Genomic DNA, 144,179 nt, shown 5'->3' with positions numbered 1-144,179 from the left:
CAGAAAGAAAGTTTGCTGTATACCGTAGTGGTCGCAAAGCCTATTTTACCTGGACAAGAAGTACTCGTTTTGTGTAGTGGAGGATATTTCGGATCGAATCGAATCAATTGCCAAAGACCGTATGTTGAAGTTGAATTTCATGGAGCAGATCAATATGTGTTTGCTACAAAGACTCGATCAAGTAGAGTTTCTGCTGACAAAGATTATAGTGTGATGAATCTCCTGGGGATAGTGCTTTGGAATCATTTTATATGAAGTCAGTTTTCTTCACAGTGAAAATCTTTTTATTCTTGCATCCTTTTGTACTGGAGAATGAGGCATTGATGCCTTCCCTTTTTATACTTCCTGATTAAAAACTAATAACCTGAAAAACACTTGATTTCTTTTCTCGTTGTTTTCATAGAATTGAGGTCCCTTAGTGCTTCCGCTCATTCTTCAGTAAAAGTTTATATTCAATAATTTTTTTCGTTTTCGACAGAATGAATGTCAAATGGAAAGATCTGGCAAGAATTGATGACAAGCTCATAAGACGGTTTTTTGATAAAGAGAATACCAGAAGTCATACGATCACAAGTCACTCCTGAAACTAAAAAAAGAACTGGAGAATAGTGAGCTTTGTCCAAAACTAGAAAACTATAACGAAATGGTGAACAGAACAATACTGCGGAAATTAAAACACTGTGGGGTAACTATTCAAGAGACCGTGGCTTCGTCAGTTATGGTGTTTTTTTGCGAAAATCACTTCCTGCGAATTCTCGAATACCTCATTTTTGGGACTTCTAGCACCAATGAATGTTGCGCATATAAGGCGAGAATGATTTTTTAATTTTCGATTTGTCTAGAACTGAGAAGCTCTTGATGCTTGGACCTGCCTCTTTCATAAATTCTTCATGCAAGAGCAACTCATCCAATGATTCACAACAGAAAGAAAGTTTGCTGTATATCACAGTGGTCACAAAGTCTATTTTACTTGGACAAGAAGTACTAGTTTTGTCTAGTGGAGGTTATTTCGGACCGAATCGAATCAATTGCCAATGCCCGTATGTTGAAATTGAATTTCATGGAGCATATCAATATGTGTTTGCTACAAAGACTCGATCAGGTAGAGTTTTTGCTGACGAAGATTATAGTTGTGATCAATCTCCTGAAGATAGTGCTTTGAAATCATAATAAATGAAGTCAGTTTTCTTCACCGAGAAACTCTTTATTCTTGCGTCCTTTTGTACTGGAGATTGAGGCATTGATGCCTTCCTTTTTTTATGATTATAAACTAATAACCTGAAAAACACGTGATTTCTTTTCTCATTGTTTTCATAGTATTGAGGTCCCTTGGTGCTTCCGCTCATTGTTCACTAAAAGTTAATGTTCAATAAACTTTTTCATTTTCGACAGAATGAATGTCAAGTGGAAAGATCCGGCAAGAATTGATGACAAGCTCACAAGACGGTTTGTTGATTCAGAGAATAGCAGAAGTCATAAGATCGCAAGTCACTCCTGAAACTAAAAATACAGAACTGGAGAACAGTGAGCTGTATCCAAAAGTAGAAATCTTTTACGAAATGGTGTACAGAACAATACTTCGGAAATTAAAACACTGTGGGGTAACTATTCTAGAGACAGTGGCTTCGTCAGTTTGGGTTTTTTTGTTGCAAAAATCACTTCCTGCGAATTCTCGAATACCTCATTTTTCGGATTTCTAGCACCAATGAATGTTGCGCATATAAGAGAAGGCGAAAATGATTCTTTTATTTTTGGTTTGTCTAGAACTGAGAAGCTCTTGATGCTTGCACCTGCCTCTTTCATGAACTCTTCATGCAAGAGCAACTCATCCAAGGATTCACAACAGAAAGAAAGTTTGCTGTATATCATAGAGGTCGCAAAGTCTATTTCACTTGGACAAGAAGTACTAGTTTTGTATAGTGGAGGTTATTTCGGACCGAATTGAATCAATTGCCAAAGCCCGTATGTTGAAGTTGAATTTCATGGAGCAGATCAATATGTGTTTCCTACAAATACTCGATCAGGTAGAGTTTTTGCTGACAAAGATTATAGTTGTGATGAATCTCCTGAGGATAGCGCTTTGGAATCATATTTTATGAAGTCGGTTTTCTTCACCGTGAAACCCTTTTTATTCTTGCGTCCTTTTGTATTGGAGATTGAGGCATTGATGCCTTCCCTTTTTATACTACCTGATTAAAAACTAATAACCTGAAAAACAAGTGATTTCTTTTCTCGTTGTTTTCATAGAATTGAGGTCCCTTGGTGCCTCCGCTCATTGTTCAGTAAAATCTAAAATTCAATAAACCTTTTCGTTTTCGACAGAATGAATGTCAAGTGGAAAGATCTGGCAAGAATTGATGACAAGATCACAAGACGGTTTTTTGATTCAGAGAATAGCAGAAGTCATAAGATCGCAAGTCACTCCTGAAACTAAAAATACAGAACTGGAGAACAGTGAGCTGTATCCAAAAATAGAAATCTCTTACGAAATGGTGTACAAAACAATACTGCGGAAATTAAAACACTGTGGGGTAACTATTCTAGAGACAGGGGCTTCGTCAGTTTGGGTTTTTTTTGCAAAAATCACTTCCTGCGAATTCTCGAATACCTCGTTTTTCGAATTTCTAGCACCAATGAATGTTGCGCATATAAGAGAAGGCGAGAATGATTCTTTAATTTTTGATTTGTCTAGAACTGAGAAGCACTTGATGCTTGGACCTGCCTCTTTCATAATTTCTTCATGCAAAAGCAACTCATCCAATGATACACAACAGAAAGAAAGTCTGCTGTATATCATAGTGGTCGCAAAGTCTGTTTTACTTGGACAAGAAGTACTAGTTTTGTATAGTGGAGGTTTTTTCGGATGGAATCGAATCGATTGCCAATGCCCGTATGTTGAAGTTGAATTTCATGGAGCGCATCAATATGTGTTTGCTACAAAGACTTGATCAGGTAGAGTTTTTGCTGACGAAGATTATAGTTGTGATGAATCTCCTGAGGATAGTGTTTTGGAGTAATTTATATGAAGTCAGTTTTCTTCACCCTAAAACTCTTTTTATTCTTGCATCCTTTTACAATGGAGATTGAGGCATTGATGACTTCCCTTTTTACTTTACCTGATTAAAAACTAATCACCTGAAAAACACGTGAGTTCTTTTCTCGTTGTTTTCATAGAATTGAGGTCCCTTGGTGCTTCCGCTCATTAATCAGTAAAAATTAATATTCAATAAACTTTTTCGTTTTCGACAGAATGAATGTCAAGTGGAAAGATCTGGCAAGAATTGATGACAAGCTCACTAGACGGTTTGTTGATTGAGAGAATAGAAGAAGCCATAAGATCACAAGTCACTCCTGACAAACCTACAAATACAGAGCTGGAGAACAGAGAGCTGTATCGAAAAGTAGAAAACTCTTACGAAATGGTGAACAGAACAATACTGCGCAAATTAAACCACTGCGTGGTAACTATTCTAGAGACAGTGGCTTTGTCAGTTTGCGTGTTTTTTTTGCGAAAATCACTTCCTGCGAATTCTCGAATAACTCATGTTTCGGATTTCTAGCACCAATGAATGTTGCGCATATAAGAGAAGGCGAGAATGATTCTTTAAATTTTGATTTGTCTAGAACTGAGAAGCTCTTGATGCTTGCACCTGACTCCTTCATAAATTCTTCATGCAAGAGCAACTCATCCAATGATTCACAACAGAAAGTAAGTTTGCTTTATATCATAGTGGTCGCAAAGTCTAATTTACTTGGACAAGAAGTACTAGTTTTGTATAGTGGAGGTTATTTCGGACCAAACCGAATCAATTGCCAATATCACTATGTTGAAGTTGAATTTCATGGAGCCGATCCATATGTGTTTGCTACAAAGACTCGATCAGATAGAAATTTCGCTGACAAAGATTACAGTTGCGATGAAACCAAGATGCAAATTAGGAAAGCAGTGAAACCGTGACTTCCACATCAATCCACTTTGCAGGAGAAAATGGTCTCAAACCCACAAGGGTTACAATTTTTTTTCACTCGAAACTCGAGATTGCTAGAAAAATGAGAGTAACCAAGCCAGTTTTCATAACTTACAGAAGAAGAAAAAAGAGTGCAGTATTTTGCTTTCAATCCCCAGAAAGCTTTCTTCCGACTCGGAGACCCAGTAAGTGACAAAGATTGGTCCGTGAGCGATGTATCCAACTCTGAGTTCTTGGCTCCTATGTAATCAACTTTGCAAAAAGCTTTAAATATCATGGACGCATTTAGTTCACCGGACTCTGATGGCGAAGCCCCTTCTTCGTAAAAGTCTTCGGGATCCAGCTCCGATTCGCCTAAAAAAGAAGAAGGCTCAGAAGATAAAAAGTTTTTCCAGAAATCCTTGCTCTCATTGAACGAATATCGCTCTGGAATACTGCAGATTGCCTGTCCGCAGTTTCTTTCTGATCGTTCGCTGAAATAAGTTAATTGCCTAATAACTCAATTTTTGCCGGCATCGGAGAAATTCCCAAGTTTCCATTAAATTCAAACCTATCAACCAAATTTAATGAACCCAGTGTCAAAAACAGTTTGCTCGAATGAAATTTGCCTGATTTTGAATCTGAAACCAATGCTATCAAAAATAATCAGAGATAATCTCCGCATTTTGGATCAAAGTAAGAACTGGAATCCTGAGAATATTTTAAAGCAACCTTCTGTTTTTAACGAATCCCTCAAAACAATTCAATTGATCATAAACACCGATGGAGTATCGCCCAGTAGTTTGTTTAAATACCAACTCTACTATGTCTGGCTCCAAGTTGCAAAAATACCACGTTCTATCCGGTCGCAATATAAAATCATAAAATGGCAGCCTTGTTTAGAGGAGTTGAAAAGCCGAACTGGAATGTTTTTCTCCATTGGCTAAAAGGTCAGCTGAAGCAGCTGACTGACGAAGAATTCGAATTGGCTTTAGATCAGAAAGCTTTTCAGGATGTTCTTTCAGCTTCATCTCTTTTTCCTACTTCAATAAATTAAATGCTTTAGGCAAGAGTGAAATGCTCTTTTGCCGTTTTTGATGCTGTCGCGAAAGCAGTTCTAAATCAGACTCAATTCAATAGAAGATACGGATGTCCAGACTGTTTAGCAATGGGACGAAGAGCAAAGACTAAAAAAGTTCGGGTCAATCCATACAGCAGCTCCTTAACAAAAAATATCACAGCAAACCGACGAGAAAAATTACAAACTCTTACGGAGGGGAAAGCTCTGGCGTCGTTCATAGGACCTAATGGTTAGGTTAACTTACTCATGTTTAAGATTTTTAACAGTGTTAATTCACATTAATTTTTAGATCCAACTGGCTTTAAAGACATATTAGAATTGCCGAAGGCTGCTGTGATTGATTATATGCACCAGGTTCTGCTGGGTGTCGTGAAAACTTTCCTGATCATTCTTCACATGAAAAAGTTGAGCCAAAGAAAATCAAAATTTGTCTCGAATTGGTTAAAGTCAATTGTTTTTCCGACTGGATTTGAACTAAAGGTTCGAACGTTAGATTTGATTAAGTACTGGAGGGCGTCTGAACTAAGCAATTTTGCTTTATATGGGCTAACCACACTAAATGATGTCCGTCACGAAAACTTAATTGCACATTTTTGGTTGCTTTCGCTGGCCATCACACTGCTAGCAGAGTATTCGGCTCCAATTGTGATTTGCGAAGCGCGTTCGTTTATTGGAAAATATCGGAAAAAACTGACATCAATTTTTAAGGACTCTGTGGAAGTTTACAACATGCACTCCTTGAGTCATATGACAGATCGTGTCAAGACAAATGGTCCACTGGTTCGATTCCTGCAAGGGGAATTGAAAGTGCAAACTATCACCTAACGCGTACTGCTTCTCAAACACAGCTCACAAGCGATACCTGACCTCGTTGTGAAATTTATAAAAATGTAAAGTAGAGCATAGGCAAAGAAGTTTGTACAGCCAAAAAATAGACTTTCGAACAAGATAATTGAAACGAGCGCACCGATTCATTTGCAGCCGTCAGAACCGTTCAAGAGATACTTGAAACTCTGAACGCAAGATTTTTTCACTAACAAAAATAGATGCAGAACAGCCGGATTGCTAGAAGAAAAGGGAGAGTAACAAAGCCAATTTTCACACCCTAAAGAAGAAATAAGAGCCCAATTTTTGACTTTCCACCCCCAGAAAACTTTCTTCAGACTCCGAGACTCCAGTAATAAAACAAAGATTGGTCCGTGAGCGATGTACCCAACTCTGTGCACTTTCTTTCTGATCGTGCATTGAAAAAAATCATTGCCTAATAGCTCAATGTATGCCTGCATCGAATAACTTGCCAAGTTTCAATTCAATAATCTCCGTATAATAATCTCCGTATTTTGGATCAAAGTAAGAACTGGTTTCCTGAGAAAACTTTAAAGCTACCTTCTGTATTTAACGAATTCTTCAAGACAATTCAAATGATCAAAAACACGGATGGACTTTCGCCCAGTAATTCGGTTAAACACCAACTCTGAACTGTCTGGCTCCAATTTGCAAAAATAACATGTTCTATTAGGTCGCAATATAAAAATCATATACTGGCGGCCTTGTTTGGAGGAGTTGGAAAGCCGAATTGGAATTGTTTGTTTTCTTATGTTAAGGCGAGAGTGAAATGCTCTTTTGCCGTTTTTGATGCTGTCGCGAAAGCTTCCTTTCTAAATCAGACTCAATTCAATGGAAGATACGGATGGCCAGATTGTTCAGCAAAGAGCCGAAGAGCAAAGGTTTAAAAAGTGTGGATCAATCCATATAGCAGCCCCTTAACAAAAAGAACCACAGCAAACCGACGAGAACATATAAAAACTCTTGAGGAGGGGCATGCTCTGGCGCCGTTCAGAGGACCTAAAGGTTAGGTTAACTTACTCATGTTTGAGGTTTTTTTAACAGTGTTTCAATTCACATTAATTTATAGGTCCAACTGTCTTTGAAGACATTTTAGAACTGCCGAAGCCTGCTGTGATTGATTATATGCACTGGTATCGTTTTTTAAGGACTCTGCAGAAGTTTACAACATGCACTCACTGAGTCATCTGGAAAGATTGCGTCAAGGCAAAAGGTCTACTGGTTCGATTTCTGCAATGGGATTTGAAAGTGCAAACTATCAACTAACGCGTACTGCTTCTCAAACAGTCAGCTCACAAGCAACACCTGACCTCGTTTTGAAGAAATTTATAGAAATTTAAAGTAGAGCATAGGCAAAGAAGTTTTTACAGCCACAAAATAGACTTTTGAACAAGATAATTGAAACGAGCGCACCGATTCATTTTCAGCCGTCAGAACCGTTCAAGAGTTACCTGAAACTCTGAACAAAATATTTTTTAACCCACAAAAGTAGATGCAAAACAACCGGATGTGCACATTTGGCTGCCTATTGCGCTAAAACAAAAACTAGTTCAAAAACAAAAGTTTAACGACTTTCGTCAAACTCTGTTTATTTCGTAAAAGGACTATAATATTTGCGCACAAGAGGACCGGAAACGCTTGAGTCGCGAACACGCGGCGAGCGAGTGACGAAACGGGAAAACGGTGGAGCGGCGGATGCGATAATTGAAAACCTTGAAAAAGTGACTGGTGCCAATCGAACGACACTACAATAACCACGCAACGAAAGGACACGACGGAGCGACTGAGTCCTACAACAAACAAGCTCTATAACCCCTAGTAGTTAAACTGAGGTCACCGAGCCGGAAAGCAATAGGACTCAGTGGAAGCTCGAAGTTAACGCCGCTTCAGCGGCGAGTTTCTTATTCTTTTTGGCTATACGGCGTCGTTTATTGAGTTTGCTATGACGAGTTTTCTTAAGCAAGCGGCGAAGTGACTTCTGATGCGTTAAAATTAAAGTTAACGTCTTAAGTTCCAAATGAGCTTTCTGATGCAATTGATAGTAATCTTTTACTAATTTTGGATCTTTCTGTTTCCGCTTTGACACTAGGTCAATCAGTACATGGATAGTCACAACGTCTGTTTGCTTAAGAAAACCAAAGATACTTGGTGCTCCGTTTCGCGGGCAATAAACTATAGCTTTCAAACGAGTTTGGTAACTTTCTAGCACAATAGAAAGTTCGGAAAACGCTAGTGCTCGAAAATTATTCGTTCGGTGAGAAGTCAACGAATTATTTATAGCATCGTGCCAGATTATGACATCAGTTTTGTGCCGGATGACGTTGTCCAACTGATATTGTACCATTTTTCTTTCGTTAACAGGAAAAGGATTCAAGCTTAATCCCGAAAGTGAAAATACAGTGCTTTTATACCAATTTTGGGCGCTTTTTGGTAGACTATTGATGGCGTGAAACAACGAACTAGCACCCAAAATGAATACCATAGGCTCACATCAACGTGTATTGACAGTATCGGGACAAAAAACAACGAACCGTTCTTGTTTTTGATTTTTTTTTTGAGATTTTTTCTCAAAAATCGGTAAAATCGACAATTCTCAAAAATTTGGTCAAAATTCAAATTTTTTGTTGAATACCTGTATTATACTGTTACCCCAACTACGCCGAACAATAATTTACCAGTTTATCAAAAAATTGACCAAATTTTCGATTTTTCAAATTTTCGACCTCAAAATAGCAAAAAAAAAATTCTATAAATTTATCGAATTTTTTTTTGAAAGCTGGTTTTTCGAGTTCCTACCACTTCATTACGTTCAACCAATATCAATTTATCAGTTAGGAGTGAGTTTATAATTTTTCGTGCTTACGTGCTTTTCGTCAATTGCGGTCACTTTTGCCTTTTCTGGTGAAATCCTTCTTTTTCTAACCCAAATTGTCTCGGTCTTACAGCTTTTCGTAATGCTCGGTTGCGCTGCCATGAAGACCACGTCGGGATGTTCCAGTCACCCGTTTTGCATGTAAAGATGATGACTGAAACCACCTCTCTCACTTTTTGGGCTGGGAAGCCGACTCTTCACAAGTGTTCACAAGTCTAGTTGTTGTTGTGCTCCCTGATATTTGCTCTCAGTGGACCAAAATGCCGCTCTCGTTGCGATAACTTTCAAAAAGATCAATAATCGAAGTCATAATTTAAAAAAACTAATAAGAATTCAAGACTTAATTTCTTGAGATCAGCAATGTATCAGAACCAAGTCGATATAGCAAGCAAAATCCTGTTCCGGTACAGGAAATCCAAATTTTTGTATTTCACAACGTATAAGACTCAACACCTATAAGCCTGATAAGACTCAAAGTATAAAAGAAAAACTTACGTAAGATATACTGCATGAGACAACTAGCAAGGTTGTCGGCCAAACGTAATTGATGCTCTTTTCAAGGTCGGAATAGGTCAAAAATGCTATTAATTTGACCTCTGGATTCCATTCAGATAAAAGAAGGATTTGGTCCCACCGGGGTTCGAACCGCAACCTCTAGATTAAGGTGCCTAGGTCCTAACCATTTGGCTATCTCCCAGTTGGAACAATCTGTGCAAACGCACAAGTAATATGCTCTTTCATTTACGCTTACACGCAATTGCGTCAGCAACATCTTCAGGCCCCAAAAACTGATGATTCGAAAACTGGTATCAAATTAACAAAAGGACGAATCAATGAGCCTGATTTTGTTTGAATTTGAGCGGACCGTGCGATGCCGTCGTTACCATAACGTAGACTTAAAATGCGAGCCAGTGGATAATAGCCTCTTGGGCTGTCGCTATCGATTATCCAAACTAGGTCACCAGTTTTCAAGATTTCATCGGACGGAGTCTTCCATTTACAAAAACAATTCAATGGGGAAGATATTCTTTTAACTATCTTTTCCAAATGGCATTAGCGTACGCTTGCGCTCTGGCGTACCGCTTTCGGTGATTGAAGTCATCGACAGGGGTGAGTGAAGGAAGGCAAGAGCTGCGATTCCCCAAAAGAAAATGGTTTGGAGTTAATGCATCTAAATCGTTGGCATCGGAACTTACGGAAGTCAATGGGCGGTTGTTCAGTGACTGTTCCACCAGACAGAAAGTAGTGAGGAGTATTTCGTCTGTAAGCCGACGATTGCCAAGGATTGCGTAAAGTGTTCGCTTGAAACTCCGCACTAGCCTTTCCCAAATACCTCCGTGGTGCGGTGCAGCGGGTGGATTAAACTTCCACTTGACTCCCCTTTTTGCCAGCTTCAAAGCAATTTTTTGTTTGTTCAAGTTTAGGAAACATAGCAACAGTTCTTTCTCTGTACCAGGAAACATAGCAACAGTTCTTTCTCTGTATCAACAAAGTTAGTGCCGTTGTCGGAACATATGACCAACGGCATTCCACGACGAGCAATGAAGCGTTCAATACGCATAACACACGAATTTGTATCCATCGAATGTGCAATCTCAACATGAACTGCTCTGGTCGTGAGACAGGTGAGCAGGAAAACCCACCTTTTATCAGAGGAGCGACGGATCGTGACGTGGAACGGACCAAAATAGTCAAGACCGACATTCGTAAAGGGCGGACACTGGAAGGCAAGACGTTCGGACGGAAGATCAGCCATCATAGGTTGGACAGGCTTAGTGCTTCGTTTTCTGCAAAGGACACAATCAAAACGAATCGAGCGGAGGATAGAACGAAGCTTCAGAACAGCATACTGCTGTTGGACAAGTGCGCTATCTTCATGATGATTTTTGAGGTACATATGGCGTAAGAAAATGTACACCAGTGGGTGTCGACTGTGGAGGATTATGGGGTGTTTCAAATTGAACTCGAGGTCGGTGAAGCGCTCAATTCTTCTTGGACAGCTTCTAGGACAGCTTCTTTTCTACTGCCGTAATTTCCTCAGGTTCTACTATGTTTCCATCAACAGATCGGTAGGTGGTGTGCCGTGGAAGAGTACGTAGGACATACGCAACGATTCGAAGAAGTTTTGGATACGAACTGTTTTTGCGTAGATGAACGCTGAAATCAGAATTTAAACAGTTGGACTGTAGGGCTGAACAGTTGTCTAAAGGGTTGGGACCAGCTGCATGACGCTTCAACATGTTCGACACCACTTCAATGTCCGGACGAAACGGATAGTCAGATGTACGAAGAAAATCAGGACCACGTAACCAAGCGCTGTTCTGCAACGCCTCCGAGGACAATCCCCTCGTGCCGGCGTCGGCCGGGTTGTTCTGCGTTGCCACGTGATGCCATTGATCCACTGTTGTTCCCTCTAGAATCTCAGAGACACAATGCGCAACAAATATAGGCTGTTTCTCTAGGGAATTCAGCCATTGAAGGACTGTGGTACTATCTGCCCACATAAACGTGCGTTGGATCTAAATGGTGAGCGCCTCGCATATTTCTTCTCTGAGGCGGGATGCCAGCAAAGCCGCTTGGAGTTCGAGTTTAGGAACGGTGAGCATTTTCATCGGAGCTACTCGTGCCTTTCCAATGACGAACGCTAGTTCTGAACGCTAGTTCTGTTTTCGTTGTCTGAGGAATTCACGAAAGCACGCAAAAACGCAACTGCGCTGAACACCTCCTGCGAACTCTCACCAAAAACATGTAATTCCAAGTGCTCGAACGAACCGGAGAAGTAGCTCATAGGTATTTTCATTAGCCCAAGTTTTGGTAATTCTGATCTCCAGGACTCGAAACGCTCAATCATTTCCTTTGGGAGTACATCATCCCAGCTCTGACCGTGAAGTCGCCAGACATCTTTGAGGAGGAGCCGCGCTTTCACAGTAAAAGGGGAAACAAGCCCAATTGGGTCAAATATTTTTGATAAAAGACTCAATACCAGCCTTTGTGTACCAGCTTTCGAGGTATCACATATTGTTCCACGGCTAACAACTAGTGTGTCATTTACATGATCTCACTTCAAGCCCAGAACGTGAGATGATGACTCCTCCATTGAGGCGCCTATTTCTTTTGTAACATGTTCAACTGATTTGTCCTCCAGCTCCTCGAGGAGGCCAGGGACATTGCTGATGAAAATAGTCCGCTTGAAACCTCCCCTGTTCAGTAGTTGGATCAAATCGCGCGATATTTTTTGTACTATGATGGGTGACTCCATTGAGTCAAGGTAATCATCCATATAAATTTTTTGGCAAACGGCTTGCGCCGCCTCGGGAAAATTTAAATTATTCTCTCGCGGTACGCAATAACGCATAATTAGCGCAAGTTGGTTAATCTTTTGCACCGAATGTGTCTTGTGTACTGGTATACCTCAATGTTCATTGAGGGATCTTCACGCCACAGGAAACGCAAAACTGACTGTTCCGCTGGCAAAACACCTACTTGTAAGAACATACCCTCAGTATCAGCGGAAACAGCGAATTGATGCTGACGAAAGCGTATCAGAGTGTGGAACAGTCTCTGCAGGTCTGGACCGGTGAGTTAAACACTGTTCAAAGATATACCCTGAAACTTTGAAGCACCATTCAACACCCTACGAACTTTTTCCGGCTTGTTGGGGTTTACAACCAGGTGATGAGGTAGATACCATTCTCTTCCGGCGCAAGGCTTTTCGTCTCGACTTTCTACTTTGATAACTAAGCCTTTACCGAGATCGTCTTGAATTGTCTGTGCATAACGCTTGTACAAAACGGGATCTTTACTTAATCTCTTTTCCAACGATTTTAACTGCACCATTGCTGAAACAAAATTCTTGGGGAGTTTTACTTCCTCTGAAGACCAAAGCATGCCTACATGATATCGGCCCTTATTGTGTACGGTGGATTGTTCGAGGATCTCAGTTTCTCGATGGTCAGAGGCTGAACGGGGATCGACCTGCTTGAGAGCCGCATATGACTCCATGTCATACCAGGATTTTATTTGGAATGCTAACTCGGAATCTTGTTTAGCTATTGCCTTGAAACAAGTAGAAATCAGACCTGATGAAGATGGCAGCGGACCGCTTAATACCCATCCCAACGTTAAGTGAACGGCAACGGGTGAGGATTTTGATTCGGTTTCAAAATACTCTATCGGGCGGATGGCGTAGTAAGCGTCTTGGCCTAGTATCCTGTCGACGTTTGCGTAGTCATATGTCTTGTTCGGTAATAAGCTTAAGTGAGGATATTTTTTTGAATGGCAGTATTATCAATAATGTCGGAACCTACTCGTAAATTTGTTTTTACATAAGGGAGTAGATCAAACGGAGAGCAAGTGTTTTCGCCTATTGGTTGGACAGTAACCTGTACAGATTCCGTTGTTATAGTTTCTTGAGTATTTATGCCATTCACGGTCAGCTTTAATGGGGTGGCCTTCAATTGAAGACGACTAGAGAGCTCACTGGATATCCAAGAATGACTACAAGCTGTGTCACAGAGAACAAGTGCCCTAGTGCCTACATCTGAGGGACTTAGAAGATCAACTTCAAGAACCTGAAGAAGCCCTTTTACATCGGTTATTGAGGTGAGTCCCGAGGAACTAGTCGTTCCCATAGACTTTGCATTTTCAGCTGTATTTGATGAGGTTTTTGTGGAGTTTACTTTAGTCAGCGTGGCAACGTTACTTTTCTTCTCAGTGCTTACGGGAAAAACGCGTTCTGCCCCGTGAAGTAATGTGTTATGAGTGCTTCGACAGCCCTCAATCATGCATTTTCGTTGATATGGACATGTTCGGAATGAATGCTTACCGTTCAAGCACGAGAAACAAAGTTGCTTTTCTGCAGCAATTTTTGCACGCTGCGTAGGGGTCTTTTCCATGAAAGATTGACATCGCCAAATGGGCGCAGGACATTTGCAACGAGCGCAGGGCGACTGATCATTTTTTCCACTCTGGGAAGCTTTACTAGAGATATGTTGTTTTGCATTTGCATTAGCAACAAAGACTTTCAAGGAAACTTTTGTTTTTGTTACACAAATGTTACCATTATCCTCATTTTTCCCTTGAAAGAGATTGCTTTCATGCGCTCATGAGCTTCTGCTTTCTCTTTCAGCCAATCGTTAAAATCTAACATGGTTGGCCTCAACCACTCTTTCTTCACGGTGTGCATTGACCAGGATTCTTTTAAATTAGGTGAAAGCTTTTGAACTGCTTGGTTTAAGAGGGACGGGCTACAAAGATCTGTGTCATATGACAATGACCTGAATACGCCAACGACACTTGAGATTACAGTAGCAAAGCTGATTATACTGTCTGAGTTATGCATTTTTACCGGTGGATAGCTTGACAATTTATCAAGATGCGCAGTTACCACTGCCTGTGGCTGTCCGAACTTACGCTCAAGCGTTTTCAATGCATCTCTATACATTAGCCCACAATAGGCAAATTCTGCAAATGCAGCCTTTGCTTTCCCTGTTACCAATGTTTTGAGGTACGTTAGCTTAACGTCATCACTCAATGTCTGCGAATCGATTGCACTACTAAATTGGCCGTACCATTCATGCCATTGAAGGGGGTCGCCGTTGTTTTGGGAAAGTTTCCACTCGGGTAGGGGATCTCTCTAGCTTAAACTAAGCAACTCGGCAAGATCTTTTACTGTTACTTGTTGAGATGCTGGAGGGTGCGACAAAAAAGGTTGTTGCATGGGTAGTGGATTTCGAGAGTTAGGCAGCGAGGACGAAACGGGTGGATATCCCGGTAGGAGTGGTGCTGTTTGGAACACCTGTTTATCTACTATTGCACTAGAAATTGGATTACGGTAGTACGTTTTACCACCTACGGTGTTTACTGAAACAGGTACGTTTGCCGTGACATTAACATTGGACCTCTGCGGAGCCATCGGGAAAGCATTTGATTTGGTGTTTAATGGAACATTAGCGAGGGTCCATGTATTCAAGTTAGGCCTGAAGTGACTGTGTGGTAATGATAAAGCCTGGTGGTGGAGTGGGCTTGCAGCAGCTGCAGGCAAATTTGCTTTTAACTGCGCTGCCCAGTGGTTCAGTTGAGCGTCGGCCGGGAATGCATTATCTCGATTATGTTGAGGGGTGTATGCTGCTGTCGAAAAATCATGAGCTGGAGATGAAATTTGTAAATTTCCGGTGTTTTGCGGCCCGTTCATGTATGCATTGCCTTTCAGAGACGAGCTAGGTTGATTTGTCTGAAAAAACAAACCACGGTAGTGAGCAGATTCTTGATCAGCAAGAGACTGCCAGAACTGCAGTGTATTGTTCGGTAGGCATTCGTTTTGATTGTTTACTTCGGAGATCGGATTATTGAGTTCAGGCTCTTCGCTGCCTTGATTGATTTGCTGGATAAGATCATCATTTCCAGCCAAATCTGAAGGTTGAGGAATCAATTGTGCTGCATGTTGTTGGTTTTGATCGTTCATTTCTAATCGATGGTTCTCAAAAATAAGATTCTCGACAGTATTACCCTGTTCTTGGACGAAAGAGTAATTATTTTGTGCATATGCTGCCGCGGAAGAAATAGCTTGATCGAAACGAGCGCTGGATTTTTTCTGTGTGCACATCAAGATGGATGTTTTTGCTACGAACTGACTCAACCCACTCTTTGACGCGATTTTCGCTCATTGTTGAGTAGATACTGTCATGTTTTGAGGAACTATTAGTGGCGGTCTCTAAAAGCAAAGATTCGTCGTCCATTAAGTTTACTTCCTGCATTTTAGCTTCAATGAGACGTTTTCGATTTGCCTCATGCATTTTCTCGAGGTCTATTTGACGTTTCTTAGAAAACAATTCTATCTCATGCCTTCTCTCAGCCATTTCACGTTCTCACTCTGCCATCTCAATTTCATACTCTCTTTCAACTATTCGAGCAGCCGCTTTATTTTCTTCCTCCACTTCTTCTCGTCTAACTTTTGCTAAAATAAAGCCTTTCCGGCGAGCGGTTCAAGCCTTCGAAGAGGTACCAGAAGACAAGGATTTGTGGGATCTTTGAGAGCCCTTTTTTGGATTTTCGTTGCCCTGAGTGGAGTCTATATAGTCTTGGGCATTTTCCATATATTCATCTTGTCTTTTATTCACAACTGCCAGCCATTCTTCTAATTCGGACTGAATTTTCTCTGCTTGTTCAGTTTAGCTGCAAGACCTAACAGGCTATCATTTTTTGTTATACAATTTTCGAGTAGATATTTGCATTTGGTAACCAAAATCTCTACTCTCACTCGCCTCGCTTTTTCGTGGATAGCGTCATCAATGCTTTCGTAAAGTTTGCACAACTCTTTCTCAATCTTGGACCTTGCATCATAAACCTTAGAAACTTTGTTTGTAAAGGGATTTGACATAATGGGAGAACGAATACAACAATAGATTAACTTACAAATTTGGTGAACAAACAGAAAGGGAAGGTGAAACAGTATTGAACTTAGTGCACTGCAAAATTGGGATTTTAGGACAACAATTTAGGAGATAGAATTGGGTAAAACAAAGTGATCAATAATTGGACAATTCTAGTGACAGGGGAGATAGAAGTTGGGGCGTAACTCGAGGAACGAACGGAGATTAGGGTGGAATGACTGAGTCTCAATTACTATAGTTTCTATAACACCTGTAGTTTAAACTGAGGACACAGAACCCACAATTATTTAAGACTCAGAGGGCAAAACCCCAAAGCGTAAAAGGACTATAATATTTGCGCACAAGAGGACCGGAAACGCTTGAGTCGCGAACACGCGGCGAGCGAGTGACGAAACGGGAAAACCGTGGAGCGGCGGATGCGATAATTGAAAACCTTGAAAAAGTGAGTGGTGCCAATCGAACGACACTACAATAACCACGCAACGGAAGGACACGACGGAGCTACTGAGTCCTACAACAAACAAGCTCTATAACCCCTAGTAGTTAAACTGAGGTCACCGAGCCGGAAAGCAATAGGACTCAGTGGAAGCTCGAAGTTAACGCCGCTTCAGCGGCGAGTTTCTTATTCTTTTTGGCTATACGGCGTCGTTTATTGAGTTTGCTATGACGAGTTTTCTTAAGCAAGCGGCGAAGTGACTTGTGATGCGTTAAAATTAAAGTTAACGTCTTAAGTTCCAAATGAGCTTTCTGATGCAATTGATAGTAATCTTTTACTAATTTTGGATCTTTCTGTTTCCGCTTTGACACTAGGTCAATCAGTACATGGATAGTCACAACGTCTGTTTGCTTAAGAAAACCAAAGATATTTGGTGTTACGTTTCGCGGGCAATAAACTATAGCTTTCAAACGAGTTTGGTAACTTTCTAGCACAATAGAAAGTTCGGAAAACGCTAGTGCTCGAAAATTATTCGTTCGGTGAGAAGTCAACGAATTATTTATAGCATCGTGCCAGATTATGACATCAGTTTTGTGCCGGAAGACGTTGTCCATCTGATATTGTACCATTTTTCTTTCGTTAACAGCAAAAGGATTCAAGCTTAATCCCGAAAGTGAAAATACAGTGCTTTTATACCAATTTTGGGCGCTTTTTGGTAGACTATTGATGGCGTGAAACAACGAACTAGCACCCAAAATGAATACCATAGGCTCACATCAACGTGTATTGACAGTATCGGGACAAAAAACAACGAACCTTTCTTGTTTTTGATTTTTTTTTTGAGATTTTTTCTCAAAAATCGGTAAAATCGACAATTCTCGAAAATTTGGTCAAAATTCAAATTTTTTGTTGAATACCTGTATTATACTGTTACCCCAACTACGCCGAACAATAATTTACCAGTTTATCAAAAAATTGACCAAATTTTCGATTTTTCAAATTTTCGACCTCAAAATAGCAAAAAAAAATTCGATAAATTTATCGAATTTTTTTTTGAAAGCTGGTTTTTCGAGTTCCTACCCCTTCATTACGTTCAACCAATATCAATTTATCAGTTAGGAGTGAGTTTAATATTTTTCGAACATCACCAGTTTTTCTAAGTTTTTACGTGCTTTTCGTTAATTGCGGTCACTTTTGCCTTTTCTGGTGAAATCCCTCTTTTTCTAACCCAAATTGTCTCGGTCTTACAGCTTTTTGTAATGCTCGGTTGCGCTGCCATGAAGACCACGTCGGGATGTTCCAGTCACCCGTTTTGCATGTAAAGATGATGACTGAAACCACCTCTCTCACTTTTTGGGCTGGGAAGCCGACTCTTCACAAGTGTTCACAAGTCTAGTTATTGTTGTGCTCCCTGTTGCGATAACTTTCAAAAAGATCAATAATCGAAGTCATAATTTAAAAAAACTAATAAGAATTCAAGACTTAATTTCTTGAGATCAGCAATGTATCGGAACCAAGTCGATATAGCAAGCAAAATCCTGTTTCGGTACAGGAAATCCAAATTTTTGTATTTCACAACGTATAAGATTCAACACCTATAAGCCTGATAAGACTCAAAGTATAAAAGAAAAACTTACGTAAGATATACTGCATGAGACAACTAGCAAGGTTGTCGGCCAAACGTAATTGATGCTCTTTTCAAGGTCGGAATAGGTCAAAAATGCTATTAATTTGACCTCTGGATTCCATTAAAAAAAAAAGATTTGGTCCCACCGGGGTTCGAACCGCAACCTCTAGACTAAGGGGCCTAGGTCCTAACTATTCGGCTATATTCCAGTAGCAACAATCTGTGCGAACGCACAAGTAATATGCTCTTTCATTTACGCTTACACGCAATTGCGTCAGCAACACTCGTAGACTCCAGTAAGTGACAAAGATTGGTCCGTGAGCGATGTACCAAACTCTGAGTTCTTGGCTCTTATGTGTTCAGCTTTCCAAAAAACTTTAATGATCTTGGACGCATTTAGTGCACCGGACTCTGGTGGAGAAGCCCCTGCTTAACAAAAGTGATCGGGATCAAGTTCCGATTCGCCTACAAAAGGAGAAGGCTGAGTAGATAAAAAGTTATTCCAGAGGTCCTTGCTCTCAGTGAATGAATATCGCTCTGGAATACTGCAGATTGCCTTTGAGCACTTTCTTTCTGCACGTTCGCTGAAAAAAAAATCATTGCCTAAGAACTCAATGTATGCCTGCATCGAATAACTTGCCAAGTTTCAAATCAATTCAAATCTATCAACCAAATTGAATGAACCTAGTGTCAAAAACAGTTTGCTCGAATGAAATTGGCTTGACCTTGGATGTGAAACCAATGCTATCAAAAATAATTGGAGAAAATCTGCGTATTTCGGATTAAAGTAAGAACTGAATTCATGAGAATACTTTAAAGCTACGTTCTGTATTTAACGAATCCCTCAAGACAATTCAATTGATCATAAACACCGACGGAGTTTCGCTGAGTAGTTCCTTTAAATACCATCTTTACTCTGTCTCGCTCCATGTTGCGAAAATACCACGTTCCATCCGGTCGCAATAAAAAATCATAAAATGGCAGCCTTGTTTAGAGGAGTTGAAAAGCCGAACTGGAATGTTTTTCTCCATTGGCTAAAAGGTCAGCTGAAGCAGCTGACTGACGAAGAATTCGAATTGGCTTTAGATCAGAAAGCTTTTCAGGATGTTCTTTCAGCTTCATCTCTTTTTCCTACTTCAATAAATTAAATGCTTTAGGCAAGAGTGAAATGCTCTTTTGCCGTTTTTGATGCTGTCGCGAAAGCCGTTCTAAATCAGACTCAATTCAATAGAAGATACGGATGTCCAGACTGTTTAGCAATGGGACGAAGAGCAAAGACTAAAAAAGTTCGGGTCAATCCATACAGCAGCTCCTTAACAAAAAATATCACAGCAAACCGACGAGAAAAATTACAAACTCTTACGGAGGGGAAAGCTCTGGCGTCGTTCATAGGACCTAATGGTTAGGTTAACTTACTCATGTTTAAGATTTTTAACAGTGTTAATTCACATTAATTTTTAGATCCAACTGGCTTTAAAGACATATTAGAATTGCCGAAGGCTGCTGTGATTGATTATATGCACCAGGTTCTGCTGGGTGTCGTGAAAACTTTCCTGATCATTCTTCACATGAAAAAGTTGAGCCAAAGAAAATCAAAATTTGTCTCGAATTGGTTAAAGTCAATTGTTTTTTCGAGTGGATTTGAACTAAAGTTTCGATCGTTAGATTTGATTAAGTACTGGAGGGCGTCTGAACTAAGCAATTTTGCTTTATATGGGCTAACCACACTAAATGATGTCCGTCACGAAAACTTAATTGCACATTTTTGGTTGCTTTCGCTGGCCATCACACTGCTAGCAGAGTATTCGGCTCCAATTGTGATTTGCGAAGCGCGTTCGTTTATTGGAAAATATCGGAAAAAACTGACATCAATTTTTAAGGACTCTGTGGAAGTTTACAACATGCACTCACTGAGTCATATGGCAGATTGTGTCAAGGCAAAAGGTCCACTGGTTCGATTTCTGCCATGGGATTTGAAAGTGCAAACTATCAACTAACGCGCACTGCTTCTCAAACAGTCAGCTCACAAGCAACCTCGTAGTAAAGAAATTTCTAAAAATTTAAAGTAGAGCATATGCAAAGAAGTTTTTACAGCCACAAAAAGACATTCGAAAAAGATAATAGAAAGGAGCGTACCGATTCATTTGCAGCCGTCAGAAGCGTTCAAGATTTACTTGAGACACTAAACGAATTTTTTTCCGCCCACAAAAGTAGAGGCAAAACAACCGGATTGCTAATAGAAAAAGGAGAGTAACAAAGTCAGTTTTCACACCTTACAGAAGAAAGAAGAGTGCAGTTTTTGGCTTTCCACCCCCAGAAAGCTTTCTTCAGACTCCGAGAGATTGGTCCGTGAGCGATGTACCCAACTCTGTGCACTTTCTTTCTGATCGTGCGTTGAAAAAAATCATTGCCTAATAGCTCAATGTATGCCTGCATCGAATAACTTGCCAAGTTTCAATTCAATAATCTCCGTATAATAATCTCCGTATTTTGGATCAAAGTAAGAACTGGTTTCCTGAGAAAACTTTAAAGCTACCTTCTGTATTTAAAGAATTCTTCAAGACAATTCAACTGATCAAAAACACCGATGGACTTTCGCCCAGTAATTCGGTTAAACACCAACTCTGAACTGTCTGGCTCCAATTTGCAAAAATAACATGTTCTATTAGGTCGCAATATAAAAATCATATACTGGCGGCCTTGTTTGGAGGAGTTGGAAAGCCGAATTGGAATTGTTTGTTTTCTTATGTTTAGGCGAGAGTGAAATGCTCTTTTGCCGTTTTTGATGCTGTCGCGAAAGCTTCCGTTCTAAATCAGACTCAATTCAATGGAAGATACGGATGGCCAGATTGTTCAGCAAAGAGCCGAAGAGCAAAGGTTAAAAAAGTGTGGATCAATCCATATAGCAGCCCCTTAACAAAAAGAACCACAGCAAACCGACGAGAACATATAAAAACTCTTGCGGAGAGGCATGCTCTGGCGCCGTTCAGAGGACCTAAAGGTTAGGTTAACTTACTCATGTTTGAGGTTTTTTTAACAGTGTTTCAATTCACATTAATTTATAGGTCCAACTGTCTTTGAAGACATTTTAGAACTGCCGAAGCCTGCTGTGATTGATTATATGCACTGGTATCGTTTTTAAGGACTCTGCAGAAGTTTACAACATGCACTCACTGAGTCATCTTGAAAGATTGCGTCAAGGCAAAAGGTCTACTGGTTCGATTTCTGCAATGGGATTTGAAAGTGCAAACTATCAACTAACGCGTACTGCTTCTCAAACAGTCAGCTCACAAGCAACACCTGACCTCGTTTTGAAGAAATTTATAGAAATTTAAATTAGAGCATAGGCAAAGAAGTTTTTACAGCCACAAAATAGACTTTTGAACAAGATAATTGAAACGAGCGCACCGATTCATTTTCAGCCGTCAGAACCGTTCAAGAGTTACCTGAAACTCTGAACAAAATATTTTTTAACCCACAAAAGTAGATGCAAAACAACCGGATGTGCACATTTGGCTGCCTATTGCGCTAAAACAAAAACTAGTTCAAAAACAAAAGTTTAACGACTTTCGTCAAACTCTGTTTATTTCTATGTCAGGCCATTCAAAATTTTATAGTGTCGTGTAGCCATAGCAAAACGGGATTGCATGGATGGAGAAATAAAAGTTGGCCTCGATATGTCACTCGAAGCTCGCCATCTGCATTTTACTCTAGAACCCGAAAATGATAGTATACGCCTCAAAGCCTCTTCGTTAATCTTTAAATGTATTGCTTAAAAGGTGGAAGTTTTCTAATGTGTTCAGTTTTGTGCAGTATTATTCAAATGATCAATATGTAATCAATTGTCCTTTGAAAGATGAGTTGGTTGACACTGAAGGTAGTAGACATGAATTTGATCAGATTTCGCATTGAAAGTATTTCATTGAGCTCTCCGTCCGGATACTTTTTTCTTTGGAGCATTTTTTCCAAATGAATTGCACGAACCTGATTACTTGTAATAAGGCCAACGGCAAAAGCCTAATCTATTAACCGTTTATCTCTAATAGGAACACCCATTGGTGACGTTTATAGCTTTGGAAGAAGAAACTATCACAGAAAGGATTTACTCTTTTTATTTGGGGTAATTTCGTGTTTGAAAGATATTTGTTCCTTCTTTTCTTCTTTTGTACTAGCTGGTTCTGTGATTTGGTGTAAAAAATGCAGGAGGTGAACCGATGAGTATGCCTAATAAAAGAACGCGCTCTTTATGAACACTGTATTGCGTTGCAAAATTGTTGTTTGATTTTTTTCACTTTAATTTAATTTTGGAGCAATTTCATCAATTGAATGCTGGAACCTAATTACTTGCTTGTCTCTCATAAAAACACCCATTGCCGACGTTTGTAGTGGATTTGGGAAAAAAAATATCACAGAAAGGATTTTTGTTATTTGGGGTAATTTCGTGTTCGAAAGAAATTTGTTCTCTTTTCCTCTTTCAAACTAGCTGGTTCGGTGTTTTGGTATCGAAAAAGCAAGAGATGAGCCCATGGAAAACGACTTAGTTGTGAGCACTCTGTTTGGATACTGTTTTGAGTTACAAAATTAATGTTCGTTTTCTCCACGTTGAATTTTTGTTTGGAGAACTTTTGTTGAATTAAACACTACCTTTTAGATGTGGATCAATTGGATAGTTAATCTTAATCATTCTGCAGGCATGACAGGAGGTTTTTCTGTTCAATACAGAAAGGATAAAACACGCAAAGATTTGCAAGAACTTGGATTCCCACGCCAACTTTTTCCAAAAACCACAGTATTACCTGGGAAAATTGGGATCAAGCGGACAGTCAATCTTAATCAGTCTGCATGCAACAGTGGAGGTTTTTCTGTTCAGTGCAGAAAAACTGTAGAAAACACTAAAACATTTGCAACATCTTGGATTTCCACGCGATCAGTTCCAAGAACCACAGTGTTTCCTGGGAAAATTGAGTTTCTTGATTTTTGCCCCTTTTCTAACATGAAAGGATTATAAACAACGGTTTTCAATCCCAGATCGTCATTTTTTCTCCTTTTTGCCCCCTTTCCAACAAAACTCGGAAAATACGCTAACACTTTCAAGATCTTGGATTCCCATGCGAGCATTTCCAAGTACGTGTACGTTCAACGCGAGCGTTTCTAAGATCTCGCAAGATCTTGCAAGTCCTCGCGCGATTTTCCTAGGATCTTGGAAGTCCTCGCCTGAGGTCGCTCACTGGTTGGAAAAATGACATCACCATTTATCCAAAAAGGACAAAAAAATTGACGTGGCTAGAAAGTACTCGCAGGCGAGGCCCCTCTCGTCAACTTCTTTTCCGAGATCTTCGATTGATATTACAAATAATTACATTAGGTGAATAACATCGCTTTAGATCAATTAAAAAGACTCAAATTGTAACAGGCAGATTGCAAAAGTGGGCGAGGCTTCTGTGATCAACGTATTCTCCGAGAACTTTGACATGTGCTTATAAATTATATAGGAAAGACTTCCTTTAGGATAATGAAAACTTGAAATTGTTTTAGAACCAATAACTTCATTCCAAATGACGTGACTAGAGGGCACTCGTTGGCAACGCTTCTATTGTCAACGTTTTCTCCGGGAACCGGGATAAGTATAATGAATTTATTTTAGGAAAACCTGATTAAAGGACAAAAAAATTACGTTGTTTTGGATCAACTAAATACGAACAAAGTCCGATCAAACCAAACTCGTTGACAGTGCTCTCGAATTTACGAGGAGTCTAAACCGCCAAGAGGTTTGGGTATAGCTCGATAGAAAAAAGTTAGGTCTCCATTCTGAATTTTGCGAATATTGCATTAACCAATCTCAACAACAATTCTTTTTCATCATATCAAGAAGTTATTCAAATTTGAGAAAACTCGAAAAACTAGAACAAAATGACACCACCTTAAGTTAATTATTGAAAGAAAAATGACGTGTCTAGTGAGTACACTTTTCAAAAAATAATTCTTCGTCGCGTCAAAGAGAGATGCAAGTCCAAACAAAATTGTTATTTGAGATCTCCAGTGTGTATAGAGTTTTTTGGTATAGCTTGCTAGAAAAAAGTTTTCATACAAAAATTCGCAAACTTGTCGAATAACGAATTTGAAAAATAGGTATCTTTAATCGGGTCGATTAGTTGTTCAAGTCCAGACAAACTCTTATGGGACATCTATCTTGGTATTTTTTTGACTAAAATTTGAAAAAGACGCTATATTTGGCTACAGAGTGCAATTTTTAAAAATAGATATTTCATCGTGTCAAGGAATCATTAAAGTTCAACCAAACATGGTGTTCAAAGATCTCCAGTGTGCATAGTGTTTGAATCAGAAAGAATTTTTGTATAGCTTGCTAGGAAAAGTCTTCATAAGGAAATCTGCGACTTTGGCGACTAACCAATTTGAAAAAGAGGTATCTTTTATCGGGCCCAGGAGTTCATCAAGTCAAGCCAAACTTGATCTCATTGAAAAATTAACAAGATCTCAAAGGTTGTTTTTTTCTCGACTAAAATTTGTAAACGCGCTAAATTTGTCAAAAAATTTTTTCTAGTTTACAGTCAAAGACTTATAAATTTCTCATATCATAACAAAGATCAACGCAAGGTCAAAACTGCAACATAAACAGTATCTTTGTGGTAAAATTTTTTCAGATAAGCGATTTAAAGAGATTTGTAGGGGTTGCAGATCGGATCGACTTTTCAAAACATTTGGAAAATCAAAATTATTGAATTCATAAGCTTTCTGATTTTCATTCATTAAGAAGAATAGGCAAAATATGATAAAGCTTTTTCTTTGTTTTTGTTGATCTTTACAAATATGCGACATAGCAATAACTTTGTTTCTGTTTTGATTACTAAAAATTTGATTTTCGGAAAAAGCGTCAAGTTTTGCCCATTTCAAGCCGTGCTGCAAAACATCGAACCTGGATTCTTTAACGCACTTTAGTATGTTGTTGTCATCTTCAAGGGGACTTTGGATTGTATCTATTTTCCATTATCCGTTCAGTAGTTTTTGAGAAATTGTAAATTTTCTAAGCTCTACCAGGTGGGTACTCAATTTGGGTCAAGCTTTTCCTTGAACCGTTGCAAAATATTCCTTGAACTCTTGGACAATTTTTCTAAACTTATGGTCACACTATATAGTTCCTCCTTGCCAAAGTAATTCCCCGAGACTCCATATCAGACGAGAAAATGGAGCAATAAGCTGAATGACAGATTGATATTCAGATTCAAGCCGCATTTTGTAGGTTATTACTTTAATTTCTAATAGTCTAAGGACAAGGTGCACCTTTAAAACGAGCGCCTTTAAAATGTGCACCTTCAATAGCTTTGTAGATTTGCAGTCTAAAAAAACAGTAAAAAAAGACAGATAAAAAATCGTCTTTCCATTGAACGCAAATATGTTATGTTTTGATCAAAAATCTGTTTAAATTTTTGCTGCCTCTTTTAGCTTCCATCAAATAACCTTCATTTAGAATGACACACACCAATTTGACCTTATCACTTTGAAGTAAATAGAAGTCAATTTCAAAGTGAGGAAGTCATTTTTGAGAGTGAGGTAAGTCATGTGTGACTAAAAATTTGATCACGCGGATGAACAAAAAACTCGCTCCACTAAGAGCGGAAAATGACGTCACGCACGCACTTCAGTTGAAATTGCATGAACAAATGAACAAAACATTTGAAGTGTTGTGACGTCATATGGTGATAACAAAAGTCTTGACGACGAAATAAAAAAAACCGAGAGAAGCGCAATAATATCCCCAGCTATCGCTGTGCGGCTATTAAAAAAGAAAATGCTGAATGTTTTGTCAGGTCTAAAAACTAACAGCCCTATGACCAACTAATTGCTCAGCCCTTGCTCAGCCCTAATTGCTCACGCGGATGAACAAAAAACTCGCTCCACTAAGAGCGGAAAATGACGTCACGCACGCACTTCAGTTGAAATTGCATGAACAAATGAACAAAACATTTGAAGTGTTGTGACGTCATATGGTGATAACAAAAGTCTTGACGACGAAATAAAAAAAACCGAGAGAAGCGCAATAATATCCCCAGCTATCGCTGTGCGGCTATTAAAAAAGAAAATGCTGAATGTTTTGTCAGGTCTAAAAACTAACAGCCCTATGACCAACTAATTGCTCAGCCCTTAGCTGAAAAATTTGGATCTGATCTCATAGCAATTCATTCGAAAAACATGTGTTTCTGAATAGATCATTCAATGATTCTTTCGACAGGTTGTCGAAGGTTAAAAGGGTTTGTTCGGCGTCGTGTAACAACTTCTTAGTTTCCGCATTAAGATGATAAATGACTTATTTCGTTTCCAACTAAAACCGCAAGTGTTTTAATAGATTCTAAAAACAAACCTCTTCGAAATTTCTGGGAATCAAATTTGCTGCAATGTTTTTCTATGAACTCTTAACAGTCAATAGAAGAACGTATAATTTTCCTCTGATCTCATTCTAGGATCTTATAAGGTTTCTCTAGTTTTATAGCAGGTTTCAGGGCAGGATCATCCTACGAAATCGAGTATGGAGAGTATGAAGTCATATATGATCTTTGTATGAAATCAAAGATGTATGATGTAACCGCAGCATTTCAAAATTACGACACGTAACTTTTTTTGGGAAAATTTGTTTTTCTTGTAATGGACTGGGTAACTAGCCTGGATAATTGTCTGTGTTATATATAAGCGGATCTCTTGCAACTCTGTTCCAGATCCAACCCTCCTCCACTTCAAATGGATGCACGTCACTTTTATGCCCTAATTGGCACGAGGTATTTTTTGAGGTAACGCGGGATATATGAAATGCCTCGCGTCTCCGAATTATTAGAGGAGGAGGGAGTAGATTCTAAAAAGTCACAAAACTACTTGAGCATTGTTGAAGTTAAAATCTGTCTAATAACTGCTGGCATTTCCTTCGTGTCCATGCACACAAATGAACTCTGGGAAGGAAGTTGTGACTTCATTAGTTCTGCCTCGTCGCCGAGAGAGCCAATGAATATGACGAAAGAGTTGACCTTATCTCGCTCACTTAACATCTCCATGGCCAGTCTAGAGGGAGAAATGCCATATCGGGAAAAGTTGGCATCCGAAAAGAGGATGAGGAACCTGAAACAAAAGGAGAATTTTTAATTCAAAAAGATAAATCGAAACTTATTGGCTTAAGCAAAAGAAAAACCAAAATGTAGAAGGTCAATAGTATTTTGGAATTACGAAAGCCAAATGTCTTTTTATACATCATCCATCGTCATTAATTGATTAAAGCATTTAAGATGTCTGAAAACCATATCGAGAAGGAAACAATCGACAACAACAGGTCCCGAGGACAATGAACCTAAAAGTATAACTCAGGATTAATGGAATTATGACAAAAAGAACAATAAAATTCCACATACGAACAGTTTTTTGGATTCTTAATGTCGTCATTCATCTCGGACTCAACAAAAGGACGAATATTGTTACCTACCTATCTATATACATACTGATCTATACACGCGTCAACATCAAATGGCAGTACAAAATTTTGTTAGAAATGACAAATAGGGCTACCTTTCAAGTCTCGAAACACTCAATTATGTCAATAAGAAGCTACAGTCAATTAATTCCCTTGCTGAACCCAAAAAAGACCCATTACAGTTTCCTGAAAGACATCACATAGCATATATTAAATTAAAGTGGAGCCTCAAGAATACTGATCTTCTCAAATGGATGAAAATAGATAACCTATAAATATTTTTTCTCTTCTTGGTATAAATTCTGTAATTCACAATCTCAGTTGTCACATCATCTCTCAAGGTATCTCAATTAATACGCAATAAATTATTACGGTTCAATCTCTATGCAAGTAAACAAGGAAGTAGTTAACAAGAAAAATTGCTCTTATAAGTTTCTATAACAGTACCGGTAATAATCCTTTTGTACTTATGTTACATTTTAACTACACCATAGGATTCTTCAACTAATTGCACCACTGAATGTCCATAATAGTTTTTTTTTAAAAAAAATGAACACAATTGAAAAAAGTATTTCACTATGTTGAAGCAAATGAGCAGAGGGTATAAATCATAAACCACTGATTAGATTAATTTTCATATATGGTCATTAATTGCAGCAGAGCACCTGAAACATCAGAACGTTGGGATGTGGATATAAAATGGATGGAAATCTGTGCATGAAAGCTACAAATCCAAAACAATTCACAGCTGAGGTAAAACATAGATAACATCAACTTAAATCAACATTGGTTGTGTCGGCAGTTTGAGGAGCAATGTTTTACGAGAATGCACACCCATTTAGCTAAACAATGACTGACTGAGTCATTTTATAAACAAAACTACAGCAAATAGCGTCGGGCCATTCGCTCTCAAACGACAAGCCAGCGGTTAGCTTCCTTAGTAGCAAGCTTGAGCTTCTGGAGGCTAGAATTAGGCGCGCCGGGTTGGAGTGAAATTGAGGACTTGAGGTGGGAGCTGGGTTAAGGGCAGAATGAGATGGGATGAACGAGACAGGGAAGAAGCAGATGGAGTGAGGGGGATTGGACGCGCAGACGGATTGACGGGGCAAAAAAACTGCCATTTACAACATGCTTTCGTGTCTTTTCGGCAGCCTCGTTGAATTGTTCGCCTTGAGACTAATAAAGCTCTAAGCGAACTGCTCAGCGAGTTGTCCACGGGTTATACCTTTTAATCGCATATGAGGACGAAAAGTCGAAAGCGCCAAGTGGTCAGCTTTCAGATTTTAAAAAATCGATCAAGCAAAAAATCGCATTAAAAAATTACAGGCCTAATATAACAGCTACTAAATTCGTTTGAGAGCAATTCAAAAGTCAAAATTATGCCATTCACCTACAGATTTTGCAAAAGGTGTCGTATAAAGCAGTTCAGCAACTCGTAATGGCTTTTTAAAAAACATTCCGAAAGAGGCGATAGAACGTATTTAAAATTTAAATTTTATCTAAAATAAGTATCTCATTGAATAACTTGAATGAATTCATACATTGACAACCGCTTTCGATTTTTGAATTAACCTGATAGCTATCTGTCGCACAAAGAGCAAATACAAGTCAATTCTATCGGGGCAATGCTAATGTCAAAAGTGTTAAAATCGATATTAATCCACAAGTTAGGAAAGTCAGGCCAATTACTTCAACCCCCCTAAGAGCACCTATATAAGCTTCAACATTCCTTCCTACTAGGTCGCAGACTTTATTGATCAGTTTTGCCCATTTTAAACTTCCTTAAAAGTTCGCAGTATATTTAGCACCGGGGAATATTCAACCATTGTCTCGGCAGGTGATAAATTCAATAATGACCTCCCAAGTGGTCTACATGGAGAGAAAACGACCACACAACCCCGAACGACGTCTATCTTTTCAATGAGATCTTATATAATCACGCATTCCTCTCACTTATCTATAATTTACTTGCAAGTTATAATTTCATTATCTACCTTGCAAGTTATAACTTGATTAGCACGTTTACTTTATGTCTGGTAGCTCTATTATGGAAACAACCTTGAGCAGTGGTTTACCCTTAGGAATATAAGCTGATTCCATTACCTTTGGAAAATTTTCGTTATTATTGATTTTCTCTGGGACCTGTTTGATTGCGCTTTTAATCTTGAATTGATGGGGTCCTTGGCAACAACGTGGAAAAACAGATTATAAAAACCAAATGTTTGCCAGCTTAAAGGTAAACTTTCTTATACATTCCTAATGGCCATCAAACAAGAGTTTCTATTTATTACACATTCAAAAAGACAAATTCTTTTCAAGCTTTAACAAGACAATTACGCTTATTCGCTTAATATTTCAAATTAAGAGTTCAGTTATAGCGTTTCACATTTGTAAATTGTGCGACTAGTTGCAGAAACAGGAAAATCGAAACAACATAAAGTTGAACTTCGGGTAACAGTTAGTTTACATTATTTTTTGACATTTATGTTTCCAAATTTACTTTGAAGTGAGAACACCTGAAAGCAATTTTGAAGTTACAGTTACTGTTAAAGCGTTAAAAATTGTTCCTTCAGTTTCGTTATCAACTATTCGTTCTTCAGAAATGGACAATATTTTAGTAAAATCGGGCGAAAACAATTAGCTGAGCCAGTAAAGTAAGCCTTTAAGTTAAAAAACGATGCTCATGTTCGTTTCTATGGCACTTTATATACGTTTGTTACAACAACAAGTAGATAATTGGCAAAGAAAAATAAAAATTAACAAGGAGTCTCGATTAAACAAATAATAGATGATCAAATTTTGACCCTCTCAATTCAGTATTTAGTGTTAATTTTGATGTCTTTGAGCATTTGCGGGGCCTGAACACGGATAACGATGAAAAATTAAGATTAAAACTACAGATTATGTAACCTGTTTTCATCGACCAGTCAAAAGCTCGAAAATAACATTTAAACTCGAAAATATCAATATTATTTCAGTTTCTTAAATTTTTATCAATAAATAATACCTTTTTTCTCTGCGCTGATGAATCTGGAAAAGTTATCTGAACAAAAAGAAAGCACCTTGCCAGCCTATTATACTACTCTCAACTTTGTGGGCTACGATACAAAAAGGAGTTTTGAAAAATGCGTCTTGACAGTAGGTTTTAAGCCTGCCCAAGTTGTTAATGAAGTCCGTGTCAAAAATCCCCACAAAAAAACCACGTAAGCGAAGGGTTGATGTGGGGTTAATGCATTACAATTTACCCCCCCCCCCCCCCCCAAACTCCCTCCAAAAAGATCTGAGAGTGAGGGGATAATGGGGGAATGCGGGACTTTTTAGAATTCACCCTAATCCCCCCTCAAAAAACAACGTAAGAGAAGGGGTAATGGGGGAATGCAAGAATTTAGCCCCAACATATTTAACCCAATACGATTTAAGAGTGAGGTGGTAAAGGAATGGTGTAACTTTTGAAACATGCAGCTCAAATTCCCCCAAATACTCCCAAACTAATAGATCGTGTTCTCCTCGTCTTAGATCGTTGTTTCCTAACCATTGCCCCTCTGCCTTCATCCTTTTCTCCCCATTACCCTCCCCCACTCCTACATCATATCGACAACAAAATCCACTGCAATACCCCAACCCTCAACTCTTACATCGTTTTCAACCCATTACCACCCAAAATGATAAAACAGTGGAATTTTCTCAAAATCCCTGCTTACGCTGCCAATATTTTTGGGTTATAAATTCGTGCACAGAATATGTAGTTGATGAGAACTACTCAATAAAATTTGATTGAAAAAAGGGTATTAATCCCTGTTCTCGAATCAGAATTTCTCATCATTAAAATGTGTGAGAAAACTAATACGTGCTTCTGCATTTGTAATGGTGTGCGCAGCCTAAAAAGTCGATGTGCACGAATAAAATTTAAAAAAATCATGAAAATAATAATTAAAATACAGATGCGCTTGACTTTTGTGTCCGTCAATTAAGGAGTATCACGAGCAAAAGCGGCCATTAAAAATTCATAGCAGCAATATTTTAACGCATTCAAAACACATAAATTTTAAATTAAGCTTATTAGACTACTGCTTTCAAAAATTGAATTAATGGTTTCGCTTTCCCTACCGATCTCGATTCAAATTATTAGTTATCTGAGCTGCGTATCGAGTTTGAACGGACTTTTAAACTGTTAAAAAAAACTAAAAAAAAACTCTCGTTTACTCTGTACTTATACTCATGATCAGCTTGTAAGTTGCACATTTAAAGCAAAATCCTGTACACAAAGTGCAATCTTTTGACTGCTTGAACCAATTAGACCAATTAGCAAGATATTTATAACTATCCTTTATCAATATAACCCGATCTCTTGGTACAATGTCCCTAGATTCAAGAGAAATGAAAAATTCATGTAAAGATGAAAATTTGCAACTTTGGTTGCAAAAACTCTATTTTCTTTGTTTTGTCAATATGGCGAGAAAAAAGAAGATAGACCAAATGAAGAAAAGCATCAACGATTGCTTGTTTTGATAACATAAAGAAAGGGGCAGAGTAATCGGAAAAAAAGCTTCAATCAAATTTTACTAAAAAGATAAGTTTGCTAGAAAATATTTTCTAAACAATTGTTATGGTGAAGCTTGCCAAAACAATCAATTTTGCTTTATTCATCTTACTTAGATATGAGTTGAGCGGACACAGGCAGTAAAAATAAGTAACAGAACCATAAGTATTTTATTAGGCAAAAAACAATCATCAAAAGCTAATACTACTTAAGTAATTAGATATCAAGTGCAGAGCTCAAGGGAGCCTAACATATACTCAACAGTTCGGAGAAATTTAAACAAGGTCGTTCCTGAATCAGTTCAAAAAACAAGGGGGAGTTGCAATCAACATATTTATTTTATTCCATACCGCCTGAATCACGCAGATATTAATTGGCGTTTGATTGGGGTAACCTTTTTGCAATATATAACCGAATTCTTTTGTCAATATAATTGCAACTTAAAAGATGAAGTCCACTATTAAGAAAAATTTGGAATTCGGTCGTCGATAAATTCCTTGTATACATCGCAGAACGGAAATCAAGTAATTAGTTTATAAGTAAAATGTTGTTTAAAATTTTACAGTCCTATGAGTATTGAAAATTTTCAGTACTGCCCAGTTGACTGCCTTGTTGCATTTTTTGTCAACTGATACTTAATTTAGATTTAAATTAGCTGAGTATTCCAGGTGAATTCAAACTAAAAAAAAAACTTAATAGCAGAAAAATCTATCTTTGGTACCTTTGCAACGTAATTCATAAATAAAATTAATGCCTTGAGCCATAAAATTATTGCCTTGATAGTATGCTTAACTTCACATCCGACATTTAGCAATGCAAAAAAACTTAGTTTGCCATTGCGTTTTGAAAATTACATTTGCTGAAATCAGTGACACAGCGAAACATTGTAGACAAAATGTAAATAAATCGAGAAAATAAATTGGCTAACTACTTGCGAATCTTCGTGACAGTAGCAATGCGTAAATTGACAACTAATACCCCCAAATCAAAAGACTAGATTAGAGTCGGCAACGAGATCAAAAGATTAGAATCAATAAATCGTCTTCATTTTAGGCACACTTAAAAAGCGAAAACTACCGACAGAACTATCAGCGTTTGAGCGTGTCACCGTTTTTCACATTCACTTATTTTCCTGATCTTAATACATGTCTGCGGAAAACAGCGACCATACTGAGTATATATACTCAGTACGATGTGGTTTTAGTTTTGTAATGGCGAAATCCCACCCCTTAGTAAATCACTAACCAATTTTAATGCTTGATTTCTGGTCATGTTTTTCTACCAAATAATATGAAGTCCGTTTTCCATTGTTGAGCATTAATTGGTCAGCCTGATAGAAAAGTTTTCTCTTGGATAGTTTCTTAATTTCAACCTAATTTAGACAGTTTTATTTGATTTTGCTAAGTTTTCTTAACTTGCCTTATGCTAGAAAGATATAAAATAAAAAGTCCGATGGCGCTCTGCCCTCAAACCGGATTTTTAACAAAAGCATACCGAGCTTGCAATAAGAGCATCTCATTTAGCCTGGACTAGAAAAAAATTCCAGATTATTTTCAACACTGTTAATTGCCTCCCTATTAAACTGATATATTTTTCCAGTGAATAGTGTACATTTAGCAAAACTGTGGCCTAGACAACTCCTATTAGGCCATACAGGTCGCAGTGTAAAAAAACGCATAAGTAATTTCATACATGGTTAGGAAAACAAGAATTTTGTTCACGGTAGGAGGGAGCGGATCCGTTTTCAAATGCGATAAAATCAGTAATTAATCTCCGTAAAAACATCAAACAAACCGAGTTTCAGGCTTCGCTAAACTTGCTTTGTTCATGAAATTGAGCAGAAACTCAATTTTCAACTATCTCTTGAACATCTTGATTTCTTGCATATACAATCGAATTACAAAACTCAAGCTAATTTGGTTAAAATCGAACAAAAATCAGATTTTAGTAAAGTGAGTTACAATCAAACGAAACCAATAGACTTGTTTTTCCTCCGAACAAGTAAATTACACTTTATTATCAATCTCCTTTTAACATGGCAAGTTCAATAACAAGTTCTCAAGTTCATGACGTTAATTATAATACAGTCGTTTATCATAAAATATTGCATATCAAGAGTAGAGGTTCCGTGTTCCCTCAAATATCTGAAGCACCCAATGTTTCTTATGCATAACACAAAAATTGCCTCCGAATCACTTAAATTGGTGGATATGAAGCTGTTTAACCTTGATTTAATTTTGTGGGTACTTTTAATTTAATTTTATTTGGTTTATTCACCTTCTGAATTCTGGTTAATGAATGATTGTCTGGGATTCGGTTTTAAAAAATGGCCAGCCCAATTCTCTATTTATATTCTCAAATAAATATCCCGCATCACATAATAGAACTCTTAATTATATCACATATTAAAAATATTTCTCACGTGAAAGTTAATCACTGTTTCTTGTTCATGACATAAAATCTCCCCAAAAAACATCCGGATTAGGAATGTAATTGTGGGAATTCTTAGAATTTCCCTTCTTACAATTCTTTGGGTTAACTTTGGCGTTCTTGACGATATCTTTACATTCTCATACCTGTCCACAAATTCCCATAACAGACTTGTCTTTAAATTCAAATGAACAAATCTAGAATGACAGGCTAACATATAAATTTTAAATAAAAAAAGCTCAATTTTCCCCTCTTTCTCCATTGAAAAAATTTGTCTAATCAATTAGAGTACTTATAATCCAATGAAAGTGTTCTACAATTACATCTACTTCTGATTGTGATATTGAGTGTAGATTCGATTTATCAAAAAGTTTTGGGGACGATTTCATAGGTTTAACTGAACAAAAAAAAAATTAATTTATATTTACTTTGACCTAAACTGTCTTCAAAAGAAAATGTGTACCAACAATTGCTACCTAACAATTGAAGCCTCATAGTATCTCTATCTACTCGAATGGAGTATTTGAATATATAAAAGTATGTTTTCTATGTGGGGTAGAAATTGAAACAAAGTTTACCCTCGCATTTTCAAACTATCAAAAACTTCTAGCCAAAAATCAATCAAGACGATTTCATGTCTAACTCCTTCAAAATATTTGAAGTGAAACAGCTGTTTGGTGATTTGACCTCAAAAACGTTTCTGGCTATTTTACTTAGAAAAGAAAAAAACAAAAAAAATGGCTGACTCCCATTTTCAAATCTTTCTTTGCCGGATAATGAGCCCAAAAAAATTAGTTTAGATAGCAATCTCTAAAAGTGAGAGACTTTTAATTTCGGGCTCTTTGAGCCAACGAATCAAAAACTCAGTTGGAAAAGTTTCTTACGATCATCTTCTTTAAATTTTCTGATATCACTTAAAATTCAAAGCAACTCATTCGTATTTTTTGACAGTGTCGTTGCTTAAAGGAACATAGAACATTTCTCATTTTAACAGGCGTGTTGAAATTAAAGACTATATATTTTTTGTTCCCCACGTGGATTTCAATTTACTACTCTCTGCTCTTGGTCGGAAGTTTCTGGGCGAAGCAAAGCTGGCACAAATCCCCCTTCGTTTCTATTACAACTTTTATTTACTTCAATGGCAAAACAAAATATTTTCTTGTTCTAAACTAAGTTTTCGCTCATCATAATGGCAAGTCGTGTAGTAAAAAAAAACTAACGTTGTTTATTCTCGTATGACGAAAAAAGTTCAAAAAACTGTTGTTTAAAAACACGTTCCTTCTCAAAAAATTACCGAGAAATCTATTTACTGGTTAGTCGTACTCAGAAATATTTTAAATTGTTAACAAATTTTTATCAGATTTCTACCTCCGCTTTTCAAAGAACAAAATCAAACAACTGGAACTCAAGCCGCAGCTATTTCATTCTTAGTCTTCATTAATCTTGACATTGCAACTGAAAAATTTACGTCTTGTCTACCATGAATCTTCTTGCAACAACATGAACACTGTCGAACGCCAAAATTTACAAAGTAACAATAAAAGCAATTATTTAAACTAAAAAGAATCAAAACAAAAACAGCTGAAAGGTGATACCTTTCAGCAATCATGCGTAGTTAAAAGTTTTAAAAAAATTTAAATTGCAACAGTCCGACCCCAATTTTGAGGGCTGGACATTTATGCCAGGGAAAAAATCTTTTCTTAAAAGACCTATGGTCCAGTTTTACCTTTTGTGATGAGAATTAAAAGTAAACTCATTCAAAGGCTCTTAAAATGGATCTGAGAAAATTTTCAAATTTCACATTTTGCTTGATTTTGAAATAAGCAATGTAAAATTTTTATCATTTTTTGGAAATATAATTTTATTCCACAATGATTGTCGATTGAAAATTCATTTCAGGTCTGTTATTTATGAGTGTGTATAGTGCGCGTTCACGTGAAATTAAGTGTGTTTGTGAGACCGAGAGACAAAGAGAGAGAGAGCTAAGTTATGCGCGCATTCATTAGAACAAAATTAAGAGTGTGTATGTTCACATGCATTTCAGAGGCCGTCATGCTTTTTAAAAATAGTTAAAGTATTTTCTTCAAAGCAAAACAATGGAGTTTCAACTCCATTAAATTCTCTCAGTATCGGAAATGAATAGAGTTCGTAACATGAACGCAATTTAGCGAATAATGTCAAAAATCGTACAGACAAAAGAATTAAGTCAATACCTATGTTAAAAACTAGCCCAAGACTTAGCGCCTCAAGTTCTCAAAGTGTAATTAACGAACTCTATTATTAGCCCAATTACACAATTTATGTACAACCATTCGTTAAAAGAAGTTTAATACATATTAAGAAAGAGTTTAAGTTTAAAAAGAAGTATTGAAGCAGAAATTTCTCGTTAAAACTGAGTTTCTGTTCCTGTTGTATTAAAGACTTCTTTTGTATCCGGCGCACTCAGCCATTTCAAGCACCATGGAGGGCTTCTACTGGCTGAACTTGGCATTTCAAAAAGATAATGGATCGGATTCATGGCTAGCCTCGTAGGGATGGTGTGATCGGCAACTTTCATTATCACAAGGTAAGTAACAAGTACTGTTAATTAATTAAAACAAAAAAAATAAATTTTCAGGATATTAAATGTTTGATGACGTTGGTGGGACTCGAACCTCATTGTGTGGATGTCAGAATTTTAACCGTTATTAGTGCATTACACTAAGTTTTGTTCTGTTTTTGGAGGTGTTTGGCATCATAGTTTCATTGTTCTCAGTTTGGAATTGTCTGAAAAGTTGAGACGGATGAAATTGGCTCATCGTGAGTCTCGAACCCACGCTCGCATTGTTAATATTGAGTTAGCTGTCCGCGCTAAGTTCCATGTTTGATAGCCCATACTTTCAATACTTTTTCGATCGCAATACGAATTAACTTCCAGCCAATTAAAGCAGATAGGTAGTATACAACAAATGATCTTAATTCGTATAATATAATAGTCGTCAGTCTGAGGAGAACAAATGCAAAAATTTTCTGCTCGAAAAGAGAGGACTGAAAAAGTTAAAATGAATTTTGTTTTAATTTCATAAAGGAAAGTGAATAACAAAAATCAAAACTGACGAAAAATAAGAAGTGCTTGATTAAAAGTGCTACGCTGACCTAACCATAAAACCACTGAAACCAAACCGCGCGCAGCACAAAGCTAGATGATGAAGTGTTTCTCTTGTTTAATTTAATTCAGTGGAGTATGAAATAGATGGTAAAAAGACTGAAATAAAGATTTCAAAAGGAAATGAAGCTTGCTTAAATTGATAATTGCCGTAATTAGCTTTTGTTTTGGCGTTTTTGGTGATCTGTTCAGCCCCGAATTTACTAAGCGAGCGGCTGGCTGAATAGAATGAAAAGAATGAAGTGGATTAAGATTAAGTTGTGTCTGGCCCCGAATTGACTAAGCGAGCGGCTGGCCATACACTCATAATATTTCTGATCGGTTAAAAGGACGCCTATGTGCAAAATAAAAAGTAAGAGAAGGAAATAAAAGGAAGGTGACACTTCTCGGCTTCGAACTCTTATCGGTTCGATTTGTTGGTTACGTGTATACGTAATTCTCAGCTGCGCCAATCGGCTTGGCTTCAACAATTATACTAAAGCATTTTGAGTTGGCTGTAGGTAGTAAACGCTTTGATTGATATATGAAAAAAAGAAAAACAAAATCGCATAGTGATAAATAAACAAAGTTGGAGTCGAACCGTAGCTGTAGGTATAGAGATCTTCGTGTTCGTTGCTCCTCACAACTGCGCTGCGGGCTAATATTTTGTCTTATTTCGTTTGCTAGTCATTAAAATCGTGTGATGTTTTTCGCTGAGATTTCAATATAAAGTTGCACTTCCTTGTTTTCCCGTTTTTGTCTTCGTCTTCCTATTTATTCAATTCCTAAGTTTTCCACTGATGTCAGTCCGGCTGCCGATTTTTCTTGGAAAACAATTTAAGTCCTTGAAGTTGGGGATGCACTGGGGCTCGATCCTCATTCTGTCATTCATCAGTGTTTTGAGCTGCTACCTACGCCGGATGGCTAGTGTGCACCAGTTTGTCATTTCTTTTTTTCTTTTTGTTTAGTATTGAAGGTGATCGAGAGTACTTTTGCAATTATTAAGCGGGCACTGCCTTTTTTTGTGAATTAGTTCCACTACAGACTGTGTGTTGTGTTTAATTGCCCGACTAATATACCCGTTGGCTAGTTTAATCTGAACTTCTCTAATTGTTTGCATGTTTGCGTTTTCATGAAGTTTTTGGACCTTGTAAAATCTAGGTTTTCGTAGGCAGATCCTCAAGGCTCTATTCTGGACACATTGTATTTTATTAATGAGTGCTTGTGATTGGTCAATCCAACAGGCATTTGAGTACAAAAAAAGAGGCCGGATCCAAGATTTGTATACCAATAAAAGACTCTCTTCGTTGATGTTTAGATTGCTAAGTCTCCACAGTTGAAATAACCTGCTGTTTGCTCTCTTTATTAGGCTTTGGCAGTGATCGTTCCATCTGAGATGAGGAGTGAGAGTAATACCCAGAAACTTTAGCGTTTGTGTTTTTCCGACGGGTACGCCTTTTATTTTTAAATTGAGCTCAGACTTTTTCTTAGATGGGTTTTTAAAAATCATGTACTGAGTTTTGTTAGGATTTATTTTAATTTTCAAGTGATCACACCAGTCTATAAGGCTATTTAGTGATGATTGCAGATTGTTTTGAATTGGTTGTGTTGAGCGAGATCTGTAGTACAGGGCAAAATCGTCAGCGAACTGTGAAATCTGTGCTTTCATTTTTGGCAATCGGCTAACGTATATAAGGAAGAGAATGGGAGCAATTACGCTGCCCTGGGGCACACCGGCTGTCGGGCAGAAACTGGCGCTAACACTAGAATTTATCTTTATGTAAACGTTCCTTTGTGACAAGAATGAATTTAGCCACTTAATGATTGGGATCTTTAGCTCAATTGAATTCAATTTGTGGATCAACCCTAGACGCCATAAGGCATCAAATGCTTTTTCAACATCCAAGCAAACTAAACCAACCATTTCAGACCATTGGAAAGCTTCACTAACGTGCTGAGTGAGTTTGATAAGATTGTCTGTGGTACAGCGATGTTTCCTGTAAGCGCTCTGAGTTTCGCCAAATACATTTAGACTTTCGCAATGTTCTAAGACAATGTTTTTCACAACAGTTTCGCAAACTTTGGCCAGGCAATTTGTAAGACTAATAGGTCGATAGTTTTCAGCCTTTGATCTGTCTTTATCTTGCTTTGGTATCATTGTTATCTGTGATTCTTTCCAATTTACTGGAACATACGAGTTGTTAATTGAACTAGAAATGAGCAGGCAGGCTAGGGCTTTTTATACTCCGTGGTAACTCACTGAGCACTTTGTAGCTGATTTTATCTGGTCCTGGGCATGACTTTCTCGATACTCTCAATATTTCATCGAATTCTTTTGTTTTAATCACAATACAAAGTTGCTCGGTGTCGACGTTTGTACTTAGAAATGCTTTGGTTTCTTTTTCGATTTTCTCGTGGTGTTCGGCAATTTCTGTTGGTACTGTTGTGTGGTCTTTCATTGTGTCTTTTAGGAGTTGTTTGAAAAGCTCGCTTTTCTCATGATCTGTGACTGCCTTCGACTCTTTATATGTTAAATCGGGATAGTCGCAAGTTTTTTGTTTTGACTCGTGGTCATTAGTTAGTTCTTTTATTGCTCTCCAAAAACCTTTGCTGCCCTTGTCTCTTGCACGTGCCAAAATTTTAGCTCTTTTTTGTTCTTCTGATTGCCTGATTGATCGTTTGATTTCTTTCTGCAGATAATTTATCTCGGTTTTTAGAGACCTAAATTCATCGTTAACTGCACCTTTGAGTTCTCTTCGCTTTTTCCTTTTCAGTTTTATCAATTTTTGTGTCTCAATACTGTAAGGAGGCTTGTTTTTGTTGATATAGGAGTCTTCCAACGATTTGTGTATTATTTCAACCAGATTGCTGCTAAACTTATTTAGTTCATCCTTTCCCGGATACTGCGCAGGCCAAAGGTCCGATGATCTATACGATTTTCTAGCGTTTTCTCTGAATTGTCTGAAGTCAATTTCCAATTTCAATTCAAATTTTTTGCTTATATTGAGGTTAAACGTTGTGATTGTGGTTCTATGGTCACTTCCCAGATCCTCTGAGACTTCGAAATTACTAAAATTCCTAAAAACTGTACTATCGCAAAAGTGTAAATCGAGCATGTTTTTACTTTTTCCGTCGAACGACTGATATGTGTGGTGACCGTTGTTTAGCAGTTTAAAATGACCGTTGTCTATTAGATTCAGGAGTTTCTCACCGTTTTCAGAATCATAGGAGCAGTTTAATTCTTGGTGGGGAGAGTTGAAGTCACCACAAACAAAAACATTTGTCATACTTTCTGAGAATACTTTTTCTAGTGAGAGTGGTTTTCCAGGTGAATTGTAAACAGATATTATCCAAAAGTCTCCAAAATACGGTAGCGTGATGCATAATTTTAGTATTTCCACAGTGTTTTTCCGCTGCAATCGTTCTCTTTTTCAGCTGGTTCTGTTTGGTTTATGACGATGTTGTTCTTTATTAAAATAAGAGAGCCATGATGACTGTTGGTATAAGTTTCTGTTGCAGCAACATAATTACGAAGAGGGTTGGTTTTCTGCCATTTTTTCACTTCATTCACGCAAATTATGTCTATGTCATTTTCGGCTAAGAATAAAATGAGATCGTTTATTTTGTTGTTTAGACCTCGACAGTTCCATTGCAAAATTTTGAGCTTATCCATTTTGGTTAAAAATTTGGCTGTTTGATATGTTGTTAGGCGGCATTGAATTAACAGGGATTGCATTTGCACTCTTAATGCTCTCATGTATTTTTTGACCATCAATTTTTTCATTGAAGATGCGTGAGGCGCTGTTAGAGACAATGTTTATTATATCACTATAGGACATGGTATTTAGAACTGTTCGTATTTTGCTCAAGACTTCGGCTACAAGAACAGCTATTTTTTCAGTTTGTGGCGGCATTTCAACGTTGGTCTGCGGTTTCAAGTTTTTCGCTGCAGTAGAGTATTTATTCCCATTTATCTTTCTTGAAGCCTCAGCTAGCTTCTGCTGATAGGCCGGACAACCGCGATAAACTGTCGCATGAGCACCGCCACAGTTAGAACACTTAGCGTTTTCTTTTTGAACAGTACATTCTTTAACACTGTGCTCCTAAGAGCAGCGAAGACATCGAGTAGCATTACTGCATTCTTTTGCTGAGTGACCAAATTGTTGGCATTTGAAACATTGCATTACATGGGGTGGTTCACGGCTTGCTTCACATCGGTATAGCTGCCAACCTATTTTGACACCATGTTTCTGAGCTGCACTAACATGGTTATTGGAATCAGTTATGACTCGAATTAATTTTGTTGGTTGGCCAGTTGCTCGGCTTGTTATTCGTGTAACTTTGCTGACATTCATTGCGTTGTTGTTTAGGAGCTCAGCTTTTATCTCATCTTCACTAATGCTGTGATGCACATTTACAATCACGAAGCTTGGTTTGGTTTTTGGCTTGGGAAGTGTGTTTCTGGCATTCACAGCAGCATTAGGAAAGGCTTGAGTTAGGTTTACGGTCAGCATTAGACATTCTCTAGAAGCGAGGTCCTCAGGTTGAATAAAAAAATCGGTATTGTTCTTCAGCTCTCTTATGTGCTTTATTTTGACCACTGGAAAGTTTGATCTGATTGCTCTCGCAAACTGTATTTGTGATGGCCTTGGATCAATAGAAACAACAATTGGTCTAACGTTGGTGATTGGAATTTGTGCTTGTTTTCTGAACCTTTTTCTTTTACTTCGCACTTCATTAAAATCGCTTTCATCTTGTGTTGTTTCGTCGGCTGTCATTCTGGCTTCAGATAGAAGCCTTTCAATTTGGCTCATTTTAAAACTCAGCCTCAAAGAGGCTCTGACTTCTCGAAAAGTTCTCTAGTAAGATTTTGAAGATGAGGGATAAAACTTAGCAAAAAGTAAAGACTTTTGAGCTTAAGACTTTTGAAGGTGAGAATGAAACTGGAAGATAAAGCAAAATAATAGTCGGGATTAAGAGGAAAAGTCAGGATTTTAAATCTTAAGCAAGTTAAAAATCTCTTTTAGTGGAAAAGCAACTTTTAGTGAAAAATCTCTTTTTATAAAAGACTCACTCCCAAAGGACTTTCCTGCACAAAGTGGAGTACTTGCTTGTGGCTTTCCTATCACACTTTGAGGTACTGATCCGAAAGTGACATTAATATCTTTTCAATCATCATGGACAACAATTAGGCTACTCTATTATTAGAAAAACTGATTTCGGACTGCTTGCTGTAGTAGTAAGTAACCGCTCCTTTGAATTAGATAAAATAGTTTCTTTAACCTTTCATAGCATTCGACTTGCCCTTTTCATTCCAAGGAACATATTTTTTTGTCAACGTTTTTATCCGCTGTCTCAAAAAGACTTCCTGTTACCGAGTAAATTGAATTGAATAAATTATATCACTCGATAGAGAATTTTTGTGCGTATTATATCAAAACTTTCGCTTAGATTTTCCGTTCTAAATGCAACATACGTATTATTTCTGAGAAACACAAAGGCCGATTTCCCACTAAGAATAACTTCCAAAATGGCTCAAAACCGATCGCTTAGCCTAACAAATTCGGTTTTTTGAACAGATTAGTTTAAATCGGTGACCTAGACTAAGACCTGCTAAAAAAGATCAAGCTAGATTTGCCTCCAAGTAAACGATGCTTTTTTGCCTTTGAACGTTGATCTTATACAGTTACGTTGTATACATATAGACGCGCTATATCTTGAATATAGATTACGAAAGAGTGTTTCCGTCACCTTTAACTTTGGTGCCGCGCAGGCTTACGAATACTAATAGTTTTGATTGCGATTCCCTTAAGGACGAGAAGATTTGAAGGTGTGGGACTCGGCCAGTTTTAAACCCTTGGGTGAACTGAAAGCCCACAAGCACACGTACACGCATTTGCAGCTAATTCATCGTGCCTCTTTCTGCTTCCGGTGATTGGGATATAACGATATGGAGACTTTAATCAAGCCCACTCGGTTACCTTATATATGACCTGCAATCTAACTATTTTGGCTGCTATTTTGAATTAAAACAGATTGGACAAGCGAACGACTGCTCTGACAATTTTTCTGGCATTTACAACACCCAGAATTTTTTGATTTTATAGCAGCTCTCAAAATGCACGTGGAAAAATATAAATTGTTTGCGACTATCTTACCTGAAAGTTAATATGGATTAAATTGCTCAAGTAGTAGACTTACTTTGGATGAAAGTGTTCCGATTTTTTTTCTATATAATTGAGTGTATTACGAGTGGAGTGCAACTGTAAATTGTGCTGTCTGTTGCCAGATTCTGACTCTTGTCTGGCTCATTCCTTAATTTCATTACCTCGCAAACCGTACATTTTGCTCGCTAATTTTATTTGATCTTGGCAACGATTAAACAATTAGGCAGAAGGGAAAGAAAGCCTAATTGACAATTAATTGCATCAAAGTTCCTGGTCACTTGCGGAATAAGAAGACAAACCGCTGATTAAGTAACAAGGACAACGATCAACATGATGAGGCAACTGGACCAAAGTGCGTCAGGGGGGTTCTAACTCGACAAAAAAGACAGGACTCTATCAAGAGATGCAACAGATACCTTCGTACCATTCTGACCTGGAAACTACATAAGAAAAGAAACTCGGACTAAAAACTGTAAGACTCATCCAAAAAACTTTTTTTTGTAAAATGATTCACAAACGGTAAATCTAGCTAACCTCCCCCAATTTGCAGGGCTTTATATCCGGCTTCAGGTAATTTCCTCTGGTCACCAATAACCTACCCCTTACAATTTTTTTTGAAAAACAGGATTTTGACAAATTTTTGTCAAAATCCAGAAATAATCAAATTGCGGTGTTTTTTCGCTCTTCTTGACATAAAAGCGAAGCAAAAAAAAGTTTGAAAAAATTGACCAAACTTGATAAAATTTTGCAACAAAATTTATATAAAGCGTTGATAGATGGCAGATAGAACACTTGTATAAAAAGGGGTAGAATTAAGAGTTTGGTCAAGATTTTCAAATTTTGAAAAAAAAGAATCAGATAACTGATTTTTTTTACAAATAAGCGCTTATTCTTGGTAACTCGTGAAAATCGTGCATTTAACGTCAAGGTCCGGAGTTTGAGCAAAGCTCAAATCAATTATGTTGTAAAAACATTATATGGTTTTCATATTAGCTGCAAGTTCACTTCATCACGCCATAAAAACTTTGCCTCAATCGTTACAAGACCATTATAAAAAAGGAATTTACGCATTACCGGGTCTGAGTTTTAATCCTAACGCTTTGAAAGTCCGAAAAACCGCGCAATTTCAATTGAGTCACTTCTTCCGTGATAAAAAGAGGCTAGTTATATGGCATGATGTGGTGAACAATTCATTGTCCCGTCATCGCAGTAACAACAATAAGCCTTTAACACCTTCGCAGCTTATTGAAGTGCTTGAAAAAGTATCAGGAGCGCATAGAAGCTATAGTGTATTGCCCCAGAGGGGGAACTCCTGATATTTACAATCAGCTCAAGCGTAGTACTCTAGTTGCCATCCATTTAGTGAAAGATATTGTGTCTAAACGTAAACAGAAAGATCTTAGTTTACTTAAAGAGTACAGAGCATTACACCAAAGGCCTGCGCTTGTGCTGAAAACACTCACTATAGTCTTAGCTCATAAGAACAACCTCCGGTCCTTGATAACACGCCCCCGACCGAAGAAACTTTCAAAGCGCCGTCGTAAAACGCTTCGCACCCGTCATGCGTTCGAGGAGGTGGAAATCACACAAGCCTTTGATAACCTGAATGTCACTTAGTCTTGCGCTGTTTTGGGAGTCTACCCGCTGACTGGCGGTGTGACTTAGTTAACTCACGAGTTACGGGTTAGTTTGTGGTTGGTTCTCTCCGATAGCGCTTTACTAAACGTTTCGCTCTCCCCATTCTTCGAGTTTTTTCACTAACGTCCGTTTTCCGCAGGTTATCTGGTTTCATTTTCCGCTTCCGTCCTTTTGTTTCCTTGTCACTTTGTTTCCTTCAATCCCCCGTTTATCTGTTGTATGATGTAGTATGTTGAGTTTCTGCTGTAGTAAAATTTCTCTCTGCTAGTATGCTGGTTTTTTGTGTAGTCTCATTCCTTGCTAGGGTGTGACTTAAGTTCATTCTGGAGTTACGGCTGGTTTGTTTCGTGACTTTCACCACACTGGTTTGCTAGCAATTTGTTGTAGCTTTATTAATTTTTGTAGTATGCACTTTTGTTGTCTGGGTAGGGTGGTTTGCTAGGGTGTGACTTAAGTTTGTTCTGGAGTTACGGCTAATAAAGTTCCTGACCTTTTCGACTTTTGGTTATACTACACCGTTGCCGTAAATTGTTTCATGTTTGATGTTTTGATGCCGTTGATAAAGCCCCCATAATGTTTTGTGCTAGTTTACCTGGCAGTAGCTCCTCTCCTTCTTTCTAGGGTGTGACTTAAGTTCATTCTGGAGTTACGGCTAGCTTGTTTGGTTGAGTTTGTTGCTGTGGTCTGTTAGCATCGATCTTCCCGCCTCCTCGCTTGTGGTTTCCGCCCCGCCCGTGCCAGTTTTCCCGTTTCGTCGCGCGCCATCCGCCCGACGGTTCCGCCCCCGCCCGTGCCAGTTTTCCCGTTTCGTCGCGCGCCATCCGCCCGACGTTTCCGCCCCCGCCCGTGCCAGTTTTCCCGTTTCGTCGCGCGCCATCCGCCCGACGTTTCCGCCCCTTCCGTGCCGTTTTCCCGTTTCGTCGCGCGCCATCCGCCCGACGTTTCCGCCCCGCCCGTGCCATTTTCCCGCTTCGTCGCGCTTTTCGCCCGACGCTCCCGTTTGTCCGTCCGGTTTCCCGTTGCGTCGTGCGTTACTCGTTCGGCGTCTCTTCCCGTCCGTCCCGTCTCCCGTTCTGCCCCTTTTCGCGCTTCCTGTGCACCGTTCTTTCTTCCTTTCGCCGGGTACTATTGTACTCGACGAACATCTTTGCTCTTTGGCGGTTTGCTAGCCAAACCGTCACACTAGGGTTCGGTATACCCCCTTTGTGTTGTGCTGTTGCATATGTGTGTACTTTATATTAGTACCAAATTAAACTTGTGGTTCCTGTTTTTCTTAAGATCATGACAACTTTGCAGGACAAATTCAACAAACTTTATAGTGCGAGGGCAAAATTAGAGGCTGAACTTAACAACATCTATGGTGAAATTAACAATGCTGTGGATAAGCAAGATAGGAAAGTTAAGATCGAACGTCTGCTTGTGAAGTGCAAAGACGCTTTTATTAGAGTAGTTGATAAAAATGAAGAGCTCTTTGATCTGGCACAAAAGACTGAAAATCCAGATGCTGCCTGTAAAAACCTTGAAAAATGGTTAGAGACTGTAACAAAGAAAACTGATAAGTTCATTGCTGCTGCTCGAGGGTATATCAATTCGGTCCATGACAAAGAGACAGCAGAGCAGTATACCTCTCACCATTCAAAATCAAGTTCACATATGACTTCCTCAAAAAGATCAAGTCAGCGTCAACGAGACTTAGAACTATCAAGACTCAAAAGAGAGGAACTTGAGAAACAACATGAAGCAAAGCTTCGCATTGCTAGACAGCGTCTCGAAATTGAAAAACAAACGAAATTGCGGGAAATGGAAATTGAGCAGCTTGAGGAGGATCATCGCAAGGAAGTAGCTGCTGCAGCACTTGAGGAAATTGAGTTGATGACAAAATCATCAGCAGACGGGTCTGGTACAGGCAAAATGAGTGGGCTCTTTACGGAGAGAAGTTCAGTCAAGAGCAAGAAACTTGTTCAAGATTGGATTAATTCGTCACCGGCCGGGAACATGGCAGATATTGCAAACGAACCGAGTTTGCACTTTTCTGGTTCCATCGCCCAATCCAACCAAGCAATTGTCCAACGACCTTCTTCAGCTCAACTTCCAAACTCACACTTCAATCTCAATACACATAGTCAAGTTGAGGCCAACATCAACCTCCCTGTCCAAGAACCAAGTAGTAGAACCAATGTAACCAATGATGTACATGTTGCAAACAACATCATGCAAGAGCAGCAACAGCCTCAATATACGCCTCCATCACCAATAAACTTTGGTATGCCAACTCAACTAAACGCCCCAAACACAGCCCGACAACTGTCTCAAGCAACAATGCACTTCGATGGTTTGCAGTTAGATCATCAATTCCCTCGCAGATCGAGCATGCCGGGACAGTTGAATTTAGTCAGCCCTCCGCATTCACCACCTTTTAATACAATCGTTAATGCTCCTCTAGCACCTAATCCGCCACAAGCACACATAAATGTACCAGCCCCACCACCCCCCGTTCTAAACCTCGCACCACCGCATTCCCCGTTAATCCCACCAGCATTCCGCTTTCCTCCTTCGCCGCCACAAGCACTACCACTACAAGCCACTAACCCCGTGGCGAATAATGTCAATCTGTTACCCCATTCTCCGCCTGCACCATTCGTTTCCTCCGCAAACGTTTTTGTACCTCAATTAATTCATCCACCACCCCCACAAAAGAGCTTTCAGCCCCAAAGTTTTGTCCCTATAACCCACGCACCTCCTGCTCCTCCAGATCCAAATGTCTGGCGTTTTCCAGCAGCAGTCCCATCTAATGCAGTGCCACTTGTACGAACATCCGCAAACTTATACACCGTACAACCGGCCCCGTCAATCAACCCTCATATATCTACATAGCACCGCTCCTCTCATGTACAAGCAGCAGCAGGCGCTCAAAATTACGTAACATCAGACTTCATGCAAGCGAATCCATTTAGTTCTTCCACAGGTACCGCCCCCACCTTTGTCACTCCGATCATTCCGCCAGCGTATGGAGCTACCGTTCCGAACCCGTTGTGTTGGGGTGGCCCGCCGCATCCCACACCTTCGGCTCCTTCTTTGGACTCTGCGGATTTGATAAAGCAGTTGGCGGAGGCAATTACTTGTAAGAAGAACGATCCACTGCCCGAGTGGAAGTTGTCACAGTACAATGGTGATCCCCTGCAGTGGCACGAATGGTTCGGACAATTTAAAAGCGCCATAGACGCACATTCCTTGACTGATGATGTCAAGTTAACATACTTAAAAACGCTTGTAACTGGAAAAGCTAAAACCGCCATCGCTGAGTTCGCATACTGTGGTTTAATGTATAAGGACGCACTTAAGACACTCGAACGTAAATTTGGCCAACCACAGGCAGTAGTCACTGCACACTTAGACAAACTCAGCTCTTTTCCTCCACTTAAGATGCACAATAGTGATAACTTGATAAACTATTCTGGAACAATTTCAAGTCTTGTTGGGGTCTTTAAATCACTTTCATATGACGCAGACCTTAAGAGCGCCTCACTTCTCAACACGGCTGTGCAAAAATTGCCGCCCAATCTGAAAGAGTCTTGGTCACTCTTCACAGTGAAGAAACATTAAGTAAAGCCAACACTCCTTGACTTCAACGATTGATTGAAGGAGAAGGCCGAGGCACACGATTTAATGAAACAAACTTCATCGAAGGCAAGAACTGAGGATAACACCAACTCAGTAGTAAAGACCAAAGTTGCCTCAAGAACTTTTGCTGCTAATACACAAACTAAGGGCACTCAGAGACCAGCCTCAACATCGGCAACCCCTGCAACCCCTCGCTGCATCGTGCGTAAAGGCAATCATCGCATCTGGGAGTGTAAGGTATTTAAAGAAAAGTCTCCCACTCAGCGAGCAAAAGTAGTGGCGGAAGCAAAACTCTGTTTCTCATGTTTGAGAGAAAAGCATATGTTTAGGCAATGCCCAAATCCCAGGAAATGCAGGAAAGACGGATGTAACAGCTCCCATAATACACTTCTCCATGGAGCTGAGAGGATTTATCCATCAAAATCCCCTTCAAACAATAACAATAGTAATTATAACGCCGGCGCAAATCAAAGTAAACTTTCTAGTGTCCAATCATCGAGAAAGACCACTACTTTGTCATCTGTGAGTAATGTGAAAGGCCTCCTTCAGGTGACTGAATTACAGTTGAAGAGCTCCTCCGGTAAAGATACCACGGCTTTAGTTTTGTGTGATACCGCTTGCAGTAACTCTTGGGTGTCCAATGATCTTGCAAATAGACTTGGTTTGCACGGTACAGCATTGAAATTAACAGTCAAGGGTATAAATACCGAGGAGGTTGTAGACACTAAGTTAGTTGAACTAATTGTAACACCACGCGACAACCAAGCATTTGAACCATTTAAAGTCAGCCCTTACGTAAAGGAAAATTTGAATGAAGGCGCCGATGTCATTAACATTAAAGCACTTCAGGAAACATACCCGCACCTAGCAGTTCTAGACCCAGTTACATATTGCTATGGAAACATCGAGATGATACTTGGACAGGATGTGTATCATGCCATCCGCCCGTTAGAGTACTTCGCTGCTGACGAGAAGTCCTCGCCCTTCGCTGTTCGCTTGCCCATAGGTTGGGTTCTAAGCGGCCCTCTACCGTCGTCTTCAGGTTTAGTCTCGACTTGTTTCAAAGCTAATATGGAGCAGGATTTTGAACTCGCCAGTCAGGTAAAATCTTGGTACGACATGGAGTCGTACGGCGCACTTAAGCAAGTAGACCCACGATCCGCCTCGGATGCGCGTGCGCATGAAATTCTTGAAAACACCACCGTGCATAATGGAAAAAGGTACGATGTAGGAATGCTATGGGCTGAAGATAACATCGAACTGCCCAACAACTACTTCTCAGCGCTAGTTCAATTGAGATCTTTGGAAAAGCGCCTTACGAAAGACCAGACTTTAAGGGAAAAGTACTCGAATACCATCAAAGAGGACTTAGACAAAGGCTACGCAGTAAGGGTCAAAGATGCTCATAAGGTGGAAAGTCGCTCGGAACGAGAGTGGTATCTACCACACCATCCGGTTGTTAACCCGAACAAGCCGGGCAAGGTTCGTAGGGTACTAAACGGAGCAGCAAAATTCCATGGCGCATCTCTTAATAAGTCATTACTCACCGGACCTGATTTGCTGCAAAACCTATTCTATGTACTCCTACGGTTCAGACAACATCCATTCGCCGTATCCACCGACATCGAGGGAATGTTCCTCCAAGTTGGAGTGTTACCATGTGATCAACCATCATTGCGCTTTTTGTGGCGGGAGGACCCCACATCAAATGTTGTGGTACACCAGTATACGCGCCACATCTTTGGGGCAAAAGATTCGCCCACCTGCGCCAACTACGCACTTCAACGCACGGCAAGTGATAATGCTAAGGAGTGCCCAGAAGATGCAAAAGCTGTCCTTGAGAACTTCTACATGGACAATTACTTAGACTCAGTGGAATCCCCCGAGAGGGCCCTCGTTAGGTCGAAGGAATTGGTACATCTTCTCCATCTAGGTGGGTTCAAGCTAACTAAGTTTGTAAGCAATGTACCAGATCTGGCTGACCGAATTGACGGGTCTGCTCAATCCACTGAACCGAAGGTCATCGCTTCATCCAAGGAGGAATCAATGCACGTGCTTGGACTTAAGTGGGATCACAACAACGATACTCTGGTTGTGAGTAGGGGTACTAACAGCACCATCACAAGAAGTTTAACACAGCGCTTGGTCTTGTGTCGAAGGTCTACGACCCAATTGGTCTTGTCGCACCGTTTACCGTTGGTGCTCGGTTAATCTTGAAAGACATTTAGCGTGTCAATGGAAAAAGTTGGGACGACGAGTTACCTAAAGACACAGTTGACAGATTCCTTGCCTGGTGTATTGAACTGCCGCGGTTAGCTGAGATCACTATACCGAGAAGTTACTTTTCAGGACCATTCCAACATCTTGAACTCCACATGTTTGGTGATAGCTCGTAAGACGTATTCAGTGCAGTAGGTTTTCTTAGGGCTCAAGTAACTTGCACCTCCGGGGAGATTATAACAGAGCTGGCGTTTGTCTTGGACAAGGCCCGTGTTGCACCTATGAAGGTAATGACAGTTCCTAAGTTGGAATTACAAGCCGCTCTCCTCGCTGCCCGTTTAAAAAGGGAAATCTGTCGAGCATTAACGGTTACTGTGGACAAAGTTTTTATGTGGACAGATAGTACAGTCGTATTGCAGTGGATAAACTCAACAAACAAACACCCCATCTTCATTGCAAATCGGGTTAGTGAAATCCTGGAGAACACCAGCGTTGAACAATGGAACCACGTCACCACTTGTGATAATCCGACAGATGCTGGCACGCGTGGTATGTCCGCTGAAGTTTTGCAATCAAGTAGCTGGGTGAGGGGTCCTGACTTCTTGAGAACTAAGCAATTCCCTTTTGTAACAAATACTGACGTCGTTGATAACATCAAGCTAAGCGTTGTAACCAAGGAACAAGATGATGACTCCATCTCATCTTTAGCCGCATCTGTAACCAATTCCCCAAAGGAACAAAGCATTAATCTGATCCCGTTTGATAAGTTCAGTTCTTATCAAAAATTACTTCGTGTCACCGCATATGTGCTCCGTCTTTTACCATCTCATGAAAGTTACCGCACCGTAGACGGCAGCATAGCCGACCCTGTTGAGCTTGACGAAGCCGAGCGTCATCTCCAGTACTTGGTTCAAGGAGAGTCCTTTAATACTGACAGAAAGGATCTTGACAACAAATCCGTTAAGAAGAGCAGCCTCATTGCTCAGTTTACTCCGTTTATTGGACCTCATGGTCTCATCCGTTCCTCTGGTCGACTCCGACGGCTAGTGGAAATTGACTTTGACACTAAGCATCCTATCGTGCTGGATGCGCGTCATACTTTTGTTAAACTGTTTCTGCGGCGTACTCATTTGAAGAACCATCATCAGGGCATCGATTACTTAAGGTCAAAGGTACAAGAACGTTATGCCATCCTAAAACTACGTTCCACACTGCGTTCCATCAAATCAAACTGCGTCTTGTGTAGAAAGTTCCGTGCAGCAACCATTCAACCTATCATGGCACACCTCCCAAGGGAGAGACTCGCATACCAGTCTCCTCCCTTTACCAACACCGGGGTTGATTACTTCGGCCCATTCTACGTCACAGTTCGTCGGACTACCGAGAAGAGGTGGGGATTTCTCTTCACTTGTCTCACTACTCGTGCTGTCCATGTTGAAGTTGTCCCGTCCATGGACACTAGTTCTTGTGTAATGGGAGTGGAGCGGTTCATCTCCCGTCGGGGTACTCCTGCTATGATTTGGTCAGATAATGGTACGAACTTCATTGGAGCGGAGAAAGAGCTCCGTGAATGTGTGGAAAAATGGAATACGCTTAACATCGCTGCCGAACTTGCCAATAAGGGCATTAAGTGGAGGTTCAATCCACCCAGTGCGCCACACCAAGGCGGCATCTGGGAGAGGTTAGTTTGTAGTTTTAAAAGAGTACTGTACACTATCCTCGGTACGCGTCGCCTCACAGATGAGGTTTTGAACACTACTTTTTGTCTGGTCGAATACGCACTAAACTCACGTCCCTTAACGCCCGTAAGCGCCGACCCGTCCGACCTAGGCGCAATAACACCTAACCATTTTCTACTCGGTAACCAAGCAACCAGAATTCTGACTATCGTTGGCGTCGACGAGTTCGATCATCGTAAGCGATACGCCCGTGCACAGTCATACGCCAATGCAATTTGGGCACGTTGGCTCAAGGAGTATGTACCTGCGCTCAACCGTAGATCTAAGTGGCAGACGCCTGCCGAGCAGCACCTCAAGGTCGGTGATTTAGTTTGGATTGTTGAAGAAAGCAACCCTAGGGGTTACTATCCAACTGCCCGGATTGAAGAACTTCGTTACGGCTCCGACAGCGTCGCCCGCTCTGCCGTCTTACGCACGTCATCCGGATCGCTCGTCCGCCCACTCGTTAAGCTTGTACCAATCCTCCCAACATTTTCTTCCGGGCCGGAGGATGTTACTTGAATTGAATTGTTAATTGAATTGAATAAATTATAGATTTGCCTCCAAGTAAACGATGCTTTTTTGCCTTTGAACGTTGATCTTATACAGTTACGTTGTATACATATAGACGCCCTATATCTTGAATATAGATTACGAAAGAGTGTTTCCGTCACCTTTACTTCCTGCTTTAAGTAGATGCGTTTATGTCAGTTGTTGGTATTTCACATAAACTGATTTTTTTCAGGGCAGTTCTTACAAAACATTTAATTCCAATGTCAGCTAGAGGATACCATGGGAATTAAGTCTATAAGAAAGGACAGCTGATAGTTATAAAAAAAGAAGTATAGTTCATTACGCAAAGTCTCTCCATGATAGAGTTCCCAGAGACAGATCACAAGAAGCTTGAAGTTTCCTATAGTTTCACAGGTTCATAGTTTTGTAATTATCTTGAGTCGCTTTTGGGATCAAAGTGGAGACATTTAATGCGAATATTTTTTAGTAGTGGATGGTCAACTTCGATTTTGGAAACCGGGGATTTTCCAGAAAACATTTTGTATCTTTAAGCTTGACGTCTAAAACGCGATTGAGAGGAAGTATGTGGTGCTATATCTTTAAACAGCCAGATGAGTCCAACATCCTCCAAGTTGTTGTCGTGTGAAACAAAGTGTTTGCTTGATGTCAGTTAGCAGTATAGCGCTGTAGTGAAAATGATTAAATACTAATGGTTCCAGTCTTGTTCTTGTCAGGACCGAAAAATAGTATTTAATTGCCTAGTTTGTTCGTACTCAAAAAGCCGCTTTTTGCGGTACATTTTTCCTCCCTATAAGACAAGTTCTGATCTAAAAAAACACCCAAGTATTTGATTTTTTTCCGATTGGGATATTTAAACATTTTATTAACATCGAACACTTTATGTTTTTCAATTTCTTGCAACACGATGTAATTTGTTTTCTTCGAATTAAGATTGAGGCTAATTTTATCAAAATATTGCTTGAAATCTTCTAGACTAGATTCAAGATCTTGATTCGCTATCTCAAGGTCTCCACTGCTTGCAAAACCTATATACAGTATCGTCCAAATATTGCCCAAACTAGCGTTGGTTGCTGACAGGTAAAAGACCAAGAGCAGTTCCTTGGGGAACCCCTTGATACAACTCAATCAAATTTGATTCAACATAATTTACTTTTTGAATTCTACGCTTAGTAAAAGCTTTTATCATTTGAAATCATCACTTTCAAATCGGAGTGCCTGTCGCTTATCAATTATTTCTTTTAATTAAACAATTTTTAACTAAAAAACTAAACAATTGTTTAAATTAATACAAGTCAGAAAAAATTTTAATTGAAAACTTTTTTTCCTAGTATCATTTGGTAATGCGTTTCTCATTGAGGTTTTGAAACCACATGTTTATGAAGTAACCGCAGCTATTTTACGGAAACCTAGCAGATAATTTTAAAAATTTTGCCCTCTTTTGGCACCTGTCTGCCTTTCTCCTAGAAAACGTCTGGGTTGGAACAGTCGCTAGTTTTCGCACAGCAAAATGCGATTCGCCTTGTCTAATTTGTCTAATGCTCACTATTTAACAATTAATTAGCAATCACCTGTATCCGATTTAAACAACCCCATTGAGCAAATTTTTTGCTTTCTTTAGACTGTGTGAACAATCTGATGTGTTTGTTGTAGTTCATACAGCCTAACAAGAGACACTTTGTAAATAACGTTAAAAAGACATAAAATAACATTTCTAGGTGGTCAAATTCCACCCGCGGAGGTGGTGTTTGAGGAAGGAAATAATTCCGCTTAAACTCGCACTTCTAATTACTTTCACCTCTGTCCGCAGCGCTTTTATAGCCCAATTATGGTTTTTGCCATAATAAAGAATCGTAAATGCTCTTGGCACTCAAATGTAAGGGCCAGACAAACACAAATATTGTTGAATCAATTCAGCAGAGACATTAACACAAATTATATCATTGGGGCTTAAAATCAGCAGAATAATTCAAAGGAAAATCGTTCCGGTTTACAATAAATTAGGGATAATATTATTAGTATCACAAGTAAATAGTAGTATTAGTTACATAGCATTATTCTGCTGTATGGGTATGAACAAAACTCAGACTAAATAAATTAAACTTAACATCGAACGGGAGGTCAAGAATTGGTCATTCAAAAACGTTGAGAATATTACTGCGTAAATTGATCTCATTTACGATAAAATGGGAACCAGTATATTATTAGATCTCCCTCCGATAAAATTTTCTGTTCTGTTGACTTTGAACTAATATAGGTTCCATTTCGTCATCCAAAATTTATTTTGAGGCTATGCTGCTTTACATGATCACCTCAGGGGTAAATTGCCTCAAGTTGAAACAAGCAATTAAGTCAAGGACTTGAAAGAAAACCACTGAAATATATTTTCCTTGGTAATATTTTTTCCTAATTGATGTTTTTACCTGACCACTGAAGTTTATTACACTTGACTTTATTAGTTATGACGCATTACAGAAAAATTAGATCAAAAAGATTTTTATTAACTGTTTGTTGATTTCAAAACTAATCTTATCGCTATATCCCATGACAGCCTAAATTAAACACAGGTGTTTTATGATCCATTTGGAATTGTTTATTTACCCTATCCACGTTTCAATGCGCTACCAATTATTTACATTGATTGCATATAAAAAGAGAGAATTGTTTATTATTATTCATTTGTGCAAATAACCTCAAAACGAGAATTTGAAAGTTTCTTGGAACTAATTTCATTTAGCTACAAATCTGGTTGTCGTCTAGATGCCATGCTCTATCGAGACATACATGCAAAAAAACTAGACACATTTTGTTCTACCTTATTGCCCAACCCTAGTTCAACAATTTTACAGGAAATTAATTCGAAATTCATATTTACATACGTCATAGATCAACCGTAAGTGTCTGAGGTACCCACCCACAGATACACTCGTTAACAAAAATAAACGTTAAAATAGCAAAATTACATAGTAAACTGCATGTTTTCTGATGGGCGGTTTCAGCAACATGGCATTTTTTCCCTCCAATTTTGACATGGATCAACTGAAAATCGATAGAATTTTAGTTAATCTAATTTTCAGAAATATGACGAAAGTACTTACGGACACAATCCAGATAGAATCTTGCCAGATTTCCGTGCAAGAGCAATAAGGTGAGTCAAACTAGAAACTGTTAATCTTCATCGTGCCTCCATAGTTTCAAACAAGTTTTCACAATGTAAATTCAAGAGATTTATGATCAAGACGGACAGATTTCAGGGACTCAGCTGACTGCTTTTTGGCGGAAAAATGCGAACTGCAAAAAAGTAAGGTCTATTTCTATGAAAGAGAAGAGGACAATCAGTTAGTTCTGAGAAAAAAATGTTCTCAAAACATTTAAAGAGCTAACAGATGTATAGAGTTGATTATCAAAAGTTATTGAGTTATTGAAGAGATCCGTGGATCATTAGATCCGCCAAAATGAAACAACAATTACAAAAAAACGCACAATTAAATGAGTATACGGGCTATCTAACATACTAATTAAAATACTCAACAGTAGTATCTGCTAATTGCAATGCATCATATCCGGGCTAAAAAAGCAATGACCTCGTTTATAAATTTACTTGTCAAATAAAAAAATTAATGGAAAACTTTAAAATCCGAATTCCTGAATATATCTCAATTAAGAGGAAATTTAGAAACATAAAAAAAGAAGAATCATAGAAGACGAGTAAATTCTTTCACTAAAACTTTCAAATCGGCACGAGAATTAACTGAACTCATAACGCACTACTGTTTCTATTGCATGCTTTAAATCCGCTTATCATTCTATTACATGCTATATCGCAAAACATTACCTAAGAGCAAATTTAGGCTTCACATTGCTTCATAAAAACATAATCCGTTTAACGTGGGACGAATTGCTCTCGAAGGACTGGCGAGGCAATCAATGTATAAGGGGGTACTAGGCGAGACAAAATTTTAAGGTGCCAAAAATTTTGACTACTGAGTAGTTCGAATCCGCGAAAACTCATACGCGAGTTGGGGACAATGAAAATTACGCTACCCAGCCTATGTACTGTCATCGCTCCAAGATCAGGTTTATTTTTAGCAAGAGATTTAATTTCTGAATACGCAAATCAATTTCAAATCACTCAAAACAGTCAAAAAGTCAAGCATGATAAAGTTATTCGAGAAGTGAAATCGAAAGATATTCTAGAAGAAAATTTTCCATAAAACACACACACACACACACATACAAACGTTTACAAAAATTGCTTTGAACTTCTTTTTGTTATTGAAAAATAACAAAATTCTCCAGCATCTGCATTTTAATTCAACTGAACTGAAAGATGGATGGATTGCAGTAAAATCTCTGAATCTTTTCCGTTTGTGCCCCCAGCTTAGTGAGTGCAAATTATTTGCATCCCCCCTCCGACTCACGTGACATAGACGTACTAATATTTGACGTACATAATGATTTTCTATGTAATGTCACGTGCTCTGTAACTGGGGAGTGCAAAACGTACTGGGGGGCACAAACGAAAAAGATCCAAATCTTTTAGAAAACTGGCAACACAACTTTATCTAAAAATAGATGCTTGCTATCTAGTAGCCTTCCCAAGCAACATATTTTTTCCGCAGAATTTCGATACTAACTTATGACAAAAGTATTCAGTCAGAGGCCATTTAACAACGTCACCTGCAAGATAGAGCGGCAATATTTTTATCAGTAGTAATCTCTTGTGATAGACAAAAACTCAGCCAAAATCAACATACTTTGCAGGGTAAAATTTTGCTCCTTTAACCTTTAATCTTGTGATGTTCATACTTCTATGTGTAAAAAATTTAAAGAGTCTAAATTTTCAAACTTGAAATTTTGTCAGATGGTACTTATTAAAACACCAACTATCTAAAAAGCTCATCATTGACATAATTTTCTAGGGTAAATGTATTTATGTTGTTGAGAATCATCAAGGCGCCAAAAACAATAACATTCAAACTTCTGGCTAGATACAAAACTTTATATTTAGGATGTTTAAACATACTAACGTCTGACAAAATGCTCTCGACCGACAGGCGGGACCTATCTTACAATCGGTTTTGTTCGCTTCAAAAAATAGCGTGATGAGGTCACTCCTTTTCCATAAAAAAGACAAACGTTTAAAAAAAAGCAATTAAACACTTAATTAAAAACAAAAAGGACAACTTTAACAGGAACGTTAATAGCGCCATATAAGGCAACTGACGCCAGAACGCAAAACTGATTTCAATTTTACATATCATTTCTTGAGAGTTTTTGTTATTCTAGGCATTGAATAGGAGCCTCAACATATTCAAATCATCCAGGGTTTCACTTTTTAGCATAACGTGAAAATTTTTCGTTATGAACGAGGTATATAAAATCTAATCTCAACCCAACTCAATTTAATATATCTTGACAGCTTCTAATCAATAGCAGATGTTTTATGCACCGTCTAGACCTAATAAGCTGTTCCCTCCACGTCCCAATGCCTTTCCAATTATTTACACTAGTTGCATATTAATAGAGCCACTTTTAATCTTACCGTCTCGAATTCAGTTGGCCAAACAAAGACTAAATTAACCTGAGCAAATTTATCAAAACTCGGACAATATTTCATTGCTTATCGAATAAAGACCTAATTACAATTCCCTTAAAACTATCCTTTAATCGATTTCTGATATTGATTATTGCCGCACATTTCGGTTATCAAAACCCTCATTATTGAATCGATTTTGATAATTTATTGTAGTTTGGCTTCAGTACGCAAAAATGAATAAAATTGGCTTCTCCAATCTTATTTGATATTTACCATTTTTGAAAAAAAAATATGAACATGGCAAAGTACATTTAAGCACAGTAATGCGCAGCTTCATTTACGAACTCATTTAAATTAGCCAAATTATCCGATTGCTTTTTCATTAAAAATCTATGACGTCACCAGCTTACCAAACTCGGAGAATAGTTACCAATTATCAGTACTGAATAAAAACAATAGATCGAAATGATGGCTTTGAAGAGTTATCAATAATTAGCGCAACTATTTGACCTCTTTATTGTGCATGTGACGCCCTCTAATCAATAATGAACTAAGAGCAGATGACAGATAAGAGCCACTTATCCTAAAGCGTCGACCGAAACCGCAACAAAATCCTCATCAAAAACAAAAAGATTCTATTTGAAGTGGCATTTTAATCAATCACACCTTCACAATTTCGCCAACAAAAAGGATAACATCAGAAAGTTATTCCTAGCAAAAAGGAGAACTTTAGAAAGTTATCCCAGAATGTCGACTTTGTTTACTTCATTTACAAATATTTTGGTGATGTCATTAATTTTCTCGATAACGTCAAATGTTGGGGAATCGTATTTGAATCTGCGGGAGGAACAACAATTTATAGAAAATTTGATCAGCAACGCAACCAAAAACAGTCCCCACAGTAATATGAAAGACAACACTGTTTACGTTTTCTTGGATGTTTACCATTTGCTAAGTATCAACCAGAAGTTAGGATATGTCAATCTGAAACTGTGGATTTACGTCACTTATTATCTCCCCCATTTGGAATGGAACGCGACTGAAAATGGACTGCAGATGGTGACTTTGCCACCCAATAGGGAAGACCTGTTTCTTTCTCAGAAATTTATCTCTTAATAACTTCAATCTTAACTGCTAGCTTTTGCTTAGCCGTACAACTTTACTTCGTCTAGCCTATTCTTAAAAAAATACTACTTGCAAAAATACGCAAATAATGCTTCGACTCCTCTCATTATCAATACTCCTGAACTTAAGCCAACTAGAAGACAGAAGTTGACCGCGAGAAAAAAGAACTTTTTGGCAGCCAACAGATCTTGTAATCATTACCCATTGTTCTCTCACAGAGAGGAATGAAACATGAAGTTTAAAACAAACAGAAATAAACCTGCCCTTTATCTGAAGACAAAATGTTTTCACCTCTTATCGCAATCTCCGTAAATGAAAACATTTTTCGATTTTTACATGAAAGCTCACTTGTTCCATTGATCGCGGCTCCCTGAAACATAACCCAGCAAAACCTTCTCATCACTCCATCTCGCGCTTGATCAGCCAAAATGTGTTAAAGTATAAATCAACAAGAAAATATTCGTTAAATACGAATAGAAATTTCGATATCGAAAAAGAAAGAAACAAATGAAAAGAACCAAGGAAACGGTAAAACATACCCATTAGATTGCCGGAAAATAGCTGCCATTGATTCCCACACACACCGATTGAGATTGAAGGGACAGAAAATCAATGATAAAAAACGATTGCACAAAAACATTTTGAAGGTGCGAAATATTTTGATTGGATTTCGTAGTTATGCATAAACCTGTTTCTTTACAGGATGCAGGGCTAGTATCAATGCCAAAACGCACTAGAGATGTTAATTAAGACTTATAAGAATAAAATTCAAGTAGCGGGCATCTAAAATTGGGCTTTATGGGATTATCCCGTTTCTATTTTGATTTCGTTTTTCAATACTGATTCTGTTGTTCACTTTAGATTGCTTTGCTGATCAATTGCTGTTTAAAAGCACTTTGAGCAGAATGAGCCAAGGATGAAACTAGCCTAGAGAAGTCAAAAAGAATTCATGCAAAATGTCGAACAAGCTAAGAACTAATGTAAAATGAAAAAAAAATCATTTAACGCAGTAAAAAAAGTTGGAGCGCTATAATAGCCGGCTGAGAAGCTGAGGGCGGCTAGTCATAAATTTTGCTGATTAAATCAAAACCTCAAAAAATTGCAGCGTCATTTGTAAATTAGTATTTTCGTCGCAAAAACTGAGAAAAAGTATACAATTAGATATAGTCTCGCATACAGAAACAAAGACAGTCTTCATAATCTCTCTGGAATTTTTTCAGTTTAATAGTATATACCAGAAGACCATATCCAAGCATATGGCAGACAAATGCTGGGTCCTTTTGTCTCTTGAATCATAGAATCACTTGGAGACCGCAAATTTCAAATAGACTCATAAATTGCACAGAGTATCAGGGCAGAGCTTTAAAATTGACGAAGAACAACAATCAGAATGTTACCCAAGAAAATTGAAAAAATCTCGTAATGAAAACCCTGAATAAATATTTCCACAATTATTCCTCTGAAAAGTTGAATATGAACTTCAACAATTGTAACAATAAATTATTACACAAAAGAAACGTTGAAAAAAATTGGTAGGTTTGATAAGAGTACATTTGATAGTAAAGAAATTAAGCAAGAGTACAAAAAAATTTTCAAACAAAGTATCGATTCTAGTACCATAATTTAAAATTAATTTAATTCAATTTCCGAGGAGAGCATCGTGGGGCCAACTCAATAAAATTTAGATAGGGGTAGAGAGCGTGATCCGATCCTTAAAATGATTTAAAACATGCAAAATCGGCCATAAAAACAAAAACAACAACCTTTCGAGCAATAGCATAACTTGGAACGATAATAGTGCAAAACAAATAAAAATTTTGAGATTTCAAATTAGTTCCGAAAGTAAAAAAAAATGAAACAGCAAGTAGATGAAAATTCCAAAACAATAATATTTTTTCGGTACCACCTTAGTGGGGGAGAGGCAATGCATGCTCAACTGGGTTTTTTGTTCAGTCAATTTTGGCCGATTGCTACATTCATCGAAAAAAGTTGTGGGTGGTATCACTGGTAAGATCTTCCAGCAAACGACTTATAATTGCAGAATTTTTTTTGAACTTTTTTTCTGAAGAAGTTATCGAGGTTTCAAAATATTACGAAAAATTGACTATTTCTATTTCGTTGTATTGTTAACATTTTCCGTATTTTTGCTCATGTTTTAGTCGTCTTTGGTTTTAAAAAATATGTTCTAACTATTAAATTTAAAGACAGAAGAATGTTGCTGAACTCTTTGATCCCTTTTCTGATCAAAATTTTGGCTATACTTTCTCAAAATTTACCCCTATTAATGAAAACGACACCAAATATGCTACACTCAGTTTAAATTTGAAGGACGTACAAACCTATAAACAACAAACTCCAAACAGGGTTAGTTTACGTCCGCTTCTTACGAGAGTGTTCTGGAATTCGCCTCCTTTGCTAATTTAACTTGATAATTCTCCAAAATTCATCGTTTATTTCTGATAAATTGACCAGTTTCGGTCAAATCAACTATTTCAATAACATTTGCAACAACTAAGCGCTTCCATTGGACGAACAGCAAAAGCAGGGCTAGTTTCTGTCTATCGTGGATTTTTACAAAAAAAAATGGATTGTATTGTGATTCTTTCTTTTTTAAAACATTTTGGCCGTCTTTGTTTTTTATTCGACTTAAATAGAAGATCTCCAATCAGAGACCTATAATTGACAGTTCCCACAAACTTGCAAACGAGGCCAAACGAAAAAAATAACAATTTTAGTGAAAAGTTTTAGCTTCTTGTGAAAACTTGCTCGTGAAAATTTGAATTGTGCCCGTTTTCGCTATTATTTCGTAAATTTATGACATAACATCAGTAATTCCAGGTGCACAAGGGATCCCAAGGAGATTTATCTAGTATTTTTTAATGAAAACTTTTAGTTATTATGGATTTTTTTTCTGGTGAATTATTAAGCCTCCATTGCGGTTTAATGTTTTAAGTAACGATTTTTTCGCTTTGATAATATGAGTTTTCATTTTTTTAAATTTTGTTGTCTGCCCATTTTGAGTAGTCTTTGAAAAACATCATATTAACGGGGGGTCACATATGACACTGAACGCTTTGACATTTTTTTTATGGCTAATGGTTTTCCTGACTTTGAATTTTTTGGGAAAATATAAACGTATTTTTCAACTCTATCACTTTTTGTTCTTTTTCACTACCAGTTACCTAGTCTTCTCTATACTATTAAAGTACAACTTAACTTCTTTCAATTATCTGATGCTTTAAGTTTTATCTGATGCTAGTCTGACTTTTTTACCGAGTGCTTTCTGAGAACAAAATAGACATTGAGTTTTAGACGTAAATAATTTTGGTTTTAGTTATTTGTAATTGTGTTGTTCGATTAATTGTTTGAGTTTGAAGCTATTTTTTCTTATTCACGCACCAATTATATGTGAATTTTTTCACGAACCAACTAACAATATGTGAATTTTTGAAGTTTTCTATCTCTTCCTCAGTAGGTGGGCAATTAAGTCAAAAGTATTGGTTACCGGGGTCAGACATTATAACCGACGGTTCATTGTTCATAATATCCTAATAAAACACAGAGTTTAAAAATGTAAAATTTACACAAGACGAAAAAGGTCAAACAGATTATCACTTGATGTAGTCTACTCTGATATGCTTTACAGACATTTTACAGAGTTTTTCATTGAACTTTCTCAAAATCATGGTATTTTCACCAAAACCCTTAGCTGACACGTCTTCGAAATTAAACTCCCTCAACTAATCGAAACAAAATGCAACAATAATCAACTTGAAGCATTCTAGGCTTTCTCTCAAGGTGGCTTTCTAGTGATATCATCTTAATTTCATATGATAAATTTCTCAAATACAAAATATCTCAAAATTGGCAAAACTCCGTCAAGCTGTTGTTTTTACCACACTGAGCTATTTGGAAAGAATCTCGGATTCTTTGAAAAAAAATGAAGTGGAATTATGCATTGGGTCAATCAATTGTGGATGAAAAACTGAAAACAAAAATTGCGTCAAAATCTCACTAAACGCGAGCAACCTCCTTATTAAGAAGCCAATTTTCACGAAAATTTAAGCACAATGAATCCCCAAAAAATTAAACTAACAATCATTCATAAACATATTCTATACTCGATGTTCTAATGAGGAGATGGTAAATTTATCGATAAATATTGGTGTCAAAGCTAACTGATCAAAAACATAGTTGAGCACATAGTTTTTGCCCAAAAATGTGGGCAGCTTAAATAATGGCGAGAGACTAAAACAGGGATAATAAATAAAAGCGAGAATAAAACAGCCGGCAATTTTTTCTCGATCACAAGAGAATTGATTGTCATCCTCAATACTCTAGGAGTTTAAAATTTAGTGTCATTAGATAAGATTGATAGTTGCATTGAAACGGGCCGAGTAACAATTAGATTCCATTGAGCACAATTGAGTTATGCTGTTAACACAATGAACCCAGAACGAGTCGCCAAAAGGCCCTCCAGCTGTGAAAAGTGTCACACGATAAGAATCCGCTAATTCGTTGTTGCTACTCTTTGTTAGCATACCTTTCCTTTGCAAGCATAATTTAGAAAACTGAGTTGTGTAATTGGCTCGAATTTCAAAAATGTAACTAGATGAATTCCATTAATCACGAAAACGAAAAAAAAACAATCAATTAAGTTACCAATTCAGAATAAAAGAATTTTAGGCTCCATTATAACCTTCTATATTCTATATTTCATTTCTTTGTGGATTGAAAGTTAACTTGATCTAAAAACTTGTGGGAAAATTCAAAATTGTTTTGAAAACAAAGGAAACTACAGAGTAATATAGGATTAAGCATTTGAGAAAGAAACAGCTAACTATACAGTGTTTGGACTCCCGATGTGATATTCTACGATGCGGGCGATGTGACTTATGACTCGTATCATAACCAACTTGTCTACTCTAACGGGATGGTGGTTGCAAAAACAAGCACTGTCAGTGTATCTCTAACATGCAAACAGACTGTGAAGCACTTCCCATTCGACACTCAAGTTAGTACCAAGATCAGATGTACAAAATCCTCCAAAGCTGTTGAAAAATGCTATCGATTTGTTCTCGTCCCTAGCTCATTACTTTGTGAACTCAAGAATGCTCAATTGCATCATTAAACGCATAACTAAAATCCGTCTTTTAAGATTAAAATGAGCGAAAAAATATCGTATTGCATTTTCTAAAGCGAGCGAAAGAGTTTTCTAGAAAATCTTCAAACGGTCAAGCCTAAATTTAGCACAAAAAAACACGCTTCCAATAATATCGTACGAGAACAATTAATAATAATAATAAATTTCAGGTCTTGAAATTGATAGATTTATTCTATTGCTAACAAGAGTTTCACTTTAGAAATGCAACTTCATCTTAGGACCGTGGGCTAACTCAAGAAACGTATACAAGCTAGGATTTGACCCTCTGTTCACTGACCCAGAAAAACTTGACTTGGCTCATTTCACACAGAGCAGTCAATGGGAGGTGGTAGAACCAGTCACAATACACAAAACAAATCGAACATTCAAGGAAATATGTCTTAATTTTTATCATACGCATGTAATACAATCTAGTTTTTTTTACGTTTTTATGTATTTAAACCAAAAACATCAGGTTTCGATAAAGCTGACGATAAAATATAAACATTTGCGACATTAAGAATTCGCGCATGTTAATAAAAGCTAAATAAACATTACGAGTTTAAAAACCTTATGTTTGCGGGGAAAAACAAACAAAACAAAACTTGAATGCGATCAAAACATACAATTTTAACTTACCGTTTGAAAGCAAAATTGAAATAAAAAAGATTCAGGCTCTACCAAATGAGGTTAGAGGTTAATTGGTCGCATACGATAGCTAGAAAATGGAAAGTTGCATAGAAAAGCACAATTTAAAACTAAAAACGCAGCGTCTGTTAGAGCAGGCTCACACAAACGGTTTTGGGGGAAAATCTCACTTAATTTTAGATGGGAAATAAACCCCAAAGGAAACTATGATAACTGTCTTCTTAGTTTGCTTATACTTTTTCTATCTTTTTAGAGGCGGCTATGTAGGTGCTAGTGCCAAGTGCTATATTGTATGAAGACAGAGTTATCTTTGCAATATCCTTTCTAATAAAGACTTTTAATTGCAAGTTTTTGATAAGTGCTATTCGGAGCGCGGGTTCGGTAAAAACGCTCTTTTTCTGCTTCAAGTTTTTAGTCAAGTATTATGGTAAGCAACTGAACTGTACTGAACAGAATCGTCTGTCTTGAATTTCAGGATAATAAATGCGTGCTGGATAAATTTACAAAAGTCTTTTTCAACCAATCAAAATTCAGCATCGTCATAGAAACCCACCCCACGGATATGAGCCCCGACGTGACAATTAACGAGCTATGCAGTAAGTGCGCTTGGCCAGGCCTCGCGAGCCATGGCCTTCCCTTAGACCGACCGTCTAATTCCGTGGCGTTTTATTTCCTCTCTAAAATTAGCTATTTTTTTCGGGGGTTTATTTCTTAGATCCCTAACAAAACCCCATGCATATCTTGAAAATAAACCTTCATATTGACCGCTTCAAGATTTAGACTTTGACAAAACTTTAAAATACTAACAGAATATGGTCATTACAGTTGGGAAAGATTGATCTCACTTTAGTTCTCAAAATAGTTTAAAAATTGTAACAAAAGTTAATTCAAACAAATAAATGCTTGTTGCACATATAACATTATTACATAAGAGTCCTTGATAGTGTCCTTCCAAAAGGTAAGAAAAAATAAACCTGTCCGAAAAATCGCAACCAGTCCATATCCAAAAAAACTCTTGCCAAAATTTAGAATTTCCAGAATTTGAAGTTTTCGAATTGCACAGTTCTAAATAGTTAAAAATTCGCCAGTGCCGAAACAATTTTAACATACAGAATTAGAAATACCTGTTCAACTATACATGAAGTATTTGTAAAACTACAGATATATTCATATTTTGTGCTCTTTTATGAAGTATATCAACAAAAAAATCACAAAAACAATTACATAAGGACACATTTCAAATGAAAAGATCCGTGCTCTCCAGTAGTCTGTAGCTTGAAAAAATAGGCCATACTAGCTCCAGGCTAATTTCGACGAATAAAGTGGGCATCATGTCGCCAATAAGAGCTCCGCTCCACTTCACTTCATTTCGTGGCACTTGGATTAGCAACAGCAAGAGACCAGTATAAAAATCTGATATATTTTTTCAAATGAGGTAACAAAAAGACATATTTCCTTGTCAGAACTTCACGGAGCAATTCGTGTTCGACTTGATAGAGTACCGATTCACATTCAAACGCCATCCGACATTCTACGTCACTGTGATAGTCATACCCTCCATTCTCATGTCTGTCATATCTGTACTCCCAATGATTCTGCCAGTACAGTGCGGTGAAAAGGGAAGATCTGTTTCCTTTTCTGGAAATTGTAACTAGCCAGTGAAACGAAACTTGACGCACGTCGCCATGTCGTGGTTATCTTTCTCGGTTATCTTGCCAAGGTCTTAATTCTTTATACCCAAGCAAAATCTTTCAAGTTTGCACCAATCTTTAATATTTTACTTGTAAGAGACCCGCCTTTTATTAGACCAAATAAACCACTATTCATGGTCAAAAACGCATCTGCTTGTTTACAAAGATCACTGATAACAAAAATTTTGGTCCCGGGTAAGTTTCGGTCACATAAATTGCTGCACTAAAAACATAGTCCAATCACTCCAGAGCTCTTCTCTGATATTAGAAGAAACTTCTATTAAAAAAGATATCTCGATTAGGCATTTTAAGATTATCACACCATGATAAAAACATTATTTCTGTATTAAGGACATGCTAAGAAAAGCAATGCTTGAAGATTTAGTTTGAAGAAATCTGATTATTAGTGCAACAAGGAGGCTCGGTAAATTGCGTCCGCGCATAATGTTCTGAACCCACTCAACCACGTTTTGACTTAATTCTCCACCAAAAGAGAAAGAGAGAGAAAACTTTCAAAAATCACTTATTGATCGAAAATAATTGATTTATCCATAAAAATTGCTTTGAGCTCAAACCAACAGACAAATGAAACAGTAATTCAAGGGAGAGCCGATGATAACAACTGTCATTAAAGAGAGTAAGAGACGAGACAAAAAACAGTATCAGATAAAAACAACAAGCATTACTTACGACCAAAACTCAATGTCTATTGATTTTTTTTAAAACTTAATGAAAGAGTCAAAATAGCATCAGATTAAAAGTAAACTAAATCAAACGACTCGCATCTTAGCAGCAACGATACGGGAACTGTCTTTAATGAGAATAATTAACAAGTGGGCAGAAAACAAAAAGAGGCAAAGTCAGAAAGTACGTTTGCACTTTTTCAAAAAAAAATAAATTCAAAGTCATGAAAGAAATTAGCGGTCAACTTAAACCGCTCAAGGGATTCATTAATACCTTCATGCACAACCATTGAGACCTTTCATTACTGTCATTATCCAGATGTCATAGGACTAAAAAAGAACGAAGACAGGCAAACTTCAAGCCGACAAGATCAAAATCAATTCACTAAAAATTTTGAATATAATAAAATGTGCCTTGTTGCAATGCCAATAATCTGCTTTTCGAATTGTCCCTATTATGTCATTATTCTGATGATGGGACAAGACAGCAAAAGAGAACGTAAAAAATGGAAAACGTCAAAAAAAGATAAACATAGCTGGCAGATTGCCAGAAAATAGCCGCAATAGATTCGTAGATCGGTAGTCTAAAAAAACAGTAAAAAAGACAGACCAAAGTATTTTCATTGAAGGCTGATCTGTTATAATTTGATTAAAAATCTGTATAAGTTATTGCTGCCTCTATTAGCTGATCTCAAATAACCTTCATTTGACACACACCCATTTGACCTTATCTCTTTGAATTAAAGTAAATAAAAGTCAATTTCAAAGTGAGAAAGTCATTGTTGAGATTGAGGTAAGTCAAGTGTGACCAAAAATTTAACCACGCGAATGAACAAAAAAAAACTCGCTCCACTAACAGCAAAAATTGACGTCACGCATGCAATTCAGTCGAAATTGCATGAACAAATGAACAAAAAGCGGCTGTGACGTCATATGGTTGTAACAAAAATCATGACAACGAAATAAAAAAACCAAGAGAAGGCCAATAATAGCCCCAGCTATCGCTGTGCGGCTATTAAACACAAAGTTTATGAAAACTCGCAGTATCACCGCTAAATATCAATTATTTAAATAAAACAACAAATAAGAATACATTATAATTAATCTGAAAAAATGACCCCTGTCTTTAATGAGACAACGCTTTAAGAATACAAACATAAGATTAAAATTTGCAAATCTCAAAAATCCATTTTTTTCAAATCAATTTTCTAAATCCTTAAGCTGTAACAACCCTAAAATTTCAACTGAAAAATTTGAAATAGTTGAATTTATTCCTGCTTAAGAAGACAATTGTACATGTCATTAGTCAGACTAAGTCAAAAGACTAAAAACTAATACTTAATACAGGTAGAACTTAATACAGGTAAAATTTCTCAAAAATTTTTATGCAAACGATATTGAAGCCAAAATTTATATGCTTTTCACAGAAATTATTGGATATGTTCTTTGGCCTCCCTTTTACTTGCCTGCTAATTTGATCTATCGATAACTGAGCTTTGATTTGAAATCATTCTGGTCTGTAACTAAGATAAAAAACAAAAAGGGAAAAGTATTTCAAAAAAACATACAGCGCCGAATTAAAATCGAATAATTTTAGAAAATTCCTGTTTTAAATCAAAACTGATCTTGCTCCTGCTTCTTCTCCATTAAAACAAAAAGTACCAAATGTTGGTGAAATAGTTAAATTGATGAAAAAGTCATCTAAAAATGGAGAATTTTGGACACTTATCTAATTATGTTGCCAAAAAAGTATTATGTATCAACTAAAAGCCTTAGATATTTTCTTTGCTAGCTCCATAGATACCCAATTAGATATTTGATTAATTAGATTCAGTCATAAGACTTAAATAAGAACAACAAATCCCTGAAAATCTCAAGAACTCATTAAAAATTTACGAAAACAATTTGACGGAGTCATAAAAACCATGAGCGTTACTCATAAAACACATTTCATTTCATTAGACCTAATTGGGATAAAAGGAGACCTCTCATTAATCGTACTTGAAAATAAGAACATACCTTCTAGTGAGTGGGATGAAGGGATGAAAAACAGACCTGAAATACAATCCGTACACTTTTTCCTCTTTTATCAAAACTCAACGATGAGACAAAATCTTGCCCCGCTATCGCTACTCGGCTGTTAAAAACGAAATTGTTCTAATATATTTCGAAATCGGTTATCGGCAAACAAAACTCTTAATATATAAAAAATAAACTAGGCATTTTTTATAACTATCAGTTTAACTTACCGAAAGACCGCAAAAATGTTATTTCCGGAAATTTTTCTTAAGGGGGCAAAATTAGCACATATAGGAGTAAAAGAAGATTATGTTAGCAATTTTGATGTCTGCACCATCGGTCAAAATGGATAAGGTGTACCAAATAGTCATATTCGATTAACATTTAGCTGAGAATTTTGTTCACCAACTCCCTTTTATCTTTAAACGCAAAACCAATGAGACTATCTTTGACAATTTTAACATATTTTAGGGAAAAATTGATCAAAATTTAAGCATGAAATTACAAAAAATGTGAACGGAACAACGGAAGTAGGCTAACGTTCACAAATATTTAAACCTCCGTAACTCCTCGGAAAAAAGCGAAAATCTTTAATTTGAAACTCAACGCTTCGCCAGCTATCTAACGATACCGCTCACAATCCTGTACGATGAATATATCGATTGGCGAAAATTCACTTCACCAAAAAAAACAGTTGAGTAAATAGTCCCCCCCACTAAAGTGGGTCGGAACAGAAATTGTCCTAGTTTATGATGGTTTATATTCTAAAACTGAAAAATTCGCAATTCTAGATGAGTACATTTTAAAAAAATGAGGAGGCACAAATAGGAAACAGATCCGTCGACAGATTTCACTCAGCATAACAAATCTGCTCTCCCAAGTTCTGGAACTTCTGGTTTTGTCCGACATTCTCCCACCGAGTACAAGCGATGACTTCCCAATTGTCGGATCTTTGGTTATATTTCTCATAATTTTGGTCGCGCTATCAGTAATTGACTGCGCTGTTGTTACTGCAATATTTTATCATCCCGGATCCAAACCTCTTCCTCAAATTCTGAGAAAAGTTCTAGGTAGTCGACTGATGGACTACCTCTGCTTGGAAAAGCTGCCCAAAAGACCCGGACCTGCAACCGTAATGGCAGTTTTAGCAACTGGAAACCAATCGGACAAATCTAACGGCCACGAAGATTCCAAAGACTACCTAGCGAGGAATCGGACCGAAATTGGATATTGTCACCAGCCACCGATGGGTCACGATGCCAAAAACCCGGACGCTGACTTGGCTGGAAAAGAAGATCAAGCGTGGCAGATTTTAGCTACATTTGTGGAGCGAGTCTTCCTTATATGTTATGTTACGTCTTTGGCAATAGGATGCTGCTACTACTATCACTTAGTACGAAAAGGATAACAATGCCGAAAAGTTAGTACGAAAATGATGAAATCTCGTTCTGTGAGTCCCTGGTAACAGGCAAAGATTCAGTTAGAAACGCCAATCTAAGTAGTGTAGTGCCAGAACAAACGGAGTCCAGAAAACTGCAAAAAAGTGCTCTTTAAATTATCAGAAGTCTTTGCATGTTTTATATCGATTGAAATAAAATTACTTTTTATTTTCTTAGAAAATTCCCAAAAGATTTGCTACCAATAAAAATCTTTAGAACTAATTAGTAACAGAGAAAAATCGAAAAGCATCAAAAGGCATGTCTCATTTTGCAAAATAAAAAACAAAACAGAATTACATTAAACTTAGACAAAAAACTAAAAATAACCAACTGACGGAGGGGTTCTGCTCTCAAAGGATAGGCAAACGGTTGGCTTTGGTAGTCGCCAGCTTATTCTTAGGGAGCCTTATCCCACTGAGGGAAGGGGAAAGTGGGAGCAAAAGCGAGAGAGTGATGGTCAAAAATGTGGAGGGGTTAAGCAAACCACCTAACTATTCCCTTTATTCCGTTAATTAACACCTAAACAGCAGAATTCGGTGGACTGCCGGATTTGTAGCTGGGGCTTGAAACTCAATGAATTACCTGTTACACCGTGAACCTTGATTTCCCCAGGTTGTGGTGAATCGCAAATTTAGACACTATTAAGGTTCTCAAAAAACTGCTCAGCGAATTCATATTGGCGGGCTTTATCAGCTTATCCAGTTTCTCAGGACAAAAAGTTTTCAAAAGTTTGTCGCTGGGACGAACAATTTCTCGAACGAAAAAATGCACAGAGAAGCAGCAGGACTAAAAACTTTATACATAACCGACTAACGTCGGGCAAATTGCTCTCAAACGACCGGCGAGCGGTTGGCTTCGTCAGTAGCTAGCCACTGTTTAGTTAGGCTAGCTTTAGCTTAATTGAAGGGACGTAAGGTGAGGATAAAACATGATGACATCACGCCACATAACCGCAGCTGAAGTGCGGCATCAACAAAAGAGAGAAGCAGAGAGAGAGAGAGAGAGAGAGAGAGAGAGAGAGAGAGATAGAGAGAGAGATAGTGAGAGAGGGAGGTAAAACGTGAAAGAGAAAGAGAAGGAAAGAAACCCCAACCGACAGAGAGAGAGAGAGAGAGAGATAAAACGTGAAAGAGAAAGAGAAGGAAAGACACCCCGACCGACAGAGAGAGAGAGAGAGAGAGAGAGAGAGAGAGAGAGAGCAAGGAATATTTCCCTTGATGAGATTCGACTGTGCAACTTCTACCTTAAATCATATAGAAAAACTGAAAGCGCAAAATTCAAAAGAAAAGCTTCAACATTTCGCGAGAAAAAAGTGTTCAAAAACATTTCTTGTCTCTGTAGTTCGGTCAGTCCTTTTGTCTTTGGAGTTATGTCAAGTAACCCATCTGCAAGATTTGAAAAGTTTGTTTGGCCAGTAATGATCGTTAAACTGAGAAAGGGACAATAATATTCAAAAATTTCAAAAACAAACTTGTGATACTAATATCTTCAGAACAATTTCATTGTCTCAAGAAGATATCCAGTACAGTATCCCTATTTAAGCCTTATATAGTTTCACTGGCTCATAAAGATCCATAAACTTGAGCATGACATTCGTTTTCCGAAAATTTGAAAAAAAATTTAAATTTTATCGAAAGCTTGGTAAAATTCAAGTTATTAAAATCTTAATGACCATTCCATTAACTCTAGAAAATATTAAGGAGCTTATTATCAAAACTCGGAGGAGGTCCCTGGTGTAGGAAAAAATAAAACAAAAATCAAAAATATTCCAAAAACTTGAAAAAATTGTAACTATTTTTAAAAAATTGCTTAAATTCGCGATATTAAAATCTTGAAAACCAGTCCAGTTCATCTAGGAACAAAGCAGTAACCTATTATTAAACCCAAGAGGATGTTCCTTGGCCCTTGAGGCTGGAAAACCTATCAAATGACAAAAACTTTTAAAAACTTAAAAAAATGCAAGTTTGAGCAAAAAATTGCAATAACTTGTGATATTAAAAAGTTCAAAACCATTCCGTAGCCAATAAAAAGTTTTCAGTAACCTATTATTAAACGCTCAATGAGGTTTGCTGGCCCCTGGGTCCGGAAAAACTTGAATAATGACACTGTCAAAAAAATTGTAACTTTGGTAAAAAAAATGCTAAAATGTGATGTTAAAATCTTGAAAAACTTTCCATTACATCTAGAAATTCTACAGTAGCCTATTATCAAACCCTAGAGGAGGTTCCTTGGCTCTTGAGGCTGGAGAAACATAGGAAATGACAAAAACTCTCCAATAAAAGTTCCAAGTTTTATCAAAAAATTGCTAAAATTTGAGATATTAAAAAGTCGAAAACTATTCCATGGCCAATAACAAGTTCTCAGTAACTTATTATTGAACACTTAATGAGGTTTTCTGGCCCCTGGGTATAGAAAACCTTGAATATTGACAATAAAAATTTTAAAAAAAAAATGCAAAAAAGTTTTTTCGTTAAAAAATGTTGAAAACCATTCAATTACCACTAAAAATTATGCAGTAATCTGTAATCAAGCCGATCAAACCATAGAGAAGGTTCCTTGACAGCTAGGGCTGGAAAAACCACAAAAAATGACAAACATTTTCCAAAAGCTTGAAAAAATTATGAAAATTAGTATAAATTTCGTGTTTTTGTTTGGATTACCAAAACATAGAGCCCTTAGAATGGTCAAAAAAGTACTTATGTCTTGCAAAAGACCTTTATCAACTTTAACCAGCCTCAGCTTTAGACTGGTCAACCAAAAATTTCGAAAAAAAAAACAAAAAGAACACAAAAATTGCAACATTTTGGGCTCAAAAACTCCTAAAAAATGTCCTTTTAACCTTAAATTACGGCCTTTCCGGTAGCTTCATCTCACTAAGCACTTGAAGAACTACTGAACCCGGCTAAGGGCCTCTAAAAAAACTTAATGCCCGCTGGGGGCTTCCTGTTTACCCGTTTGAGGTCGAAAAGTCAAATTCGTCAGACAAAAAATCGGTCAAGCGAAAAATCGCATAAAAAAGACCAACAAGGCTAGTATAATTGCAACAAACTTCGTTTGAGAGCAATTAATTAATAACTGATTTTAAAAAAACTAATAAATAACGGCAATAATAAAAAGCGGGATGATCTTATAGAAAAATTTTTTACCAAAAATGTTACGTCACAAGATCTGTTCTCTTAAATTGTCGGTTCAATCAATGACCCATATAACCCCCATCCCTCACACGCGAACTAAACACAAAGAAACGATTAAAATAGACAAAACCAAACCTATTGAAAAAATTTTCAAGATACAATCTCTGAAAAGAGAAGACATCGATTTAAAAAAAACACAACGGGAGAATTCCGGAAACGTATCAGTTAAAGAACCGTCTCCTCCAAAAAATGAACTCCCTTAATGAACTGATCCTTACTAAAATTTTACATTAAAAACTGAAGTCAAATATAAAAAGAACTTAAAAAAAAGAAAAAATTCAATAATTTCTTCATACATTAAAAAAACAAATAAAACCCCTTCTTTAATCAAGTTGTGAACACTAAAGAACTCACAAAACGACAGACAAACAATATAGACTACGAGTTTCTCAAAAAATAGTAAAAGAAACAAAAAATTATCAGATGTAGAATGCTGAGATGTTACATTTCGACTAGGAATCTGAATAACGTATTGCTGCTTCTATTAGGTGCTCTCAAACAACCTTCAATTAATGTCACACACATTCACTTCACCCCATCTCTTTGAATTAAAGTTAGGAAAAGTCCATTTCAGAGTAAGAAAGTCATTTTGGGGAGTGATGAAGTCACGTGTGACCAAACATTTCATCACGCGAATGAGTAAAAACTAGCTCCACTGAGAGTGAAAAACGACGTCGCGCACACAATATGGTCGTTACAAAAATTTTGACGACGAAAAAAAACATAGCCACCGAATTGCTAGAAAAATCCGACGTTGACCCGGTTGACGCATATTGGGAATGAAACAGAAAAAAAAAACAATAAGAGATAGAATAAGAGAAAGAATTTTTCTAAGCGTCAATTTTTTTATTTGGAGCGCAAATTTTGCATATTCTGTTAGATTCTAAAATTCAGCTTCATTCAGCTTCTAAAATGAGAGCTATTAGGCATAATACTGACACCAGCTAGCATTCGCTTTAATGAACTTTGAGAACCTAATGCACTATGATTTAATGACCTCGCTTTATATGTGACAGTCGAGAGTGGCGTGACAGCCGAGAAGTAAGGTGTGTGATTCACACGCCAAGGATTGAGAGTTCAATCCCCTGCCTGTGTGAAGCTGTTCTGTGTGAAGATGAGCTCTTTCTTAACCATAGCTTCAGGTTGACTATAGCCTGGCTGATGTTCGCTGCAATGATGGTACCACGTGAAAGTCTCAGACGCAAAAAAAGTGACCATAGTCACCAAAAGAGCAATGCTGCTCATATGAAGAACAGTCTGAAATGTGGGGAATAAGAAAAAAGGGCAGCTGAGAACAGGCCGCAGTAGCCTAATGCTATTCCGCTGCGGTTACGTAGGAACCAAAATTATTAAAGTTATCCTGTCTCATCTTTTTATCTTTCGATTTTTCTCTTTTGACTTTGACCGTATTCATTACATTGCGTAATTCAATACGTAAAAGATTTAAAATCCATTTAGTTGAAACAGTGAGTGAGGTAGGTCAGCAGTCAAACGTGAAAATCATGACTTATGTAAAACGAAAAACGTGATCAAAAGGTAAAGCAATTTTAAAAAAGGAGAGCGCCTAAAAAATAGCCGCTGAGAGGCTGACGGTGGCTATTAAAAACCAATAGAGGGCCAATAATAGCCTAAGCAATCGTTGTGCGTCTTTTAAAAACGCTAAAATTTTTTAGAACTTTTGCCATAATTCTCTGTAAAGAAGCCGTTTATAGGGGCAAAATAGCACGCAAGTGGTAGCTGAAGACGCTTCGAGCAATGCAACAAAATAAAACAAGTGGCAAAAAATTGTTAAAAGAGCGTGAATATCCGAAATTGCTAGGAAACCTCTAAATTAACATAGATTTGTATTAAACACCAAATAAAATTCAAGCACTATGAAAACATATTATTCGCAAAACACATATTCGGAACTCTTAACCGAAAAAATAGTCGTAATAGCGAAACGCGTGTTTCCCACCTCAATTTCTAACTCTTATGGAAAAAGCAAAAAACCACTCTTTTCGCTTCTGTCTAAAATTTTGTACAACGCTCGAAGCAATCCAAATTTTTCAATTCCTGAAAAAATTTATTTCATGTCTAAGAATTCCCTCCAATAAAATTCACTATAATACAAAACATAACCAAAATAACCGGACGAACTGCTCTCAAACAACTGGCCAGCGCTTTTCTTCGTCATTAGCTAGCCACGGTTTAGGTAGGCTGGATTTAGCTTAATTCAAGGGCCTGGTTGGAGCAAGGCAGAGGAGTTCACGTGAGGGGGCACGTGGAGTGGGGGGATAAGGGGAGGGTGATTGAGCGCGCTGTGTTACAGGTCGACCGCTGTCCTGGCTTCTGTAATGGGGCTTATATCAGGGATGAGGTGGGGTTGAGTGATGGCGGGGGTTTTGAGGGTGAAATGGAAACTCTCAGAGCCGCCCTTGGCGCCATAAATTTATGTCTCCAAAACTGTTTCGGTGAATCGCAAAATTAGCGTCTAGGAAGCTGAAAGGCTCTAAGAGTTATTTAATGCCCTCCGGCAGAAATCAAAATTGCTGAGGGATCTTAATGCTGCAGACGATAAGTCAAAAGGGTTAGACGAAAAATCGGCCAAGAGAAAAATTCGGTTAAAAACCACAGGACTAATATAATTGCTACAAACGAGTTTTTTAAATATACAACACCGTTATTCGTCTTCGATTTGTAAAAAGAAAGCGCAGCAAAACAATCTTAATTATTTGGATTGTAAAAAATAAGCGCCACAATAAAAGCCGCCTGAGAAGATGAGGGCGGCTATTGAAAAGGAAACTCTTATCTCTACTGAGTGTGGCAAGAAAAACTTCTGAATTCATGTCCGTTAGACAAGGTTGACTGAAAACTATGCTGTGAAATAACAAAACCACAATGTGGATTCGATAGAGACCGTTATAAATTTCAGAAAGAGTAAGCTTTTTTAAATTTATTTTGCCAGAAGTGTTTCGACACTTAAACTCAACAAGCTGCGGTCTGTAACCCCATTTGTCACCACTGTGCGCGCGCGTGTATACGTTGTTATGTATATCTTGTACAAGACGTGAAATATTGATCGCAATTAAGGGCATGTACGAGTTAGGATTTTCTTCTAAAAAGGAGAATTTCATTCATTTAGGGTTCATTTCCAATCAAGTTCATGATGTGTGTTATTTTTGTGTATAAAATTTCCTCGGTTGAACAGATACAGTGAACAGCTCACCTTTCATCAGCTTCCAATTTTGCCATATCGTTCACAGCTCTGGTGCACGCAGCCACAGTCGTATCACCAGATAGACAATACTGCGCATGAGCATGCATAGTGTTCAGGACTTGCAGTCTCTCCTTCTCATTTGCAGGTGGTTTGTGCAGGTCCACCAACTGCAGGGAGTCGTCCTCACCAGAGTGACCATAAATGTCGTATTTGAACTTGGACTCGTAGCCTTTAAGAGCTTCCATCACCATACACACAGCTTCTGCAACAGAAAAAAAAAGGTCAAGCAGGTGGAAAAGCTGAGAATGTTATCAATTTCAATTCTCAAAAAATTTTAAAATTTTTTGAGAATTGAAATTTTAAAAATTTTCATTCAGTTGGAACTTCGCTAAATAAGTTGCAGGTTGCTAAGTTTTGCAAGCATCCTCGTGATCTGCAGTCTCAAAAAGATTTAAAAAAAGACGGACTAAAAAAATTTAGTCTTTTCATTAAGAAATGAGATGTTAAATTTTGATTAAGAATCTGTATAACTTATTGCTGCTTCTATCAGCTGCTCTCAAATAACCTTCATTTAGAGCAACACACAGGTAGACAGTCATTTTTGAAAGTGAGGTAAGTCGCGTGTGACCAAAAATTCAATCACGCGAACGTACAATAAAATTCGCCCCACTAAGAGTGAAAAATGACGTCATGTACGCAATTCTGTTGAAATTGCATGAACCAAGGAACAAAAGACAGATTTGAAGTCATTGTAACGTCATATGGTCGTAACAAAAATCTTGAAGACGAAATAAAAACATAGCAGGACAAGTCCTGACGTATAATTCAAAGAATTTTCATTGACTAAACAGAAAACTAGATCTAGAACGGACTATGAATGGATTGGGAAAACCATTTAGAACAAAATCCACTCAACAAAACATACCCGGCAGATTGCCGGAAAATAGCCGCCGTTGATTCCAATAAGCATGATTGGGATTGAAAGAATAGAAGATATTGAAAAAGATTTTTGTACCAAATTATTCTTTAAGTCCGATTTATTTTGATGGCATTTCGTAGTTGAACATACTTCTGTTTCTTAGAGAGAGGCTACAGGGTCTACTATCAATACCAATAAGCATAAGATATGGTAACTAAAACTTATAGGAACGACGCTCAAATAGCGGGCATCAAAAATTGGGCTCTATGGGTTTACCCCGTTTCTATTCCTGACTTCAATTTTTTATACTGACTTTGTTCATTTTGAATTGCTTTGCTGAGCAACTGATGTTCAAATTCACTTTTAGTAGACTGAGAGAAGAGAGAAACTAGCCTAGAGAAATCAAAAAGATTTCACGCAAAATGTCGGAAAAGCGGCCAAATGGTAAAGCGAAAAAAAGTTCGACGAAGTAAAAAAAAATTAGGAGCTCTATAATAGCCGAATGAGAAGATGAGGGCGGCTATTAATAAAAAAACAGTAAAAATTAAAGTGAAATTGCCACATGTGAACAAAAAAACTAGCGAGAAAGCGAAATTTCACTCAAACACCGTTTTCTCACTCTACTTTAAAATTAGAGCGAAAAAATTTTACGCCCAAAAACCACTCGCTTTTTCGCTCCACTTCCTGTTTCGGTGTGACCAAAATCACTAGTCCAAATTGACTTCAAAAATCATGAAAATGTGTGAACAGATCTTAAAAAAAGACAGCGCCCCAATACAATTCAAATTCTTTGAATTGTAATAAAAAACCAAGAGAAGGCCAATAATAGCCCCAGCTATCGCTACTCGGCTATTAATAAGTTTTTTTTCAAATAATTTGCTTCCATAAGCTTGTGAACTGCTTTTACGCTGCTGTTGACTTGTACAGTTTACTAAGAAGACTCCTTTATAATAAATCGACTGGATTTTGATAACAGAATGGAAAGAAAAAAGAACAAAAATTAACCGACTAACGTCGGAAAAATTGATCTCGAATGACGGGCTGCGCAATTTAATTCAGGGCTGTAGCATTTTATGAGTGCAAAAATATCAGCCGGGGGTAGGATTCGCACCACAGCATCCTGAGTCCAATGGGCTATCAGGGCCTTGTCATCTACTCTCTAACAGTCGGTTTTGTTTGAACAACAAACTTTAATTCGGAGTGAGAGCAATTTAATTCATTAAAAATCAAGAAGTGCGTGAAAAACGCAAAATGGTCAAGTGAAAAAAATGCATAAAAAGACATAAACGTTTCCAATAATTGCGTTTCATTCGAGAGCAATTAATAATTACAACTACGCATATATTTTTCATACTTAAAAACAAATCCAAATACTATCGAACCCATCTGACGCTGCAGTCTCTGATCGTAGCCATTGAATCGGTACATACTCCCACTAACATCACACAGCAACCTCAACAGCTTCGGTTTCTCCAATTGCTGTCCCGGGAGAGGTTCCTTCTCACCTCTGCGTTTGTACACAGACTTCTCACCCAGAATCGAGTCCACTATTTTCGTATCATCAAACTCACCAAGTGTCTGATGTTTTAGCCACTCTCGGTCTTTTCGCTTAGCTTCAAGGCTCTCGATTACAACTCTAGTTACAAAAAAGACGAAACTTTTCGATCAAAAATGAGATCAAAACAAATATTTGCAAGCGTTCCACTCATCGTGAGTTTAAAATTTTACATTCCTAAAAAAATTTACATTTTTTACGAAAATGAAATGTATTTACAATCGTGTTTAACAAAAATTAAATAAATTGGTACAAATGCAGAGAAGCTCATAAGAACATACACAAAATTTTTAGTTTAATCACTATGCTCCTCATCTGTTTCCTGGCCCCTGCCACGTTAAATGGCATGCTCACTTGCTTTGGTTTGTCATTTCTATGTTAGCGGTCAAAATTTAATGCTGATATTGGCAAACATTACAATTCTTGCTTCCTTGGTAGGTTTGATAGCTGTTCTCGTGTATCGTTGTTGCATCTTTCTATGCACTTTGAACGTTTTTGTCAGATGTTGAATATGAAGCGGCTTATCAGATTTCATACATCCACTTTTCATGATTCTTAAACACTGCCACTGATTCCCGCATCCATCAAAGTAAATTTTGAAGTTAAGTTCCCACTTTTCTTCATTACCTCTAGTCTGTACGATTGGTGAGTTAATGGGCTCTCTTCCAGTCAGTTCCAGCGTCCGATAAGAGCGTAAGCCATTGAAGTAATGTTTTGCATTTCTTGCCTGACCATGTCGACAGTCGTTCAAGGGTTTGCAGCTATCCGACTGTGACAATTAAGACTGAGCAGTCGTTCGGATGTATTGCAGTTCGGATCTATAGCGGGTATTCTTCGTTGTAACTGATGTTTCCTCTTGTCAATCAAGCAGCAGTTTCCTTTCACCATCTTCCAATATTTCAAAGCTCTCCGATATATGTTGACTCCGTTTTTCTTCGAGTGAACAACTGCTGTTTTCTATGCATTGGCCAAACCATATATTATCCAACCTATTAAAGTTATCAAAACCCTCCCCCACTCGCGCTGCGCTACACCTCAACTCATTTCATTCTTTTCATGTTTCGCTGGAAGGTTCCGTGTAACTATTTTCATGCCAACCTCTCTGGGTTTAAACCGCTTTATCTCCGTTTTCTTAACATTCGAGCTGCACAAGCTTTCGTTTGCTCCTTTTTGGTTTCACCTCTTTGGCCTGTGCGACTTTCTGAGTTCTCTAATGTTGAATTTTTTCCTTGTACTCTTTTCCAATTGCTGCTCAGGTTTGGGGCAGGGAGCTTTTGTTTTTCACGCACATGAGGCTCGTCGGCCAGCTCGAGGTGCTGTGTGGGGAGGACACGGGAAGACATTGCCCTCCGCATTCTTTCGGGGGACCCCCTAATTGGGTGGCATTTGTGAGCACGCAGGGATTTCCTTTCAGTTGGCTCTAATATTGACGGACGTTCCCGCGCGTGGTCGCCGCAAGTCGTTTCGTACCCTCATTTTTGCCTCCGTGAACTCCTAAGTCAAGGTGGAACTGGAGGACAGCATGTTGAATGCAGTTTTCACAATCAAGTCGTACCTGGCTGCTATGACTCTTTTAATTTCACTCCCGCTGAGGCCAATTTATGCTAAGGCAGTTAGAGGTGGTCCACAACTTCCTGTCACACAAATAGACACAGATCTGGACCTTGCTTGCCTTCGATGTCTCCAGCTCCTAGGAGTAGCTGAATTAAGTGGACTGGTATTATTTATACAGCACTGAAAACTCGTCCTAAAGGTATCCACAGGCTCTCACAGTCTATTTTTGTTTGCGGAGATGTTTTGCCTGGCTGGAGTTTATCCGATCCTTTGGGCTTCCGGCGTACACTGCTTTCATATTTGCGCATTTCAAGACCCATTTCTGGATCCCCTGTTGAACTGTTTGACGCATATTTACGCTGTCAGAACGCTCCTGCTTAAGTCACGTGGAAGACTACCAAACCACAATCCTTAGATACATCATCACATTGACAACTATAATCTTCAATTTCAAATTCCTGTCGATTCCAGATTTTTCGGTATGTTGTTCAATTTCTGCAATCTCACATGATCAGAACATGGTCAATCCTGGGTTTAATCATAGAGAAAAAATGGTTAATTTTTACTCTGCCATGTACATAAAACTAACCTGACAGAGTTGATGTGTGATTTGACTGAGTCGTAGAAGGAATTGTAGACGTCAGCCTCAAATTCACTCATCTCGATCTCTCTCAGTCTCTCCATGAACGCCTTGTCCCGCATCTCTTTAGCAGCCTAAAGAGAAAACTAGAGTTTAAATTTAGTTAGATCTAAATTATTTTCACAATTGGGTGCAGCAGGAAGTTTAGAAGAGCATGCGTCAGAAGTTTAATCAATTATATTAATGAATCTGACTTCAAAACTGTCATACTTTTTCCAGAGGGAATTTATTCGACTGACTGTTAGATCATAAAAAAACTCAGCTGTAGTCTTTTTTGGTTACAAAGAAAATGGCTCACACAAGGTAGTAAAGACTCTAAAAAGATTTAACAAATTAGCCAGAGAAAATCAGTGCGTGCTTCACGGAGAAACAGTTTTGAGTCTGATTCAGAAATCTGTAAATGAAACTGCGTCTTTTATTAAGACATCGGCAATAACACTGATACGAATGCCACGTGGTTTTTTAAATTCGATTGAACTACACGATATGCGGCACACTGGAGTAGCTAACATTAACTGAAGGCTAACAAAATTAAAATATACTCGCATAAACTCGCATAATATCCACGATTGATTTCATGACTCACACCAATACAAATAACCATAAGATATGGGAAATGAAATCAACTGAAACAACGTTAAAGTAACGGGCTTCTTTATGGGTTTATTGTTCTGACCCTCTTGAGGGGGGAGGAACTAAATACTCAAATGGGTTTTTTTTTGGTTCAAACAATTTGACCGATCGATATATTCATCGTACAGAGCTGTGAGTGGTATCAATAAAAAGCCCCTCCAGCGTAGAATATGGAATTAATTGATTTTTTTTTATTTCGTATTTTACAGGGAGTTATCGGTTGTTGAAGTTTTGTGAATAATTGACGGATTTCCGATGCTTTTATTCACATTTTCCGGAATTTCGCCTAAAATTTCGGCTAAAAATTGTTATAAATAGTACTCTTAATATTATTTTTAGAGACACAAAAAAGTAGTGCTGACAATTTTCATTTAATTTTTCTGGCTAAAATTGGGGCTAACTATTTCAAAATTCAGCCTTTTTCATCAAAAATTGCCCGAAATAAGCCTCTTTAGTCCACTTTGATTAAACTTGCCCGAAGTACACACCCCAAAAACAACAAACACAATCCTTGTAAACTACAAGACAGCTAGTTTTATTTTCACTTCCATTGAGGGTAGTCTAGAATCAAAATTTTGCCGTTTGTTGCTAACTTTACTGTATGATAATCAAAAACGCAGCATATATTTTTGATCTTTTAACTAACAAATTATCTAGATCTTAAGAATTCGAAACAATTGAGTGCTCTAAATGGAAAAACAGCAGTAGCAGGGTTAGATTTGGTGCAATCTTGGACTGTTAAATCGATAAATAAATCGAATTGTAATCAGTCGGTTTTTTTAAAAAAAAAATTAAGAGCTTTTTACGTTCATTAAAGAACAGAACAATTCACATCAAAACTCACTGTGGATAGGTCCAAATTGCTTTCTAAGCAGTTCCAATTTATTGTATCTATTATCTTTACTCGAAAGATTCTGGTCGTATTGACTTTCGAAAATGCTTGTTTTTTCAAATGAACAATTGCTTAATGAACTTTGCCACGATTTTTCTCTTAATATGGTCACCTTATAGCATAGTTTCAGCAAAGAAAAAATAGTTATTCATCCTCTTCTTTCTAGTATATTGAACTTTAATTTTTTTGCGGTTTTACGCGTTAAGTAATGGTTTTCTGGCCTTGATACCACTCGATATCACAATTTTTTTTTTTATTTTTAGGTATTGGCCAATTTTTCACGTCTTTTTCTGTCGTTTTTTTTCACATTATCATATTATTGACAGTTCATATAGTGAAATATTGGCGTTCAAAATAAGGCACAAATGAATATATAACAGCAGTGAAAGGCATATCATATGGTTTTAACGGCTTCGACGCCCCTTTCTCGAAGAATTTAAGTTAAATTTTTACAATTGTCTTTAATTTTCGTTTTTACTTTGTCTTTTTAGTCGTATGAAACAACCTGGATAATGACATATTTAATTGGAATTTCATAAAGGAATAAATTAGCCTTTGTTCTGATTGGAGTAGATAGCTGATGGCTTTCATGACAATTGTTTTCAAAAATAAAAAAAACTCTTTTTTAACGTTTTAAGGTTCTTTAACACCTCATTTTTGTTGTTTTCTGTCTATTTGTTACCTAGTCTCGTTAATTACAGGTCATAAAACAGATTTTTCTTGTCGAATGAAGGTGCAAGTGCACAAAATTTAATCGTTTTTTAATAGAATTCGTTATGAATTTACTGGATTCGACAAGGTTTTTTCGCACAAAAAGCAAACTAATTTTTGATTTTTGTCTATTTTTAACGCTATTTTTGCACACGTAAGACATAATCTGACTTATGACAGGTCTCAAGCACGTCCTTTGGGCGAATAGGCGAACCTACTTAATTGTTTCATGTTGTAGCTAATGGCTTTCATGAATTTGAGAATAATTGTTTTCAAAAAAAACAAGTGCTAATTAATTTTGCCCTTTTTCTCTTTTTACTTGTTATCTACTCTACTTAATGAGAAGGCCGATAACACATTTTTGGCGTTCGATGAAGGCTCAATTGAACAAACTTTGAGGGGCCAAATATGGCTTTACGGCATCGACAGCGTTTTTGTAACCGCTTAAAAAATTGATTATTGACAGGTCTTAATGCCCTCCTATAGAGGTGTGTGGGTTTTCAATTGCCATCCAATGTTTTTCCCTACTTTGCAATTAATTGTTCTTAAAAATTTAAGCCAATTTGTTCTTTTTCTGTTCTTTTTTGTCTAATTGTTACAGAGCCTTTTTATTGATTGGTCCCATATCTTTTCTAGTGAAATACAAGATATTTTGTTTATTTTCACTTTTTTCCGACGCTATTTTGAGATTGTTAGCAAGCTTTTTTTAAAATGGACATAAAGTTTTGGATGTAATTAATGTTTTTTGTTATTGCTGTTTGATTTTGTTGTTCGTCTTGACTTGCTTTCTTAATAATGACTGATCTCAGGAATTTAATGCATCATTTTTTACTCCACTGAGTTATTGGAGTTGGAGGCGATCTTTGTTCATACTCATTTTTTTGAGGTTTTCTATCTGTTCCTCATTTGGTAGACATTTACGGTAGACATTTTGGTAGACAAAATGTGGATGAGCGGGGTCGGAACTTTATGTGCGAACATACATTACCGAGCCTCCTTGTCATATTTCTATATTTGATTTAGTTTTTCAAAAGTGATCTCTTTCATTCTACATCGAATCCTGTTCGCGCATTTTCAGCAGAATCAACGAAAAATTAACGCAAAAAAAGTATTGGAAAGGCGGCAAAATTAGGTAGAGCGAGACAAATTTTTATTTGACGAAGTATAAAGTATAGCAGGACACGTCCTAAACTACAGTTCAAAAAATTGCTATTGACTAAACAAAAAACAGCACGCAGAAATGACTATGAATGGATTTGGAATACCATTTAAGAAAAAGGTAAAAATAGAAGTCAAATTGCCGCACGTAAATAAGATACAACTACCGAGAAAGCAATTTTTTCTTCAAACACCATTTCCAAGCTACTTAAGAATTAGAATGAGAAATAACCACGCGCAAAAAGCAATCTTTTTCGCTGTGTTTCCTTCTTCGCACGACCAAAATCATCGCTCAAATAATGCTTTAAAAATCATAAAAAAGTGTGATATTTAAAATACAGCGCTCCAATACAAATAAAATTTTGAGCATGCCGAGAGAGCAGTACCAAAATGTAAAATTTCAACTTTTGTAAAAATACCGAAAAACATCCAATAGAACTTTATTGGACGCTCAAATAAGGTTGAGTAACCTTGAGCACGTGAGGCGGTACATTTTGCTTCATCTCATCTGGCACTTGAAACACTTGGTGACCCAGATCTAGTCTGTAGGGTCCACCAATTCCACCCATGCCGGCTGTGTCTGCGCCTCCCGATCCACCAGCCCACGTATTTCCACCGACATGAGGGTTGCCTGAAATTCGTAGGAATAAAATCAGGCACCTTTTTCGTTTCCCCTCGTATGTTATGCTACCAGCAGTAACAAAATGTGAATCATTAAATTGCAAATAATTTTATGTTAACATAGAACGTAGATGCTGCAGCTACTAGAAAGACTTTAGTTTGTTCTAAATTGGAGGCACTCGAGATAAAGCGGGATAAAGCTCTAGGAACATTTTTAATATACGAAATTTTATTGCATAGCTTTGAGGTGGAATGGACGCAAATGGAGAAGATCGAAAAGCTATTCGTCAACTAGGAATCCCCGAGAAAAGGCCATAGATTAAAAACAATCAACGTGTTTTTTAACATAGCCGGCATTGCACCTTGACATTCTGTGAAATCAAAACAAACAAAGAAAAGGCCGGGATAAGATAAACTGATAGCCTGTAACTAAAATTCTACAGGTTACAGTAAAGTTAAAACTTCTTCATGACACCTGACAGAATAAAATATTAAAAATGAAACGAGCCCTGTTAATTTTTAGACTCCCAATGAAAAATATTGGAGCATTAAAATCAATTTTTGTGTGAGTTCAGTCAACAACTTATAACACCAATGACCTAAAATCGTACGCAAAGAGTAGGAAACTACGTTGTGGACACATATTGAATTGCTGAGAGGTAGAAAATGAACAAAAAAAATGGTTTTAAGAATAATCGATTGAAACAACAAAAAGAACACAACAGAACAAATCCGAAGTTACAATCCCAAAAATTGAACAAACTAAAGACCTGACTATCATCCGCATCAAAAGAACAGCTATTATTAGTCATCAGAATATATCCCCAGACAAGCATGAAAAATATTAAAAACTCAATTCACTTTTTATTTTTTAAAATTAGAATTCTCTACGTCATTGAAACTATTAACAAATATTTGGTAAACATCTACAATATATGACCATCGACAGTAAACACCACTTTTGTAGGGACAAAAGACAGACGTAATAAAATGAGAAAAAGAGAGACGCAGAAAAAAAATCGGCAAATTCAAATTTAAAAAAAGGCATTGAAACTAATCGTTATCAAAGTAAAAGAGCACGTATTTAATTTATCAAATCTATAGACCATAAAAATATCGATTATAAAAGAACATGTTAAAAATTTTTTTTATATAAAATAAGGAGGCTCGGTAATGTGTGATTGCACGTAGGGTTCCAACCCCGCTCATCCACAATTTTGGCATAATTGTCTACCAAATGAGGAAGATAGAAAACCCCAAAAATTCCAGAAATTTTCAAAAAATTGGTGTATGAAAAAAAAGATAACCTCCGAAGCAAACAACTCAGTGGAGTAAAAATTACTGCATTAGATTGATGAGATATGCCAATATTAAGAAAGCGTGTCAAGACGAACAGCAAAATCAACAACAACAAACTTTAATTACATTAGAAAATTTATGTTCGCTTTAAAAACAAAACTCAAAAACACAGTCAAAATAGCGTCAGATAAAACTGAAAATAAACAAAATAAATTGTAATTCATCAAACAATTAGACAAAAAAGAACAAAAACAGTAAATTTGAAAAATTCGCTTACTTTTTTTAAAAAACAATCAATTTCAAAGTAATGAAAACCATTAGAAATCAACTAAAATATCCCATGGGTTTATGATTACCAGTGTATCTAAAGATGGGAATTAAGAACTGTCAGTAATCAATTTTTATGCGGTTACAGAAAGAACAAATAGACAACAAAAAAAATCAGTTAAATTTAGCCAGAAAACGATTTCGAAGCCGTGAAGCCAGAATCTGGCCCTGATAATATGTTCGGTCGCATCTCCTTCGAACAGCGATAATGTATTATGTGAACTCTCATTAAGGAAACCAGGTAACAAGTAGTCAAAAAGAAAAAACGACAAAAATAAGTGATACCTGTTTTTTTCGAAAAAAATTATTTCCAAAAACATGAAAGCCATTAATTACAAAATGCAATAAATGATTTGGACCTATCACTAGTGAGCTTTGATTTGAAATGTTCTGTTATTAAATTAACAATTAAAAAAGATAGAATTTTTTTTAATAAAAAACACCGACTGATTACAATCCGATTTTTTTTGGATTGTAACAGCCCGAGATTGGCCCAAAACTGGCTCTGCTAATGTTATTTGTCCATTAAGAACACTTAATTTTTCGAATGTCGAATGTAATAGATATAGATATTTCGTAGTTAAAAAATAGAAAAATAAATGCTGCGTCTTTGATAATCAACGAGTAAAGTTAGTAAAAAACGGCAAAGTTTCAATTATGGAGCACTCGCAATGGAAATTGAAGTAGAAATAGCCCCCTTATGAGTCTACATAGATTGTGATAGTGCTTTTTGGGTGTGTACTTCATGCAAATTTAATCAAAGTGGACTAAAGTTACTTAATTCGTGCTGTTTTTGATAATCAACGAGTAAAGTTAGCAAAAAACGGCAAAGTTTCAATTATGGAGCACTCGCAACGGAAGTTGAAGTAGAAATAGCCCCCTTATGAGTCTACATAGTTTGTGATAGTGCTTTTTGGGTTTGTACTTCCTGCAAATTTAATCAAAGTGGACTAAAGTAACTTAATTCGTGCTGTTTTTGATGAAAAAGTCTGAATTTTGAAATATTTTGCCAATTTTTTTACCAAAAAACAAAACATAAAAAGCTGACAATATTTTTTGTCTTAAAAAATAAAATCAACAACACTTTCTTCAAAAAATTACCAAATTTTAGCAAAATTGGCAAAATTTAGTCAACAATTCCACAAAATGTGAATAAAATCAACGGAATTCACTCTATTTTCTCAAAAGTATGAGCCTCAATAACTCCCTGTTGAAAACGAAAAGAGAAAATTTTTAAAATTCCATATTCTACGCTGGACAAGCTTTCTAATGATACCAGTCTCAACTCTCTACGATTAATATATCTATCGGCCAAAATTGTCTGAACAAAAAAACCCATTTGAGTATATAGTTCCCCCCCCCCCCTCAAGAGGGGTCGGAACAACTAAGGGATCACATTAAGAACAGAACAAATGCACGCAACAATAAAAAGTTCTCTTGCAACGACTAGTTTAAACCAATGCAGCTTTACTTCACTGTTCTAGATTTCTGTACTATTCACAATATTCTAACAATTATTTCATCGTTAAGTTATGCAACTGTCCATATCGCAATAAGAGTTTAATAAAATCTAACGATGTATTACCATTTCCACAAATGTTTTGTCCCATCCTCAAAAGTTATTCTGGAAAGATACTTCAATAATGTTCCTCTGAAAGAAGAGATCCACAACTGAGTCGACAGACACGCAAAGAGTGATAATGAATGCAAACAGCACAGAAATATTGTTCAATTAATTGTAACTGAAAATCGCCCAATCTGATCTTCAAGTGTCTCTCTCCTCACAGCAACAATATCCATAAATAAAGTCTAAATAATTCAAACAAGAAAAACCTATCATGACAACTACAGAAAAGAATTCCAAAATTTCAAAAAAGAGCACAATGGTCAAAACTTTGAATTAATGGGTATCATTATGCTGGAGCAAAAAGAACTCAATAAATTTCCAATCAAATGCATAGGTCATCATAAGCACCTTAACCGAAAGATGTTTGACGCAGGATATGACTGCCAAAAAGTGTGTAAAAAAGACAAAATGACAAAAATAGCATCCAGAAGTCTAATAATTGACACAAATGGGCTTAAAATGCTTTAAAACTTTCACTTACTATTTAAGTTAATAGGAAATACTGCTTTGACAGTACTGACTTTTTTAAAAAAAACTTTTTACAGACATTTAGAAATTTCTGCCTTTTGTGGACATATGCGATGTTTCAATGTCACATTTACTCACTTACTGCCTAAAACTTGAATTGTTAATAATGTGACGGTAAAATTGTTGACAAAAGTTACAAAAGATGAACTATTAATGTATAATGCTGACATAATTCCGTCATATTTATCAATAATTGCCAAAATTTAAGAATTGTGCATGTGACTGATAATTTCCATTTGAGCGTAGAACTAGTGTTTTCTACTGTCACTCTTGTCCGTAGACGCTTATAAACCTAATCACAATTTGCAGATAATGCTTACATTTTCCAGTTAATTTACTCGATCAAATAGGACGTTTGGCAACGTAATGTGATTTTTAGAGTCAAATAGGATTAGTGATTTTGGACTCAACGAAACAGGAAGTTGGCTAATTTCAAAGTTGAGTAAGAAAATGGTGTTTGAAGGACAATTCGCTTTTTCGATAGTAGTTTTTCGTTACAGGCCGCAACTTGACAGATTTTTCTTCCGATTTTTTAATCGGATTTTTTCTAAATGATTTTCCGAGCCCATTCCTAGTCATTTAGAGGTCTAATTTTCTTGTTTACTTAATAAAAATGCTTTGAATTGTAAGCCAGGAGTTGTCTTGCTATGGTTTTTATTCAGCATATTGACCTAATGATATGCAGCATCCTGTTTGAGTGGCCTTTATTCGATTACAAAACAGATCACCATAACTCTTCTTGGAGCCGAAAAAACAGAAAACAGATCATCATAAAAACTACTCTCCCGTTTTCTAAACCTAATACAATTCAAATTCTTGATTCAGAAATTCTTAATTGTTGAAAAACCACCGATGAGATCAATAATAACTTCGTTATAGCTTCGCATCTATTAAAAAGAGCAGCTTCGGCTCTTTGAGCATTTTTCCACCAACGGAAAAAAATTTGGATGTCCGCTAAGAAAAATCCACCAGAAATAGTAACCAAGCTGATTTTAAATCTAAAAAAACATACCAGTAGCATCCATCTTTCCATGTTTGGGACCTGTCGCTTCTCTCTGTGAATGACGAATTGTGATTGGCTCATCCGGTCGACCAATCATATTCATCCATTTTTGATACGAACTGCGAAGCAATTCGTAGTTGACCTCCCACTGTCTTAATGTTCCCCACGGATCACACGTATAAATATTGGAGTTGCCGTCAGATGATAAAACAATGTTCTGATTGTTCATTTGGGTTAAATAACTCGACATCGGATGATCGTATTTGTTTTTAGGAATTGGTAAATATCTCAGCGACTTGGAACGCACGTTGATCCATTCTAACGCATAAGGATAGGCAACCAAATCAAAGTGGTCTGGTAAATGTTCTTTTGGTACGTATCTGGAATCAACAATCGAAATGGAAGCAAACGAAGGGCTCAAAAAGACTGATGACAACGAGTTCTTCAATGCATGATTCCTGGGGACTCCAATGATCTCCCCATCGTCCAGATCTGGGAATCCTAAAGAGATCCCAATCTGGGTTCGATTTCCTGTAATCAGTTTGGCAGGTGTTGATATTGACTGATTGTTCAAAAACTCAGACACCAAAGCCGAATCAAAATAATCCGAACAAGATAAAACCGAGTCATTCGTGTTCATATCATATTTGTACATGAAAAATTCTCTCGAATCGTCGTTTGCAAACTTTTGTCCTGTAAGAGAGAGTTTATTAAGCTGATTTTCTGAATCAAATATAGCAAGTTCGTTTTCCGATAGAAACTCAACAGACTTAGCATCTATCGGCAAGGTTAGCTGCCCAATTTCAGAAATGATGAAATCTAAAATAACAATTTTCTTTCCATTTGTGTCGTGAAATACAAGCTTTGTTGCATCCGAATTATTTGATAACATGCGAACAGAACCTGCTGCAATTTTAGCTCTCCTGAAAACCGAGTTGAGAGCGTTGGGGGATGTCAAATTTAACATAATGTCCAAATAAATCAACTTTCCTTCGCTTGTTTTCGGATCAACTAACAGCAACGCATTACTTTGAGGTGAAAAGCAAGCAACTGAAAGATTACCGTTGAAAAGTTTTTCACATCTGATGAAATTTAGTTGCACATTAGTGCAAATTTGAGTCCGATCAAAAACCTTGCTGATGTCGAAAGATTCACATTCATTGGTGCTTATTCTATCATCTGATCCATTAACAATAATTCTATGAAGTTTTGAAGGAAATAAAGAAACCAAAAATATTTCCGGATTGGTGCTTGAATTGGCATCTTTGTGAGAGACAGGCAAAGCCTTCATATCACTGACGGCTGCGCTTTTTGCGATTGGAATTGCCCATATTTTGCTCTGCTCTTGAAAGAACTCGGTTCTAGGAGCATATGTTTGCATTTTGAGAACTTCAGTTTTCAACCGCGTTTTATTACTTTCAATTTTGCTAGCTAGAATATCATGCATAACCTGAATAGGTTCATCGGCTTTGCATTTGAGGTCAGATAGTTTCTCAAAAGCTGGTAGTGGAATCGTTTTGGCCATGTGAATTTGAGGGATTCCAGTTTCGACCGGGAACCCGTTTCTTTTTAAGACCTTGTTTACCTCTTTCAAGTTTTGTTCATCGAAGCTGTCAAAGTCGAAGATGTTCTTGATGGCTCGTGGAATTCCGTCATGTGGAAAATTCTGCAAATGTTTCACAATGTTTACTAATTCCCTTGTTGAATATGGATACGACAAGCTACCACTGTTTGTTAATTCCCTGAGTTCGTCAAATGCGTCAATGAGTCGGGTTATAATATCCAGATCAACATTGGGAGCATATCTGGTCAACATTTGGATTTGAGATTCTTTTCCTGGATTGTCAATAGCATGACATGAAAACAAGTCGCCCATAGCAGCGAAGAAATCATTTCCCAAAAATGGGAAACCAGGTCTGTTTGCCAGTACTATCATTCTGAAGTTAGGATGACATACTATATATTTGTCTCCATTCCGTTCTGATTTTGTTCTAGAACTTTCTGGAACAATTTTTCGTCCATCGGATAAGTACATGAAACTGTCTTCGACCAAACCTTTAAGTATGCTGGTAACGTGAGTCGGAGCTTTGTCCGCCTCGTCAATAACTAACGCATGACCATTTTTGACAGCTCTGATCAAAGGCGAAGCTTCATACACAATTTTACCATCTTTTACACCAGGCTGCACCGTTAAAGCCTGAACTGTCGTGTCGCGATGTAACTGAATATACTGTCTGGGTTTCCCAATTTGGGATAACATTTTATCGACCAGTTTGTTTTTTCCAACACCTTGATTGCCAACAATCAACAGGTGTTCACCGACTGAAAAAGATTGCATCATACTTTCAAGAATCCGCGATTGTTCCTCGTTTTCGTAAAACAAAGTCCGAGGTACCAACGATTCATCAAGTATTTCACCATGCGAATTCGAAATAACATTATCAGTAGAAAATTGGTTAGAATCAATGGATTCGGGTTCCAGTTGTTTTTCCAACCCGAACAAGTTCGACAAGTTTTGGCTTTCTATGAACTCATAAAACGCCTTTTTAGGTAATTCAGGAAGAAACTGAGGCATGAAAGCGCTCTCAACAGATTTCTTTATTTCAACATTTTTGTTGTTTGAAAAAATGTTTAATAAGCGTTTGATTTGTTTTGTAGACAAGCAACTCGAAAGTGTTTGCAGATTTTCATCTTGGGATTTTCTTAAACTCTTGGACAATTCACAGAGATCAGAAATGACTTTCGAATCAATATCCGGAAACATCTTTCTGAACAAATCGATTTGTTCCCGTTTTCCTATCGAATCGACTAAATGAAAGTGAAACATGCTTAGAACCTCAGAGTTAAGCCATTTTGAAACGCCTTTGCTAATCGGGGGCTCGGCAAGCGCAAAAACCCGAAAACTCTCCGGGATCTCAAACACTCCCAAACTATTCAACTGATTTGAATCTTTGTCCATCTTTTCTTGCAACATTTTAAACTTCAAATTAGAGGTCAAACGTGTACCGTCGAAAAGTGTGACCTCTCTATCGTGCACTAAGCTCTGAATAGCCGGTAAGGTATCTTGCTCAATATGATGCAACCCGTCAAGTATCGTCAATTTGCCCTCTAAAGCAGCATCGATCAAGGGAGAATGGTTCCAATAGGTATCACCGTTTGCCTTGGTTGACCTTTGCTGAAGTAGATCACGTGCTGTGATGTCATTGTACATCATGAAGGTCTCACTTTCTTGACCTTTCATAGCAGCGAGATGACGCGCAATTGTTGATTTCCCAGACGACTTCTCTCCAACCAAACATATATCAACACCCAAGTCAAAGCTCGTAGAGATGTCTAAAAATCGCAACTCATTGAAAAAGTCTTAAAACAAGTGCTGATTAGCGCAGGATTATTACACCAAATGTTCCAAAAACTAATAAAAATCAAGTTTATAAAAATAACTTAAGGCTTCAAATTTATTAAACTATGAGTGCAATTATAGTCCTTGCATGCCAATGCCCTTTTTCTGCAGTTTGTTCGCAAAATGTCACAAATGTCACCAAGCATAGCCGGCAGATTGATCACAAATAGCTGCGGAATAGACTTAGGTGCTGAAGAATACCGGTAGCAATATATGCAAAATGAGCTCATGGAGTTGCTGATGCATCACGTAATACCTATTTAAAAGTTTTTTTTTCAAATTGCTAATTTTATTTTGGTCACCATGCTGTATTACTAACAGTCTTCATTATAAGGAAGGTCTCTCATTGACCTTGACAGTCTTTAGATTCGCGTTAATTAGCCTTACTATTACAATTTTAAAAAAAAATAGAGAAAGTTTTAAGTCATTTATGGCCCAAAAATTGTCTTGCAATTCCACCTAAAACTCACTGCCAATTAATTTAAGAATTGACATTACGCACATAAAAGCATTAAGAGAGGAAAGAAAAGATCAAACATAGCCGACTAGCGTCGGAAAAAATGCTCTCGATCGACTCGTGGCAGTTGGACCGGGAAGAGAGATATACATAAATTCGCAAAGGGGAGAGCTTCAAATGACGTCAACAGAAGTTATTATATATCACTACAACCACCAATAAAATTTAAAGTGAAAAATAAACCAACTTCGGCTCACTTTCCAATGGAAATTTAGTACTGAATAGCCGCAACTTCAGCTGTGCTGACACATGTGAATGAAAGAGAAACTTAGGTCAAGCAAAACGAAAAAGTCAAGGGTTTAAAAATCACTCAAAAAATCCACACAGTCAAGCAAAGATTTTTGCATAAAAAACCAATGCGTTTACAAAATTTGTTGGAAAACATCAGTTACTCCGGAAAATTTTGGCCCATTGTTAAAAAATTAAACTAACCACCAAAAAAAATTCAGTCGACTTCCAGTCTCCAAAAAGTCAACATTGCTCGCAGAAATCCAAATATAGCAGCTGCTAACCCCTTGACGCCTATCGGGAATGAAACAAAAAAGACACGAAGTGACAGCCTTTTTACTGAGCCCAAAAAGAGTTCTTAATTAGCGTACAAATCCAGTTACGAAACTATTTAATTTGTTTCTAAAGAGAAGTCGACGAAGCTTACTACCAATATCAGCTAGCAATCACTAATACCCCACTAAACTCTGATAACCCAATGCACGATGACTAAATGACCGGGCTCTATCATTTGATTCCGTTTCTTTTAATTTTGCTCCTTTGACCTCAACAGTATTCAATAAATTAAGTAAATTTCTTTGAGTGAATTCTAAGCTCTATTCGGAAGAAACAGTGACTGAAATAAGTCAGAAATCAAGTTTCAAAATTGTGCCTCAAGTAAAATGAAAGACGTAATCGAAAATTAAAGCGAATCAAAAAAGACGGATGCTAAATAATAGCCGTTGAGAAGTAAGTAGGGTCGTCGAGGTTGGGAATGTGTATCTCCGAGGAAGAATTGAAAAACCAAAATCGTTCAAAAGCTTTTCAACCTGACATTTCTTCCTTGAATAGTACTCACCGTGCCAACCGAGTTAAATCAATGTGAAAAGTGCATTTGAATTGTTTCGATATTTAGTGAAACGCATGAGCAAAGTCAACCAGTTAAAAAAAACAGAAAAAGGACAGAAAAGCAGAACTCACCTTCAATTCGTAAAAATCAAGATCACCGCAAAATAGCTACGTTCAACTTACAGCTTTGCAGCTAATATAAGTATTAGCATTTCAAAGTTAGTACAATTTTGATGAAAAATTAAGAATTTACAACAAAGGGGAAAACAGGACAGAAAGGATTGGTAATAAGCATTTTAACCTAATGTTCCAACCACTGAAAATCAATCCGCACGATAAATATTGTTTAAGCGAAGTCTATCCCAAGATATGGAATTACCATCACCATCAGCCAGATAAATAATAAATTTAGCGATAAAGCTCGGAATAATTGTTATATTCTTTTTTCTAACAAAACTAGAAAACAAAATTGCAACAATTCTTCATTTTGCATAACTTTTGGCTCTTTCGTCCTTCTGCAGCCTTGATGTTTTACTATAGATACCCTATGACCTTGGAAACTAACTGTTTAGTCAAACACAAAATTGTCTTGATAAACACAAGGAAAGCATAGTTGGAAATTTTTCTTCCACATTGCCGTTAAATTGTCAAGTAGATTACTATATGTGACGCCAATTTCTTCAACAAACCTGCTACATGCAATCAAACTCAAATTGAAACATAGCTGGCAGATTGATCGTAGATAGATTCGTAGATCGGCAGTCTCATAAAAAACAGTAAAAAAGACAGACCAAAAAAATTGTCTTTCCATTGAAGGCTGATCTGTTATATTTTGATTTAAAATCTGTATAAGTTATTGCTGCCTCTATTAGCTGATCTCAAATAACCTTCATTTAGAGTAACACACCCATTTGACCTTATCTCTTTGAATTAAAGTAAGTAAAAGTCAATTTCAAAGTGAGGAAGTCATTTTTGAGAGTGAGGTAAGTCAAGTGTGACCAAAAACTTAATCAAGCGAATGAACAAAAAAACTCGCTCCACTAAGAGCGAAAAATGACGTCACGCATGCAATTCAGTTGAAATTGCATGAACGAATGAACAAAAAGTGGCTGTGACGTCATATGGTCGTAACAAAAATCATGACGACGAAATAAAAAAACATAGCAGGACAAGTCCTGAAATACAATTCAAAGAATTGAATGAAAAACTCTGACGCACTCTACCTGAACAGCAGATCAATTGAACAATGCCAGCCAGAACACAAAAGTCACCAAAGAGTTGAGAAACTACAAGAATCAAAACTAAACAAAAACAAACTCATTGCTAAAACTCTTGAAGATTTTAAACCTGAGCAAAAAAATTTTTTGCCTTTAAAAACACCTATTACAAAAATATGTTCAAAAACAATTTTTGTTTCTGAAATCGGTCCTGTATTGTATCTGCATGACCTGAAAAATATTCATTGGACCTTGAAGATCGATTAACTCGAAAATGACTAAAAAATTAAAAGAAAAAAGAAATCAATTGCAAATAAGAAATTGTTGCTGAAAATCGTGATGTAAATATCTTCAGAATCATTTCTGTGTCTCTAGAGGCTATCCAGTAACCCAATTCCAAGCATTAAAAAAATCATTGGCTCATAGATCGATAGGCAATAATTTTTAGAAAAAATTTCAAACTTCAAAATAGAAATTCCTTCTATTAAAATGTTGAAAGCCAATCAATTTCCCCCTAGCAACTATTTAATAAAATACTGTCAAACCCTGGATGCGTTTACCTGGCAACTGAGGCAAGAAAAAAATAAAATACAAATGTTTTAAAAAAAACTTGAAAAAAATTGCAAATTCTATCAAACAATTTCTAAAAGTCGAAAGGTTAAATTGTTGAAAACAAATCCATTGAAACTAAAAACCATGCAGTAACTTTTATCAAAACGCGGAATACGTTTTCTTGCACTTGAGAGTGGACGAATATCAAAAACTGACAAAAACTTTAGGAAACATTAAAAAAAATTGCAGTTCTTTTCGAAAAAATGCTAAAATTCGAGACATTAAAAAGTTAAAAAGCATTCCATTATTACTAGAGGATATGCAGTTCCCTACTAACAAAACTTAAAACAGATTGCCTTGTCCCTGAAACTGGAAAAGCTGACAAAATGGGAAAATTTTCAAAAACCTGAAAAAAATGCAAATTTGTTCAAAAAAATTGCTAAAATTTGTGATATTCAAAGTTGAAACCTACTCCATGGCAACTAAAAATTTTTCAGTAACTTTTTATCTAACCTCTAATATGGGTTTCTTGCCCCTGTGACTCGAACCACTTGAAGGATGACAATAAATATGTCAAAAAACATGAAAAATTTGCAACTTTTGTCAAAAAATGCTTAAATTCATGATGTCAAAAAGTTGAAAACCGTTCCATTACCACTAAAAACTGTGCAGTAACCTATCACCCAACCCTTTATCAAACCCTAGAGGAGTTTTTGTGACACCTAGGGCTAAAAAACTCAAAAAATGGCAAAAATTTTCAAAAAAACCTGAAAAAAATTTTAAAAAATTAGTATCCTTTTGTGTGTTTGTGTTTGTAGTACCACGACATATAGCTCATAAAATGGTCATAACAAGCAATTTTGTCTCGCAAAAGGCCTTCATCAGCTTTTAAAAACTTCAACCTAAGACTAATCAAACAAAAATCTCAAAAAAATCACAAAAAACATGAAAAAATGCACCATTTTGAGCAGAAAAACTCCTAAAAATGACCATTTAACCTTAAATTAAGGCCATCCCAGCAGCTGCACTACTATACGCACTTTAAGGACTACTAAAGCCCACTTTGGGCCTCTAATGAAACTTAATGCCCGCTGGGCTTTACCTGTTTATCCCGTTTCGAAAGATCAAAGTCATTGAAAAATGTGTGAACACATCTTAAAAAAAAAACACAGCGCACCAATACAATTCAAATTCTTTGAATTGTAAAAACACAGCAGGACAAGTCCTAACGTACAATTCAAAGAATTTTCATTGACTAAACAGAAAACTAGACCTAGACCGGACTATGAATAGATTGGAAAAACCATTTAAAAACATTTGATCCAAAAAGTCGAAAAAACAGTAAAATCAAAGTGAAATTGCCGCATGTGAACAAAAAACCACTACCGATGAAGCTTTTAACCACTCGCTTTTTCGCTCCATTTCCTGTTTCGGCGTGACCAAAATCTCTACTCCAATTTGACTTCAAAAATCATGAAAATGTGTGAACAATTCCTAAAAAAAAAACAGCAGGACAAGTCCTGAAATACAATTCAAAGAATTGAATGAAAACTTAGAATTACTCTACTTGACCAGCAGATCAATTCAACAATGCCAGCCAAAACACAAACAAAATCATCACAACTAATTCAGAAACAAACAATCAAACAAACTAAACAAATATATAATCATTGATAACACTTTTAAGCTTTTACCCCTAAGGCAAAATTTGATCCTTTTAAATATACCTATTTCAAAATATATTCAAAATTTTGTTTCTGAAATTGGTGCAGTATTATATCTGCAAGGCCTGAAAAAATTCATTGGTCCTTGAGGATCGATTAACTCGAAAATGACCAAAAAACTTTAAAAAGAAAAAGAAATCAATTGCAAACTTTAATGAAAGGCTGCCGAAAATAGCGATATTATTATCTTCAGAAGCATTCTTCTTAAGAAATGATTCTAGTGTCTCTAGGGGCTATCCAGTAAACAAATTCCAAGCCTTAAAAAATTAATTGGTTCAAAGATCGATAGGCAATAATTTAAAAAAAAATTAAATTTAAAAAAACAGAAATTCGTTCTATTAAAATGTTGAAAACCATCCAATTACTCCTAGCAACTAATTATCAACATACTATCAAACCCAGTATGAGGTTATCTGGCTACTCAGGCAAGAAAAACTAAATAATAGACAAATGTTTTGAAAAAAAATTAAAAGACTTGCAATATTTATCATAAAATTTTCAAAATTCGAAACATTAAAGTGTTGAAAACAACTCCATTGAAACTAAAAACTATGCACTAACTTTTTTCGGACCGTGGAATAGAATTCCTGGCACTTGAGAATGGATAAATATCAAAAATTGACAAAATTCAGTAGGAAAACTCAAAAAAATGCAGATTTTATAAAAAAAATGCTAAAACTCGAGACATTAAAATGTTTAAAACCACTCCATTATTACTAGAAACTATACAGTACTCTATTTTAAAAACCTTAAAGGAGATTCCCTGGACCCTGAAGCTGGAAAAACGCAAAAAAAGACATAAAATGACAAGACTAATCAAGCAAAAAAACTTAAAAAATCACAAAAAACATGAAATATTGCACCATTTTGAGCGCAAAAACTCGTAAAAATGACCTTTTAACCTTGAATTGAGGCCATCCCAGCAGCTGCAACACCCTAAGCACTTGAAGGACTACTAACGTTCACTTTGGGCCTCTAATAAAAGTTAATGCCCGCTGGGCTTTACCTGTTTATCCCGTTTTGAAAGATCAAAGTCATTGAAAAATGTGTGAACACATCTTAAAGAAAAAAAAAAGACAGCGCCTCAATACAATTCAATCTCTTAGAGAGAGAAGGCCGAAAACCAAGAGAAGTCCAATAATAGCCCCAGCTATCGCTGTGCGGCTATTAAAAACGAATATGTAAACAAATATTTGGCTTCAAAGCAAAATTAAAAACTTGTTTTCGTTCCATTTTTGATTTTTGATGTTTATATCCATTTTCACTAGATCTTAAAATCAGTTGTGTAATTTTTAAACCGAAAAGTTAATTAATGGACCAGACATCAAAAAGAAAAGTACAGCACAATTAGAAAAGTTCAAAAAATTCAATGAAAAAGACGGAAAAGTGAACAGCGCAGGCCTCATTTGGCCGATAGTTGCCAAAAAAAAAAACAGTTGATCCATAACTGCTATATGTCACATAAAACGTTTTCACATAAGAAGAGGAAAACAAGAAAAGAGGTCGATGTTTGCAAACATATTTGTTTTTCCTGCTCGTCCTCCGAAAACTGTATTTATTTAACAAGAAACACAATGCTCACAGAAATGTGTCTAATATATATTTCGAAAAAGAAAATTTGAAAATCGGAAAAAAATCAAGTGAGAGTTTTACAGATGGCTCAAAATTTTCCACACTACTTTCAAATGCGTGCTCCATAGAAGACATACCTCTCAAAAGAGATTCATGCTTAGCATTCGGAACATAATTTGAGGCTGGGCTTCCACTTAGTTGACTCAAATTATCAGCTAGAGCAGCATGTCCACTCTTTTGGTCATCATCTCTGTCAACTTTAACCTCACTGCCAATGATACATTTCTTAGCAATGTCATCAACTTTCATCTGCACTTCTTTGGAGAGTAACTGACGCGGGTACACAAAACTAAGCAGTTTGTCAACATTCTGAACTTCTTGCTTCTTTTGAGATAGCAATGTGGTAAGAGACATCTCTGGGAATTGTGGCACACCCAGACTTGAGGAATCTGGAGAGTTAATTACCTGGAATAATCAAGTTTCTCAAATAATAAATTTCTCACATCATAAATAAAGTAATAATAAATTCGTTTTCGGTTAGTACTCAAGTACAATTTACATTATCTTTATCAATTTACATTACAATTACATTTCATCAGTCTATTTTGAGGATCGCCAAACCACTTAAGGCTTATCGCCTGTTTTAAAATGCCACTGAGTCGTTTTGAAAATCCACAATTTGATAGGATCTTTTGGAGCATCGCTTAATATTGATTGCATGTGCCTTAGTTGGTCTTGTCAATAAAAAAAGGATTGACTGCTATTTTTTTCAAAACAACGAAAAAGATTTCCAGCTACGTATAAAAACATACAGCAGTTAAAATATTGGAAAATTCGAAAACCTTTTCAATTGACCAATGACAATTTTTCTATATTGCTTGTAAAAGTTTATTGCTTGGAAAAATTGAAAAACAGTCAAGAAACATGACCAAAAATCATGATAGCGAGTATGGAAAAGCAAAAATTAATTCATTACAGCTGTTTAGAACTGCAGATAAAATACATATGAGTATGAATGAAATGAATATAACATGCAAAAAATTAGTAAAATAGGCCGGTAAAATTCGATTAAAAAAGGAATCTAAAAAACTAATTGATAAAATTCAATGTTTGCTTACTTTTGATAATCTTATACAGCAGCTATAATTCTGTTGTAATCAGGATTATCACATCACCTTCTGAGCACTGAAATACTTTGTGCACCATGTACTCTTTATACGACCCCCAATTGCAGATTATATGATATGATATAGCGTACGACGGTCCGTATAGAAAAGGTTCATTTCCATTAAGTTGCTATACGCATAAACCCAAAGTTTTTAGTAAGCGACATTAATTTTCGGCGTTAGCCGTTTCAATGCAAATTTCACCTGAGCGTATGATAACATTGCGGACAGATCCGTCGATGACTTTGATGTATCACCAGAAGATGAAAGCATTTCAAACATCTCGTTGAAAGGCAATGTCGTGACTGTTCTGGACTGGAAACGAGACCTGATTGGTGGATCCAAAGGGTTGCCACGAAACTTGGGTACCGGCAACCCCAAAGCGATAACTCGAAAGTGTTCACTTACACGCTCCAGCTTCTTCGATTTTAATTCCTCCTAAATAAAAACAAGCGTGTGATTAATACACTAAAAAATGGTCGAAGCGATTAAAATACCAAATCACTGGTAAGTTAACTTTTTTGTTTCCGAAGATCCTTACACGGTGATAAACCACGATAACAAAGCCGTCAATTTTCGGAGAAACGCCGTTAGACACCAAGGATGAGTCGATAATTTTATTATCAGTTAATGCAAACGCAGAGACAAATCGTGTAGTCAAATAATTCAATTAATGTTAAGAAATGATGTGTGACAGCAGTGGCAATAGGCACAAATCTTGATCGAATTATGTACCCAGTTATTACCGCCCTTTTACATTACATAAAAATGACTTTCGGTGACATGCGATGTATACTAGCAATTTATCATAGGTATCAATCAAACGTCAACATGTATTATCAATTCACATGTAAAAACGGAATAGTTCTGGAAAACATCATAATAAACTGCACGTGAAATTAGCATGGTTTTATCGACATCAGAGATGTAAATCAGCAAGCGAGTATACTTTTTCATATTCAAACAATTAATATTATACATTTAATAGCCCTCCTATCATATTAAGTGTTCGAACCCAGGAGAACATCAGGTAAAAGTGAAATTTTTTGTTATGGTATCTGCCGGCATGCGATCGGTAGGCAAGTAGTTCAGCTCTAATATTCTGTTCTCGACTAAGTTCCGAATGAAGTGCACTTTCAACGCAAAGTGCTTAGTCTTGCCATGGTTCATGGAATTCTTACTAAGAGCAATACACGCTTGATTATCTAAACATTAGTAAAGGTTGTTCAAAATCTATGTTCATTTCCTTCGAAAGGTTTGCTAACTGTACCACCTCTTTGCTTGCTTCTACTACTGCATTCAGTTCAGCTGTGGATGTTGATACGTACTTTTGTAACTTAACACTACAGCTGATTGCTCCTGAACTATTGTCAAGCTTGAAACAATAACCACTTTTTCTGCTATCTAAGTCACCAGCCCAGTCAGAATCCAAAAAACCTTTTAGATCTAATTTATCACACTTCCTATAAAAAAGTTTTTCCGACTTTCCACCCTTCAAGTAGCGTAGGCATGCTTTTGCGGCGTTGCAATGCTTGTTCACCGGATTTTCTACAAACAAAATCAAAATAATAGCTGTATGTGCAATAACTGGTCTGGTAGTCAACGCTAAATAATTTAAGCATCCTATTCCCCTATAATGACAACACTGCATATCTTGATATTCTTTGCTTCCTATTTTTGGTGAATCAAGTTTTGAAAGTCTTGAACTAACATCCAGAGGTGTTTCCAGAGTCATAGAGTCACTCATTTTATATTTCTATATTAGTTTTTCTATATAAACTTCTTGGCTTAGCATTATTTTGTTTTCTGTTCTTTCTATTTTAATATTTAAGAACCAACTCAGGTCACCATACCTACTTAGTTCGAACTTCTAACTAACATTGTTTTTGAAGTTTTTGCAAAAGTTTTGTCGCGTTCCTAATAAAACCATATCATCTACCCAAGGGCAGATCATTCCCTCTATATCTCCTCTGTCCTTTTTTATAAAGAGGCACTCATCTTGAATAGATGGAACAAAACCCAAACACCAAGAAAACTTTTTATTGATAGGTACCAATTACTACCACATTGTTTTACTCCGTATAAACATTTATTAAGCTTGCAGACTAATGGATTTCCTTGTTCATTGTATTTTTCAAAACCCTCAGGTTGCTGTATAAAAATCTTTTCATCAAGTCAGCATTTAAGTATGGTTTTAATGTCCATTCGTTTGAGCTCAAAACTGTTACGGAGTGCATAGCTTAAAAATATCCTGATAGTTGAGAGGCGCGTTGTCGATGAATAGGCCTCGTTGTAGTCTCTGTCTAGTAACAATAGGTTTGATTTCCTGATTATCTAAAAGTTCCCAGACGCTGTTTTCAATTAAAGAATTATACTCTGTTTTCATTGCTTCGTACCAATTTTTGACTTTTATTGCGTCTTCTGTTGATTTATGTATCACATTCTCATTTATCAACCCATTTAAGAATGCTACTGGATTCAGATCTGCTTCCTGTTCTAACCGTGTTTGCCCTGCACTCAACGAGTTATTATTGAACAATTTCCGTTCGCCAAAGTTACGTTTCTAGACTTTCTAACTGTGCCTTTTTCATCCTTTACTCCTATAAGATATGTTTTGCTGTTATCTGATGACCCCAAGAATATACCTTTTTGTGAAGTCCTATCTTTTCCCCTCGGAATGATTTATCAATATGAACGTAAGCAGTACAATCAAAATTTTTTAAAGATTCTAATTTTGTCTTTTGTCCATACATTGCTTCGAATGGTGATCTTTTGAACCCCGAATGGTAACAAAACTTTTTAATTTCACTTGACATGTTTATTGCATAAGGCCAGTATGTCTTATCAAGTCCTGATTGCTCACTTAGGCATCTCGCCATTGGCGTTATTGTTCCCCAATTACTTTGAACTTTACCATTTTCTTCAGGTGTATAAGGTGCTTAAAGCTTTAGCCTTACGCCTTGCTTTATACATAATCGCTCAATCTCGTTCGAAATGAATTCGCCGCACCATCGCACACCAACCTTCATGGTTTTCCTATATATGCAAAGAATTGCCGGACTTTTTCTATTGAATCATCCTTTGTCTTTAAGAAGTACAATTTCTGATACCAGTTGCTGTCTACTAAGGCTGTCTACGAAGCCGACTGCAAATCGGTGGCTATCTACAGCTTCTGGAATAATTGGCCCTAATATATAAGTATGAACTATTTCTAAGACATCCCTGGCTCTTGTCCCGGAATCTTTCGGAACGGGAGGCTTCTTTGACTAAATCAGTTGACATGTTTCACAATTCCCTACGTCTTAATCACTTATTCTAAGTCCTATGGCATGATTCTTTAATTTCAGAAGATCTTTAAGATTTTTATGTCCTAGACGTTTGTGCCATAAACTTAGCTGGTCTCCACTGGCTAAGTAACAGTTTTCTGAACCTGTTGAATTCACTGTTTTCCAAAGAAAAGATTGTCATGTTGATCAAACGTAAAAAGTGTTCCATTTTTAGTTCTTATCTTGAAGTCCCTACCGAACAAAACCTCGTTATCACAGCCGCTCTAATTTTCAACACTGAGACCAAATTTTTCGAGTTATCAGCTACAAGCAATGCATTTGACAATCTTATTTTCTGCTCACACACTTTTGAGTCCTCTGTTCTTATCTCAATTGTCCCCCGTCGTTCAATTGAACATTTGCTACTATTTGCGTTAGTTATTGTCCCTGTATATTCTTTGTCAAAATCAATAAATAAGCTTTCATCCTTAATCATATCTCTTGTTACTCAGGAATCTAATACTAGTGCACAGGAAGGGTTTTTACTTGTGGTTTGAAAGAATGAGAAGTCCTCTACGTACTCAGTTTTTTTAGTTCTCCGACTAAACTCTGAGACCCCGATTGATTGATTTGAATGAGTTTCTACTCTGGCTGACAAACTTTTTCTCTGGTTTCTGCTTCTTACAAAACTTGGAGATGTAACCCTTCTCACTACATTTAAAGCACTTTATTGGTTGCCCCCTTGTTTGCTCTAAATTTGCCTTCTTAAGTCAACAATCCTTAGCTATGTGTCCGACCTTTTGACAATTGAAGCATTTTCGTTCTTTAATGTAGAATATACTCTCACTTTCCTTTTGAACATTCTCGTTATCAAAATTGATAAAGTCCCACTCAATTTCCTCTAAATCTTTCTCTTCTGTACTAAATTTTACGAGTGTGGTGAAGCTCTCGTACTCTCTAGGTAGTCCCTCCATAAATATTGAAATAAACATTTCTCGCTCACGACTTCGTTCACCAGTGTCAAATTGTAATTCATGTCTGCTCTTGTTAAGTCGTCTACTATGCTTTCATTCGCATTCTTCTTAAGGCTAGTTAATTCTGATATTGGTTTATGTAATTGCGGTCTCTCGAAACTCCTAAACCTTTTGCAAAGTGTATCGCAAGCTTAAGCACCTTTATGTGGTCTCAGAAACAGAACTGACTTTTTATCTAACGCTTGAACAAGCTCGTACCATGAGGTCCTTTTTCTTTTCTAGTTCTTCCCGTCCTTTATTTACCGCTTGTGCTCTTTGTTGCTCTGATGCGTCATTCCTAACAGTAGGTATATAATCTTCATTGGTGACATCACCAGTTAAGACTTTTCCTAATTTCAACGAGTGCATACAAACTTCAAACTGTTCCGCAAAATATACGAAATCATCCTTACGCCCAAAAAAAATCATTCTTTCTGACTTTGAACTCATCCCTGAACTCAATTTTTACCTGTCTGTTTTTTAAATTCTTTTTATTGTTTCTCCCTTTTATTTAGTTGTTTAAACTGAGCTGTTCTCAGCAATATTAAGAAAGATGGAGAAGTCCTCCTAGAAATTTCTGCCACACAAACATCTACTCCAACACAAAACACCCCCACAAGCTTCCACGAAGAAAGCCACACACACAGCTACACAACCTCCGTGTCCACAAACACAGTCAACCAGTCAGCTAAACAACCTTCGCCACACAAACAGAATCCACCAATCGGCAACAGAAGCTCCCTCTCTACAATCAGAGCCCTCTAATCAGTTTAACAATCTCCTCCACACAAAAGAGTCTATAATCAGCTACAGATGCTCCCTCTCCACAAACAGAGTCCTCTAATGAAATACACAATCTCCTCAACACAAACAGAGTCCACAATCAGCTACAGATGCTCCCTCTCCACAAACAGAGTCCTCTAATCGGCTACACAACCTCCTCCACACAAACAGAGTCTCCACAGATACACAAGCTCTATCTCCACCAACAGGAGTCCTCCAATCAGCTACACAAACTCGTTCTCCAAAGTAATTAGAGCACACTGGGGCTTCAGTACTTGCTTTCCTTCTGACTCTTTACCACTGCTTGACTACAAGTCTTGTCTCTCCTTGTCCTCTCGTTCATTTTCCAATTGACCTCAGCAATCCTCTAACGCAGCGGAGAGACAAAGCAGCATAGTGTCATTTTTAGGGTGGGCTGATTACTTATCTCATAAAAGCTCTGGGCCCATAACCCATCGGTTAATAGGAACGCAGAGACAAATCGTGTAGTCAAATAATTCAATTAGAATTGATGTGTAACAACAGTTGCAATAGGCACAAATCTTGATCGAATTAGATACCCAGTTAATACTGCCTTTTTACATTACATACAAATGACTTTCGGTGACATGTGATGTTTACTAGCATTTTATTATAAGTATCAACCAAACGTCAACATGTGTTATCAATTCACATGTAAAAACGGAATAGTTCTGGAAAACATCAGTATAAACGGCACGTGAAATTAGCATGGTTTTATCGACAACAATGATGTAAATCAGCAAGTGAGTATACTTTTTCATATTCGAACGATTAATATTATACATTTAATATTTATAAGATATAAGTTTGTTGTACTCGACGTTCGAAGTGAGTAAGTGACAGCTTATGTATCAATCAAACGTCAACATGTGTTATCAATTCACATGTAAAAACGGAATAGTTCTGGAAAACATCAGTATAAACGGCACGTGAAATTAGCATGGTTTTATCGACCACAAAGATGTAAATCAGCAAGTGAGTATACTTTTTCATATTCAAACAATTAATATTATACATTTAATATTTATAAGATATAAGTTTGTTGTACTCGACGTTCGAAAGCCCAGACGCTTGAATGAGCTCAATTATAAACGCCTACTGATTGTATTAAACAGTTCTGACAGCCTTTTATGACTGAACCACCCTATTAGATGTTGAAACTTGATAATAAAAAGAAAGCAAAAAAGACATTAAAAGGTACTAACATCTCTTAAGAGCAATTAAAGCGTGGCTTGCATTGTCATCACTGAATATTTCCGTCAGAAATGAAACGGACAACAAACGCTCTGTTTAAAAGTCATTTGGTAAAGCTCAATGAACAAATCCTAAAATAATTCAGAAGAACAAAACACATTAGTGCAGTTCCCTTAAATTTTCCGGCTCACACCAGTTATTCCTTAACATTACAATAAATTCGAACGTATAACGCTCGAAGAATTCGAAAGGCTCGAAAACAATTAGAAGTTGGAGAGCTATAGTATGCGGACCTATAAAAGCCAATGGCCGCAAAAATTACTCGAATAATGTAATTAATTCATTTCACACTCACCATTGAGAATTTCTGCAGTAACTGATCGAAGCGCTCTGGAGAAACAAGGAAGCGGCCATCGTCTAACTGCATTTCTCTGTTCTCCAATAAATTGTTCAAGATGGGCAGAATGTTTCGCTCTGCTTTCTCCACTCCATCTATCAGCAGAATGCTACCATTGACAGCGGCCTTGACAGCTGATTGGTCCACGTAAACTAAAGCAATGTCATCAGACTACCATCAAAAGTTTCAGGGGCTACAAAACGAAGTGATGTGGAGCCCGTATTTGCGACATGATGGCGTTTTCCATCATTTTTTAAAAAGGATTTTGTTCACTTCCGAAGCTAGGAGTACAATTTTTCAATGGTCAAGGCATAGAGTAGAAGATACTAAACACAAAAAGGAGGCTCGGTAATGTGGGCACGCAATACGGTTCCGACCCCGCTCATCCACATTTCTGAGTTAATTGACTACCAAATGATGAAAAGTTCGAAAACATTCAACAACATACATATCGTTCAATAAGCAACCAATGGAATACAATGGTGTCCCACTTTTTCACCCCTGTTCATTTAACCCCCTATCATTTATCCCCGATTTATTCACCCAGATTTAAATGAACAGGGGTGAAAAAGTAGAACCGAATACAATAAGGCCACCCTAGAAGGTCGATGAACGTTGTTGACAATAGGAATACTAGGACAATAAGAAATATGAAACAACAGACACTATTTACGACCAAAACACGATGGCTATAATAAATACAATCAAAACAAAATCAAGCTCGCATCAGATTAAACCTAAACGAAACAATTCAAACTATGATTCATTAGAAAAGATATGAGACCTGTCCTCAATGCGACTGGTTAACAGGTCGACAAAAAGGAGCAAAGAGGTGCGAAATTCAATCATACGTTTCCATTTTTGGAAACAATTAGTTTTACCTTTATTAATGTAATTAGATATCAACTGAAATCCCTTTCATTTATATCTCCAGAGGAAGCAACTGAGACATGTCATTTAAAAAGTTCAACTGCTCAAAATTTCAAAGCCAATGGAACCTGCGATCATTCATATAAATTAAAAAGAAAACAAAAATCATATATAAGGTACAAATAAAAAAAATCTCAAATACTTTATGAAATCTCGTAGTAACAGTCGTAACAAAGCCAAGAAACAAATGTTTGAAGCTAAAACCGCTATAGAAATCAAATTGTAGTTCACTGGAAACGGGTTGAGACCTATGTTTACAGAGACTGAGCTACAAATTGACCGAAAAGCTATTTAAAAAAATGACGAAGCTCAAAAACCGAAATATGTTTTTGAAAACAAATGACTTCAAACGTCGGAACAGACTTAAAATTTCATCATACAGCAATCGAATCAGTTGCAATACCCCAAGAAACCAATTGGGCCTGTTAATATTGAGACTAAGTCACCACCCCACAAAAAACAAATAAAGAAGACAAAACTTCAAACAATTTTAGGAAATCATAATATTCAAGGCAAAAAAATTATGCAAGAACTGTAAATTGCACTTACAGTTCTTAACAACTGTACAGTTCTTAACAACTGCAAGAACTTTTCTTAACCTATTGTTATCAGGTATATGGCGTACAACATGCAAGAACTGTAAATTGAACTTTTTCTTCATTTTAACATCAGAAAGCCTTACTGATAAAAGGACTACGAGGACATGACAACAAAAAGAAACCCAAAAAATTTAACAATATAGAAATCTCGAAACATTTTTGTGAAATTAATGGTCCAAGCAATAGATCACAACGTAAAACCAAGCGCAAAAAATGTATGAATCAACAAAAGTAATTGAGACTTCTAATTAGTGAGATCGAATTACATGGTTACGTAAATGAAAGCAAAATTAATACATTTTAAAAAATCTTATTTCAATTTTAAAGTCATTAAAACAAACACCTATAAACTGAAATCTTTAAGAAGGTTGAGTTATACGTCCATGGGGAGCAATTGAGACCTATTGTTATCAGGTATATGGCGTACAACAACAAAAAATGACAAACATAGGCAAAAACAAAAAAAAAACATATTTATATTTTGCGAGTTAAGCATGAACTATATAAATAAAACAATTAACATATCCAGATACGCTTTTTTCAAAGCTCTTCATCTTCCCAACTATACCTTCCTTCAATTGGACTTTTCAATAATATAAAAAGTTGACAAGGAAACAAATTGAACTAATAAAATATGCAATTATGCTGAAAAAAAAATAAAGAAAACGCGTAGTGTAAAAAGAAAGAGACCATTAGTTGAACATAGAACCACTAAAAATATTAATTTATAAACCAAAGGAAATCGGTTTCTGCTTGTTTTTACTGAGACTGCGCCCGAAGTTAAGAGAAGATCAAAATAGTGACGAAGTTCAAAAATTGAACGATATATTCTTAAAGCAATTATATTCAAAACAGACATTAGATGACAATTGAAAGAATTGTCTCCACCTCAGAAAAAATTGGACCACCTGTTGGGGACAATAAGTCAATTAACTGCAAAAAAGATAACAAAAGAAAGCAAAATTCAAGAATTACATAAAAAAATTTTTACAAAAAAAATTGGTCAGAGCAACAAAAAACATGAGCTTATTCTGAAACCGTATTATAATCTCATTGGGCCTCGTTTTTCGTGAATAGTATCTGTCATTCATTGAGCCCTGATTTGTTATTAAAAAGAATTTCACTGAATTCCTTGTAACTAAAAAGAAGTTTACATAAAAAACTTTTACATGGCGAAAATATTTTGAAAAAAAAAGTCGCGCCCCATTAAAATCTGAGCATTTTTTTTCTCGTGAGCATCCATGCCGAGATCAAGATCAGCCCAGATGTTACTGCGCGTCTAACAAAATAATCATTTTTTAAATTGGTAGCGAAATAGATCAATTTTTCAACAAAATTTTTCAATTTGTCAAAAACAAAAATGCATCTTGTATAGTTATCGAGTTTTAATTTGCAAAAAACTGGCGAAATATTAACTCCAGAAAACTCTCAAAGCCAGTGGGTGTATAACTAGCCCGTTTGTCAGCTTAAAAAGAATATGGTCGCAGTTTTAAGGTATCTACTTCAAGCAAATTTAAAACTGAGGGGCTAAAAAAGCAAATTTGGTCCCGAAAAAATCGAATTTTGAAATTTTAGCGAAAAGTCAATCCCAAAAACTCAGATTGAAGAATTTAGCAACCCTCCTCTATCTTTAGAGATAAAATCAATAACACTACAGCAAAAAATTTGAATAAATTTTAGTAAAATTGACGAAAATTAGGTCAAAAATACCGAAAATGTGAATAAAAACAAATGAATTACGTCAAATATTCACCAAAACTTTAGACCTCGATAACTCCCTATAAAAATTGAAAATTCAAAAAATCTTTTCAATTCCATATTCTACGCTGGACGGGCTTTTTAATGATACCACTCACAACTCTCTACGATGATTATCGGTCGGCCAAAATTGTCTGAACAAAAAAAACCCATTTGAGTATATAGTTGCTCCCCCATGGTCAGAACAATAACAACGGTGAAGGTCCCCCAACAAAAGACATTTTGAAAGCACTTTTTTGGAGCAACAAAATGGATTTCACCTTCACCGTACTCGCCAAAAAACACATACAACTACTCATTTTTTGCAAAATTAGCCCGTGGAAGATTTAAGGTTTTCAAGAGGAGAGCAAGCTGATTAGAGAAGGCCATTATAGATTGCCCAAACACATAAAACTTTTTGCCCTTTAGAAAACTTTGACCCGTTAAAAAATTTGTTTCGTTATGAAAAGCAAATAATATCACAGATAGTAATTAAAAATGAGCACTTTTCCTAAAATGTTTGCCTAAACATAGAATTTGATATGTTCATTGTTCAGAAGTTGATACACGGCGATTCCCAGAGTGAAAATACAAAAAAAAAAATTTTTTCTTCCAATTTTTGCTTCTTGAGTTTTCAAAATTTGTTTTTTGTTTTCTCAAAACAAATAATTGAGCTTACTTGTTATCCTGTCAAAAAGAAATTGAAAATTTATGCTCAATTAAACAATTGGTAATCACCACTCCTCAAGTTGAAAACTTTAATTTTTAAATTTCAAACGTTTGATAAATATCTGAATAGAATTTCTCTATTCACTCTAAAAGAGTTCCAGAAATGCCTGTAGCTTGGCAATTATTGAAATGTAAACCGACTAACGTTGTTAAAATTGGTTGCATTAAATTTCTGAATAAGAGCAGTTTAGGTCACGCAAAAATCAACAAGTCAAGCTTGAGAAAGTCACGAGAAGTGAAATCAAAACAATGTTATAAAACAAAACGCTCAGGTAAAAATTTTGCATAAAAAGACACCATGTTCACAATAATTGCTACATACTAATACTTCGAAAGCAATTAATCATTTGTTTCCAGGTTCAGCACAGTGACAAACACAAATTTCAAATAACTTACATCATTTTCTCTTGTTCCAGAAATAACATCACGTGTATCATTTTACCACACGGTCTATATAAATTTTTTGAGTCGAAGCTATGATAACCCATGATTCCAATACTAACATTTTCAGCGGCCGGCTCTGGATTTATTGAGCTGTTTTAAAGTTTTCACAAAAAGTTTTAAATATGAGTAACAACTCCATTGTTGGAAAAAAACTCGTCAATAACATCTCCGAACAGCCAAATTATAACGAGTTTAAGAGAAACAGAATGTGATGAAAAATAAAACAATGAACGTATACCTAATTATTTTGTTGTATCACGCTGCAATTAATTGAAGTTTCCAGGAAAAATATTTAGCGATGTAATTTGCGCTTTGTAAACCCCCAGAAAGATCATAAGACATCTCCCAAAATTACGTGCTCAATTATAGCGAATAAAAGTCATTTCTGAAAAAATTACGAAACTCATGAAATTAGGTCTCCCCAGCAGTTCCTGTGAATTGGAACTTAACACCCTAGGGCCTTATCACAAGTCACGAATCAAATAATCGCTATAAACTTTGTTTGGGAGCAATTAAAATCGCAATTAAAAGCCATAAGAAACTTTTGTATGACTGATTAAATGTATTATATAAGAATTTTCGTAAAATGACCAAAGAATCTGAAAAGAAACCTGCAACGGCAAACAAACGCACAACAGAAGATAATGAGTTTGAAAATAGAAACCTTCTTTAAAAAGGTTCTTTAAAATTCAAGAAGATATATGACCGCAAAAGATAAATTTCATTTTTGAACGTTTGAGGTGTTACTGTCTCCAAAACCAGCGCAATTCTTCCAACCCCTAGCTCATCAATATTACTTACCCATAGATGGTCAAATGAAACTTTAAAATTCAAACCTAGAGAAAATTAACAGAAAAAATCACTCCTGGAGCAGAATTCGATTTATATTTGAAAAATTCATTCTTCGAGGTGCCACTCCGCCTGCTAAATCCGATAAGTCCCTGCAAAAAGGAGACAACTACATTTGATTTCTCATGGAGTGGTGTCAGACTTCGATTGAAATCATATGAGCTCCTTTTCAACTCTGCTTTGTACAATATTTCACTAGTACATACAAAATTAGTTCTCTAACTATTACTTAAAGTATAATTAATTACTTGTTCGGCCATTTTGGATCTCTCGTCGCTGTTTGATGTCACTTTCGGTTGTGTCGCGTGTGATGACAAGATATTCAACTTCCCGATTCGTCAATTCGGCGTACTGCATGGCAATGCGTCGTCTTAGAGGTCCAGGGTAGCCAATTAGGAACACATCTTGGCCCATAGAGTCTTTCTGAGCTAGCCATCTGAAAATTTTTAAAAAAACTTTTTTTATGCAGCAAAAATTTCAAACCGTGGTTCTGAACACAGACAATTTTCTTTTCTACAAAAGAACTTTTGTATTGAAGAAAACATTTATAACACGTTGTGGCATTTTTTCCAATTTTCATTTTAAAAAATTACTTTTTTTGATGATATTTCTTTGGCAAAAACTTAGATTTCGAAACATTAGTAAGCATTAGGGAAGCAATCTTTGGCAGTTGTGATTTTCAATTCGACATTATTTGCATAACTAATAACCCATTGTGCTATCTTGATACAATCGAGTGCATGATCATTAGTCATTAATCAGAAAAACTCAAATAAACCACCCTCGACTGCCAGCACCCCTTTAAAACGGAAGGCACAGAGTGACTTCATTTACGCATTAACCAAACAAGGAGTCTTGGTAATGTGCCTAAACACATAATGTTCCAACCCTATCTCATCATCAAAATTTTTATCACTGAACAGCGCAGTCTTTGAAGCAAAACACAGTTTATTACATAGTTTACTGTTTGTTTCCTGAAAAACGTCACCTGACTAGCAACCGAATTAATTGAATTTGTTTAAGCCGCAAAACCATAGCTGATGCTATTATTGATCTCATCATGGTTTATTTACGGCATGAGAAGGAGTTATGTTTCGTTTTTCCAGGCGGGTGTCACAGGTGTTACAGGAATTTCTGCGCGTAAAAAAATGAGGTAAAATCTGCTGAACAAAAATGAAACATTACAGGAGAAGTCCAGAACTACAATTCAAAGAATACAGGAGACCTATGACCAAACTATAGCCCTTGTTAGAACAACAGCCATTGATAGTCAACAGAGCATATACAATAGAAACAAACAAAATAGAGAAAAATCTTATTAAAACCACTTTTTTTCCATATTTAACAAAAATTAGTGATGTCAAAGTAATTTCTTTTTTTAAAAAAAACAAGATTTGAATCAGACGTTCACTTTAATGGACCTAAATCAGCAAACACCATCTTTGCTAAGATAAAAAGAGACACACAATAAATGACAACATACAAAATTGGCGAAAATAAAATTTCACAGTTGTCCTAGACAATAAATGGAGTTAAAGTTATCAAAACATGAATTCCTTAGAATATAAATTTATCAAACAACAGAAAGTGAATCACAAGTTTTAAAAGCACAACCAAGAGACCACGCAACGAAAGTAGCAAAATCTGATGACGGCAGACCGCTTAAATTTTGCTGAAAACGATTGGCTAGAGAAAAGAGATCAAGAGACTAGAAACAAATAGATCAAACAGCGCGCACAAATATAAAAACTATTTTTTTTCAAAAAACGCTTTTGAAGAAAAAACCACTAGCTACAAACCTTAAAAAATAACATCTATAATATTGGCTAACCTCAAAGTCTATGAAACCTATCATCACTGAGACTAAAAACCAACACAACAACAACAACAAGCAATACAGGCACTCAAATCACACAGTTATTTTTAAAAACAAGTAGCGTCAGCAGATAAAACCAGAACTCAAAAAAGGAAAGATCAAATAGAACCAATGAGACCAGTCATTAGAGAGACTATGAGACAGCGCAAAAAAAAGAACTAAAAAAGCGACAAAACTCAAGAAAAAATAGATTTTTTGAAAAGCTAAGAAGGTGAAAGTCGTTTAAAAAAGATATACACTGATGATGATTTGTGACTCATTTGTGACGATTCATTTGTGACTATTTAGGGGGGCCAATTCATTCATCGATTAAGGTGTCAGAAGTAAAAAAAAATACAGAAGTAGGCATAACACAAAAAACGTCACTAAGATTTTATGAATACAAGAGTTGTCAATCTCGTTAATAACCATAGAAATGACATGAAACCAAAAGTTGACATGTTTATTCCTCATTGACAAAATGAACTACATGAACAAGCAAAACTCAAAAACGTCAATTATCTAAAATTGTCATTCTAAAAACCAATCTTCAACCAGTTTAACGGATCTTCTATTTTGTCCCTATGACAATCAAAGTTAATTGAATGGTTATAATTGTCAGTATTAACGGATAATTGAAAAAAATCAATAAAAGCAGGCACGATTACAAAATTGACGTAAGAATTTTCCGTAGACCAGTAGTGTCGAAGTCAGTAATACTCTTAACTACAATCTAAAACTATTAAAAATCCTTAATCTTTAAAAGCGTTCAAAAATGGAACAAATTGCCCTCTTCAATAAGAACTTTTAACAGTAAAACCTGCTTTAAAAATGTTTTAACCGAGTTTTTGCTCGATCAACACAAGAAAGTACCCGTTAATAGACAAATGGGAGCCTTCAAATCCTATTTTTACCTATGAAAACGAACAGCCACAATTTGAAGATTATTATATTAATAACAATGCTGATTAATTTATTTACCAATTTAGAGCATGTAGATATCTAACCTTAGGATTATAGTGTGAGTAATTTACATGTTTCAAAAAAAAGAGTCAATTTTGATTCTTTCAAAACCAATGAGATTTTTCACAAATGGGACGGACTCTGTAGTTTATCAGAAAAGATGCTACATCTCCTGGTTATTTCTGTTTTCTATGCTTAATAACTAATTGCTGGCAGTTCCAATGTACAAAATAATTAGTCAACAAAATGTATTTGGTGATCTGCTGAATAAATGTCTAGTAGAGAATAACTACAAAAAAAGTCGTCTGGCCAAAATTTCTGGATTTCGTTTCGTTTTGGGAGAATCCTAATGCTAATTATGAATGAAAATAAGACCCATAACAAAAAAGAGTGCACACTATTTCCTCTAGATTTGGGCGGAGGAACAACTGTACAGTGAAGAAAAACTAGCATCATAGAAAAAATGACTAAATGACTTCAAAATCAGTAATTTCAATAAGCTAGCAAAATATCCGTTAAATAGCGTACCGTTGAATGGTTTTTCATATTAAAAAAAATTCGGACCAAAAAAATCAAATAATGATTATGAAAACGACGTATAGAAAAGACATAATTAGAAGATATATAAAGTCATCTAAAGGTCAAATTGTTAAATGAGAGGAAAAGATCTAAAGTCATCAAAGTATTTATTCCCTTGCTTACTGATGGTACCAATGTTCAAAATAATTATTCAGCAAAAATGTTTCCGGCAATCTTTAACTTTTGATGAATAAGTTTCTAGTTGAGAACAACTACAAAAAATTGTCTGGCCAAAACTTCTGGATTTTGTTTTATTTTGGAAGAAACCTAATGCTAACTTGGAATGAAAATTTAATGTCAAATTGTGGCAATAATATTTTCGATCTTTCGAACTTCATTCCTGTAAAATTTGAGCGAAAAGAGCTGAAAAAGTGAACAAACATAGTGTTTGTCGAACTTAAATTTAATCTTCAATAACTGAAACAGCAATTGCAGGGCCACAAAAATACAACAAAAAAATAATCTGTTTTGGTAAACAAAAAAATTTGGGAAAAACGAAAAAATATATAGTGAAAAATAACCCAAAAAGTGAACAGAATAGGTGTGAAGAGTGCAACTATACAATGGCCTCCTCGAAAAAAAACCGAAATTCAAAGAAAATACTCAAGCTAAAATAATCTAGTCTTGACATGATTTCTGATGATAACGCAGATGTTTTTTCACGTCAAATATATCGAACGGCCGACATTGACCAAAAAACGAGTTAAGTCTATATTCCCCTCCCCCTAAATGGGGTGCGAACAATAAAACTTTGTTCGTACCTGAGGTGTCTATTCACTGTTTGACTGTTGATTGGCAACTGATATCCAATGGGAACCTTCTCCGGGGAAGCCGCTGCCTTCACTGCAATGTGTACGTCTAAACAATTTAAAGTTAATGGGGCCAATACGTTCGACCCCCACTAAGCTGAATTGAATGTGAGTCGGCTGCCTCTAAAATTAGAATGAAGCCAGCTTCCATGCTCAATTATTCCAGGAACGAAGTGCGTCTAAGCCAGAGAGACACTTCCTACTAACCAGTTTTTGCGAAAAGATATTGCATAGTAGAATAGTAGATAATTAAACTTCAGAATTTCAAATGAAGGTGTTTGAAATATCAACATCCCATTGGTTACTAATCTAATGAAACCTATACTCTGTGACAATTGAAGTCCATTTTGATGCAAAGTTATGGCGTGGGGGACATTTACAATGTACTCTTCCGAAAAATTAAAAAAAACTTTTTTCATTTAACTTTTTATCTCACAGCAAAAATATTCTTTAAAATATTAAAAACTAGCCTTCTTATCTATAAAGGTTATTTTAGCTGTATTATTAAAACAATACAAGCAAATAAGAATTGATTTCATGACATAACGCTTTTATTTCATTTCTCGAAGCCTTGTAACGCGCTGAATCAATAATTCCAATTATCTTCAGTTTATTATTTTAGCTCCCCGCAGTCTGAGCATTTCTATTTGCGTTTTGAGAATGGGCGCATAAAGCAATTGCAGATTAGATCTTCTCATATTCTGTTCACAATTTTTCAGTTCAAAGAGATCAATTCAAAACGATTGTATATGCTGTTTATTGATTGCCTTCAAATCAAATTTAAGCAGTTCACATACATGTATTTTGTAAACCCATGCAAAAAGATGTCCTGGCAATAATGTCTTTCTTCCAAAGTAAACGATTTTCAAAATATTTTACTGCAAACAGCATAGTAGTATCGGAGAAGAGTAGCTGCAAGAACAGTAAACTGAAGCACCATGTTGGGTGATAGGACAAACATCAGTATTATAATAATAATTAACCAGTTGGCATAGGTGCAAAAAATTTCCCAATATCAACAAGATACCACATTGTTTAGATAATCTGCTTCCGACAAATATGACGTCAAGATTTTATATTTTTCATTTTCAGAAACTTTTAGATGGTTAACAAACTATCAAAATGTTTAATGGATTCGAAAAAGCTCGGAACCAGCATCAAAAAAGTTTCTGATAGCTTAAATTAATCTAGAAAAAACAGGATCCCAAAACAATAATTGAACCAGTATAAAGACAATCTGTAGCCCGTTTTTACAAAAATTAAAAGAAAAAATCCAATCAATTAGTAACGGGCACGAGTACCTAAAAACTTCTTACTAAACATATGACTAGTCTTGTCTTTCCTTGAAACATTGAAACAGGAGTTAAAAACTTCAGATATAATTGGTTTAAAAACAAAAATACGATGACAATATCTAGGAAGCAATTAAAGCGGAGAACTGATACCCACAAACCCTGCCCCAGAGTAAAAGAAATTGACAAAAAAATATATTATGAAACTCATAAAAACAATAAAAACTCGTTGTTAAGGTTCGTCTAATTCATCTAAGTTCAAATCTTCTTTATTTAGGGGCACTATTTTCGCTTATCGAGTGAATCCTAGAAAAGACCATGAGCAAAGGATCAGCTGATTAAAAACGCTATGAAGAAGACAGTCACTGGAGCCGATAGTTTTACCATTATGTTGATAATCCTATCGTTCCCACTACAACTTCTTTCCTGGTTACAACAGAGCATACTTCTGATCTCATTTCGAGCACCATTATATAAAAAAAGCAGTTTGATTACACTGGTGATAGAAAGTGGAGTTAGTTCAGTCCTGCAAGGAATAAAAAATTCACGCGCTACATTTATTAAACTTTTTAAAATGCCCGATTTGATTTTCATTTTTTACTCGAAAATTACTGTATATAGCGGGAGATTTAGCGTATAGAATGACAGAGATTCCGAAGGAGTATATTAGGACACAAAATATTGCAAACATTTGCGACAACAGCAAAGAAGAGTCATAACTGTACTAGAAAAAAGTCATGTCAAGAAAGGTCCAAACATGTCCATTCCTGTGTTGACGAAGGGGTACTGCGTGTTTACATCTGGAAATCTGAATTCAGGAAGATCGGCCATCTTCGGTCTCACATTGTCTGCCCTTCATCGTCTGCAAATGAAACAGTATTTCCCCAGACATCGCAGCACTTTTCTCAATCCAATCATCAGGAAAGTCTGTTGCAGGTGAGCCTTCACATGTTCCACGCCCTGATAGCCACAGTCATGGTGCGCCTTTTCAATCAACAGTCTTGCAATTTTGTTCCTGCTATGGAGAACAAGAGGATGTTTCGCACTGTATGTTAGAGGCGCCTTGTTCAGTCTTCCTCCTACCCTCAAGAGTCCGTCGTCATCTAGAAAAGGTGGGAAGGGCATCAGCTTGTCTCCTTTCTCAAGATTGTCTCCCTTCAATGTGCAGAAATTGTTCCTGAGAACAACTCGTTTTGGGACATTTTGATGAGGTAGTTCCTTTCCCTTTTCTCATCTGATGCAAAAATGTCAGCGTTGGAGGTCTCAGGTGATTCGTTTTGTCTTCTATTTCGGACTTTTGCCTTGAAGCGTCTTATTGCCTGGAACACCATTCTAGTAGAGCTGAGTAGTCGACTCCATGTTAAAAATTTTTCAACCTCAACGACTGGCGTCGGAAGTTGTGTCGCTTGTGTAGCGCATATGTGGGGATCACTGTCTTCGGCAAAAATCCAGGAGTCTTGAGGTGTGCTCAGAAAGTCCGGTGGTTGAAGCCACAGCTTTGGTATGTCTGATGGGTTGAGGCCTCGTGTGCCGTGGTCAGCGGGATTCATCTTTCTAGGGATGTGTCTCCAATTGTCCGGGTTGGAATTCTCGTGAATTTTGGTCAATCTGTTGGCAATATACATCTTCTGTCTCTGCTTGGATTGGATCCATCCAAGTGTAGTGGTGCTGTCTGTCCAAAAGTGTTTTGAACTTATGGTTGTTGTCATTTAGGAATTCGCAAAGTGATTCTTATCGAGAAGTTCGATTTCTGTTACGGCTGTTACAATTTCTGATTAAACTATTGAGATATTTTTGGAGCGAAATCACTGAAATCTAAAATGGACGAAGAAGGAAATATAATACCGCCCAAATAAACGAAACGTGGTAAACGAACAATGCATTAACAGTTTTAGGTTACAACAAAGTGATTGCAAATATCTGTCACTGAGTAAAGAATTTAATAGTAAAGTGAATTGAGAAAAATTATTTTTCGAGTGCAATTGGAACTTCAGCTTAGTTCGGGATGATTTGCCAGATACTTGCGGACGTTTAAATGCGAATGAATCAAGCAGGAAAGGCATACCTTAATTTGTGGCGGACTATATTTTACAGCTCTAAAATTGCTAGCTTTTGGATTTTTGTGAGATGTAAAATATAGTCCGCCACAAACTAAGGTAAACCTTTTCTGCTTAATTGCTTTGCATTTAACCGTCCGCAAATTGAGTATCTGGCGAATGATCCTAAACTAAACTGAAATTCAAAATGGGCAACAGAAAAATAATTTTTCTCAATTCACTTTACTGTGCAATTGTTTAATGACACCTTTTGAAAGACGAATGTCAATGACACCTTTTCGCAACCTCTATGTTTCAAATGTAGATGAGTTCCTAAATGTAAGCGACATACAAATGATATTCGTCTGTACAAATTTGGTTCTTCATTTTGAATTATGACTTGCTCAAAAAAAATTCAAATTACAAAAATTTCAAAAAAGCATTCCAACATATCAATGGCCTTGAAATATCGATGAGAATTTCAGAAGGAAAAATAGGGCCAATTGCCTGCAAAATTTTTCCTCCAGCTGACTGTACCTGGTCCTGCTCCAACTACTGGTGATTTGTTGTCGCAAATATCATTCTCTAACTCAAAACAATTTTGAATAATCATTTCATTTTGGTGGAAACAAAATTAACTTCAAGATCTTATGAAGGCGCCTCAGTTGAATAATATCATTTTTGACTTAATATGCATGAGTTTTGGCAACGCTTTTGTTTTACCTTTCTTCGGCAACCTTTCTTTGAGAAAAATTTCATTATAATTTTTTAACAAAAAAATCTGATAGCTTCTGTCGGCACAAAAATTACTCACACCGAAGAAAGTAATTTTACAGCTTGTGGTGGTATTTTCAAATAACTTAAACTTTGGAGCAACTTCTATCATATTTTTTTACCGCGTCCAAAGGCAAAAATCTCACCAAAATCATGTACAACATTTCACTTTGGAAAAAAGATAATACCATGAGGAATAATGGGAAAATTAAAGCAAACAAAAGCAAATAAAATATGAACGCATGATTCAATACTGAACTCTATAATTGTAATGAGACAGTGCTTCAATGCATATTGAAACGGCTAACATGAAACAAAAATAAATAATCCGTTTTGATTTTTCTGCCTATTTCAAAATGTAAACAATTAACCATAGCCGGCAAATTACCGGGAAATACAGCCGTTGACGCACATCAGGATTAAAACGAGAAAAATTAAAACAAAAAATAAGAAAATTTGACAGAATTTGTTTCTAACTGCGTTTCATATTGGTATGCAGTTTTAGTTGAATTCTAAACAGTTAATGTGCAGTTTTTGTGAAGTAAATTATACTTAGGTTATAAATTGAAGGCTATTAAAAATTAATACTGATGCCAGCTAGCAATGGCTTCAATGAACTTGGATAATTTAATGCACCATTAGTTATTGACGGGGTGTTATCAGTATACACCGTTCCATTTGAATTTTTGCTTTTGACCTTGACCGGATTCAAAACATTGCGTAATTCAATGAGTGAAAGAAGTTGAAATCCATTCAATTGAAACAGTGAATGAGATACATCAGGAGTCAAACGTTGAAGTCGTGGCATATGTAAAACGAAAAAGGTATTCGAAAGACATAAACAAAACAAATATAAAAACATTACAAGATAAGTTCGGAATTGAAAGACAAAGTCTTTAATTCACTTATGACCTTACAATTACCATATTTACAGCAACATCAAATTAAAACAGTCAACAAAGCCCATGACTTTTTATGCGCAAAAACGCACAAAAATCTAAACAACAAGTTTGAAAATTTCTCTTTCCAAGGTCTACTTTCATTAAGAATTACTGACAATGTCAGCACTTGATAAAAATATTGGCTGTAGGCATGCTTAGGATGAATACAAAACCCAGAACCTAGTGGGAATGACAATAGCAAAAATAGGCAAAAACTTTAAAAAAAAGCAAAAATCAATTTGGCAGGAAACACTATTTTGAAAGACAGTGACCTCAAATTAACAAAACTACATAAATACGGTGTCAAAGCCCTTGCACAAAGCAAATTTTAGTGGTTTCAATGGAACTACATATGAAGGCAATATTCATATATTCACCCGATCATTATGAAAACCAACGGCATCTATGCGACAGCAAACGGCAATAAAAACATTAACTATGAAAATGAACTAATAAACTGACCAAAATTACGCCGCTATAGAAGGCCAATAAGAACTATTACTTCTGAAACTTAGCGATAAGAAAAACAACGAAAACATGCAAGGCTAAAAAAAAATTTTTTTTGAAAAAGTTTCAAAATGAGACTTCCATGGACTCATTCAAACAAAAAATATTTAGTTCTTGCTCATTAGCAACCGAAGACGTCTGTCAATGATGAGATTAAATGATACAAGAATACAAAAAAAAGCAAATTGTACCAAAACTAAAAAAACGCCATTACTTTAGAAAACAAGAAAGGTTAAAAATGCGCAGACGCCATTAACTACGGTTTGAAATAATTTTACCGATTGTTTATAACCTAATAAGCAACCGAAAAGACCTGCTGTCGTAAATGAGACTAAGAGAAAGGTCAACAAAGTGCACAACAATAAACACAAAAATTCTATAAAATTTATAGAAATCAATTAACAGCAAAGTCCTAAAAATCACTATTGCGATTAAGATACACACCATTAGCAACCCATCAGACCTGTCCCTAAAAGGAATAAACGATAGGACAAGAGAAATCAAAAGAAATAGACGAAAAAACTGAAAATTCACAAATAACTGTTGCAACAAAGTAGAGCCATAGTCAAGAAAAACACTAGCTGTTAACGCTATTCATCCATTACATTGTTCTAAGCTTCATAGCAACCAATCAACACTGTCATCAAGTATACTAAGTAAAGAGCCAACAGAAATAACAAAGAGGGGTCTAAAATCAAGTAATCACAAAATTTTATGATCACAAACAGTGTCAAAGTGACAAAAAATAGCTGAGCTTCGATGGACCCGAACAATTGCAAATTGGCGCAATAAGAACACATATTCGTCATATTCAAAGTACTCAAGATAAGAAACTCTGAAAAGGGAGTAAAAAAAATGACGCAAAAGAAAAAAATCTCTAATTTCTCAAAAATCGAACACCTGTTCAAACATCAATTTTTCACTCCACTTTAAAAGCAGTTTGCGCAAAAACCACTTCTCAAACCTAGTGGACTTCCGTACTCCCTTTATCAATTCAGCTTGACTAAAACCACAACTTTAATCTGACTTCTCACTGACGAAAAAAATGTGAACCTTTTTAAGGCCATGATTAAAAAACCAGAGCCAAAAGAATTCCGGAAACAATTCGAAGTAGATAACTGGCCAGCAGTGACCTGATTTATTTCCCATTAGATTGTGCTATCGATTTTCAAACAATAACAGGAAAATTAAAGGCGAAAGTTAACTGACAAAAACTGACAAAGCATCTGATGAAATTTACTCTAGGTTGCGGCATCAAAGGAACTGTCGGATAGAGACCTTGTAATACAGGAACAAAGCTAGTTCACAATAAAAAAAATATCAATTGGAAAACAATGGAACCGCGGTTGATAGAAAACAAGTCGAAAAAACGGAAAATTGAAAACAAAAAGTTCACAAAAATATTTCCTTCAAAAATTCAAATAAAATTCTCTACAAAACAATAAAAAGCAGCTTCCCGGCCAATATTTAATTATATCTTCTGCTCTATCAGTCTCTCAAACAAAAATACGCAGAGAAAATGGAACAACAATCTAAAAAGCAGATAAGAAAACAAAACCTGAAAACAAAACCTTTCAAGTGTCACTTCCTAGTAACAACAACTATAGTATTGCTCAAAACTATGAATAATTGAACAGATATGCACTCCATTTATAAAAAAAAGTTTGCAGAAAAATCACTCCTCAAGCCTACTGGATTTTCGCGATCTCTTTACCAGTTTAGCATGACTAAAATAACTCTCAATTTGACTTCTCACTGACATGAAAAGGCCGAAAAAAGTGCGAACTGTGCTCAAAATACCAGAGCCAGACGACTTCCAGAAACGATTTGAAGTAGATTACTGGCCAAACTCACTGAACTGATTGAATTTCTACTAGATTATGCTTAAAAATTTTGAAAAAACAACAGGAAACTTTCAAGAGAAAGTTAATTCTAACAAACTTACCGATCACAGAACAAATGCTCCACCAACTCTCCTCTCCAAGTCGTTCCAAAGCACACCAATTCAATTCAAATAATTTGGATTATGAAAAGAAGAGCGACTAAATAATAGCCGTTGAGAGGCTGACCGCCGCTAGTAAACGGTTTCAGCCGAGGTAAGCGTTTTTGTAGCTTGCGTTAGCCACGAGGGGGCAACAAAATTACGGAGAAAATCCCAAATAATGTTTTACAAAAGCTTACTGTAGACAAAAGTTATTTGAAATAAAAAAGAATGAGAACAATTTTTCTGCGGACTTGGCATTTGACTTTCAGTGGCAAACTGCAACCAATGAAAAGACCTTAAAAATATGAACGAGAAAGCGAATAATATAAAGCAGAACTCAAAGTCAAGGACGTTAAAGTCAAACTCCAGCAAAAAATTTGCGCAAAAAGACAACTGCAATAATTGTTAACATAGCTGGCAGATTGCCAGAAAATAGCCGCAATTGATTCGTAGATCGGCAGTCTAAAAAAACAGTAAAAAGACAGACCAAAAAAATTCGTTTTTTCATTGAAGGCTGATCTGTTATATTTTGATTAAAAATCTGTATAAGTTATTGCTGCCTCTATTAGCTGATCTCGAATAACCTTCATTTAGAGTGACACACACCCATTTGACCTTATCTCTTTGAATTAAAGTGAATAAAAGTCAATTTCAAATTGAGAAGTCATTTTTGAGTGAGGTAAGTCAAGTTTGACCAAAAATTTAATCACGCGCATGAACAAAAAAACTCGCTCCACTAAGAGCGAAAAATGACGTCATACATTCAATTCAGTTGAAATTGCATGAACGAATGATCAAAAAGTGGGTGTGACGGCATATGGTCGTAACAAAATTATCATGGACGAAATAAAAAAAAAACATAGCAGGACAAGTCCTGACGTACAATTCAAAGAATTTTCATTGACTAAACAATAAACGACTTATAACGGACTATGAGTGAATTGGGAAAACCATTTCTAAAAACAAATCAGATAAAAAATTTTTTTAAAAAAAAAACAAAAAATCGGTGTCAAATGCCGCATGTGAACAAAACACCACTAGCGAGAAATGAAAATTTGGTTCACACAAAAACTAGGCCTAAAATGAGCTATTAATGGATTGGGAAAACCATTTAGGAAAAACCCGATCCAAAAAAATCGAAAAAACAGTAAAAACCAAAGTGAAATTGCTGCATGTGAACAAAAAACCACTAGCGAGAAAGCGAATTTTTGTCCAAACACCATTTTCTCACTCTACTTTAAAATAAGAGCGAAAAAATTTCACGCCGCAAAAACCACTCGCTTTTTGCTCCAATTCCTGTTTCGGCGTGACCAAAATCACTACTCCAATTTGACTTCAAAAATCATGAAAATTTGTGAACAGATCTTAAAAAAAAGACAGCGCCCCAATACAATTCAAATTATTTGAATTGTAAAAAGAAACGGGATAAACCGATAAAACCCGGTTACTAATTTATTGTGTTATAGGTTATCAATATTCATTCGAGCGATTGCTAGCTGACATTAGTGTTCAACCTAATAGATTTTGGTTTAAAAGCTAAATTAGGTATAGCGTTGGAATATAACTGAAACAGCACACCGAATTAGAACAACTTTTGAAACCTAGGGAAAAAAATGTCTCAATTTCTAACTCTTCTTTTTCTGTTTCAATCCCGACGTGCGTCAAGTGCGTCAACAGCGGTTATTTTCGGGCAGATTGCTGGCTAGGTTATGTTTCTAATTTTACTGTTGTTTTCTTGACTCAGAGCGTGTTTTTCAGATTCCGCCTAAAAACTGTGAATATTGTAATTCTTATCTCCATCATTTTTGTTCGTCCATTTTTGCAATTTTTGATAAGTACTACAAAAATCCTTCTTTTTCATAATCAGAAAATAATAATCGTTACATGTAGTGAGAGCGAAGAAAGACGTGTTCCAATATTCACAATATTTTTTTCTGCAATTTTTCGCTAAAAAGATGACTAATAAATAATTGTTACTTAATTTGTACACCAAGGCGACTTATTATTGAGTAACAAGCTACACTGCCGAACAACAATTTAAAGTCCTCCCCTAAAATGTTGCCGGAATTCGCATGTCGTCATACACTAAATATTCTTTTGGGTCATTGGATTCCTCCTCCAAAAAAAATGTGCTCAGGGTCAAAATGTTTCCATGTTTTCTATATTTATTCTAAACTCACAGATTTTCCATTTTTATTCTAAACTCACAATCCTGATTTTTGAGTTCCAGAAATGCTTTTTTTTGCCTGGATGGAATAATCGTTGCAAAACTGTTCATATCTCAACACTATCTGATTGATATTTTGTTTATTCCAAATCTTCCACTCTTGTTCCATCCAAAACTACACAACTCGACTTGATTTAACGAATCTTCCTATCTTACCTGGCATAATTAATTAACCTTTACCTTTGTAGCCATCAAAAGTACTTACCGTTAAAGCTCAAGAAGCTGGAACTCCGCTCACTGTGAAAACAACCACTGCGACAAACGGCAGCGCTTTTCACAATTTTATTTCTTAATCGACTGCACCGTATCATGGTAAGTATACTCTTAACTGCTTGTCAGTTTTAAACGTTGCCATTTAAATCCAGTCCATTCATTTATACAGTGATAATCTGAAAACGGTTGTAGTCAATTTTACAGACCTTCAACTTGATATACAGCAACATAACGAGCAAATTTGCGATACGTACTCGATTGGCAAAACCGATGCGTGCTTGAGCATTTCGAACAAGCCTAATGATCTTGAGAGCACTCAGACTTATCCGTAGACAAGCTTTCTAGCTAGTCCTTATTATTAATAATTATATGAATATCCGATTCACACAATCTGCAGTACATATACTCTCTCTTGGAATAAATCAGAAAAACACCCTAAGACGCGATGTTCGAATTTGTTCTGCGCTATTTATTTGTGAAAGATTTTAGCCAAGATGACATTTAGGACTTCCAATAAAAATAACTTCATTAATAAACTTGCTCAGCTTTTTTCCCAAAATTTATAACAGATGCGAAAAGGGCAAATTGCAGTACAGCAGAATACAATTAACAGAAAATATAGTTTTTGAATGGTCATCACTAAATAATTGGCTGCAATTTTGTGTTAAAATTATATGTAGTAATAATAGGCATACAATAAAGGTAAAAAACACTGTCCAAGCAAAAATATTTTAACCTTTTGATAGTTGTAACGAGCAATTCAACAGACCATCTTTTTCAGGAAAAAAACAGGTTAGAAAATTTTTGTTCCCTAAATATTGAAAATTTAACGTGTCATACAAAATTTGTTTCTCAATTTCAAATCACGTTTAATGGCATAATCATAAAGAGGTGTGATACCATTACTTATAAGCACAACCTGACCAGTGCGAAGAAATGAGTGATGCGAACAGCTGACAATTTGGGGTTTCCTAACCGCCCATTTTTTCCTGGCTTTCTCCACAGCCTTCGATAAACATTAACTGGAAAAATAGATGACAAAAATAGTCAAAGAACGTGGCGAGAAAAGAAGGACTGAAAAATCCAATTAATTGCAGTGGGTGAAGTAAGTTATGCAACTGTTGTCTAGCTTTTATTTCGTAATTCATCATACTAACGAAGACACATTTTTTTCCCTATTTTAAGTTCTTCAATTACATGATTTCAGTTTGTGCTTCATATCTCAACTTAGAAACTAGATTCAATGAACAGTTTCTCGCCACCAGGAGCAAACATTTTTGAGGACATTTCCCGAACTTCAATTTTACAAAACTTTTCCTTTCGCAATTTTTTTCAATAGTGGGCTTTGTATTGTAGAGAAATAAAAGGTAACAAAACGATCAAATTTTGAAAATTATTGCAGCTTTAGAGATTCATTCTTGCCTTCAGGAAATATAAAAGATAATCACTACAAGCATGTTAGAGAAACTTTGTTTGCCGACAGGAGGTTCACGTCCTTGGGGAGAAAAGGACTGTTTCGCTATGCGTCGAGATACAATATGGTACCATTTGCCTTGAGATATGCTATGAGATATCAAAAAACTAAGTACATCTGATGATTTCTTCAAAGCATTATAAATATCAAATAAAACGACACTTCGAAATCAAATCTGTTCTCTTATAACGCCTTTAGCTTTTCGTAACGTCTACAAGACGCTTTTCACAGTTTTCACAAAAACTTGTAACAACAATTGCCTGTTTTCGTATTCTCTGCTTCAAAATCACCGATTCAATTCGATATAGATTATTAGCCATTCAAGTACTAATACAAGTACTAATCAAGCACAAGTAAAAAAAACCGAAAAATTTGATCTCTGCACGGGAGCATCATCTTGTTAAACACACACCGAAAAAGCATTTACCTACGTAATTATTCGGAATTTTTAAACAACCGGGTTTCGAAACGTAACAACCATTTTCGTTCATCTCATGGCAGTGAACAACACAAAAATGTATTCTGAGAATAAATAACAGAAGTGGAAAGAACCACAGAGGCCATATGGCCAGAAAATTATAGATAAAGCGTTGGACCAACGCAGACTTTGGGGGACTTTGAAAACAAGCTGCGTCACTGAAACAGTCATAAAGAACAATTAATGCCGATATAGAAACTATTATTTCACTGGTCAACGCCATATAATTAAATGGACAAAAAGGCCGCAAAGCAAAATTTTTAGCATCCGAGGGCATATCACCAGTGTGCAAAGCAACAATAGAAGCGTTGAAACAGTTGCATCTAGAACAAAACAAGCACGGAGTGCAAATCGATACATCTTCGGAGGCATATTAGTTTTCTGGGGTAGTTTTTGAACAGTTAAAATCTATTCCCAAATATACAGTAACCCGCCCCTCATAAATGTTCCCCAAGCATTTATTGCAGGCAGTATAGTGAACTGCAATCCATTATCCGGAGGCTACGATGAAAACACTAAGTTGGTGATAACAAGTTGCAGAGGAGGATTGCTTGAGTTTATTTCTCATGCGCTGTGCTTCACTAACAATTTTGCTGAAAAGAGGTATCCGTCTCATTTTAGCGGGAAACCCGCTGAAAGGAGATATCCGTCTCATTTAGATGGCCAACGCCTTATAACTAAATGGTCAAATTGGCCGCGAAGCAAAAGTTATGGCATCCGAGGGCATAGCACCAGTTGGCAAAGCAACAATTGAAGCGTTGAAATAGTTGCATCTAGAACAAAACAAGCACGAAGTGCAAATCATTACATCTTTGGAGGCATATTAGTTTTCTGTGGTAGTTTTTGAACAGTTAAAATCTATTCCCAATATACAGTAGCCCGCCCCTCATAAATGTTCCCAAAGCATTTATTGCAGGCAGTATAATGCACTGCAACCGATCAATCGGAGGCTACGACTAAGATGGTGAATACAAGTTGCAGAGGAGGATTACTTGAGTTTATTTCTCATGCGCTCTGCAGTACTTCATTAACAGCTTTGCGGAAAAAGGAGGTATCCATCTCATTGCAGCGGGGAAAACTTAAAGGAGTCTTACAACAAAAAGTTTGATCATGGAAGCCAGCAGTAAAGCAGTAGATCTCTTCGGAAATCTACAACTCGGTATCGGCATTCGGTGTGGCGCAAAAGCAATGATTCACCCAGTAAAGATTTCAGGCATTCTACAGGTTGATGTTCAACTCTGGAAAATGGAGTCAACTTCTGAAAGCGGTGATTGGAAATTCACCAGGTAGAGCCGCTTTTACCAGTCTTTTACTAAAATCACCGTCCACTATAGTATGAAAACTAACTTACGATGTCTAGCGAACAAGGTGTCCAACAGGGCCATCCAGCAGGTCCTCTCCATTTTGCACTCACCCTCTGGCCAGTGGTAATAAAAAGATTCATGAGTCGGTGCTCCATCTATATCCGCATACATGGAATCTTGACGATAGGCACATTGCAGTTTCTGAAGAACAATTTATTAAAATTGTGAAATATTACGCGATTACGCACCAGAACGTGGGCCCTTTCTCCGATCTGACAAATGCCAACTCTGGTCAAAGTTAGAGCTGAAGAGCGTCGATGAAAAAATTTCTCTCTGAAAACAAAAGAGGTTCTTGACTATAAGAACTTTAAGGTATTAATCGAAAAGCAGACTTCAGCGAAGAAAAACGAGATTTCAATCTCTTTCCCTGTGGTCTTTGGGAGCTTGGTAATCGGCACCACAAAAACCCGCTCTCGGTCTTCATTTGACTACACAAGAATTACGGGTCAGTGCAACGTACAGATTAGATGTACCTGTCTATAGAGCAAAGAAGAAATCCCCTGATTGCAAAACCAGGATTCTGGATATACATGGCGACCACGCCGTTTCATGTCACGGGCGTCGTGATGCAATAACCAGGCACAATAAATTCGAGTTGTATCAGCTTCCTTAGCAAATTGGGCTCACGTAGAAGAGAAAACCTTATACCAAACAACAACTCACCGCCGGGCGATATCTATGTTCCATCTTGGCAAGCAGGTAAGCCAGCTGCATTCGACGTGACTATGGTTTCTTCTTTGTAAGCAACCTCAAATGCCATTGCGGCTTTGAAAGCTGGTAATGCCCTTGAAGCAGCAAAAGAGCGCAAGTATAGAATACATGAAAGCACATCTTCTGAAAGGGGCATTTCAGCTAGCTTTTGAAGTGTTCGGGGTTTTCTCACAGACATTCGAGAAGACACTGAAGAGAATGGCTGCTAGCGCTGAAAATAGAAGTTTGACTTCAAGGCCCAACAATTGGCCGATAACTAATTAGCCCGATCAATTTCCGTAATCTATCTCCGAGGAACTGCATTCATGATAATTGCTATAGCCAACAATTCCAAGATGAGTACAAATGAAAACTTGATCAGCTTTTGACGAGAATTTCGCGATTAACTCAGAATCCATTGACATATGTCAGACTTATAAAATTAATTTAATTATCCTTCAAAAAATTCATGGTTTTCTCGGTCATTTTTCCGTACAAAAACTAGAGCAAATTGGTCAGTGGTGCTTCACAATCTGTTATCTTATAAAACATTTTCCCCAACAAAAGAAAGTCTTCTTGAGCACATTGATACACCACTTCGATTGTGCCAAACGACCTGCTTTTTGTCTTCAAAATGATCTTTTGTGCAGCTTTTCTCAAAAAAAAATATTTTTGAGAATGTATTATTGTATTTCTGGCAAGTGTATGCACCACAGGTGCTTTCAGTAAGCTTTAAGTGCTTTCTTAAAACATGATTTCCTCGCCTTTTTGGACTTTTTGCAAGCTTTTGTAAAAAATTGATCTACCGCTCAATTTTTTGGCCTCCAGCTTCCATTTTAGGTCTCATTTGCATGTATACTGTTCACAGGATCTTGATTTCAAGTTGACTTGTTTTTTGTCCATAAAAATCTGACATTTCGTAAAGTAAAAATGGGGCAAACAGTGAAATAACAAACCGGTTAAAACATCTTTCTTTTTAGGTGTAGGAACCGATCATTCAATTTCTCTTAAAACTTTTAAAATTTCACGCCTTTGATTCGAAATCATGATGTACGTAGCTTTCTGGAACCACAGTTTAACTCGTAAATGATAATTATAATTTTCACTGCACGGCTCTGCTTCAATCTCATTTGACAACATATTTAATTGAGCTTTCTATGATTTACCGTTGTCAAGTCCAGTTGTCATTTTTCGAAGCCATCCTTCAGTTTAGAGTTTATATCGTTATACACACTAGTCATCATCTTGGAAAAAGATTACGGTAAGTTGATTGAAGAAAAAACCTAAGATTTTTCAAATCAGTAAAATTCTCTATTAAGTTCTTTCTTAGTCTTACCGTCTTAATTCCCTCCTGACTTATTTCTAGGAAATTTGAAGTGATTTGATTTAAATAAAGTTTGCAACTCTTGGGAAATGTGGGTTGCTGGCGCTTTGTTATAGTTCATTCAAGTGTGAGACTGTGTGTATGCAAGCGTGTGTGCGATCAAGCGAGTTTGTATGCATGATATTTTATTTATGTGTTGCGGATTTTAGCAAGCGGTCGGAGTTAGCAGAACGGCTCAAAAGGTACTTGTGAGGCAATATCGAAAAAAATAGACAGCTCTAAATTACCCTAGGTGAGATTGGAGGCCGGGACTTATAGAAACAAGCGAGATTATAATGACTGGCTTGGAGATTTTATACCCGACGAGATTCTGGATCGCCAATTGATGCAAAAAATTATTTCATTTATTTAAACAAAAAAGACCGAAAAATTAAGAGAAGAATACATCCTAATTTCTGAAAAAATATTATATTTTAAAGATGGAAGCTTCTCGTGAAGGTTTCTAGTTCTCAGTGATTAATCTACATCTCAAGTCCAATATCCACGTACCTAAAAAATGATCCAATCCGTCTGAGTTACATGTTAATAATTAAAATTTGATGGCATATAAAAGGACAAAATCTCAACAAATGCTGACGCATTGGAGCTAAATTTAACGAAAAATGATACAAATTCGCGAAAAATATGAAGAATAAAAAAACAACGCGAGATAAGGATAAGAAAGCACAAAGTGTCAACACAAAAATTTTCAGACAGGCAATCACAAATGTTTTTTGGGGTGCAATATGATCAGATGGACGAAATATTCTTCTTAGACATCTGAACACGCGAAACAATGAAGGCTATTTGAAATTCTTAGAAATTACGAAGTGATTTGAGCATTTTCAAGACCTTATTATTAAAAGCTTATGTTCCAGAAATTTCTTCCAAGAAAAGGAGTGGGAGATACTGGAGCGGCCAGCATGTAGTCCGGATCTGAATCCAAGTGAAATTTTATGGGCGATTTTGAGGCAACGATTACAAATTTTTTTTGGAAACAGAACAAGTACTGGAAATTCGGGACAAAATCAATGAAGATGCCACAAAAAACTTGCATGAAAAGTATATAAACCGTCTACTACACTTTAAAAACTAACGCGCAATGACGCGTTACAAGAGATGTGATTTGAACTCGAAATTTTATGTATTCTGTCATTTCTTATCTAATCAAAAAAACTGTTGAATGTACTTTTTGGCACCGTGCCATCTATATGCTAGAGTGCTGCTGCAGGGTTTCTTTATGTTAATGTACGCAGGCTAATAGCGGATTCGTTTCAATTTTGATTCAAAATTTTTCTAAAAGTTTTTTTCCAAGTGCAAAGTTCGAGGCAACACGTTCTAATTACCGCTAATTTAAATTGCAAGTTACTGGTCAGAGTTACGATATTTGAACACGGTAGAAAAAAACTCGAGAAAAAAGTCTGCCGCGCTTGTTGTTTGTAGCAACAGCAGCGAGAAATACACAGGAGGCATCAAAGGGCATGCATTTGATCAACTAAAAGCAAATAAACTTCCCATTAGTAATACCGACAAAACAAAAAAATTCTTGAAAAAGCAGTAGAATTGAACTTAAATTTAAATGGATTACAGTAACAACGAACAAAATCACCTTTAAACAACTAAATAAAAATTTTGAGATAAATTTAAAAATTCAGTTCAAGCGCGATAAACTGCGTCAAAATGTTCACTTTGTAGCCATTGCTCGAATAGTTTGACTTGCCATCTTCTCCACCTTTTTCACATCCATCAGATTTCCCGTTTTATATTGGGCTACTTTATAATCGTCAGTGACCTTGAGAGTTAGTTTTGCGTCACAGTGTCTGTACTTCATAGTCACTCTAGTTCTCTCTGGATTCTCTGAGAAGAAATCCTCCACTGCCTCCATAAATTCTTCCATGTTGGATACAACTGGCATTCTTTTTATGGGAAGCAAGAAGACCTGAAAACACGAACATACACTACAGTCCCAAAAAGCTACGTACAGCAGGATTTCGGCTCTTTAATTGTGGTTTTGCTCCGCAGGTTTGATTTGCGCTAAAGCGTGACAAAAGCAGTCAAATTTTGAAGACTTAAAGGAGGTTTTTTTCTTGTGTTTCCTCATTTTACACAGAAAAAAATGGCTAACTGCTTTGCTCTTTTACTCCTTGAAAAGTTGTTACAATTTTCATGGAGATAAAAGCAACTCAACTTGAAATCAAAATCTAGAGCACATTATACAACAAAAAGTGCACAAAGTGAAAACTTTGGCAAAAATCCATCTCTCTTCGAAAAAGTGCCTTCAAAGTAGGAAACAACACAAAACTTAATAGTAAAAACATTAATAAAAGCAAAAAAAAAAACAAATTTTGAAGTTGTAAAACAGAAGCAATTCCATTAGGTGAAAAGGACAAAAGAACAACAAGGAGAGCAAGATTCAAAAGCTAATCCAAAAAATTCTCAGAACAAATGGTCTCTAAGCTCTAAGTCAACGAAAGATATAGCTAGAAACTGAAGCCGATAAACTGACAACAATTAGGCCGCATTAGGCCAAATGCTACAAAGGGCAAGACATGGGCAACTTTTGGAAACATATAGTTTATGCGCAGGTCACTAATTTGGTTAATATATAACTTATTAGAAACAAATGACACTTGTTATTAATGAGATTACTACGCTATTATTTACTATGCTATTAGACAATTAAATGATTTATAAAATTTTTCAATACCAATTTATGAACTCATTAGATTAAGCGAAGCCTCAGTAGCAACCGATAAGACCTAGTTATGTATCAAAGTCATGAAATACAAAACATAAGAGCTTCATAAGCGAACAATAATAACTGTCATTAATGCGACTAAGAGGGACAAAGGGGACTAAGATGAAAAAACACACCTTATAAGACCGTCTTAAGTTGTACTGAAAACGTTGGATATCAATTAAAACTATTACATACTTTATTAATTTTACGACTTTTTGCAGATCCAATGAGACCATCCATTAATTAGTCCAGAAGCCAGGACAAAAAAAACGTGAACATGCATTTTATTACGAAGTGTCATATACAAAGTGTTATTACAAAGGAGTCATAAAAATTTTTAACCATTAACTACTCTGACGGAAAAAACTGAAATCTTCATTATTAGAGCACATAAATGACATTTTGAAAACAATAGTTAAGAATAAAAGGAGAACAAGACTACATGAAGAGTTTCGGAAAATTTCAGAAAATGAGCGAGAAAAGTGTCAAACCCAATAAAAGAGAAGTTTTTAGTAAAAAAAAATTTCTTTTTTCATATACTTTTTAATAGCAAAGGCGTTGTTCTTTACTTAACAACATGACTTAAAAAGTATAAAGAAATATAATACAACCACGAAATTTTTGAGAAAACCAGTTATATCAACGCCATTAATATCAATGGCTGTCAACGGAAGCCAAAAAATAAGCTAAATTATACCTCAATGAGAAATAAATGACGTTTGTTAATCAAAAGTAAAAAACGGGATATCACAATAAGTCTTATGATTATGAAAACACAAACATGCAAAAACAAGAAATTCATTAGAGAATTAAAAGAAGAAAGTTTCGAAGCCATTAAAACCATAATTGTTTCTCTGAAAATCTTATCTATGATCCATAGCCCGTCTTCTTTAAGCCAATGGGAACTATTAATGATGGGATAATGAGATAAGATGTCAAAAGGAACCAAAAGTAAAAATCCGAACTTTTTCTAAATTACGAAAACTCGTGGCATCGAAGTCATAAAACCAATAGCTAGTAGTTAAAACCGCTTACCATATTAAATTTTGTATGCAATATAAAACAAAGGTGTCATGTCATTACTGAGATTTACTTACATAACACGGAAGCAGGTTTAATAGAAGTTAGTTTTTAATAGTTTTTAAAAAAGTGTTAACAGCCACTCAATTCAATAGCTCTCAGCGGAAGTCAATGAAAACGCAAAGTTATTCCCCGATAGGAACATAAAGATGTTTGTCATTCTTAAGTCATCAAAAAACATCACAATAAGTCTTATGATTATGAAAACACAAACATGCAAAAACAAGAAATTCATTAGAGAATTAAAAGAAGAAAGTTTCGAAGCCATTAAAACCATAATTGTTTCTCTGAAAATCTTATCTATGATCCATAGCCCGTCTTCTTTAAGCCAATGGGAACTATTAATGATGGGATAATGAGATAAGATGTCAAAAGGAACCAAAAGTAAAAATCCGAACTTTTTCTAAATTACGAAAACTCGTGGCATCGAAGTCATAAAACCAATAGCTAGTAGTTAAAACCGCTTACCATATTAAATTTTGTATGCAATATAAAACAAAGGTGTCATGTCATTACTGAGATTTACTTACATAACACGGAAGCAGGTTTAATAGAAGTTAGTTTTTAATAGTTTTTAAAAAAGTGTTAACAGCCACTCAATTCAATAGCTCTCAGCGGAAGTCAATGAAAACGCAAAGTTATTCCCCGATAGGAACATAAAGATGTTTGTCATTCTTAAGTCATCAAAAAACATCACAATAAGTCTTATGATTTTGAAAACAACAAAAAAAAGCAGGCAAAACCCAAAAAATTCAGTAGAAAAGTGTAAGAAAGTGTCAAAGCCATTTGAATCATAAACTTTTCTCTGCGAACTTTATCTAAGATCAATTGAAAATTTCCTCTAAGCCACTGGGAATTAGCAATATCAAAATACTCTGATAAAAGTTGAAAAGTAACCAAAAATACAAAAAAAAATATCCAAAAATTTTTAAAAAAAATATATTAAAACTCGTGGCATCGAAGTCATTTAACCAACAGTTCGAAGATAAAACCGCTAACCATATTCGTTTTAGATGCAGTAGCAATGAAAGATGTCCTCTTATTACTGAGGTTGACTTACAGTTCACGAAATTAAGTTGAAGCTTGGTTATGTCCAAAAAAAATTTTAAAAAATTTTATTTTGAAGTCTTAACAGCCACTACACTAGATTCAAGAGCTTTCAAGAAAATCCAAAAACACGCTACCTCATGCCTCGATGGGAAGAGAAGGATGTTTGTCGACAAAAAATTATCAAAAAGACATCATAATAAGTCTTTTGATTATGAAAACAACAAAAAAAAAGCAGGCAAACCCAAAAAATTAAGTAGAAAAGTGTAAGAAAGTGTCAGAGCCATTTGAATCTAAAACTTTTAACAGCGAACTTTATCAATGATCAATTGCAAATTTTTTCTACGCCACTGGGAATTATCAGTATTAGAATACTGTAATGAAAGGTAATCAAAATTACAAAATATATCAAAAATTTTTAAAAAATTTATGAAAACTCGTGGCATCGAAGTCGTAAAACCAATTGTTAGAAGATGAAACCGCTAAGAAAAGTCGTTTTAAAAAAGTAGCAATGAAATATGTCATGTTATTACTGAGATTGACTTACAGTTCACGAATATAGGATTAAGTTTGGTTAATGTCCAAAAAAATTACAAAAATATATTTTTGAAGTCTTAACAGCCACTAAATTCAAGACCTTTCAAGGAAATCCAATAAATACGCTACCTTATGCCTCGATGGGAAGAGAAGGATGTTTGTCATCAATATATTATCAAAAAGATATCATAGTAAGTTTTTTTTATTATGAAAACAACAAAAAAAGAAAGCAGCCAAAACCAAAATAATCAGTAGAAAAGTGTAAGAAAGTGTCAGAAACATTTGAATCATAAACTTTTCTCGGCGAACTTCATCAATGATCAGTTGAAAGTATTCTCTACGCCACTGGGAATTATCAATATGAGAATACAGTGATAAAAATGAAAGGTAATCAAAATTAAAAAAATATATCCAAAATTTTTAAAAAAATTTTTGAAAACTCGTGGCATCGAAGTCATATAACCAATAGTTAGAAGATAAAACCGCCAAACATATTCGTAGCAATGAAAGAGGTCCTTTTATTACTGATATTGACTTACAGTTCACGAAAATAAGTTTAAGTTTGGTTAATCTCCAAAAAAATAATAAACATTTGTTTTTGAAGTCTTAACAGCCACTAAATTCAAGAGCTTTCAAGGAAATCCAATAAAAACGCTACCTTAAGCCTCGATGGCAGGAGAAGGATGTTTGTCGTCAATAAATTATCAAAAAACATCACAATAAGTCTTATGATTTTGAGAACAACAAAAAAAGGAGGCAAAACCCAAAAAATTCAGTAGAAAAGTGCAAAAAGTGTCAAAGCCATTTGAATCATAAACTTTCCTCTGCGAACTTTATCTAAGATAAATTGAAAATCTCCTCTAAGCCAAGCCACTGGGAATTACCAATATTAGAATACTCTGATAAAAGTTGAAAAGTAGCCAAAAATACAAAAATATATCCAAAAATTTTTTTAAAAAATATATTAAAACTCGTGGCATCGAAGTCATTTAACCAACAGTTCGAAGATAAAACCGCTAACCATATTCGTTTTAGATGCAGTAGCAATGAAAGATGTCCTCTTATTACTGAGGTTGACTGACAGTTAACGAAATTAAGTTGAAGCTTGGTTATGTCCAAAAAAAATTTTTAAAAATTTTATTTTGAAGTCTTAACAGCCACTACACTAGATTCAAGAGCTTTCAAGAAAATCCAAAAAACACGCTACCTCATGCCTCGATGGGAAGAGAAGGATGTTTGTCGACAAAAAATTATCAAAAAGACATCATAATAAGTCTTTTGATTATGAAAACAACAAAAAAAAAGCAGGCAAACCCAAAAAATTAAGTAGAAAAGTGTAAGAAAGTGTCAGAGCCATTTGAATCTAAAACTTTTAACAGCGAACTTTATCAATGATCAATTGCAAATTTTTTCTACGCCACTGGGAATTATCAGTATTAGAATACTGTAATGAAAGGTAATCAAAATTACAAAATATATCAAAAATTTTTAAAAAATTTATGAAAACTCGTGGCATCGAAGTCGTAAAACCAATTGTTAGAAGATGAAACCGCTAAGAAAAGTCGTTTTAAAAAAGTAGCAATGAAATATGTCATGTTATTACTGAGATTGACTTACAGTTCACGAATATAGGATTAAGTTTGGTTAATGTCCAAAAAAATTACAAAAATATATTTTTGAAGTCTTAACAGCCACTAAATTCAAGACCTTTCAAGGAAATCCAATAAATACGCTACCTTATGCCTCGATGGGAAGAGAAGGATGTTTGTCATCAATATATTATCAAAAAGATATCATAGTAAGTTTTTTTATTATGAAAACAACAAAAAAAGAAAGCAGCCAAAACCAAAATAATCAGTAGAAAAGTGTAAGAAAGTGTCAGAAACATTTGAATCATAAACTTTTCTCGGCGAACTTCATCAATGATCAGTTGAAAGTATTCTCTACGCCACTGGGAATTATCAATATGAGAATACAGTGATAAAAATGAAAGGTAATCAAAATTAAAAAAATATATCCAAAATTTTTAAAAAAATTTTTTGAAAACTCGTGGCATCGAAGTCATATAACCAATAGTTAGAAGATAAAACCGCCAAACATATTCGTAGCAATGAAAGAGGTCCTTTTATTACTGATATTGACTTACAGTTCACGAAAATAAGTTTAAGTTTGGTTAATGTCCAAAAAAATAATAAACATTTGTTTTTGAAGTCTTAACAGCCACTAAATTCAAGAGCTTTCAAGGAAATCCAATAAAAACGCTACCTTAAGCCTCGATGCCAGGAGAAGGATGTTTGTCGTCAATAAATTATCAAAAAACATCACAATAAGTCTTATGATTTTGAGAACAACAAAAAAAGGAGGCAAAACCCAAAAAATTCAGTAGAAAAGTGCAAAAAGTGTCAAAGCCATTTGAATCATAAACTTTTCTCTGCGAACTTTATCTAAGATAAATTGAAAATCTCCTCTAAGCCAAGCCACTGGGAATTACCAATATTAGAATACTCTGATAAAAGTTGAAAAGTAGCCAAAAATACAAAAATATATCCAAAAATTTTTTTAAAAAATATATTAAAACTCGTGGCATCGAAGTCATTTAACCAACAGTTCGAAGATAAAACCGCTAACCATATTCGTTTTAGATGCAGTAGCAATGAAAGATGTCCTCTTATTACTGAGGTTGACTTACAGTTCACGAAATTAAGTTGAAGCTTGGTTATGTCCAAAAAAAATTTTAAAAAATTTTATTTTGAAGTCTTAACAGCCACTACACTAGATTCAAGAGCTTTCAGGGAAATCCAAAAAACACGCTACCTTATGCCTCGATGGGAAGAGAAGGATGTTTATCGTCAATAAATTATCAAAAAGACATCATAATAAGTCTTTTGATTATGAAAACAACAAAAAACAGTCAACCCAAAAAAATTAAGTAAAGTGTAAGAAAGTGTCAGAGCCGTTTGAATCAAAAACTTTTAACAGCGAACTTTATCAATGATCAATTGAAAATTTTTTCTACGCCACTGGGAATTATCAGTATTAGAATACTGTGATAAAAAATGAAAGGTAATCAAAATTGCAAAATATAACAAAATTTTTTTAAAAAATTTATGAAAAAAGTCGTGGCATCGAAGTCGTAAAACCAATATTTAAAAGAAGAAACCGCTCAAAAAATTCAATTTACATACAGTAGCAATGAAATATGTCATTTTATTACTGAGATTGACTTAAAGTTCACGAAAATAAGTTTAAGTTTGGTTAATGTCCAAAAAAATTATAAAAATTTATTTTGAAGTCTTAACAGCCACTAAATTCAAGAGCTTTAAAGGAAATCCAATAAATACGCTACCTTATTCCTCGATGGGAAGAGAAGGATGTTTGTCATCAATATATTATCAAAAAGACATCATAGTAAGTCTTTTTTATTATGAAAACAACAAAAAAAAAGAAAGCAGCCAAACCCAAAAAATTCAGTAGAAAAGTGTAAGAAAGTGTCAGAACCATTTGAATCATAAACTTTTCTCGGCGAACTTTATCAATGATCAGTTGAAAGTATTCTCTACGCCACTGGGAATTATCAATAAAGAATACAGTGATAAAAATGAAAGGTAATCAAAATTAAAAAAATATATATCCAAAATTTTTTAAAAAATTTATGAAAACTCGTGGCATCGAAGTCATATAACCAATAGTTAGAAGATAAAACCGCTAACCATATTCGTAGCAATGAAAGAGGTCCTTTTATTACTGATATTGACTTACAGTTCACGAAAATAAGTTTGTTTGGTTTATGTCCAAAAAAATAATAAACATTTGTTTTTGAAGCCTTAACAGCCACATAACTCAAGAGCTTTCAAGGAAATCCAAAAATTACGCTACCATATGCCTCGAGGGGAAAAGTGGGATGTTTGTCATCAATATATTATCAATAAGACATCATAGCAAGTCATATGATTATGAAGACAACGACAAATACAAGCAAAAACCAACAAAAATTCAGCCAAATTTTTCAGAAGAAAGTGTCGAAGCCAATTAAACCATAATCTTTGCTCTGAAAACCTTATCTCTGATCCATTGGCCGTCTTTTCTAAGCAAATAGGAACTATCAATTATAGAATAAAGGGAAAATATTTCGAAGGAATCAAAAGTACAAAAAAAATCCGAATTTTTTTTGAAATTATGAAAACTCGTGTTATTGAAGTCCTAAAACTAATAGTTATCAGATAAAAAAACCTTAACGATTAATTTCGGTTGCATT

General features: G+C 36.3%; 2 protein-coding genes across 2 annotated transcripts; both read right to left on the bottom strand.

The window, feature by feature from the left end:
- Positions 1–26,884: 26,884 nt before the first annotated feature.
- LOC142344769 (von Willebrand factor A domain-containing protein 8-like) lies at positions 26,885–129,323 on the bottom strand. Its single transcript, XM_075396686.1, has 12 exons — positions 129,144–129,323; positions 119,130–119,226; positions 115,220–115,407; positions 109,642–109,835; positions 103,214–103,447; positions 101,981–102,308; positions 91,815–95,138; positions 86,871–87,031; positions 82,956–83,080; positions 80,640–80,893; positions 78,348–78,600; positions 26,885–27,323 (listed from the first exon to the last, which is right to left on the bottom strand). The coding sequence occupies exons 1-12, from the start codon at positions 129,247–129,249 to the stop codon at positions 27,080–27,082; spliced, it is 5,508 nt and encodes a 1,835-aa protein (XP_075252801.1). The 5' UTR covers positions 129,250–129,323; the 3' UTR covers positions 26,885–27,079.
- A 6,755-nt stretch (positions 129,324–136,078) lies between these two features.
- Positions 136,079–136,492, bottom strand: LOC142344152 (signal recognition particle 9 kDa protein-like). Its single transcript, XM_075395679.1, has one exon. It carries the CDS (start codon positions 136,433–136,435, stop codon positions 136,205–136,207), a length of 231 nt encoding a protein of 76 aa, XP_075251794.1. The 5' UTR covers positions 136,436–136,492; the 3' UTR covers positions 136,079–136,204.
- Between the last annotated feature and the right edge of the window lie 7,687 nt (positions 136,493–144,179).

This window comes from Convolutriloba macropyga, chromosome 8 (assembly GCF_964194025.1).
Source record: "Convolutriloba macropyga chromosome 8, txConMacr16.3, whole genome shotgun sequence".
Lineage (NCBI taxonomy): Eukaryota > Metazoa > Xenacoelomorpha > Acoela > Convolutidae > Convolutriloba > Convolutriloba macropyga.
The sequence above is the reverse complement of the archived record's forward strand: the minus strand, read 5'-3'. Positions and strand labels throughout refer to the sequence as shown.

Coding starts and splice junctions, on each gene's coding strand:
- LOC142344152 (XM_075395679.1), bottom strand. CDS start 136,435: ATGCCAGTTGTATCCAACATGGAAGAATTTATGGAGGCAGTGGAGGAT.
- LOC142344769 (XM_075396686.1), bottom strand. CDS start 129,249: ATGATACGGTGCAGTCGATTAAGAAATAAAATTGTGAAAAGCGCTGCC. Junction 102,309..103,213: donor CAATGTTATCATACGCTCAG/GTGAAATTTGCA, acceptor TGATTATTCCAG/GTAATTAACTCTCCAGATTC. Junction 27,324..78,347: donor AAATTGGAAGCTGATGAAAG/GTGAGCTGTTCA, acceptor CTTTTGTTTCAG/GTTCCTCATCCTCTTTTCGG.